Source organism: Salvia hispanica, chromosome 3, assembly GCF_029641045.1.
Source record: "Salvia hispanica isolate PSC_SH4W2 chromosome 3, Shi_PSC_v1, whole genome shotgun sequence".
Classification (NCBI taxonomy): Eukaryota; Viridiplantae; Streptophyta; class Magnoliopsida; order Lamiales; family Lamiaceae; genus Salvia; species Salvia hispanica.
The window spans coordinates 30,614,066-30,755,735 of NC_142694.1; the positions used below are offsets into that span (position 1 = coordinate 30,614,066).

Below are 141,670 nucleotides of genomic sequence, written 5' to 3' on the forward strand. Positions count from 1 at the left end.
AGATACAAACAAGTAATACAACTATTACAGAAGATCTACTAAGAACTAGCTTAGATCTTCAAATCTGGAACCAACTGTTTGCTAATCCGAGAAACCTGAAACACTTAGCAAACCGATCAAATTCGTTCACCCGCAAAATATAAACAGAAGAACGAATCCAGAAGGTAAAAGAAAGATCAAAGATCAGAAAAGATTAATAGGCTCAAGTTGCATCACATACAACTGCACAGGCCTATTTATCCGACCCTCAATTCCTATATCCACCGATTGATTTGCCCAGGAATGAGAAACTATAGAAGATTTGCTTCCAAGTATCCACAAGCCCTAGACTCAGCAATTCCCACAGATTGCAGTCAAGCACAAGAGGCCTAGCTCCTGCAAATCACTCCCTTCCTCAAGAACCCAAGAAAACCTCCCACAAGCACGGTCAGATCCCTTAGACCAAAAACCAGAGGTTTTCTTACTCAGATTCTCCCTCACAACTGACTCAGTGTTTACACACGCAGCACCACGAAGGAGAACACTCCAATCTCTCAAGCTCACAGCACACATAGATCAACACAGAGGAAGAAGAGAAGAAACCCTAATCTCAACACAGAGAAACGGCGCATCAATCACTGAAGGTAAGGGGGGAGAGAGGGAGTATATAAAAGACTCTAACATAACCCTCAATACCCAGAAGACACGTGTAGGGTTAAGGAATGAAGTGGGCTAAGGCCTCAGCTACAATCAGGCCAACACTCTCGGGCTGGTTACACAAGAAGCAGACCGGCCCAATTACTAGGCCCACTATATTACATTTCTCCACCTTGGGCCTTATCAAATCAGCAAGGAATTTGGCCTGTGCTTTTCATCATCGCCTATTGATGCCTGCCAAGTCAATGACTAAACAGACATCAAACTCATAGTGTATCCATCAACAGTTATACAAGTATAGCAAAGAATAATACACAAGGATGATACCTGACCACTTTACCTATCCAGAGTCTATGTGAAGCTTTCTGACACAGTAGAGCATCTTCTCCACTGAGAGACACTTAGTCCCCATATCTGCTGGATTATGGTCAGTGTGGAACTTTTCAAGAAGGACTTCGCCTTTCTCCACTACATCTCTGATGAAGTGAAACCTCACATCAATGTGCTTGTAACTGTCATGGAAGACTGAATTCTTGCACACTTGAATTGTTGACTAACTGTCTGAGTAAACAACAATGGGCTGCTTAAGAAACTTCAGCTCACTCATCACTCCTTTTAGCCAAAGTGTCTCTTTCATGGCCTCTATGATGGCTATATACTCAGACTCAGAAGTGGAAAGGGCTACAATGTGCTGCAGCTGTGACTTCCAACTAATACAAGATCCACCAAGTGTGAAAACATAAGAAGTGGTTGATTTCCTCTTATCCCTGTCATTTGCATAATTTGAATCTACAAAGCCACAGAGGTTAGTATTATCTGAACACTTAGAAAAATTCAAACCATAGTTGACAGTATGCTTGAGGTATCTCAGTAACCATTTCAGAGCCTCCCAATGTGGCTGTCCTGGATTAGACATATATCTAGACATGCAAGAGACAGAATATGCAATATCTGGCCTTGTACTCACCATTAGATACACAACAGATCCAATTGCATTGGAATATGGGACATCCTCATTCTTTGGACCTCACTGTCAGTTTTTGGACACTGGTCCTTGCTGAGAATAAAGTGAGGAGCCAATGGGACAGTGGATGGCTTGGCATCCATCATATAAACTTACTGAGAATCTTTCTTATATAGGAACTCTGATTCAAAGTCAGTTCCCTCTTCTTCATGTCTCTCACAATGTCAATGCCCAGAATCTTCTGAGCATCCCCTAAATCCTTCATATCAAAGTTAGTAGACAACATATTTTGCACATATTTGACAGCAGAAGAACTAGGACTCATAATCAGCATGTCATCAACATACAATAAAAGGAACACAGGAGTAGAAGAGAGATCTTTAAAGTAAAGGCATTGATCAAAAGCACTTCTAACAAAACCTAGGGACTGCATGCATTGATCAAACTTAATATTCCATCTCCTAGGGGGCTGCTTTAAACCATACAAAGCCTTTTTCAAGAGACACACATGATCAGGGTATTTAGGGTCAACAAACCCTTCAGGTTGGCTCATGTAAATAGGCTTATCTAGATCACCATGTAAGAAGGCTATTTTAACATCCATTTGCTTGAGATCCCAGTCAAAATAAGCACACAAAGCAAGTATTAACCTAACAGTTGTAAATTTAACTACTGGGGCAAAGATCTCTGTATAGTCCACCCCCTCTTGTTGAGTGAAGCCTTTTGCAACCAATCTGGCCTTATATCTCAGGCCACTCAGCTCCTGCTTCAACTTGAACAACCACCTGCACTCAACAATTGTACAATTTTTAGGTCTGGGCATTAAAATCCAAGTCTTATTCAGAATTAAAGATTTCATCTCATCCTCCATGGCCGTCAACCACTTAGGGTAGAACATGGATTTAAGAGCCTGTTTGTATGACTGTGGTTCATCTCCATCTGATTCATGAACATTGAAAGCCAAGGCTATCAAGTTCATCTCATTACTCCATCTCTTGGGTGGTCCAATGTTTGTCCTCCTTGTTCTATCACTGGCCAAAACATAGTTAGGAGGAACATAAACAACAGAATCAGATAGTGTTGTGTCATTTAAGTCTTGAGTCTCAGCTGGGCCAAGTTGGGGACCAGCATTCTCTGTGTCTGGTTCTAAGTTGTCCTGCAAAGAAGTGTCAGTTTGCTCAAACTCATAAGGCATAGGAACCTCCACCTCATTTGAGGTAGACTCCACCTCAGCAGAGGCAGGCTCCACCTCATTTGAAATATCAGAGGTCCTAGAAGCAGCAGAATCAACCAAGCAAGGAAAGTCAAACTCATTAAAAATCACATTCCTGCTATTAGTAACTTTAAAACCAGGCTCACCTCTAAGCCACACTCTGTAGCCCTTCACACCTTCAGGATACCCCAAGAAAACACATTTTTTGGACCTAGGTTCTAATTTATCAGTCTTTGACAGAATAAAAGCAGAACAACCAAAAACTCTTAGGTGTGAAGGCTAACAGGTTTTCCCCAAAAAACAGACTCAGGACACTTTCCTTTTAAAGGGACAGAGGGGGCCCTATTAACCAAATAAGCAACAGTGGTAATGGTCTCACCCCAAAACTTTTTTGACAAACCACTCAGGGAAAGAAGACACCTAACCTTATCCAACAAAGTTCTATTCATTCTCTCTGCAACCCCATTTTGTTGGGGAGTATAAGGAACAGTCCTATATCTCCTAATATCGGATTTAACACAGAGATCATTCATTTGAGAGTTGCAGAATTCAAGACCATTGTCAGTTCTAAGAGTCCTAACCTTCTTCCCGGTTTGATTTTCAATAAGACAACCAATTTTTGAACTTTTCAAAGACATTAGATTTATTTTTCAATAAAAACACCCACACTTTCCTTGAAAAATCATCAACTATAGACAGGAAATATGAGCAACCACCATGTGTAGTAACAGAAGCAGGCCCCCATGGGCTTGGAACAAAGCACTCATGACTCGCAACTTGTGGAACATTCATCTAAAGAAAGATTCATTATGGATCAAATGGATCCATAGCGAGTTCCTCCAACACAACACAATCTGGGATTGGACGGCAAGGAAAAGGGAATCACCCCTGTTCAAGAGACTACTGGATATCCGAGACTTTATGCTCAATGGCAGGACTAGAGAGGAAGTCGCACACCTATGGGCCAAATGGGACGCTGCAAAGGGGACAGCCGAGGCATATGAGTGGTTTCGGCCCAAAGGCGAACGCAAACTTTGGCCACGGTTTATTTGGAAAGACTTCGTGCCACCAAAGTTTTCTTTCACTACTTGGCAAGCTATGAAAGGCCGGCTAGCGACCAGAGATAGGCTGGGTTACTTGAACTCAGCCCAAGAATGCCCCTTATGCTTAACACATACCGAGTCAGCCGAACACCTGTTCTTCAAGTGTAGTAAGACGAGAGAAGTGTGGACAACCATCAAAACATGGCTCGGACTGAGGAGGCTGCTCAGCTCTATCCCAAGTGCTATCAAATGGATGACCAAGGAACGTGTGACAGCCGTGATACGCAAAGCTAGAAGACTAGCTCTTACGGCAACAGTCAGCCTTACATGGAGGGCACGCAATGCTGTGGTCCACGAGGGTACCACTTTTGAGCCGAGACACATTGTCTTTGAGGTAAAGAAGATCACATATGCCACTCTATACACTCTTTACCCGCAGGAAACGGTGCAACATTACCTCGGCATCTAGGAATGCGACGGGAACCGGTATGCCACTTGGGTACTCTTTTTCCCCTTAGAGAGTTTTTCCCACTGGGTTTTATCTCTAAGGGGTTTTAATGAGGGCCCCCCTCCAACCTCCCGAGGGGCTTGCAGTGGAATCTTTCTGACATGATTCCGAAACGGTTCGAAGGAAAGATCTTGGCGGAATGCTTTTTCTTGCTACGTACATCAGTCTTGGAATGTTCTGCTTTAGATAACTTTCTCGAGTTTATCTTGTATTTCCGAAATATTTGTATCAGATATTTGAGCGTGACATTCCCCCCCCCCCCCCCCGCCCTCAGCCAACAAGCCTAGGCTAATTGGTTTGTATCCCTCGGGAATGCCCGTGTTTTGCTTGTACTTTACTTTCTTCGTTTAATTCCATTCTTTGAAACACCAAAAAAAAAAAGAAGCAGGCCCCCATACATCAGCATGTAAATAATCAAGAACATCATGGCTGGAACAGGTAGGCACAGAAGCAGGAAAAGAAACCTTATGTTGTTTTCTCTTAACACATGTATCACAGAAAGGCAAAGGCAAATTAACATCATTATTGGTCAGAAGACCACTCTTACAGAGGATGTGCATGCCTTTCTCACTCATATGACCTAGTCTATTATGCCACAAAACAGTGTTATTCACTTTAGCAACATGTGCAGCATTAACATCACATAAGGGCAGAGTAGAGCATATATACTAATTATTTTTCTTGTCGGCTTTAAACATGCACAAAGAGCCCTTAAAAATTTTCATAACCCCATTTCCCCATCTATCTTCCAACCCTTCAGTTTCAAGAGCAGAACAAGACAAGAGGTTATAATAAAGACTTGGCACATATTTCACATTTTTCAAAGTATAAGAGATACCAGAACTGAACCTCAGGCACACACTTCCAATGCCTTCAATCCTGCACTGCCTATTGTTTGCCATGGAAACAAATCTATCAGTAACAGAGGTTAGTTCAGAAAATAAATCTTTGAATGGTGAAATATGATAAGTACAACCGAATCAACAAGCCATTCATACTTATTTATACCAGTATTCAGGGAGGCATTAACAGAGGTAATATCACAGTGCATAAAGCAGGTACCAAGATCATCATCATCAGATTTAACCAGGCTGGCAACAATTTCAGTCTTAGTCTCAATGGGCACTCCTTATTGAAGTTCCCAAGTTCATGGCATTTGAAACACCTCTTAGACTTTTTATAGTCTTGAGAGGAGGATCTGGACTTGCTCCTGTGGTTTTTTCTGTTTCCCTTGTCAGAAGGCTTGTCATTTTGTTGCTTATCCTTTGCCCTGGTGTTGGATCTTCCCCTAATCTGCAAAGCCTTATCAAGAGCAGCTTTAGAATCAGATTTTTCTTTCAATTCCAGTTCCTTTGATTTTAAGGCACTGACAATCATGTCCATGGTGGCATTATCCCTACCATACTTGATTGTTGCCTTAACATCACCATAAGAATCTGGAATTGCATTCATAAGAGCAATGGTTGTATAATCATCAATAGTCTTGTCCCTATACCTCTTAATGTCTAACACAAGCTTAGCAAAACAGTCATGATTTTCAAGCAGGTACATGCGATTAGACAGAGAGGTTTCAGTATACAACTCATCAAGCTTATCCCAAAGAGCTTTAGCAGTATCAATCACACCAACTTTTCTAATAACAGGATCACTCAAACTTAAGAAAATAGTAGATAAGGCTAACTCATTCATCTCAGCATGTTTGGTAGCATCTTCAATAACAGATCCATCCACAGCTTTGAAGACTTTCTGCTGCACAAGAACACACTTTAGTTTTTGCTTCCAAATACTATAGTCTCATTTCCCATTGAAGGGAACAAGACCAAAAGGGAGGTTAGACATTATATAACCAACAAAAAAGGAAGCAAGAAGAAAAGAGCACTTAGAGAGGGAAAAAGAAAACTACAGGAAAGCTAAAAACACAAAAGGCACAAGCACATCAAGAAGTTACACAACAAAGCACCTAGGTCAGGATTTCCCAGTTCACAAACACTTGATTTTTCGAGGGCGCAGGGGGTCACTGAAAGAGGTTCTCCAGCTTGTTGCAACCACACGTTTTAAAACTTCTTGAAAAACTCAGCAAGAAAAACAAACCGGCAGAAAACCAAGAACACCTCAAGACAAACCAGAGCAGAAAAGAACCAACAGAATCCCTACAGAACAGGGATAAAACGCACAGCGGAACCAGGAACGGAGCAGAGAGAGAGAAGCCAGACAACCAATACCAGATCAAGAGATCAAGATAGAGATCCCTTGTATTACCAAGAGCCAAAAACGCCCGCTGACAAGGGCGAAGAGGAATCAGAAACACTCGGCTGAGCCCTAACACTGGCTTTGATGCCATTGTAAGGTCTACACTCGCCAAGATACAAACAAGTAATACAACTATTACAGAAGATCTACTAAGAACTAGCTTAGATCTTCAAATCTGGAACCAACCGTTTGCTAATCCGAGAAACCTGAAACACTTAGCAAACAGATCAAATTCGTTCACCCACAAAATATAAACAGAAGAACGAATCCAGAAGGTAAAAGAAAGATCAAAGATCAGAAAAGATTAATAGGCTCAAGTTGCATCACATACAACTGCACAGGCCTATTTATCCGACCCTCAATTCCTATATCCACTGATTGATTTGCCCAGGAATGAGAAACTATAGAAGATCTGCTTCCAAGTATCCACAAGCCATAGACTTAGCAATTCCCACAGATTGCAGTCAAGCACAAGAGCCCTAGCTCCTGCAAATCACTCCCTTCCTCAAGAACTCAAGAAAACCTCCCACAAGCACGGTCAGATCCCTTAGACCAGAAACCAGAGGTTTCCTTACTCAGATTCTCCCTCACAACTGACTCAGTGTTTACACACGCAGCACCACGAAGGAGAACACTCCAATCTCTCAAATGAATGATCTATGTGTTAAATCTGGTATTAGGAGACATAGGACTGTTCCTTATACTCCCCAACAAAATAGGGTTGCAGAGAGAATGAATAGAACTTTGTTGGATAAGGTTAGGTGTCTTCTTTCCCTGAGTGGTTTGTCAAAAAAGTTTTTGGGTGAGGCCATTACCACTGCTGCTTATTTAGTTAATAGGTCCCCCTCTGTCCCTTTAAAAGGAAAATGTCCTGAGTATGTTTTTTGGGGAAAACCTGTTAGCCTTTCACACCTAAGAGTTTTTGGTTGTTCTGCTTTTATTCTGTCAAAGACTGATAAATTAGAACCTAGGTCCAAAAAGTGTATTTTCTTGGGGTATCCTGAAGGTGTGAAGGGCTACAGAGTGTGGCTTAGAGGTGAGCCTGGTTTTAAAGTTACTAATAGCAGGGATGTGATTTTTAATGAGTCTGTCTTTCCTTGCTTGGTTGATTCTGCTGCTTCTAGGACCTCTGATACTTCAAATGAGGTGGAGCCTGCCTCTGCTGAGGTGGAGTCTACCTCAAATGAGGTGGAGGTTCCTATGCCTTATGAGTTTGAGCAAACTGACACTTCCTTGCCGGACAACTTAGAACCAGACACAGAGAATGCTGGCCCACAACCTAGTCCAGCTGAGATTCAAGACTTAAATGACTCGACAAATAGAAATATGGGGGTATTCGTAGAGATATTCTCGTATCACAGTGATATCAAATCATAATAGTATGTTATTATTATTATTATTTGATCAACACTAATTTGACTTTGTTAGTTTAGAATTTTCAGATTTAAAAAACAAAGTGAATCTTCTGAATTTTGAAAAAAAAAATAACGATCTGATTTAAAAATAGAAACATCGAAACCACATTTAATGATTCAGTTTGATTGGCTCGATTATTGCTATTTTGACCACCCTTAATCAGATAGATTTTTGATGGGCTGAAATTTGTAGGCTACAATTCTGGTGTAGCTGATCTTAAGCCCAATAGATATTATTGGTGCAGTTGGCCCAATAATATGTATTGACTAAAATAGGCTTCAATAATTTTCATATCTGATTTCTTTTTTCCTATTCTCCATTACTATCATTTAAAAAAAAATTGCATACCAAAATATATTTACATTCAGTTGATATTAATTTTTAGATACAGGTTAATGTGGTATCATTAACTTCAAAATTAATAGTCCAAGTAATTCAACCATCAACCAAATTATACAAATTAGACCACATATCTAAATAAAATGAAACAACAAGGTGGCAATCGAATAAAAATCATCTTCATTAAAGAAATATATTATTTATAGATATATATTTCTTGTAGGTGTGGATTCCGCAGATAAATAAATTGCAAGTTTAATTATGGGCATTGAAGATCCTCATAGGAAAATGGAACAAGAAATTAATTGCAGATGGGCTGCTTTTATAAACAAACATTAAATGAATCTCGTCAGTTTTCACAAAATTAAAATGAATGTTATATTAAAAAAGGAAAAGAAAAGTATAGAAAAAGAAAAAGGTGAATCAGCCACATAAATGTTTTTTCAATTCAATATTGTTTCAGAAGTATGGTTGGCACAAGAAATGCTGATGTTAAATGGGCATTAACTTGAATAACTATTTTGGGCTTCAAGTAGACCAGGTAGATAGGGAGTAGGCTCGGTACAATTTAAGTAAATGTTGCTATACCTAAAAAAAATACATTTATTATACTAGTAGTATTAGTAAATTCAAGAGAAATTACAAAATTCGGTCAAATTATAGTCTGTGCTGCACATATCTGAATTGTGTTGATCAAGAATGATGAACGCGTCATACATAACAAACAGGACTTGGTATGCATACTCGAGTAACTCGTCCCCGGTATACTCCCCCCATCGATAAATACCCCTTCATGTCCAACACGTGCATGCACGAGCTCACAAAGCTCCTAGTGAGCACATATTATAAGCCCATTTTAGTTAGCATTTAGCGAGCACATACAATTGAATAGGAGGAGGATAAAATTTTGAGAAGTTACGAGCATACACAATTACACATGCACGGTAATTTAACGAGTATCAAAATGTCTTTGCTCGGTCTCTTTTGGCCCCAAAAGGTCATGCATACAATTGCAAGAGGTCCCCAATAGAACCCAATACTCAATAATTTATTTAACTTTTTTTTAAAAAGATATCAAATTAATTTTACCATGCACGTAAACGGTCTGTTTGTTTTCTACTCCCTTCGCCCCAGGGAAGATGACCCCTTCCTTGGGTGGCACGGGATTTTATGTAGCTTTATTTTGTGTGTTAAGTGGAGAGTAAAGTCAGAGAGAGAATAAAGTAGAGATAAATGTATTTCTATTTTTAGTAATGAGTTATCTTGATTGGAACAAACCAAAAAGGAAAGTGGGTCATCTTCGGTGAGACAGAGGAGTATTTTTTTTTGTTTTACCTAGCATGATGGTGCTCGCCTGCTCGGTTATGTATTTAAATTTTATAAACAAACTAAATTAATTTTACCGAGCATATAGTTCCTTAATTGGTAATTCATGTACTCCGATGCATAATGTAAAATAATTTTTTACCGAGCAAAATGTATTATTATTTTTAAAAAATTAGTAAATGAATTTTACAGAGAACATAAATGTTCAATAAGTTATGTATTTTTTAAAAAAAAATATTTATTTAGTATAGTAAAATTGTTTTGAGTTTACTGATCATGTACTTAGATCCAAACACTATCCAGACACAGCATTTACAATCAAGATCTTGGTGTACTTTTAAGGCATGAAAATATATTTTTTGGATGTGATGTATCCATGGCATTTGTCTTTATACAGATAGTGATTTTTGGATGATATTCGATGAATATAGAATATTGCGTGGTTAATATTGGGTAGTTGGACAATTACCATATACATCCTAATAAATTAAGCACAATAAAAATTGTGATTCGCTGAAAATTATAAAAAAACATGAAAGCAATTATTTTTATTAGAAAAGTACCAAATATTTACCGAGCAATAATAAATACATGAAATAACTTATCTAATGCATGGTGCACTGGTAAAATAGAACCCACTTGTAAATAGCTAGCAATTAATGTAAGCTTATGGGACATCATAAACCCCAGAAATTTTAACCTTCTACGTGGACATTTCATTTTATTTAATTTAAGATAAAATGTTAGAGTTAGGTACAACATATCTGTCTACAAAATTTTAATGTTACTACTATATTTATACATATCAAGATATCAATAACTCCCCAACTAATCATATTTATCGAAACGCATTAAATTGATGCTTCATGTAGATAACTCAATAGTAAATAGCCTACCTAGTTTATAGCATCCCCACACCCACGCCAAAATGAAAAACAAAACATTATTAGGATTAAACTAAAAAAGGATTATAGTATATAACCTTTAGAATGATTGAGTCAAGACTCAATAGATCCAAATTCAGATTCATATATGTGTGGACCATTTGATAAATTAAACAGATTATACAGATTGTGTGACACAATACTATCCAAAAGAAAATAATCTATATAATTTAAGTGGTCCACTTTTATATTTGGATTGATGGCGCTTAATACTTATGTGGTCCATTGTTTATGTTTGAATAGACGACACTCAATAATTATTTTTAGTTTAGTTTTGGAGTTTCTCATTTTGTTTAAAGTTGCGGGGTAAGATCACTAGTCTTTCGTGGGTGATGATTGACAGATAATGCGCTGATTTGTGTTGCTCGCGTGCTTCAATTTTTTTGTTTTTGTAATGTTTTAAATAAAATGTTTGTTTCATTGTTTTCATGTTGATGTTTATATTTTGAGTTGCTTTATACCGCTATCTTGCTATACTTTTGGCTTGAGCGTACCATTCGAAAAATCTATGGTACGATGAATGGAAAGCTCGAACGCATATCAGCACACATTACACCATACGACCACAAATTAAGATCAACTATTCTAAAAGTAAAATATTAAGCAAAATTGAACAAAAGCCTAACCAAGAGACCAACAACTCCTTCATCCTCGTTGTTTTTCTTTTTATTACTTTTTCTATAGAAACAAACTATACATGCATAATTTGGACAACAATCATGATTAAAATGATAGTACTACTATATATGAATGTTTACATACATGGTCCTAACTCACAAGTCACAAGTCTACACATTCCAACAACTGTTAATGAGTAAGTAAGTGCATAATTTAATAAACCAATGTACAGTAACAAACATTGAAATTTACTGCATTTATGAATAATAGTTAATATGTCATGTACAATCGACGACACATTAATTTAGATCTAAATTCTGGACCACTTTAACCATTTCATTGTTAGCAGCCGGCTTTCTAAAACTGACACTTTTTTTATATATATTTGTCTTTTATTCTGTAAATACATAACAAGATCTCAATATAAATTTGCAAGCCAAATAGTCTACATTTTATTACAGTATTTCTCAATTTTTGGCAACTTTTTCAAACTTCCAACCCCATGAGAATATAGTTTTCCAATCATTAAAAAAAAAAAATCGCAAACTCTAGTAGTTTTCACAGTATAAATTTTATATTCATTTTTTAGATTTACCATATAAGGCAATAGGACCGTACCTCGTTGACAATACAGTTTAGTAGGCTATTTCATTGCATAAATCGGTTGAAAAGTCAGATCTCCAATTAGTCCTTAAATAGTCCAATAATAATTTTCTAGCTAGGATTAGAGCATACACAACGGTGTGAGACACCCTAATTTGCCACAACAAGGGAGTGTTGCACTCGCATCTCTCGGCCAATCGCAGCACGAGTACGACGTACACGCTAAACATGTGATGCGACTAAGCTCGAATTTGAGGAGGTTTTAATTAGATAAATCAAAAGGAGTAATTCTGTTTTAAAAAAATAAAAACAAAATTAATTAAGAACTTCGTGAGAAATTCAAATGTTTTGGTTCTCTCATGCATTTTCGATGTGAGTCACTTAAAAAGATTTCACATTGGTCTTAATTAATGTACTATTCAATTAATACAAAAAACAACTAGTAGATTATTGATGGAAGAGGTTTCTCAACGGGACACTTTATTGATAATTTGAGCGACATTAGAAATTGATCCGGATAAATAAATACAAAAAAGAGGCAGGTCAACTTTGAATTATGTATGTTACTTTGCTCCTCGGTCTGTTTTGGTGTTGGTTGCGACATGTCTTGGCTTGTTTTGATACTTTGTTGTTGTGGTTGTTTGTTGTTGTCCCCTTGCATGAGCTTCTGCCGATCTTAGCCTGGATCGGTTGAAATATAGTTAGTGAAAATTACTAAGTACTTTATTAGAAAGAGAAATTTAAAGTAAAGACTAATTTTGATGATTCTCAAAAAAAAAAAAAATATGACTATTTCTTGGGGATGGGTATAGACTTATAGTATATTCCTAAATAAATAGTAGAGGGCTCGTGCCCTATACAAAAATCAATAGATTTGGAATTAAATTAGAGTTCTTAATTATTTTTAATTGCTCTATTTAACTGTTTTAAAATTTCAATTTGTGAAATCAGACACCTTTCTAACACACATAATATGCACATTGCATGCACGCGCACGTAATATGCCCATTGGACACACACATTGCGCACATGCACAACATACACTCTTGCACGAACAACTCAAAATACATTAAAAACTAATATAGAGATACATAATACACGGAAATAAAAATTTTAAAATAATATTAAGGTAAAAGTTAATGTCAAATTTTGGTTAATTTTTTAACATACCAAACAAATAATTTAGAATCAGTATATAATTTTATATCTACTAAATAGTTAATTTGAAATTGAATTAGAATATTATAACTTCACCAACGGATCGTAGGGCAGTTGGCCGCGCGGAGTTGTGGTTACTTTGAGGAAACCCCGCTACCCGCTGGAAAACTTTTGGCCTTAATCCGCAAACCTGTTTAAGCAGAATTAGTCGGATTCTGCCAAAAGCTCTTTCGGTGTAATTCCAATTTCATGTAATTCCAATTTACTAACGCAAATTCCAATTCAATGATTTTTTATACACATAGTGCGTGCTCAAGCCATGACTTAATGGAGAGCTAAGATCTCAAAAGTACAACTGAATCACAATTACTATAAAAGTAGAAAAACAAAGAAAAGCAGAGGTATTGGGCTACCACAAACACCCCTCAATCCTGATAAACAAGCACAAACCAAAACAAAAAAAAAAAGCAAGGAGAGCAGCCAAGAAACAACACGTGCTTCAAAAAGACGTCCAAACATCAAGAACAACAAGACACCCAAAAAAATCTTTCAGCTGTATTTGCTAGAGAATTGGGAGTTCTTATCATAATGCACAAGTACTTAACAAGCTGAGGGTTCACTACAAATACGAGTTTGGCTCATTATTGCTGAGTTGATGGCTTACTTCTTCACATTCATCAAACAATGCATGTAGTTATTGATAGACAGAAGAATTACGGTATGCACTTCCGTGTACTAGTTAAAGCGTTACGTCTGTGTTATTACTCTGTCCATCCATCAATAAACTTCTCATTTTACCATTTTTGTCGGTTCACTAATAAATTTCTAATTTGTTTTTTACTACTTTTGGTAATGGACCATATATTCCACTAACTTTATCTTACTCATATTTTATTATAAAACTAGTAATATAGGAGTATAAAAGTAGGATTCACCTTTCACTAGTTTTTCCAACTAACTTTCTACTACTATATATATTTCTTAAAACTCGTGTCGGAACAAAACTCTGCTTGTATTGGTGGACGGAGGAGTACAACGTACTCCCTCCATCTTATTAAATACTACCTCCGTCCACCAAAATTTGTCACATTTTTCCATTTTCGTCCGTCCCCAAAATTTGTCTTATTTCACTTTTACCATTTTTTATAGTGGACCTCATCTTCCACTCACTCATTCCTACTCACATTTTATTATAAAACTAATATATAAAAGTATGACCCATAATTTACTAATTTTTTCAACTCACTTTCCATTACATTCTTAAAATTTGTGCCGGGTCAAAGTGAGACAAATTTTGATAGACGGAGGTAATATGAAATATTTGGAAATCGGCACGAATGTATATGTACTGTTGTTTAGTAAATTAATGAAAAGAAAGAAAAGTAGGAGAGTAGAAAAAATAGAAATAGAATTATTATTATTTTAAAAAACATTTTATTTTTAATGGGATATTGAATAGCAGTAAGTAATTTCAAACTACGATCTACTGGACCCTGGATATAAATAATTCTCCCACTCCTCACGTGATGAGATATTATATTATATATGTTTAATTTATAATATTAAATCAGCAACATAAATCTAAACTAGGATGTGATGTGATTTGGTCCTAGGCTCCTAGCATTCACTCTGCCACAATTACTATGGTTGCCAAGTGTGTAGGGCTGGTTCAGACGTACAATTTATTAGCCATAAAATTCTTAGATGAATGATCTGCCTCCATTAATATTGAATCATGACGTTACACATTCATTTCACTCCTATATAAGTGTTGAAATACGCCTACCCCTAGATTTACGTACTAAATGCATGTACACGTTGTTGGTATACATGTTTATACAAATATGGAGACATTAGTTATGTTCAACCAGTAAGTCTGAGTTTCGAGTTTTTTGTTTAATCAGTGAGTTGGAGGTTCGAGTTGTCTTGAATTGTGAGTTATATGCTTCTAGTTGAAGGAAAAGTGCATGATTGTGTTATGAAGAGTTTTAAAATATTACTACAGTATTATTTAAATTTCAACTGCTCATATCCAAGTTATAACGAATCATATTGTGATCAAATGTATGATGTCGAGGTGCATATTGAGTAATATTTGCACATACTCCCTCCGTTCCAAAATAGGAATCTTATTTAGTTATGAGACGAGTTTTAAGAAAATCTAAAGAAAAGTGAGTTGAATAAATTAGTGGAATATGAGTCTCACTTATATATATTAGTTTTATAACAAAATGTGAGTGAAATAAGTTGGTGGAATGTGGAACCTACTTACTATTTATAGTTAAAGTGAAATAAGACTCTTATTATGGAATTGACCGGAATGGCAAAACATGACTCTTATTGTAGGACGGAGGGAGCTTATATTATTGGATATAAATCGGATAAGAGTGATGTAGATCACACTTAAGCTAAGTTTATTAATTGAAGTAAGTTTCCATTTGAACCTTTTCTAAATCGAGATTCAATTTAAGTCCAGTCCCATCAGAAACCCAGTTTAGAAAAACCTTGGAAAGCACGTATAAGATCCACTACTATTAGCTTTATCACTAATTTAAGATTAATTTTAATTATGTTTACCCTAATGATTTCTACTGATTAATATTTTTCAAATTCCACCTTGCTCCAATTCAATTTTCTCAAAAATAATTACAATACAGTGTCTGTACTTAATAATCATATTATGATTGATAATAGATTCCATAAATAACTCTCAACCCTCTAATAATCACTATTTTTCAGTTCATATTCCATAATATCTAATAAAAAATATATATATATATATAAAATACATGAGTAATTAAAAATATTGTGGGTGACTCTAGCCCACTTTCTGTAGGTCGGGGATGGACTAGTTCATAATTTTCTGATCTAGTTGTGGATTTGGATTGAGCGGAATCTTAAACTGATCGTATTAGACCCAACCAAGATCACATTAAGCCTACAAAGAGTGAGCCATGGTATGCTACAAGCGCAAACCAACACAACTAATTAAAACAATACTCCCTCAATCCACGAATAAGAGTCTCGTTCACTTTTTTGCACTTGTTTTGTATAAATGATAATAAATAGTTAAAGTGGACAAATGATAAAGTAAGAGAGAATAATAAAAAGTCTTGTCTAAATTATTCTCTCTCTTACTGTATCATTTGTCCACTTTAACTATTTATATCATTTTTACAAAACACATGCGAAAAAATGAACGGGACTTTTATTCGTGGACGAGGGAGTATATATTATTCAAGACAAAGCCAAAACAAAAAATAACATCTAAACTAACAAGTAAAACAAAACATCAATTCAAATCCTAAAAAATTGATAAATCCAAATCAACAAAATGTGCAGAGACCCAATCCACACAGCAACAGAATCAAAATATCCATCGACACCTTTAAAAAATTTCTCCTATAATGTCTATACAAATTACTCCCTCCGTCTCAGATAATTCGACCCAATATTCCATTTCGGACCGTCCCACATAATTTGTCTTATTTCACTTTTACCATTTTTGGTAGTGGACCATATATTCCACTAACTCATTCTTACTCACATTTTATATAAAATTAATACTTTAAAAGTAAGACTCACATCCTACCAACTTTTTCAACTCACTTTCCATTAAATTTCTTAAAACCCATGCCGGATCAAAGTGTCTCAATTATCTGGAACGGAGGGAGTATCTTAACAAAAAATAGTTATAATCTCGTACTTTCATTCTTAAATTCTAGGTCCATGCCCTAGTTTATGACTGGATAGACTTGGAATTGATAGCTCTTTGGCCTAAAAAATACTCTCTCCGTCCCATTGAAGATGACCCACTTTCCTTTTTAGTTTGTTCCAACCAAGATGACTCATTATTTAAAATGGAAACACTTTTATCTCTACTTTATTCTCTCTCTCTTACTTTACTCTCTCCTCTTAACACACAAAAATTAATTGCATAAAATCCCGTACCACTCAAAGAAGGGGTCATCTTCCTTGGGACGGAGGAAGTATCAATTTTATAGTTAGACTTTTAGAAAAAGAGGAAGATTGATGAAGAAAAGCAGATGTATAAACTTTTTGTATGACCAGTCTCCATAAGTACATTAGCCTGAGCTGTCATCATTATAATTACAATTCTGTTCTGACACTAATTTTTGCACAGAAATTCTTGCATGATTCATAATCCATAAATTGACCAATATATTTTTTAAAAATTGACCTGAATAGTGATAAAATACAAACTTATATATTATACAAACTCAAAACTCCTCAATACGGCTTCAACGCAGTTTCAATACAATATCAACACAGTGTAAAATTTCAAGATTTTAATGTCAATACAATATCAACACAGCATTAATCATTGACTACCGTTGAAATTCTGTTGACGTTTTCCTGTTGATGTTTTTTTTTTTGATCTGTTGACATTTTTTAATGGTCCACATCATAGTTTTGAGTTTGTACAATATTTAGAGTTTTCATTTTGTCACATCCCAATATATCGTTGTGCATTAACATCTAGTACTGCATAATCTAAATAAGTTGTATACATGTATTTCCTTGCCTATTAGGAGTACTAATTAAATATCGCAACTTAGTAGTTTTTGGCATGCTTTATGTATGCGATGCAATTTAGAAGCCAGAAAAATGAAATAAATTCAATTGGGGTAAGTTAAATTTGTTTGTAAAGGCTAGTTGCTTCTAAAATGATGAACTTCTCTTATAATTTGTTTTGCAATTAATTTTAAATTGAAACGTTAATAATGTATTCATTTATGATTTATTGCAGTTGTTGCCTAAAATATGTCTAAATTTAAAATTGTATAGCAATATGTTATAAAAATTTATACTCTTATAAACTATTACTGTGGTTGCTACTTCCTCTGTTTCATAGTAGTGAAGTCATTTTGTCATTTTGGTATGTTAGGCCATCCACATCACAGTCTCTTATTCGTCTCTTAACCGTCTCATCTCTTCACTATTCATGGGCCCCACTGTACTTTTCATCTAATCTCTTAACTAAGAGACAGCACATGCATCCATCTATCTCTTAATCATCTCATCCCTTAACTATTCATTCAATTTTATTTTTTATTTTTATTTTCAACAAATTCAATTAATATTTCATTGAAATATTAAATTAATACTAATAATTCATTAAATCATTAAAAACCACAAAAATTATAACATCCGAAAATATAAAAAATACATAATTGAAATCCTATGGAGTATTTTTAATTTTAATTTTAATTTTTGAATTTTCAATTTTTATTACAATATTGAAAAATACAAAAATTAAAAATTACAATATTTTAATTTATTTTATTTTCGAATTTTCCTGATTTTTTAAAAAAAAACAAAAAAAAAATATTTTAAACGGCCCGCGAGTGGGCGTCACGCACGAACCGGAGCACACCACTTCGCCAAGGCGCGTGTCTCGCCAGCTCGAGGCCGGCCTCTTCAGGACGCGTCACGCATCGAGACGGCTCGTCTCTTCGAGACGAGATGCATGCCGCATCGCCGTCTCGAAGCTGTCTCGTCTCGTCGAGACGAGATAGGGACCGCATCGAGACGCGATGCGGATGCCCTTACATAGTAGTAGTTGAGTTATTTTCACTTTTAGTAAAAGTCACACATTTCTTTCAACTTACTTTACTCTCTCTTACTTTATTCTCTCTTCATCTCTCTACCTTTTTTATTTCCTACTTTATTATTTCTTTACTTAATTCATTTAACACAATTTTTCTTAATCTTCGTGTCGGAAAGAAATGCCTTCACTACTATGGAACGGAGGGAGTACGATATAAAGTTTAAACTCCTCCCAATTAAGGGTTCGTTTGGTAATTATATTTAATTAAATAATGAAAATTGTTAATTGAAAAAAATGCTTAAAGTCAGCGGTTGACATGCAGAATCCATCAAGAAAGATAATAATTCATTTACTCCGTAATAATTAACACAATAACTAATATACGATAAAAAGAATAACAAAGAAAATAAATACTAGCGAGGTCAACCATGCCAAAGTTCGATTTTGTAGCACACAATAAATTCAAAAGACGCCAATATAGCTAATAATAAACATTCATCAAGCCGAGATCTAATAAAAATCACACTCCCCGAGAAAAATCAAAACAAAATAAAAGTTTATGTTATTTGTGTTCCATAATATAATTATCTAGAAATAAACAAACTATGATAAAATTTAATGGTTTTATTAGTAATTAACTTTTTTTATTTAATAATCATTTTCAGTCTCGACCCATCGTAATTGATGCGTTTATTTTTCATTTGAAGTTAAAGGACCGAAAAAGGGGAAAAGAGAAATAAAAATAGAGAAGAGAACAATAAATCAATGAAATAAATTGGTCAAACAATTAATAAAGTCTAATAGTTTTTGCAGTACTGTGCTAGTCCTATTATATGTTTTATGATCTTTATAGGACAAAATATTTATATCAATATTGAAGGAAATAATTGGAAAACACAAAAAGCTGCTGCCAGAAATATAATTAATTCCTGACAAAGTCATGTAAATCAGTAGATATATATTTGCTTGAATAAATTTCATAATATCAAACTAATCGTTATCCAACTCAATGTACTTTTTAATTAAAATAATTATTTTTTCATCCGTTCACATGCATTATTTATCATATCAAATATTTTTCAAAATACTCCATATTATTTATCATATTAAATATACTATAATAACCTTTTAAGGTGGTTTGATGTTGTTTCTTGGAATATTTTTTATTCGGATTGTTTGTATGCGTTGAATTTTTTTCTCTCGCCATACTCTTTTGTCAGATATTCTTTATAACGTAGTATTATTTATTATGTATAAAATGTATAATAATATTTAATTTTGTTTGCCAATTTTGGCATTGTTTAGTGGTTTGCTTTTTGTTATGATTGTTTGTATGCGTTGAATTTTTCCGCACGCTATAATACTCTTTTGACTCTTGCATTTTATTAGTATTTAAAAACATACGATAAATTAATTGGGTCCATCATCACACTGCTCATTTTTTTGTCTAGTTATACAATTAGAGAAAATTAAATTAAATAGCATTGAACTATTGATGCAAGAAAAGTAAAATGACATTATTATTTCATTAATGTTTAGCCATGCAATAATAAGCCACCACATATAACGGTAGCAACCATCAATAATTAATATTGGAAAATTACTCTTCTTTTAAACCATGAATATGACGCACCAAGATTTTGAATTGCGAATATATAATTAATTATGAGGTTTTATTAATGAGTAATTATGAGGTAATTTATGACAAGTAAGTTAATAGGTTTGACTTTATTTTTTATTTTTGAAGGGTGTAGGTTTGATTTAAGAGTATATAAAGTTAAAAAAAAAAAAAAAAAAGTCAAACCTACCTGTCATAAATTACCTCATAATTGCTCATTAAAAAAACTCTCATGAATGACTGTATAATTGCAATTCAATTCATGACTAAAAATAACAATAATATTAAGAGAAAAAAAGAAAGAGCATAAATAATTGGGTTTGGTGTGTTTTGGATTAATTTTTATGTTGTCTGTATTTTAAACTATTTATGTATATATAACTCGTTATTTTAGATTTATTTGTTCTATATTTTAAATTATTTATATGTATATTTATAGGTAGTCATTTTATTGGTTGATCAATTTGTACTACATAAAAAAAGAATTAAAAATCGAGTTTGGTGTGTTGGTTAAGTTTATGGAATTAGTTATAAACTAATTATTGAATTTTAACATTGATTTACCTATCTGTAAGTAGTAATTAAATATCTAAATTATTCAAGAAAAATGTCCCCATAATCAATTTTCTGGCAATGGAAATATTACGTGGGTCATCAAACAATGACGTGGATTTTAAACAAATGTATTAAATGGAAATGAGCTGGCATAAGTGCAACAGCCATTTTTCTGTTTCATTTATTATTTATTTTATTTTATATATTAATTTTTATTCCAATACTTTAAACAAATATTATTGATTTTATCAATTTATAAATTATATCAAAATCAAAGCACAATTTGTTTATTTTCTCTATAAATGTAAATATAAATCAAAATAACAAATTGAGTTATGTTTCATGTAATTTGAAAAATCAATATAACAATAACAATTTTTATGGAATTAGAAACAAACTAAATTTATAAAACAAAACATTAATGCTAAACATGAAATAAATGAGAATAAATATCATGCATAAAAATATACTCCACTGGTATAATATAATGTGGTCATATTAAAGAACTATAAATATTTATTTTCGATATTTTGAGATTCTTTGAATTCGACTCGAGTACTATTTTTTCCGTTTGTAACTTGGTTAAAATTAGGCCTTTGTTATTTAAATTGGTCCCCTATTTGTTTCATTTTTCAATAAGTATCATTTAAATCGGTCCCCTATCTGTTTCATTACTTTCATAATTATTTTAATCGGTCCCTATTGGCTATTGGTTTCATTTATAAAAGTTAAGTCGATGTACTGTGAATGGCTCAGGATCGTTCAAAATTGTGAACCAAATATTATTAGTAATATCATAACAATAATATTGTTTTATGATAAAAAAATATTCTATCCATCCATGATATTGAGTTCATTTTAGCACCAGATTTATGAAAGTTTTATCAAAAAATTAAGGAGATAAAGAGAGTATGAGAATGAGGGAGATATTATTTTTGTAAGTAAAGAGAAATAGCTCACTCAAGGAACATGTACAACTTAAATAACTGATCAAATATTTTTTGACAATTAAAATTGAATACTGAGTATTAATTATCTACGTGGCAATGGATGCTAGAGCTGCAATTGAACCAAATAAAAAAATGCTTACTTGGCAAACTAATCAAAACACAAAAACACCTAATCTTTTAGTAATATGTCACGCCACACCAAAAATCACGATATGCCAAAAGATTTGATATTTAAATATTTTTTTGGTATTTCGATGTTTTTGCTAGTATCACAAGCTTTGGCTAAATTTTTTATTTTTGGCTCAATCATAAAACTTGACCGTAAAAATCATGAATTTTAGTGTTGGGCATTTCCCACTTGGATTTGGGTATATTTCTATGTTGGCCAATTCGTTTTGCCAAGTAAGCATTTTTTTATCAGGTTTAAATTACACCTCAAACGTCCTTCGCCACGTAGATAATAAGCCCGGAGATAACACGTTGGATAAGTATATCCAGCTACCAACCAGTACATGCATTTTCCCTATTACAAAATCATAAATAAAGGTCAATAAATTGAAGAAGTTTTAATGGAAATGAAAATCAAAATCTCAACCCCTAGAAAATATAGTAGCAAGAGGTAACATTAATATTTGAGAAATAAGGGCCGTCCAACACATGCAAGAACTTAAATATATCTCTTGCAAAAATTAATAATGGTGTGGTTGGATTTGTTAGAAATTAAGTGATGCTTTAATGGCTGTTGCTGAGCTTTCTATGTATCTGTATCTATACATCTCTACACACACTAAACACACACACCGACTCCCCAGGCAATGAATGACGGCCTTCCCTGCAGTTTTGCTTAATTGCAATATTTACTGCAAATTTCCATTCCTGCTCTACCATCTTGGGATTTTTTCCAACAATTAATACAATCTACTCATTTACTCTCTCTCTCTCTCTCTCTCTCTTCAACATCCACCCCTCACCTTAATTTAATTCAGCATTAAATCAATCCCATTATATTTTCTCCTATATATATGTACCATGGTCCTAGACTTCCTAAGCCAACAACCCCAGCCACTTCATGTTGTGGCAGTTGCTGACTCTACTGGCCACAACCACCGTATAGAAGCTGCGCGACTTTCGACACCTTCAGGTATATCTAATTCTCCGAACGTGTGTGTAGCAACTCCATCGACTATACCATTCATACTCATATCGGTAATATATATTTTCGTCTATTTGATCCAAAGGTAAAGCGAACGGACGAACCTTGAAACGATGAGCCGAAGGAACGGTGCGAAGCTTGATCTCAAGTTGAACTTGTCCCCGCCGAGGGCTGGGCGCCGCGTTAGTGAGGAGTCTCCGAGGAGGCGCTCACCGTCTGTTTCGCCAACGAGCTCATGTGTCTCGTCGGAGGCGAACCACCAGGAGGATCAGTTCCGCTACTTGGAGGGCCATGAGGAGAACTCGATGATGCTGGTGGGATGCCCCCGTTGCCTCATGTATGTGATGCTGTCGGAGGAGGATCCGAGGTGCCCCCAGTGCAAGAGCACTGTGCTGCTCGACTTCCTCCATGACACCGCCACCTCCACCACCAAAAACAACAAGAATTAGAAACCAGTGGCTCCAAAACAGGAATAAGGAAATTTTAAAGATTCTGCTTTAGTTCAGTTACTTTTCAAAAAAAGAAAAAAGAATCAAATCAGAATGCAGTTATTTCCAGAGGTAGTTAGCTAGTAGCACTATTGTTGCTCCGCTTCTCCACCGGCATGTACAAGGAGGAGTGGAGCCTTAATAGTGCTACTTTTATTTCTCCCTTTTTAAATTAGTTCTGGTCCATTTCTATTAAGCATAGGAAGCAGATTGCCATGGCTATGCATAACAAAGTTTTATTTACTCTCTCTCTCTTTCTGTGTGTGTGAATTCTACCAACCACAGCAAGACAATTCAGCATTACTTGTTACTGAGAGGCTAAAGCTTACAAGTGGTAATAATAATTGTAAGAGAATAAGTTTTGATTTCTTGAACCCACAAAAAAGAGCAGACTCAGCCTATTAATTAGTGAAAATGATGCCACATTACCACATTTAAAAATGTGAAAGTTATGTTTTGCATTGATGTAACATTGTTCTCATAAAATACCTAAAATGAAAATGTTTTAACTACGCCATCATTGGCAATATTGACTTATTCATTAACTGCAACTAATTGCATCCTAATCAAAATATTATATGAACAGAAGAAAGAATCATGCTAATGCAATTTTTACTACAATGTGTTCATAAATGGCAGTAACTCTGCAATAAAGGAGGCACATTAAAAAAGAGTAAATAAAGAAAATTGTCAAAAACGGAAGGATTTCAGTTTGAAGTACGTCTTTATGACACCTTAGATATCATCGCCAACAACCGATGGATAGCAAAATTAGCCAGCTCACTTGTGGTAATCCTAAGATCTTAAATATCTTTATAAGTAGCTCAAAGTCAATATTACAAGTAAGCAACGCAATCAATGAAAGACGCCACACAAAAATTATGTGCATGTGAAGTTATTACAGGCGTGTTAGACCAGAGAAGGCTAATTAGGTAAATGCACCTGGGTTGTAATGAGGTTGGTTCGCTTGAGCATTCAAAGAAAGTAGGCTATACAAGATTGGGAGTCCATTTAAGCCAAATAAATGCAAGAGTAATTGAGATGGTTGAGGGAGAACAAGGAGGATTACGTCATAACACAGTATTGCAAATAGAATATGAAATTTTCGTGATGGAGTGAAAAAGATGAAATAGAATTCTTAACTTTATACTGAAAGGAGTAAAGCTAGAGATGAGAAAAGCTTCCCCGCCAAAGCACATTACCTGCAAAGTCAACTAACATAGCTTATTCGGTGATCCTAAATGACTTAACTCAGCCACTCAAATAACAAAGTGAATCATACTATGAACTGTTGCGACAAATTATGAACACAAATGTTTTCAAAAGATGTTACTGCCTAACACACTCCTCTTCTCCACCTAAACATATGTTGCCTAGATTCAGGCTAGAAAATTAGCTAGAAGCTAGTGAACTGAGTTACTGCGTCCATTGTAATCGGAACACTTGAAATTCCGTTTGGCTTTGCACTATACCTATGGGAGATCAGCTCTCTGCAGTTTGAATATATGAGTTTCTTTCTTCCTACCTTCTCAAATAATGAAGTACCTGTAACTTTCGTATCAGTCAGTTAAGGTTTCATCACCCTTCAAGTCCTAGTTTACTGAGAGCAGTTCGGATTTGATGACAAGGCACATGTATCTATCGTCAATGATTCATCTACTATTCCTATTACTTCCCATAATCCTCTTTATTTCCTTCTATTCCCCTGTTATACTTTTCCACTGAACAGATGTGCATGAACTATTAACATCAAAAGGTTTATTATACCAACCAACATATATTAAATTAATGCATTTACTAGCTATGACAACTTGATTTGACAAATCAATGACAGGGACTATTCATGAGAAAATTTTCAGGACTACTAATATGGACTTAAATCACTTATCTGAATATCATTTGTCTGGGAACTACTTAACTCATTAGCTACAACGATTTTTACGAGGATGTATTTTGCATAAATAAGGATATCTGAAAAAAGAAGATATATCAGAGGGTAATGCTGGTAAAATCATGTGGATTAGTTTAGATAATTATCAATATTTATCCTTAGTTGTTTTGACTTTATTTTTTAGGAGTTTTCAGAGAGTAGTTTATCTTTTCCTAATTTGAGTATATTTAGGTCTTTACTAGAGTATAAATAAGGTTATGTTTTTCAGTTTAAAGTGTCCAGAAATTTAGTTGTTGTCGATATTGCCGTGTGTTGCCCTCCTTGGAGGTGTGGCCATTTTGAAGGCGTTACCGTGTACTCTTTTTCTCTTCATTTATATTATACTACCTCCGTCCCATTCTAAGTGAAGCATTTCCCCTTCAAAGCAGGATTTTATGTAGTGTTTTTATGAGTTAAGAGGAGAGAGTGATGTTGCCATTTTAGGAAATATGTCAATTAGAGTGGAACATCCGAAAAAGGACAACGTGACACTTTGAGTGGGACGGATTGAGTATTACTTTGTAGAGTCTTTTCCTTCAATTTTCGGTGGTTTTGTTATATCCTTGTTCTTCGCAGCTGATATCCATCTCCTCCACCTTTACTCTTATCAATTGGTGCAGTGAACGATGGTTACCACTCATAGCACGGAAGCTCAGCTTAATGGATTGGAGAAGGCTGTACAACTCAACGCCAATTTCAACAAGATTGACGTCAAGTTTGTAGAAATTATACAGGAGACACGATCTGTTTTCCTGTCGCCCACCCAACCACATGACATACCCCTAACACGTCGCAAACTACTCCGCACAGCGCACGATGTTCCACACAGCACGATCATTTGTGGATTAGTTTAGATAATAATCAATATTTATCTTTAGATTATCCTTACTTGTTTTGAGTTTATCTTTAAGGAGTCTTTAGTTAGTACTTTATCTTTTCCTAATTTGAGTTTATTTATGTCTTTCATTGCTAGAGTTTTATTTGAAGTTGGAGTCTTTTATTGCCCTCATTGGAGGTGTGGCCTCTTCGAAGGCACTATCCATTTATATTATGCTATTTTAGAGTCTTTTTCTTCTCTGTTTTGGTGGTTTTGCTATGTTCATTATTCTCTGCACTGCAGCAGATTATCCAACTCATGCACCACCTAACTCTTCCCTGTTTTCCTCATAGTTTTTGTGAGACAAAAGCAAAATGTTTCTTTAAATAACATGAAAACAAGACAAATCACACGCTATTTAGTACGGGTGAATAGTGCAGCTTAAATAAATGTGGTACACTCATGAAAACTCCATGGTGCACTAAATTATCAAAGGCGCTAAACTATTCCAACGTTAACTAAATCACACGCTATATTAGTACGGGTGAATAGTGCAGCACTAAATTTAGAGTAGCAATTGTCTACACATAAAATTTAGTGTGGGTTCCATAGTTTCCCTGTTACAATTTAAATCATTATCAAGTGTTTTTAATTATTTACATTGATTATATCCTATGCATTTTTTATTTAACTGTTGATAACACAAAATTGGTCTATCAGATCATTAGATACACATTGTCGAAATTACATTTATTACTGTATTTAGCATTACACGGTTATTGTTTATCATCTTAATACAGCCTTCTAGTGTGCATGTTGATCATTAAACTTAACATTTCAGATAACATTCTTTTTACTGTGACATTTAGTGCAGACGATTGGAGTTGAAACACTTTCAGAGCAGAAACTGCAATATAGTGATACAAATCCAAGCCTTCAAAGTAATGCTACATTTTCTGAAGGACTGAGATAACTTTATTAGCAGTTAAATTAATATAGAACCAAAGCAAGCTACTAACTGCAGTTCCCTTGAGGCTTGAACTGGACTTTTACTTGTGATCCCGCAAACTCACTATTAAATTTATTTATGTAGCAAAATTGAATAAATAAGGCATTACACACTATGTTAATGTTCACCAATGGATTAGGTTCCATGTTATTACCTTAAGAAGGTTAATGACCAACTTAAATTAGTGGCCTGCTTGCTATCAAAGTAAAATTTAGTATTTGGAAAAACCATATGGAACTAACTGTGCTTCTTTAGCATTCAAACTAAGGATGGTTCATAAAAAGAAATCAATGCATTGCTAAAGAAGCTATCTAATGCAATGTCACCTCATAGAAGAAGATTTGTCAGATGGATAGATTTAGAATAGAAATGCAAAGATTTTAAATGGATAGAACTAATGGCTAAAAGTCACTCAAATCACTGTAAAAAATAGTTCAAAATCAAGGTGATGGATTCAAATCCATATCAGTTCAAAGAATCACCAATGGAACTCCCAGTATAGATTTTAAATCCATCGTCAAGTTCTTAACCCAGACACGGAAAAAAGGAATATCATAAACTAAGATAATCATAATTTTGATTCTTCATATGATTTTGTTCACATTTTCAATTTACTAAACTATAATTAATTTACACCAAATAAACTGTAAAGAGTAATAATAGAATGGACTCAAAGTTGACTTCAACAATCTAAATGCAATCTCAACTACAGACGGTCAAAAATTGATACTCTCTTCACGCCCTATGCCCCTCATCTGTGAATTAGACGTCTATCTGACTAATATGTCTAAGAAAATGAGTAGGAGCCATACTGCCCTTTCTTGACTTTTAAGTCAGTGCGAGTTAGAGTAAGTTAGGTCAAAAGACTAAAAACCACAATCTAATTCATACTACATGAGAAATCTTCAAATTCTATAGACAAATATGTTGCAAGAGGATTTTGTAAGTTACATGCAATGGAAAACTAGAAATAATAAAATAAAGACCGACAAAAAACAATTTTCAAGTTTGTAAGTTACCTACTGTGACTGCACCACAAATACATGTTCAGATGTTCTTCTGCTTCAGCCACGGAATTTCCTTTCATTGCCTTACACCAAGGATAGCAATGGTTTGCATCCCAATAGCCATGCCTGACTGCAGGGGAGCGGCTTTGGGTACATAGAATATGGGTTGGGTGATAAGAAATGTCTTTGATAGACCTGCACCAACTCAACCCATTGCATTAGAATATACCGATTTCAGTTTTTGCTCAAATGTAATTTCAGTTTTCACCTTCAAGCCCTCAAGACATCTGCTCTGGCAGCCATTTGATGTGCCAACAGAAGCCTCACTCTCTGGTCAGTGCTCCAAACGCTAATACGCTATATATTGATGAGTGTCTTCTTGATGATTGGTTGTTGCAAATATTTGCCTCTTTTTTCAAAATATTCCAGGGACTTTCTTTTCCAGATAAGTGTTTTTATCAGAAATTATAAAGCTAAACTGAATTAAGAGTAAAGAATATTGGAATTACAAAGACAGTGTCCTGTATCAGAACAAGAATATAGAAATTCTCGACTCCTAGAGGATATTGAGCTTTCTAGAAAAAAGCTGTAAAAGTATCTACAAAAAATTCTAACAGATTTTGAAGGCGTGATAGCTAGAGAAACAGTCAAACCAGTTTTACTGCAAAATGACAGATCCACGTAAAAGTGAAGCCAAATAAAAGAATCTGTCACGCATTCTTAGAAGAAATCAGATCCCATTCAAGGGAAACTAATAAGAAAGCAGGAAGCACCATATAATGCTTTCTCGTAAGAATCTGTGCAACCTTCACCAAAATCACAAACACACACACGCCAGACACATCTTGGATCTTATCATCTTACACAGATTTTCTATACAAACAAGATATGGCTTATGTCAAAAAAGTAATAAGTTCATCTTTCAAGTACAAGTAAATAGACTTAATACACGGGAAAGATTTAACATAAGGACAGTACAAGTGTAATTCCCCACAAGATACTACATATACTTTGAGCTAAACCATGAAATGAAATAGAAAACATTTTTGCACAGAAAAAAGTAGCTAATGACTGCACCTACATCTTCTAAATGTCAGAATGCTACGGCATTATCACCAATGGTTCCAAGCAAACCAAGGAAACTCAAAAACAGTGTTTTATGATTCAGAGAACCATAAAGTTTCTTTAGCCAAGTGTTCAACTCTAGTATTATTAAGTTAGATTCGCCAAAGATAGCTTTAAAAATGATGGCAATTGTCTGTGATCTTCCTGAGTTATATATTAAAATATATTATGAATAGTAAGGTTAATATCCCACCAAAATTGATGATATTGAGGTCAAGATGCGATATTGGAATCGAGCTACGGTCGTATGTATGGAAACTCCCTCACCTCCTGGACGAGACAAGCTTAGCAGAAAAAGTTATTGCATAACAAAATGAAAGAGCTCCCAACAAAAGTCAGACGACTAATTTTGGTTGTTAAGACTCAAAAAAACAAGATTTATGCTGCAGTACACGTGTATTATAACCATGACTAGAAGTTTTACAGCCGATATAAAGAAAAACCCTTACTTGATAGCAATTATAACCAGGAGAAACCTACAAGTCTTGTGTGTCATGTCATATCCCATGACAGCATGATGAAAGATGACGCCAGGTTTCTAAATGAATTTCAGCAACACGCTTAAGAACAAGGCGAGAAGAGATATACTGTACCTGCCAGTGCCTATCAAAACTTCAGTAGGATATTTCAGAACAATTTATTATACAGCTGAATGATAAAAACAATGCACTTATACTGTTCAAGAGCAATGGAAACACTAACCACAGAAAAAGGTACTCAAGAATTTTCATGAAGTTCTCCCCATCCACTGCTGCCTCTAACATGTCTGTCAACAATTCCATACTCAGCATTCTGAGCACTTCTCCTTGAATAGTTCTCAGCTGATATAGGACCCTTCTTTAATCTCCTATAGTAAATCATCTCCCAAGGCCAAAAGCGGGCGGAACCAAAATAAACTTCAACAGGTAAGTCCTTTTCATTTTCCTCTGGGAGTTGCAAGCCATAATGTTTCATAACCATGTGTACTTCCTCTAACGACATTCTCGCTTCTCTGGAAGCATTCAAAATTGATTGATTGTTACATTCTGTTGCAGCTACATGTCGCTCAAGTTGTGAATCTCTTATCCCTTTCATCAAGTGCAGAGATAGATTATCAACAATATGCCCATCACCATCTGAAAGTGGTACATATGACTCAAGTGAGCCCTTGGAAGAAGAATGCCAAAGATTATTATCCTTTCCAGATGAATCCTTTGGCATCACCAACTGTGTTTCCTCTTCGAATAAATCCGCACATTGTTGAAAGGCAACAACATTTGCCAAAGAGCCCTTGGAATTTCCCTGAGCTTTATTTGGAGAGGGAGATACACTATGATTGACTTCTTTAGGTAATAATGAAGAGGTAGGCGACATTGACCCAGCTTTAGACCGTGGTGACTTTAAGGTTTTATATCCAGAATGGCGTGAAGGTGAAGATCCATAAGAAGAAGGTAAGGAAAATTTCTCTGGATGTATTGACTTCAACTTGAACCGTGATGAGGGTTGAGATGATCTAGAAGGTGACTGTGATCTGGATGAATTATCATTAGAGTGGATTGAAGATGACGATGGACCTATTGCTCTCTGAAAATGACTTTTATCTTGACTTTCGTAATCCCTCCAATTTCTTTTTTTATCTTTGAACTCATTCCCCCTACCTCTAGGAGCAATTTCCTGAGTGGAAGAATCTCCACGCCTCAGCAATTTCAGATTGGTTTTTGAAGTTGTTGGCTTCCTGTCACTGTCCTGACTACTGAGGGGAAAAGTGTCACCACTCTGATGTGGCCTTGGTTGACAATCAGAGACATGCCTCTTTGGCTCTAGTGGGCAGTTGCTCCTTTTGTGGCCCAACTCCCCACAAATACAGCAACTCTTTTGAGATTTTTCATTGTAGGAAAGCCCTCTTCTATCTTGGACCTTCTTGACAGAAGATGAACCCACCAAATGAGATATGTCAGATCGCTCATCCAATTCCTTTTTACCATCACTGTCATGAGGCTCATAACGGTCAAAGTCCAAGTTATTTTCCAAATAAATTTCACTTAAGGGGTCTATAGCCGGCTCATCCCACCTACTAACATTCACATGGTTCTTTCTACCATCTCCTATCCCATGATGAACAGTCGGAGAAGTATGACTGCTTTCTCTCACATAAGGCTTTGAATCATCTGGACGGTGCCTAGTTGATTCATAGATTAAGTTGGAAGAATCAGTTCTAAGTTCGACATCTGCTTTGTGAGGGTTCAACTCTTTCTCTCGTCGACCATATGAGGTCGACCTTCGATGAGCGTATTCTTTCATTGAGTACTTTCTATGTGGTTGCTCGTTCAACTTCTCCCCAGTGGGGGGCCTTTGAGATTTATGAGGCTGCCGTTTAGACCATGATATTGTTATGGCCTGACCACAAATCCTTGTCCCACAAAGTGTTTTAAGAGCTTTTTCAGCACCGGCAGGATAATCGTAAACTACAAACCCATACTTGTCCTTCACCCTTACAGTACACCTACCAAACTTCCGGAAAACACGTTGAAGGTCATCTATACGAGTGCCAGCTGATAGGTTTCCAATATGCAATGACATCTGGAAGATACAACAAGAAGAATTACCAAACTAATAAAATACCTCCGAACCTGTATCACATGTATAATTACACACACATAGGTCTGCAAGCAGCATGCAAGATGCAACAAAATACATAAGTCATTGGGCAAGACAGTTAGGTTTTTAGATTGTTAAGTGGTGTGAGAAGAGTTAGTTGATAAGTCGTATATAACACAGGCAACCAAAACATTACGTTTCTGAAGCAATAAATAATAAACTGATTCGCTATTCTCTTAGCTCAACTCACACACACATTGCACACTACTACAACTCTCAGCCACTGCTCTCCGATCTGAAGACCCTGGAGAGTAGTACCCCGTATCAGAGATTCGTGTGCGTTTGGATGGTAAAAGAAGAAGCAAGTTAGAATATAATCCTCCTTTTCTTCTTGATCTATTTTTCTTTGCTGATTCAAAATTGCAACATCTATCAACAAACCAAAACCATTCAAAATTGAAAAAAAAGCATCACTAAATCCAATTCTAACATGGTTGCATGTATAAATTCAAAACATCAACACAAAATTCCACCCCCAAAACACACACTTAAGTCACACAAGAGCTCTTCAAAACTTTCCCACGGTACTCATATGCATTTGACCATACATTTGAAAGCTTCCACCACTAATTTGTGCGACTAAACAGCACTAATCCAAATAAAAGAACAACGAAAAATTTACTAAATATACGAATCCATGAATGAATAGAGGCAATAATCCAATAGCGCAAAATCAACAAAATCATAAACATTCAACAAACTCACTTGTGAAAAAATTACATAAGCAAAATGGAGTAAATGTAAATCACCTGAAGATTGTGACGGTGCGTAACTCTCTCTGCAGTGTGTGAAGAATTAATTTAGAGATTTCACAGTACAGCTTTTATACTCCTACTTCCTTTCTAATAATTATTTACAAGTCCTTCACGTTTTCCGTAATTCGACTACAACCCCAATATGTTAATGCTATAAACAACGATGAATCGAATTCTAAGAAAATGGAGTAGTTGATTTATGAGATATGGAATCATTGATTACGAATCTATTCGGAAAAATAATGAATTTACTGATATTCAGTTATTCACAACAAATGATGTGGAGTACTATAGATTTTAAAGTTTATTTCCATTTTATCCAGTTTCAACTATTTGAATCCAATTTTAGTTTATTGACTTTTATTGGTTAACACAAATCCTATTATTTTATTACTATTAACTTTTACTATTCTTTCTTTGAGTGAATTACATGCTTAAGACCTATACTTATCACGACGAACGTTTGCGGTCCCTATATTTGTAAAATATCATTTGCGGTCCTTATATTTGTATTTATGCACGTTTTAAGGTTCTTTTCACTTTTTGATCTTTTTTTGGATGAAAATACCCCAAAGGAAAAATTTGTACACTATTTTCTCTCTTTCATCCTCCTCCTTTCTTTTTCCTTTGTCTATAATAAAATTAGAACTAAAATTATGGGTTTGTTAATCTTATTTCCTTGTGTTGCGAGAAATTTAATCATATGATGATAAATTTTACATTTTCACGTCATTTTCCTTCATCACACTAGAGTATTTGTGATTATGCTTCAAATGTGGAGTATTATGATTAATGATCCCGTAAATAAAAGATTAAAAATTTGAACGACGAATTTCAACAAGTGAATATTTGAATCTAATCAATCGTAAAGTGGGGAATAATAAACGATAAATGGAATGGATGAAATTATGGTAATTTTGGTTGTGTGTATTTAGCAAGTGGGTAGCGCCCGCGACTTATGTGGGTTCTCGCATCAGAAATTTCTCTTTGCAATTCTAACAAAATAATGTAAAATAAACTTCTTAGTTGAACATTTGATTTGTCTCATTTCCTTCTTCAAATATGTCTCATTTCAATTTTTTTTGTAATTATACAAGTCATTTACCGAAAGAAGAAAGAGAAAAAATGAGGAAGAATGAAAAAAGAGAGAAAATAGTAGTATATAAATTTGTCCTTCATTTATTTGGGGGTATTTTTATCCTAAAAATGTCAAAAAAAGAAAAGAACCTTAAAACGTGCATAAATACAAATATAAGGACCGTAAATAATATTTTTGCAAGTATAGGGACCACAAATATGCGTCGTGGTACGGGTCCTAAATATGTAATTCAATCATTTTCTTTTAAACCCCAATAATTACTCATATTTGACTTTTTGGTTAATAATGAATTTTGGAGTATGGCCTTTTGCACTTCCTTTTATTTTTCCTTTCTCTCAACCTTTTTTAACCTCTTCACCTCTTCCTCAGATTCTCTCACATCTCAGTGAAATCTCTCTCTAAACGACCAATTCAATCTCTACGCAGAAACCCAGCCCCCAATTCCACACCATGACTCTTGGCTCAGGAGGATCCAGCGTCGTGGGTAAAGACTTCCTCCTCTTACGATGATATTCCTTAAATGCTCCGAATTTCGTATTTTTCATGTTCTTCGCTGTCAATCCGTATTTCAAGGGTTTAAGCCTTTCAATCTTCTGATTCCCTGAGGTTTTAGCTGCGGATCTTAATTTTAAATTGCTCTTTATTTTGATTGTCCGTACACATATTGCGGGGGTTTTGAATTTTGATCTCGCCTAGTTGTGTTTCTCAAGATTATGAACTTCAATCCATTGATTTTATGTGGATTTGTTTATCGACTTGAATTTTCCTACTCGAGGTGTGAAGACATTGAATGATTTCGTAAGGCTGTGGTCGCGCAATCGAGTTGAATGTGAAGTGCTTATGAATGTTTTTATGCGGTTCCTTTGCGTTTGATATGATCATAGTTGCCATTGCTCTTTGATTCACTAAGTGAAAGCTATTAATGAATTGAAGACACGAAATGAGTCATCGATCGATGTATCTTGTAATGAGTTGTGGACTCCAAAGTGTTTCTGCTATCTGTTTTCGAAGTGATTTGTTCGATTAAATGTTCAAAGGATTTGTTACAGAGATATACAGATCATGTGTGAATAGCTGAATAATGGATCTCTCCTTATCACTCTCTTGTAATTTATGCCTGTTGTAGCTGTTTAGGTGATCGTTTGCTGGGTTAGAACAAGGAAACTGGCATTCTAATCATTCCACATTTTTGTAGTTCCTCGAAATTTCAGGTTGTTGGAGGAACTTGAGCGTGGTGAGAAGGGAATTGGTGATGGTACTGTAAGCTATGGAATGGATGATGGGGATGATATCTATATGCGCTCGTGGACTGGCACCATTATAGGTCCTCACAATGTGAGTATATCCTTTGCTTATGCATGATTGTAAAATAGGTTTAAGCATAAATTCCTTTTTTATGCATTGTATATTGGTTCTCAAATGTGATTTGGTATGAAGATAGTAGTTTGAAATTCCCACATGCCTCATGTAATTTACAAACTCCTTTGCTAGTTTATTTGATTAGTAGTATGACAGTATCAATAGGCATTATTGATTTTTCTTTTTCTTGATCTACATAAGGAAATTGTTTCCTTGAGATTGCTCTTTCTTTAAAATCTAGCTTTTGTTTCTACCTCAGAGTTGCTCAATTTGGTAGTCACCACCATACTTCTACACTGAATATATTAGAACTATTGTGACCATTACTTCTGCAGTAGATCAGGTCAAGATTTTGAGAACAACAAGATATGTACATCTGTATATATTAGAACTATTGTGACCATTACTTCTGTTTGTGATTGCAATGCTAAGGACTAATTTTGCATTATCTTTTGCTGTCAGTCTGTGCATGAGGGACGCATATATCAGTTGAAGCTATTTTGTGACAAAGATTATCCAGAGAAGCCTCCCAGTGTTCGTTTCCATTCCCGGATTAACATGACTAGTGTAAACCATGAAACTGGAGTGGTACAGATACAATCAACTCAAGGCTAAGTTTTATTTTATTTTATGTATACTCCCTCTGGCCTCCATTAAATGACTCATTTTTTCTTTTTCGTTCGTCCACCAATATATATCTCATTTCACTTTTACTCTTTTTGGTAAGTGGACCCACATTCCACTCATATTTTATTATAAAACCAATATAGCATAAAAGTAGGACCCACCTTCCACTAACCTATTGGTTCGAGGGAGGAGTGTTACCAGCTAGAATTAGCTCGTCTTCTCAACACTGTTGTTTTTCTTAAGGCGTAATTTAGTTATTGAATGAATGATAAAAGTGAAATTGATATCTGGACCAATTCTCAATAACATTTGCCTACAGTTTCTGAAGGTGCATAGTAAATCCCGCTTATATCGTTTGATAAGGACTGGTGTATTTGTTGTTTTTACTTCATCTGGAGCAAATGTGATGTGTTGGATACTTTTAACCCGGAAAAGCACATGCTTATGATATACGACATTCATGGTCCAGGTCGAACCCAAAAAGTTTGGGCCTCTAGCGAATTGGCAGAGGGAGTACACAATGGAGGACATACTGACACAGCTGAAGAAGGAGATGGCTGCTCCACACAACCGCAAGCTCGTCCAGCCACCTGAAGGAACCTATTTCTAGTGTAAGATATGAAGGTCTTAATTGACCATATTCTGATTGATAGTTATCCCATCGTCTTAAGATGGAAGTTGTATGGGTGAATGCCTGAAAAGCCATCTCATATCTCCTCTCGTGGATTTCTTGTATCTTTTATTCTGCTTTATTTTCTTTGCGAACTACTCCTATGTCGTATCGGTAATGGGATTTCTTGTGTGTGAAAATCAACGAACGTCTTGTTAATATCATAATTCTTGTGTTCTTGAACGCATTTATCTATCCTCCACATGAAAATTTTGGAAAAACATCATTTGTTCTTACTTGTAAAATATCTGCACCTAGTGATTTCTTATTAGATTGATGTATAATTTTTAAATTAACCTTCAATACAACAGCAAATTGTACTGTTTCTATTTTGTTTCATATTTATTGTTGTATGATTTTATTTAATTCCTCTATTATTTTTGCATTTTTTGCGAGTACTAAAGTTTACTCAAATTGCACCAACACTTGCTAATTACTCTCTATGTCTCATCTAAAATGATACATTCTCATTTTAATATGTCGTTAATAAGGTAACATGTTTTTTTTAGAAATTATAAAATGATTTACTCTCTCCAACTGATACATTCGAATACTTTTTCTCTCTCTAATTATTTTTTTTCTCTATTTAATATCTATATCCACATTTTTCCTCTCCAATTAAATACATAAATACGTTAATCAATAACTCTTAAAATCTTGTGTTGGCTAAGAAATGGATTACTTTAGTTGAGAAGAACGGAGTAATTTTTGGATGTAAAAATGAAGCCGAGAGGTGTGTACTCTTAATAATCAAATTATAACCTGAAAAACTAAACCCTAAACCTAAACCATTAGAGTTTACACTCTTTACATTTTATTTCGGCCAACAAGAGTGTATATATATATATATATATATATATATTAGGTTGAGATTTTTGGGCCTAATTGAGAATTGAGATGCAATCTCAGCCACTCATTCATAATTTTGGCTCAATGTCAACAGTGTCTAGTTTATGTCAACAAGGGGGTATTTATGTCATTTTCGCGTGATGTCAACTACAGAGACATTATGTCAACTACAATATCAACAACAAACGTTATTTATGTCAACTACGATGTCAACAACAAACGTTATATATGTCAACTACGATGTCAACATCAAACGTTATTACGTATAAATGATGTCAACAGCAACATTTTACGTATAAATGATGTCAATAACAATAGTTGACATGAATTGTTATGTAGTTGACATTAAAATTTAAAAAAGGCAGAAAAACTCTCATTCTGGAAACGAGAACAAACTCTCTTCCCTCTCTCACCAACTGCCTTCTCTCTCCCACCTTCTTCATCCCCAACACCTCTCTCTCTCGATTTCTATCACAAATTGGACAGATCCTAGATCTCCAACACACCTTCACAAAATTAGATACACCCAAGCTCAAGAAACCCATCGTTTCTCCAAGTTGCTGCTCTATCAGAATCGACGCCGAAGCTGTCGTCAGTCCAGATCCCCTCTCCGTTTGCGTGAATTCAAAATGCCAGAGCCGAAACAGAGACAAGGCAGAGGAGATTGACTCGCCGGAGGTGAAGCGGCCGAGGGAGGATCTGCTGGACAGAATCAACGAGGATTACGATCTCTGCACTTCCATCCACGACCTCGACTTGTTCATGAAGGGCTTCGATGAGGAAATCACTGCATCTCCCACTTCCGGTCACGGATCTGGAGCAGCTGAGGAAGGAATCGTCGAATCGGCGTCGGATTGCGGCGAATCCGGAGGGGTTGAGGAAGGAATTGTCGAATTGGTATCGGATTCCGACGAATCGTGGCCGGATCTAGGCTATCTGCTTGAGGCGTCCGACGACAAGCTAGGGATTCCACCTCCGACGGCGTCTCCGGCGAGGAAGGAGCTGGTTGGACTCGTCTGAGTTAGGATGAGTTTTGTGAGGATGAGCAGCTGAATAGCACAAGCTTAAGAATCTAATTAAAATCATGAAATTACCATTCTACCCTTTCATAATAAACTAATTTAAAAATAATTTTTATGTGGCAAAATCTGGACCACTCATTTAATAAAAATGAGTGGCTGATATTGCATCTCATTTCTCAATTACCCTAAAAAATCTCAATTGATCATGGACATATATATATATATATATATATATATATATATATATATATGTACTTTATAATTTTGAAAATTTTTCTTTTCTCCAATAAAGTTGGATCCATTCTCCAATAACAGTACTTTGATTACTTTTTCTTTCTATCTTTCTCTTACTTTACGAATTGTGTATTAAAACGTGTTAGAACCAAAAATGCATACTCTTATAGCACGAATGGAGTATAACTAATTGGTCCTTAAAAGTACAAAATTTGACTGAAATTTAGTACTCCATCCATCCCACTATAAGTGGGGTGTATATCTTTTTGCGCCGTCCCACTATAAGTGTGACATTTCCTTATATGACAAAAAAATAGCATTCGATCTCCCCTTTACTTTATCATCTCTCCTATTTTTTCTCTGTAATTTTTTCTCACTTCTACTTTATTCTCTCTTCATTTACTCCATTAGTCCCAACTAAGTTGAGTCATTTCCCTTTAGACAAAAAATAAAAACATTTAATCGCTCATACTTTATTCATCGCCTACTTTACTCTCTCTTTATTTTTCCCACTTTATTTCACTCTCTTACTTTTTAACACATTTTTTTATTTCCGTGCCCAAAAATTTTGTTTCAACTTAGTTGAGATGGAGGGAGTTCTAAACACCACTACCTAAAAAACTGTGCACATAAGAAATGTGTCACATGTAATGGGACTGAGGGAGTATTTTACACGAATTTGAAATTTGATCATAAATATTACTTCATCCGTCCCCTAAAGAATATGCACTTTGGATTGAGCACGAGTTTTAATGCAAAATTGGTAAAGTAAGAGGGAAGTAGAGAGACCAAGTAATTAAAGTATTGTTAGTGGAGAATGAGCTCCACCTCATTAGAGAGAAAAGAGTTTCTAAAATTGGAAAGCGCATATTCTTGTGGGACGATGGAAGCATGAATTCGCATTGCTGTGAATTTCCATGATTTGGAATCTCTAACAAATTTGGGGAAATTTTTTCAAAATCAAGTAACGTGCAAAAAGTCGTCATTTACATCTGTTAAAGAGAAGGCATTTATTACACTAACGGATTTTTCACCTATATAATTCGATGCGGCACATAAAAGTCAACGAGAAAACTAAACTTGGTTGAAATTCGCTACAAGACATATAATTTCAATAATATCAACTGCCACATTTTAAGTTCGTGAAAAATACTTCCTCCGATTCACTCAAGATGTCTACATTTTCTTTTTAGTTTGTCTCACTCAAGATGTTCATTATGTATATTTAGGGGAAAAAAAAATCTCTTTCTCTATGTTAAAATATTCAATTACCTTTTTTTCTCTCTATATACTCACTTAACAATTCTTAAAATCCTGTGCCACTAAAAAATGTGGACATCTTGAATGAAACGGAGGAATACCAAGTTTTTATTGAAGTAAATGACCTTAAAGACTACTCCATTCGTCCGCCATTAGGAGTCCCGGTCACTCTTGGGCACTCGTTTTGTAAAAATGATAATAAATAGTTTAAGTGGAGAAATCGTAAAGTAAAAGAGAGAATAATGTAGAGAAGACTCTTCTCAACACTATTCTCATTCTTACTTTGTCATTTCTCCACTTTAACTATTTATTACTCCGTATCATTTTTACAAAACGAGTGCTCAAAAGTGACCGGGACTTCTAATGGCGGACGGATGGAGTATTAACCACATTATATGATTAAATAATAATAAAAATTTGAATTAGTAGACCCCACTAAAAAAAACTCCTATAATATCCAATGATGCACTATTTCAAACCCACCATTTTCCCACAAACATGAAATTCCCATTTCCCTTCAAATCCAGCGAAATAACCACCACCGCCGCCGCGTCGTCGTGGTCGTGGCCCAGCTGCGCCACCTCCCCGAGAACACGCTCCTTCCGCGCCCCTGATCCACACCAACACGAAGCCTCAAATCGAGAATCCGCCGTGGCCAGCGCGCTGAGATCGGAGCGCCTCTTCTTCGAGGCCGGCGCGACGAGTTCCGCGCTGGCGGAGGCAGAATCAGGCGGCGGAGGTAGAGAATCAGGCTCGGTGTTGGTGGTGGCGGTGAATTCGAGGGATCCGTTTCTGGATTTTAGGGCTTCGATGGCGGAGATGGTGGAGGGCGGCGGGGAGAGGGATTGGGGGTTTTTGGAGGCGCTGCTGGAGTGGTATCTCAGAGTGAACGATGAGAGCAACCATGGATACATAGTTGATGCCTTTGTGGATTTGGTGATGGATGAATACAGCTCCTCTTCTGCTTCTTCAATTGCTACCGATTCGTTTTCTTCGTCTTCTTCTTCTGTTTGAGGAGTGAGTTTTCTAGAGACAAAAAAATGTCAATGTAATTAACGATGTGTTTGCGTTTAATATTAATGATTAATGATTAATGCAGTTGAATAAGAAAATTTCTGTTTTCTGATTTACTAATTACCATGATAAAATTAAAAAAAAATGAAGGAATCAACTGTGTTTGTGCATTTATGATGCTATTTACTAATACCCATCTTTAACTGATTATTTTATTTTATTTTTAATAAATATTAGTAAAATTTATAATTCGCTAATTCATCTATTAATATTATTATTATAAAATCAATGTACTTATAAACGTTTTCCTCTTGACCAGATTTTGTTATTTACTTTCTTTTTTATTTTTTAAAACATGCCGAATCAAAGTATGATACTAGTAGGAGTATTTAATAAGAATCTATTTATCTATGTACATATTAGGCATCTAATTAGTCTATTATTTGGCCAATTAATTTGTTATTATCGCCTTTATCCTTTTTAAAATTAAGAGAATCAAGTAGAGTGATGGATGAACCGTGAATCTTGAATATATCTTTCTTAACCCTTTTGTTTTTTTTACTGAGACTAAGCAAATTTATAAATATAAGAAATATTTAACCTATCATGAAACCAACTGCTTAAACCAAATGTTAGATAGGACACCGACTCCTTGAGTAAAATTACAAGTAAAATGTGATAGAAAATCACCAGCAAAATTCTCTTTTCTCTATGCATATGATTAATCTCTACGCATTTAAAATCTTGAAATAAGGATACGAGTTTATCATTTGAATGTGTCCAAATTGCTTTACTATATTAATGATTTACTTGGACGAAAGACAATTCCGATTTTGTATCGAATTAGTATTTCATGACATGATTCGCATCAAACACATTTTCCGAAAAAATCCGCATGCCACGATCCCATATTCCGTAAGGTCAGATAATTTAGTCTCAAATTTTAATAGACCTGTGAATTGAATCACTTTTTCCGAAATCTCTCTTTTATTCACACAAGTACACATTGACAAATTTTCCCAGCCGGGTAAATTTGTTATCATAAAATGAAACTACGAAGAAACATAGTCAAATTCCATCAATATTAGTACTACTAGTTTTTTTCATTGTATGTAAATTTTCCTGCTACAAATGAAATAGGTTTGGAATTCAAATTGTGCAGTAACTATCATTTGACAGCAACAATACTAGTGATGGAAACACTTGGTGTTGTTGTCTTCCTCTCCTCTCTCTCTCTGCACCAATTATTTCAAACCATTAGCAAAACACCAAATCTCTGAACTCTCATTGTCAAGACAAACAACCTGGAACGGAGCCGTTGATTTTTTATTTCATGACGAGAAAAATTCATAATCGCTAATCCGAGATGTGCACTAGGTAAACTCACGCTCGAACATCCAGCAAGCCACTCAGTGAATTATTAAACGGAGAAAACGAAAAAAGGTACATTCGATAATTTCGAGTCATATGCATATGTCCTACAATAAGGTAGTATGAAATGAAATGAAAAGATATGAGCTAGTTATGTTATATATAGTGAACTATTAAAGGTGAATACTTCCCTTTTTCCCAACATAAAAATAGAAAAAGGTAGCACATCATCTTTATCAGAAATGCAAGAAAACAAACAAGTGAAAAGGAGATTATTCTGTGAGAATGTTGCTGGAATTGCATTAAATTTTTGGTGGTCCATTCATTCACATGTTAGTTTGAATCTTCATATGTTTGATTTAATGTGTGAACCTTTATCTAATCCTAATACACTTGAGATAAATTGAGCTAATTAACTCGTAAACTAGCGTAGTTGATGGGCAAGCATACGAAACAAGGACATGAGAGACGTCTTCCTTATGTAACTCGAAAAAGAGGACTAAAACCTGTAGGCCGATGTCAACTGCTTTTTGCAAGTTGTGTGTGGTTCCTGATCAAACTCGAGACGTGCTGAGCAACCCATATCGAGCCAGCTGCAGTGCAGGAGAAAGCGTGAGTATGACCCTCGCGTTCAACGTCAAGACTTGCATCGGGTACTTGTTTTTTCATCTGTGTTTTTCCAAACAGAAAAGGGTAAGATTCAAGCAAGAGATGGCAAGCGTCAGTTAACATATGCACAAGAGAGATATCAGCGAATAAATGTGTGCAATTTGCTTAAGTGGGCCAGGAAATTAAGTTGATATATATGACGAGCAAACTTTGATAAGCTAATGGGCGCAACAAAAACAAACTACTACCTCTTCATAAAATTGTAAAGGACCCCAGTGATCATCGAGGCCAAAAAGAAAAGCAATCTGGCTTCTTTTGCTCGTGATGAATTCCAAATCTGGTTTTTCTGGTAGCTACATGTGGAGACGGCCACAGTTAAAAATAACGAAAACATCAGATGATAATGCCTGTATTATTATAAAAAAGTTGTTTTGGAGTTGGGAGCCAAAAAAAAAACTTACTGTCTGAAATTCGGTCATTGCCATATACAGCACATTTCGTAGCGTATGATACTGGAAAAGAGAGTTTGTTAAGCAAAAATAGAGTGGCTCGTATCAATCAGAGTAAAAAAAAGTACGATTAGACTCAAGGGGCTCGGGTACTCAGATGAATCAAGATAAAGAACTACCAATGTAACTAATCATGTAACATAAGAACCATTGATTAGCAAACGACTGCACCTTCAGAACGTGTGTGCATAGAGCCTCAACAGCGGAAGAAGACCATGACTTCCCAACGGATATTTTTACAAGGAATCCTGTGAGCTCCGATGGGAGGGCTCCAAACAAGGCCCCGATGGCACTAGCTGCAGTGCATAGAGCTGGAGACCTGATAATATTATTAGATCATAAGTTCATTTTCTAAATCTAGATATCATCAGTTAATCGACTATCGTATCCACATTGGAGAAATTATTGAAAGAACGTAGATTATAAATTATAATCATCCATTAGTGCATGGGTTTACATGATTATGCATACATGCAAATGCAACTCAAAGGAATAAAGAAATCGAAGAAGTCTACATCGCAAGGAAGAGCTATACATTGCAAGTCTTCTAATGAATGTCTGTGTTGAGGATGCAGTGTTCACAGCCAAAAAAGGGTACAAACCAATGCAATATGTAACCTAACAGAGTAAACATACGTCAGAGTCAAGAAAAATATGATATGATAACAAAAGGCTAATTTTAAAAACACAAGCTGACTACATACCTTCCTGTGACATCTCTTAAGTACTTCAAGAGATATATACGAACCAATGGAATGGCCAACCTTTAGATACAAATTCAACATCAACCGTTAAAGGTCTACCAATTGAAGAATGAGAAACTTTTAAAAGTTAAATAATGTATGAGCTAGACATAGATTCTGCGAAGATTATAAATGTACTTGAGACTGCGTTCAAAATAACTAGACTTGTTTTGCTGTAAGGTGGAAATGTGAAAATGTAACACGAGGTTTACCAGTATTATAGGTATATCAACATCTTGAAGTTCCTGCTCAATAAAGCTTATCTGGAAAAAAGTGACGGAAGAATAAAAGCCGTTTCGAGCCATGAATTCCATTTAATTTTCAGAGATGGCTTGCATAGAAGGAGAGAAGACAGAATCTAGGCATAACAAACGGAAACATCATATTCCACAGACCACAGTATATATTAGAAAGGATATATCCAATATAACAGCTCAATATTTACAGATCATTGTTTACCAAATCATGTTTTGAGTGAGTAAGCTCTTTTCAGAGATATAAAAATACTGTGAGAATTTACCTTGTGATCAATTTGTTCTTCTAACGAGAACAACCTTCGAGACTCCCAATCCTGATAAAACAAAAGGCATGAATCCAATGCCATTTTCCGATTTCAATTAGAAGTATTCTCTAATAGACGATCTTTATCAACTTAAAGGCATAAAAGTAAGATATCCAGCAAGAAATAACACAAAATGTGAGAAATATCACATAGTATTCTGTAAAATCTAAAAGAAACAAAAAACAGCATTCATTATTGTGCAAAGCAAATCATCCTAGAACTGAGCATTGTCATGATTTACTTCCTTTTGAGCTACAAATCAAACTCAAACTTCATACTATATCAATATCACTTGGTAATCTCAAGGCAATTAGTTACCTTTTTCGACTGCGATATGTGGCTAATACCTTCACAAAGGAAACCAAACAAGCAATCAACACAGCTTCCACAAAAAAGGCCTAAAAAACTAAAACAAGATCATAAAAATCAAATCTTTACATGCCTGTGACAGAGGCAGTCCCTCCCAATAGCTCATACAATGACTCCAAAAATTCTGTGTAAAATGACACAACACCTACATAACATATAAACCATTCCCAATTTCAAACACAATGAAAAAAAAGCTACTTATTCAGTCCATATAAATATGAAATAATTATACACCTGGGTTGCCTGGGATTAACAACACATGTAACTTAGGCTCATTGCTATTAATCTCCAATAAATCCGTCTTAAATCTGCCTCAAAATGGGTGCAAAATGAAAACAACTTAGATAGAAAAATACAGCAATTTTAGTAGGATCACAGTTGTTGAAATTACCCTGAAATATTGGCAAGTCTGTAATTAGCACTTTTCTTGTTCTCGATCAAACTCTTGCTTTCACTGCCCATTTTCGAGTGGATACAATTTGCCGGATAGTTGCTCCTGCAAAGGGAAACTGCAGAAATGAATTGGGAAGTGCAGAAATTGTTTGAAAAATAGAGAAATTTGAAACGCAATTAGAAGTACCTTGAGTTGGAAAGAAGTGCTGAAATGGGAGAGACAAGCCTAAGAAGCATCGAAATCACTCTTCAAATGGAAACAGCAATTTCAGTTGTAAATATTACTCCTACTGTATAATTAAGTGCTGAAATTGTATCAGGAGGTTATTGCTAACGATGAGTTAACTACTGTATTATGATTAAATAATAAAATTAAATGGAGGTTATTCGTAATATTGTCGTATATTCGTATGGAAAATAATATCGTTTGCTTAAATAATTGAGACTGATTTTTTCATTGGCGCATAATTGCTGACGAAATGTAAAAAATATTGTTTTTTTTTAACTGATTTTTAAAGTTGTGCATAGGCCTGCTTATTCGGCCGGTTCTGGTAATAACCGGACCGGTTAACCGGTTTTAAATTTTCGTAAATCCTAAAACCGAAATCGAACGGTTCCAGTTTAGAACTGGCCGGTTAAGAACCGGTCGATTTCGATTCCGAACCGGAACCGATGTGTAATTTTAATCCAAATTTATTTATAATTTTAAATAGTTCAATACTAAAAAAATAATAATCCTACGTCAAGAAATATAACAAATAATACCTGAAAATTTAAATAAATACATAAAGAATACAAACCAACAATACAATAATATGTTAGCAATTTTTTAATACAAAAATATGAGTTCTAAACTTTAGCAATTTTTTAAAAAAATGAGTTTTAAAATTGAATTCCATTTTCCTTTTTTTTGTTAAAGTTAAATTTATATCATATGAAATGATATTGTATTTGTATAAGTTCTTTTAGAAATTAAAAACAAACTTAAGACGTCCTACTCATTGTAGTTAGTTTATAAAAACTGGATTACAACAATAATTGTAGATTCAAAGTATCATGATTTAAAACATTTTAAATACTTCCGAAAACAGAGCTCGCAAATCTAGCACTGTTTAAATCTAAAAATCACACAATATTTTAAATTATTTTACTTTAATTCAAAATTAATTCAATTAAATTAGGTTTATTAGTATATTAAATTATAAAAAAAATAAAAAAATTTAATTATAATCCAGTTCGCGGTTAGGAACCGGTCGGTTCCGATTCCGAACGGAAATCGGTTTTATTTTAAAAGTTGGAACCGTAGCGGAACCGGAACCAGAATAGTTTCGGTTCCTTAATTAAACGGTCGGTTCCGGTTTCGATTTCGGTTAACCGAGAACCGGAGAACCGTTTAGCATCCCTAGTTGTGGAACTAGTCAATATTTAACTACTCCCTCCGTTCCACTCTAAGTGGAATATTTTTGTTTTCTGCATGGAATTTTATGTAGTGTTGTTTTGAAAGTTAAGTGGAGAGAATAAAATAAGAGATGGGAAAAAGTAGAGAGAGTGATGTTTCTAATTTTAGAAATGTGTCATTTAGAATGGAGCATCACAAAAAGAAATATGTGTCACTTATGAATTTTATGACAATGCTGCTAAAATTTAGTTTTATAATGCAATATGAGTTCTATAAAGTTTATGAAATATGGAATCTATTGCCAAAAATAATGAAAAATAAATGAGATTTTTATTAGTGGATGGATGAAAATGTCAAAATAAAATGTTTATTAATATTTACTAATACAATCTTGGACGTGTAAGGTTAATTAACTAAGAGCATCCATAATAAGAATAGGCCAGCCACTCTCTCTCTCTGCCACGTCAGCAGCATTAAAAATTCATCTGTCACGTCAGTATTTACTCAAATAGGCCAGTCATAGGCCAGCCGCAATAAAAATAATTAAAAAACAACTACATTTACGGAATTAAATTTACGATTATATTACGGAATTAAATTTACGAGACATATACGGGAAAATTCATTCATTTCATTAAAAAAAAGGTACATAGATAAAAAAAATACATGATTTTTTTTTTAAAAAGGGCTTCCACACACGAGCCCCGCCACTCTCTACTCCTCGTCGTTGCCGCCGCCACCCGGGGTATCTGAACCCCCCACCAGTGCCCTCGAGGCATCCAAATCCACCCGCATGTTCTCGAGTATCAAGTAGAGAAACCTCTTCTCCGTGGGGTCGGTTGCGGCCTTCCACTCTTGGAAGACCGCGAACATCCGTTCCTCCGTTGTTGCACGCGAGAATAAGGTGTACGCGCGTGGGGGGCGGGTGCCGAGATGACCTCCTGGGGCGATAGGGGGGATCCTCCCCTCGCTGCCCGTTGCGCCCGCCTTTGGCCAACCGGGCGAGGGCGACGAGTAGAGGATGGAGGGGACGAAAACTCCTCAGCATCCGGGGGGAGGTTGTGGGATCCGCCGCTGCTGCCGCTGTAGTCGCCGGAATAGTTCAGCCTCTGCTTCTTCGGCCACCCAGCGTCGCAACCCGCCCGAAACTTGTCGGAGTCCTTCAGCAACACATAGCATTCCCAGAAGGTGAACTCCTTATACTTCCCCGGCAAGGGGAACTGACTCTCCGCTATCCTCCAGGCGTCCTCCTCATTCTGCCCACTAGTCAGCTGGTACAACCCCGAAAATCGGCCGACCGCGGCCCTGATCCGTTCCCACCCCTTCCGGCACTCATCTCCGCTCGCTGTAGTCCTTCCTGTGCGGGCAATTCCTCCTGTAGGCTGCTCTAATCTTCGCCCCCACATGTTGACAACCCGCTACTCTAATCTTTGCAACCAGCGGATCGTCGCAAACCGACAACCACCCCTTGGCCACGCCGGCGTACTCATCCTCCGTCCACTTCCTCCGCGTGGGGGTGTCGTCAACAGCGGGCTGCGACGACTCGCCGACCACCTTGCCCTTCTCCTTGGTCTTCTTCTTCTTCGGCGCGGCCCGACCCGCTGGAACGGGAGTGTCCGGCTCCCCGAGATCGATCCCCATCTCATGCAATGACAAAAGGTCATCGACGCTCCAGCCATCATCCCCATCAACTGTTGCCAAGGGACGTTAAACCCTGGGCTCATCTGCCCGCCCATCTGGCCCCATCCAGATCCCACGGGTACCGTGGGAGTATGAGAGCCGTTCGTCGCCGAACTGGACTCGTTGTTGTTGTCCATCGCTCGATGTTGCTCTTGTACAGAAATTTAGAGAGAGAGAAAACTCGTTAAAACAAGTGGTGCAAATGAAAATGAAACTAAAATCGCGTATATATAGGTTTTCAAAAAATAAAAAAAAAAATGAAAATTGGCGCTGGCCGATCGGCACGCCACAATGGCGGCCAGCGCATCGGTCAGCGCACGCAAATCGGCTAGCCACGCCGATTTTCTCGCCGATTCTCGGCTGGCCGGTTGCAGTGGTTCGGCTAGCCGACCGGCTAGCGACGCGAATTGGCTAGCTGGTCGGCTAGCCGCTACTGTGGATGCTCTAATTGTGTCATTTTATTTGGGCTTTGAGTCTTTTATCACCACCCATATTCGTAATATTGTTGGGCTTTCATCCTCGACTTATTATTTGGATTTCACTTTGTAACAACAACGCACTAGTATTCAATAAACTACTAACTTCCAAATTTAAGACCAATCCCACTTTTTAAATACATAAAAAATTGTGTTGGGAACCACATATTTTCTGAACTTTGTTTTGTTAGTATACAAATTTAAAAATGAACAGATTTTTAATTGTGAATAGTACTTGTAGGTCAAACAAAATGGATGTATAATATAGTATAAATTTGAAAACCAAATGAGGTAGTAGTATTAGATAATAGTATTACTCAATTTATCAAAAATAAGTAGTCAGATATAAAAAGGGAAAGACAGAAATACCCCTCACCAAACTATAAACCCGTTAAATGGAGGGATCCCATGAAATCCACTACACCACAAGTTTCCCTCCATTTTATTTTTCTCTCTCTTCCAATTTAAACCCCATTTTATCTCTCTCTCTTGAGGAGATCCTTTTTCCTATATATACACACACCATTATACTAACGCTTCATTCAAAAACTCTTCCTCTCTCTCTTTCTCACCCTGGTTTCTGAGATTTCATTTTATTTCTCAGAATCCATTCGATTCTCGCATTAGGTATCAACTTCTCCTTCTTATTTTTTTTAAAAAAAACTGTGCATCATTTTTCTACAATTATTGTTTTTGTATTTCTTACCATTTGTTTTTGAATTTGTTGGTAAGAGATATATACAGGGGGGGAGATTTTAATAAGCGTTTGCAAAGATGATTGAGGAATTGATTACCAGGACTTTGATGTATGTCTTTTATTTTACTATCAATGCTTTTATTTTATTTTTTCTAATTCATTTTTTATTTTGGGAACAGCCTGGTGTTTGGATATGCATATCCTGCATTCCAATGTTTCAAAACATTGGAGAAAAACAAAATTACGGTTCCAGAACTCAGGTTCTGGTGCCAATATTGGTAAGCATTTTTTATTATTTTATATTTAATTATATTATCAAATCATGTTATGTGCATTTGGCTTGTTTCATATCAATATTCATGAATTGAATTATTGTGATGCAAAACAATTAGACATATTTGTGTGTATTAATATGATATAAAAAAGGACAATTAATTAGAATTATGTTGTGCAGGGTAATTGTGGCGCTGATATCAATTCTGGAGAGGGTTCTTGATATATTTATTTCATGGTAAGTTGCACTAATCAAAACACAATTAACAAATCCAAATTCCATTTTCATTATACTCTCTATTAATTCCATGTCTAATGTCTTCATTTTTTTTTGAAGGATCCCTTTCTACCGTGGAATAAAGTTACTAATGTACATTTACTTGTGGCATCCCGGCACTAAGGTAAAAAAACCTAAACCAATATCCTTGAATCTTAGTTTGACGGGAAGTGTTTTATCAACTAAATTGTAATTTATCGTTGCATTAATAGGGAACCACATACATGTACGAGAAGGCGGTGCAACCTTACGTTTCGAAGCACGAATCGACAATAGATTGGGGCATAGCAGAATTGAAGCAAAGATCCTGGGATTTGGTACTTCATTATTGGTACAAAAGCGTAGACATGAGCTCAAAAAACTTTATACAATGTCTTCAGTTATTGATGACTCAAGTCATGAACGCTGCATTATCAAGACCTCAAGCACAGGTTTCAATTTTATGCTTTACTTTTTCATTTTATGTACTTATACATGCATGTCAGACACCAAATTTTCTTAATCCACATTTTAAAATTTTCAAATCTTTTCATTTCTACATAATTAGCCTATACTATATGCGGTGGTTAATGTTATATAAAAGATTCTAAATTCTTGTATGCCCACTTTTTATAGGACGACATTAAACAAAAGTATGATCCCAAAAAAGCATAATTTTTTTACCTTTAATCCAAAATTTCTGAATTCAAGTAAAGTCACTCTAAAAAAGTTCAAAAACTAATTTGCTTTTTTATTTTAAAAAAAATACTAATAATTTCAATTTTTTGACCTAATTTTGTAGGAGGGTCAATCCAAAGACGATCCGGCGTCAGCAGCGCAGGGGAACACGCCACCTGGAATCTTCAAGCGAAACGTTGCTGAGAAGCCGCGGCCACCGGGAACTGCCGGCAGCCCAACCCCTAAATCCGACTTTATAAAGGTGAAAGTCAATAATCAAGCACAATTTATTCATACCGATGATGCAATTTTCCCCAATTCGGCTAAGAGACATGGGCGGTCCCATAGAATGGTTACTACGGGCTTAAGTCCTCAATAAAAATATTTTCTTAGTATTTTTCTTTTGTAAAATTTTTATATTTGTCCGAATTTAACTCAAACTTACTATACAAAAACTCTATTAACAATCTAATACAGTACAAAAATACACTAATAAAAATATTTTAGGAAATATAGTTGATGATTTGATTTCTTTTGTGCCAGGGTCAGGTTGAGGCTCGTCAACAACAATTGAAGAGTAAATAAATCAATTCAATATAGAGTAGGATATTTTGTTTTTAGATTTTTGTATTTTTAATTCATTTTATATTCCAAATTTTGAAATTTTTTTGGGAAGTTGTACATTTGTTTTGTGTGGGTGAAATGTAAAAAATCCGCACCGTCGCCGTCGCTATCTGGAGCTGCGGATCCAGACAAGCCGGAGCGTCCAATCGATAGCCTGCGCGGCGCCGCGGCGGAGCAAATAAAAAAAGGCGGCTAATGGCGGAAAGACGCGGCGGAGGGAGCTGCCGCCGCCGGAGCCGGCGGAGGCGGACATCGGCTGGAGATACGCCCACGCCGCCTGCTTGACGAGGCGATTCCGGATGCCGATGTCGGATCCGCCGTGCGCGGAGCTCGGCCGCGGCGAATTGACCGCCGTCGTCGGGAGGAGATCCTTCAGCGAGGTGTAGCTGTGCGAATTAGGCTTGATCGACAGCAGCTCGAGATCGGAGGAGGAGCTGCTGTTGTGGTGGTGGAGGAGGAGATTGAGCTTTAGCGGCGCTACTGCGATCGAGGAGGGGACCGAACTCCGGCAGCGGAGGAGAGGCTGCGGCGGTGCCGCCATGAATTGAAAATTGAGAGGATTTGGTTTTCAATTTCAATTCTGATTTCCTTTAAATTTGGGCGTTCCGTTGTTTGGAAAAGTGTGCCTACGGCGGCGGTCTTCGCCTTTTATGGTGGAGAGATTTTCTGTTCGTTTTATTATTTTAATTTTATTTTCCATTTTGTAATTGGGAAATTGAGTCACGCCCAATAATTGGTGTATGGCTTTTTAACTTTATATATTATTAATTTATTCCGTATATATTTTTGGAAAATTATTATATTTTATTTTATTTTCTTTTCTTTTTTTGACTGGTCAACGAGTTTTATATAATATGATTACTCTCACTATTTTTTAAAATATACTTCTAAATAATGGCAATACAATTTAAATGTCCTATTATATCAATAACTTAAATTTTTCATTGTTATATTACAGATTTAAATTTTCAAATGATTCCGAAAAAGATACTCCCTCCGTCCGCAATTAGGAGTCCCGGTCACTTTTGCACACTCGTTTTATAAAAATTATAAAAAATAGTTAAAGTGAAGAAATAGTAAAGTAAGACAGAGAATAATGTTGACAAAAGTCTTCTCAACATTATTCTCTCTTTTACTTTATCATTTCTCCACTTTAACTATTTTATATCATTTTTATAAAATGAGTGCGCAAAAGTGACCGGGACTCCTAATCGCAGACGGAGGGAGTATTGTATAAAGGGTGAATTGTTAGAAAATTATCAACTTCGATTATATTCTGGTCAAATCCACAATTTTAAAAGATGTTGGATATTATAATAACTTTGATATAATTTCTCAATTTTTTCCCATAATCTGGTATTGAAGGCATGGCATAGCAATACTATGTGCATGGAAACATTCGATTACTTAGATACTTTGTTTAATACGTCTAGTCAATTAAGTCTTTAAGTTTTACACAAGTACATTGACCGTCAATACATTCCAATGCGTATCATGTCAAAAATTTCGCTACGAGACATTTAAGAAAAAAGTCAAAATTATAATATAATCGGTCATTTTTTAAAGTTGGGGAATTGACTAAAACTTTATTAAATTTGATATAGTGTTTTTTATGGGTAATTTGCCTTCAATTTTTTTTCAAATACCGTTTTTGAAGTCGATACAGATTTGTGGATATGATTGGCTCAATGTTTTTTTGAATTTAAAGGGATTACGGTCAATATAGATTTGTGGAGATGATTGAGAGTAACTATCAATAATAATGATAATTAAAATTGATGTTGGGGTTTGTTTTGTCCACACATCCCAATTTTCCATGCACACCATTAAACTACTCCGTATTTACTAAAAGTAAAATAAAATAACGCTATCACCGTCTAAGTTTTAACTTTTAAGTTTCAATCTAAAGTAAATTAGAATTATACTAACATATATTTGTAATTAGCTAGTTCTACTTGAGTGTAATAGGATTAGAATTTGAATTACATCTGTAATTAGTACTTGAGCGTATTAATGTGATCCCTTTACATGCACTGCCGGATTCAATTAAGAACAAAGGGTACCATGATATCCCCCAAAATATGCAAATAGTCTAGTGGTAGAAGCATCATCTTTCTGCAGCATTGACCCGAGATCAAGTCCTCCAAAGCACTTTCTAATAATGTTTGATTAAATACAATCATTTATTAATTGTTTGCTCATTTACTTCATATAGTTTCTAATAATGTTTGATTAAATATAATTATTTATTATTTGTTTTCTCCTTTACTTCATAAAGTAAATAATTAAGCATGGTTGAATATAATCTTTATTATTTATAATTTCTGTTATACTTATATTTTAGATTATATAGAAAATATAATGCGTTTTATTTTTAGTTTAAATATTTTAAACTTTCTATAGACTAAAATAAATTCTTTGTTATCTAAATATCTAAGAATCCCTAATTTAATATTGAATTTTTTTTCAAGTAATAACACTAAAAATGATTATTTTTTTAATAAAATGACTTAATAGAAAATTTGAGATAACATAAGAAAAAAGATTGATTGGATTTTACATTTTTAAGTCAATATAATTATTTTTCATACCCCTAATATAAAATGTCTAGATCCGCCACTGTTTACATGCAACCTCCGGATTTTGAGACTTTTAGAATGATAAGATTTAGAAACTCTTTTAATAAAATTATATTAATCGATGAGCATATTATCTCATAGCATTAAAAAAACCTACTATTTTGATGGAGTAGTATTTGTTTTTTCTGTGTAGGGAGTAAATTTTTTCCGTTTTACTTAGTTTTCATAATTAATTGTGAAGAAGAAAGCTAAGTCCAGAGAGGGCAAGCAACGTGACAATCATTGGTTTGATAAAAAGCATTCAAAGTGCAAAATATGAGTTTTTTTTTTTTTTTTTGGCTATTTCTCATTTAAATTGGAAACCATATATCCACATTATAAACAGTCTAAAATTTTATTAGGCCCTAGCCCAAACAGCGCAAGGCTATGTTCAATAAGTCGATAAAACTATAGGAAAAATGCATCCTTATATCCTTCGATACTACTTAAATAATTTGCATCTTAATTTTACTGAATTAAATTAATCTCTTAATTAGGGAAAGTTTTAAACAAATTTCACAAAGTAAACATAATCAGTCTTCAGTCTTCTCCTCTAGAACAAGTCTTGAATACAAAGTAAATTGATGTACATATGTGAGTGTGACAACGATCATATCAATAATGTATCTTAGTTAATCTTAAATTTTATAAAGATTTCAAAATTAAATAAAGGTATAAATTGATAAAAAATAATAGTACTCTCTCCGTTGGAGTCATTTTGCGGAGACATTTTGCTATTTTCATATATGTTTCACAGTAGTAGAGTCATTTCTCTATTTAGTAAAAGTAACATATTTCTTGTCCCTTACTTTACACTCTCTTATTTAATTCTCTCTTCATCTCTTAACTTTTTTCATTTATTGTTTTATTCTTCATTTACATAACCCATTTAACACAATTTTTTTTGAAACGCATGCCAAAAAAAGCCCCGTCTCCACTACGTGGATTATTTTTGTGAAAGAGTAATTCTATCATAACCCTCATCTATCAATTTTGATAAAGATGGGAGTATATAGAGTTTGAATTGTTTTCACGTACAAAATGTGACGCGTGACAAAAATCATACTAACATATAGAGTTTAATTGATTTCTTTTTTCATTTCAACAACTATAGCATATAATAAGAAGAAGACATTCAAGACATGATTAATCTCGTACCCCACACTCGATATAATAATAAAGTTATCTTTGAAAAGTAAAAGCTCATATATCTTGGTTGGCTAAGATCAAATGTATCAGTTTAGTATCTAATACATGGGCCATCAGCCCATACAGTATTAATCATTTATTTTCTAGGAAAACCCCCATTATGGTGTTTGCACTATATTTCATGGGTCCAGCGCATCCCACTAATTTCACTCAAATTTTATTTGTTTTACATAACAAATTTAGTAGAAATATAAGTTAACTACGTAGCCGTTGCCCATTGGTTTTATAGTGCTGCAAATTTAGCAATGGATAAAGACATGTTACAAGACCTTCTCAAACGAAAAAGAGAGGCGAATGATCAAGAAGGTATCCTATATTTGGGATCGACCATTTTCAAGACAAAGAGATTCCCTTTGTCACCTCTTGATACTCTGCAACAACCCAACCATACCATGAATTAATAGTAATAAGAGTATTAATCAAAGCCCTTTTAATTTAGGTGGTGTGTTTACCTCAGTTCTTGATCTAGGGAGGTGATCTCAAGCTCACCTACAGCATTTGCAGGAGCTTTTACAGGTATCTGCAAATCACTACGAGTTTTAATGTGTAATTGATAAAACATAACAGAGAAGAGAATGAGAAAATATTCCGAGTTACGTACTCCATCCATCCATTTAATATGTCCAAATTTTTGTTAGTTTGTACCCCCCCTCCCCCCAAATGTCTATATTCCAAATAGAATTTCTCTCTTCTCTTTTTATTTTTATTAAATTATTCAACCACATTTCTCTATGATTATACTCTAACAACTGCACCTAATAACATGAGCCATTTAATAAAGTGGAACAGTGCATGATAATGTGATTTGTAGCATAATTAAGACAATGACATATCTAAATATATCATACTCTCTTTCTAGATGACTTACCAAACCTCCAAGCTTGAAATAGTCGAATTTAACACCCACCTTCTTAGCATTCAAAATTGTCAAATCTGCAGTAACCTGCACATCATCATATATGTAGCTATGAATGCTTCAAGAAATAGTCAATACTATATAAAAGGCAAAATGCCGAGAACATCATGAATTTTTGTCTATTTCTAATCGGTCCTACAACTTTAAAAATCAGAGGTAAAAATCATGAACTGATTTCCTGAAATAATCTGATTTCCTACTTGTAATATATTATAGATTTGCAATATACAATAGCGAGTAATAAAATTTAAAAATGTGTTGAGAAAAATGATAAAATTCGCATAGATTTTTTCAGTAACCACATGCACACCTGTCACACAATTAGATCCGCTAAAAAATTGAGAAATTTTGTAAATTCAATATTTTTACCGCCGATTTTTAAAGTTGCAGCACGAATAAGAATCTAACCAAAATTCGTGATTTTTCTCACAGTTTTCACTAAGATTAACCTGATTGAAGAAAGGTGCAGATTCCATGTTTTGAGCTCGAAGTGTATCTGCATTGATTGCTTGATAGTTTCTTCTGCTTCTAAACACCTTAGGCCTCTTTATATCACAAAAAACAAACCATCAAAACATACTACTATGATTAAATGAAAAAAAAAACATGTGATACCAATGTCTGCAAAATAGGTTGTGAAGTGGTGTAAATAAGCTCCCACTTCCCATTCAGCAGATCAGACTTCACCGGCTGCGCTGTCGGATTCACTGCTTCAAGCTTCCTAGTTATCTAAAGATTAATTAAGAGACATATTTCTAATTACTTAATTAACTAATCACCAATTCATCAAGAAAATGGAAAGGAAAGGTGTGTACACGATCGATGAGTTTCTGATCTTCAGGGGTGGCGTCGGCGCCGCCGTCGAGAGGGCGAATGGCGTCGAGGAGCTCTTGCTTTACAGCTTCTGCGTAGCTGCTCCTCTTGTTTTTCGATGGACCCGAGAAGAATGAGGCGTTCGCGGTCCATTTACGATGAGATGGAGGTGTCGTGCTTTTGGCCGGGAAAGGGGCGGCTGTGGTGGGAGTGTGGCGGAGATTCGGGGTTGAGAAGGTGGCGGGCCCGAGCGGTGGCGAACGGCGGAGAGAGGGCGGATAAGGCCATGGGAGATGGGAAAGGATTGAAGAAGGTGTGTATGCTTTATGAAAGAGAATTACACACATACAATGATTTTAGGAGGTTATGACGTCTCTATTAGTTGTCGGGTTATTGCGTATAGGAAGGACATTTTGCTGTTGATTATTTGTCGCATTTTGTTTATGAATTTCGTAGAGGTTTACGAACTCTGTCACTTGGTATTTGTAACTTGCTGCTTCATAGCAAATTATATATTTTGTTAATAAAGTACTCCCTCCATCTAACTCAGGAAGATAACCTCTTTTTTGGGCGGCATGAGAATTTTTGCAACTTTATTTTATATATTGAAGAGAATAAAGTAAGAGAGAATAAATAAAATAAAAAGAAAGATGTTTCTATTTTTAGTAATGGATCATTTCAATGGGACAGAGGAAATATTATTAATTAACCTTTCGTATTAAGGTTTTAGAACTTAAACTCATGACTAATGGTTGGAGATGAACGTCTTACCAATTGAGTGCTATTTCGTCGTTTGTTAATTTGGGAATCATATAAAACCTTTCCTCTACGTATCTGACAATACTGACATCGACATTTTCTTAAAAAGGAGAAACTCAGAAAAGTTACATACTCCATTTTATACTACTCTATAAAATACTAATAGACCTGTAGTACATTTTTTTGACGTGAAGGGTGGTGGGGTTTTCTTATATTAGCACAACTCTATAAAATAATGGAGTTATAGTAGCACTTTTTTTTGACATGAAGGGTGTGGTGGGATTTTCTTATTCTATAAAAATAAGTTATATTTTCTTGCCCATTTTTTCAAATAATCTATATCTATATATGATATTTTTCTCTTTCTCTTTATTCTCTCTATCTCAAGAAAGTTGAGTCACTTTTATAAAAATATAAAAGATAAAAGAATATTGACATCTAATATCACGAAACTTTCAAAAAGTTGGATTTTTTCCACGAACTTTAAAATTGGCAAATAATATCACGAACTTTGCCCTGGGTTTGTTTTTTCCCACGAATGAAAAAATTCATGTGATTTTAATAGATTGAAGAACAATTTTGAAGGGTGTGCTTCAAGAAAAACTATCTTCAAAGATTGAAAAAGTTGAAGCTCTCAAAATTGTTATCAAGAAATTACGAAAAAAAAATCCGTATCATAATATTATTGGTGGGAATTTTTTCATTCGTGGGAAAAAACAAACCCGTGGTAAAGTTTGTGATATTATTTGTCAATTTTAAAGTTCGTGGGAAAAATCCAAGTTTTTGAAAGTTTCATGATATTAGATGCCAATATCCCAAAGATAAATATATACTCCTTTCGTCCACCAATAAGTATCACATTTTGCCATTTTCGTCTGTCCACCAATAAGTGTCTCACCTTTCATTAACTTTATTTCAGTCGCATTTCAATGTAAAATTGATATATAAAAGTAGGACTCACCTTCTACTAACATTTTCCACTCACTTTCTACTATATTTCTCAATATCTGTGCCCGATCAAAATTGACCTTGTATTAGTGAACAGAGGAAGCATAATTATATACACATAATACTCCTCAATTTTATTTTATTTATAATTAAGTATATTACCCCATTGCTAATTTATCACTTTTACATTTTATATTAGGAAATTCAACATTGATTTGATTCATAAAATCATCACTATAATTATTCTTTACATATTTGCACATTAAATTTTTGAATGCCTAATCTTTTGGTGAACTGTACTCAATTTCGATTCATTTTTAACTTATCATAATGATAGAAGATATTCACAATTATCGATAAAATAATTTGATCCAGATCAAGAATTAAAGAGGGAGTTGGATTTGAAGAGATAGACTTCTTATTCTAAAAGTTCTTTAATTAATTATGTTTTAAAAAAAACCTTTTGCAATAAGACTATGGTCTATGCGGTAAGAAGATCTTATTGCATTAAATGTTAGTATTAAGTATTTTCCTTGTTAGCATCTGTATGAAACTATATAGTATATTCTTGATATTTGTACATATTTAATCAACCTTATTCTACTTATCTCAAGTCTCAACATTTCATTACAAGAGAAATAATTAATCATGGCTTCGCAGAAACTGATTATTTTGGTCGCCATCATCTTGCTTGTTTCATCAGGTTTACATAGTAGATAACTCTTATCTTGAAATTACGCGACAAAAAATATCTAAACTTATTTTTGTTAGTATATTTTGTTTATTTATCTTTTCTACTAAACTGCCACTTGATATATGTCGTTTAAGAAGAAATGCAAGATTAACGAAGACTGCGTGCTTTACTGCAACGAAGGATATCAAGCGTTATGCAGCAAGAGAGGCTATTGTCGCTGCATATTTGATCAAAAGAAACTAAGTGATGGATCTCCACATCTTGTGAAGAGAGATATTGATAGACTTTATTGACATCAATATTTTATATTCCATTGGGTTGAATCGTAGTAATATCCATCAATAAAATGATGAATTCATTTCGCAATTATTTTTTCCTAATTGCGTTCAATAGAAATGTTTTCTTTTTGATTTGCTTACTCCATAACTTTGGCAAGAGATGCAATTTTCGGAGATTGATTTGTTATCCAAATATACAGAAATAAATCAACATGAATTTGATAAGGCATTTTAGTAAGGCACAGATGATAAGTTGATAACATCACATGTTAATTATAAGAAATAAATTCAATTATAAATGGCACTTTGCATTTCCTATCCATTAGTCTCATGCAGATAAACCCATCTATGTCTCTACCTAAACTTGAAAGTGTTCACGTCTATAGAATATATAAAAGGAGAGTTTTGGCAAAGTTTAAAAAAAATTAAATTAAAAATGCATAATTAAAGGGCAACTAAAATTGCGTGAACTATGAAAGTGGAGTGATGGGAGGTTTTAAAAAAGAAACTGTAAAATAAAATTAGTGGGGTAATTACAAATGAAGATATTTTTTAAAATATATTTGTATACTTTATAAATACACGTATGTGTGGGAGTTAAGAAATGATAGTGTATAATTAACGGGTGATTAAGTGGATTAATGAGATGAATTATGAGGGAGAGCTCTTGGTGAGCTATGCTCTGCCAATGCCATTGCTGATGACTGGATGTTGGCACTCGCAGCTTCACTCTTCCGCTTCTTGCTGGGATCCTCTCTTTCCACTGCCCAGGCAAAGTCTATCCTCCTCACCATGTTCACTCTCTTTTCATCATAGCCCACATCCCTGCCACACACACACACCATTCACCAATATCACATTAATCCATCTGAATTGACATTTTTTGCATAGTGTGAAAAGTGAACTGACGTTGGGTTTAGCCTATAAATATGTCACGCATACCCAGTGGCGGAGCCAGGAATTTTATCATGGGGGGTCCAAAATTAAACTTAAAAAAAAATACTCCCTCCGTCCCGGCTAAGATGACACATTCTTTAGCCGGCACGAGATTTTAGGAGTTATTGATTGAAGTGTTTAATTGGAGAGAGAAAAGGTGGGTGTAAGTATTAAAATAGAGAGAGAAAGAAAGATGAATAATTTAATAGAAGTGAGAAAAAGTTGTTGGGTGTATTAATTGGAGATAATGTTTCCAAAATAGAAAATGTGTCATCTTAATTGGGACAAACTAAAAAGGAAAACGTGTCATCTTAAGCGGGACGGAGGGAGTAATAAATTAAATTATAAGATTCAAAATGTAAAAGTTAAATGTAATCACGTCATAACATTTGTCTTCTATTCTTCATCTTCTGAAATCAGTGCATAATAGTTTTATTAGTAATTAACTTTAACAAACACATCTTTTTCGATGTAAGGAACTAAGCAATCATTCAATAGTTGGTCTCCCATGCTATTGCGTAGAGAAGTCTTTATGATCTTCATTGCTGAAAATGCTCTTTCTACTGATACAGTGGCAACAGGTAAGATCAATGACAACTTAACTAATAAATAAACCATTGAAAAATATTTGATATTTCTATACTAAGAATAGCAAAATATAAATTATATACAAAAAGGATAAAGTTCATATTATATATACTTCATAACTAAAACAATAATGAGTAACCAAAATATACAATCTGCTCAAATCTAAAAAGTTGCAATTACGAACAATAATTAATAAAAATAGTATAAAACTATTAACACATACACATCAAATAAAGAATTGGGGTTAAAGAATTCCAACGACAGAACCGCCATAGCCATTGAATTACATAAGCTTATCTTCTTTCTCCTCCTTTGAATTTTATGTGTACCGATTTAGAGCTTGAAATATGATTATTTAGGCCTCAATTTACATAATTATTGACGCCGAACAAAGAAACAACATATGTAGAAAAATCAATTGAATTATGTTTAGTTTGAAATATACCTAGTTATAGATAACCAGATTTCAGATTACAGACTTATAGAACAACAAAAGGAGATTTCAGATTACACATAAAACGGCAAAAGGAGAAAGCTATAAAAGGAAATGATTCATATAAATTTTGTTGAGAGGAAAAAATTCATACAAATTTTGCCGAAACATATATTTAATAATATATATATATATATTATAAATTATAATTAATGTAAAATTACTAAAATACCCTTAGCTTTTTTTAAGAATTGGTGGGGGACCATGGGCCCCCCGGCCCCACCCTCCCTCCGCCCCTGCGCATACCTACTTACCTTACACAATTTAAGTATACCTACTTACCTTATATTTTTTGTTTTCTTTCATTCATTTTTATATATCAATTTTGATACAACATCGTATTTATTTTTAATATTATAGTATGACTTATTGGTATTTTTCTTTTCAGTTATATTTTTCATTTCTTTCCGATCATTTTTATCCATTATCTTTTTTCTTTATTTTTAATACTTATAACTTTTTTTTAATAGTAATGATTAGATTCTTAGTCCATCTATGTTACTTCATAGTTGATCCATATTAAAAATTTTATGTTGAAATTATAATTAGCTAATTTTTTTTATACATATCTATAAGTAGGTTGAGTCATATGAAAGGGTTACGGTAAATTTAATATATAATTTAATTTGTCTTTCATTTTATTGAAAACTATACAAGTTGTTAGGCGATTTACTATTCTTCAATATTAATTTGTATAGATTTTTTATTTTCATATACTCCTAACTAAAATTCATGTTGTTCATCGTGAATATTTGATTCTCATAAAATTAATATTACTATTGATTCTAATTTTGTTTAATTAATTTAAATTGAAAATTAATATTTTAAAAATATTTTCCATATTAATCTGTGCTACTAGTTTATACAAAATAAAACAATTATTACAATTTTTGGTATAAATTGAGTAAAGACTAGTTTTAATTGGGTGCCAAAATATAGGAATAAACCAAATACTCGAAATGCATTCGATTTAAATTTTTGGGATTTTTTTTTCCCCATTTGATTCTGTCATTGTTTCTAAATGGGCTAGTTTTTGGCAAGTTCAAGCTCGCGAGCTAGTTCTTTTTCCAAGGCCCAATTTGTTAGTACATAGATTGAAGATTTGAAGTAGTATAGGAAATTCTCAATTCAATAAAGAACAATATATGTAGATCATGGCAATTATTATTTCTTTTAATTTTTTCTTTCAATCTTAGTTTCGCTGTTTTGATTTAATTTAACAATATTTAAATAATATGCGCATATATATCCAGGGGTTTTTAATGAGTACATATTAATTATTAATTAGTGGGATTTTATTATTCATGATCAGGGTATGTGTTTTTTACGATTATATTAGTAATAAATATTAATTATAAATATTATATTAAACAATTTTTTATTTTAATTATCAATCTATTGATCAGATATTGCATTTAATGATTGCTATTGTATATATATTTTTGTGAAGATTGTAATTGTTTGGAACTTTGGATATGTTGGTGAATAATTGATTTGTGGAGTAGTTTTTAGTGTAAGTTCTAGAAAACTAAATTTAGAAATTTTAATTTTTAGATATTTTTGTACAATTTTATGGTGAGACAGTTTCACAAGTTGATATGAATTAAAAAAATTCTATAGAATTATAATCGCCGGTTTCTAACTGATATATATATTTTTTTTATCTAAACTGATGAACAAATAAAAGGAATAACAAGAAGAGGAAAAAACCAAAGATGATACGACAAGATTCTTAGATATTTAAATGTGTTTCTGTAGCGAGCCCATCAATGTTGGAACAGCACATGATCATAAATAAACTTATATGTCAATTTAATTATTGAATAATATATATAATTAATTAAGAGATCTATTTAATAGTATCTTCTAAATTAAATAAAAGTTCAATTACACTAGCTACATATTACATGAAATACATGCCATGTTGCATTTATAAAATTTGTTATTCAGTTCTCATTTTACAGGAGTGAAGTTTAGGGTTCAATTTTCTTGGGTGTTATCTCTAGTTAATTAGAAATTTAGATGCCCCATCGACTAATTCTTGGCCAATAATTTTTGTTGATTTATCATTAATATTAGTAATTTTTCTCGATTTGAATGGTAATATTCTCGTTTTGCAGTAAGTAAGATTTAATGGTGGTGACACAAGGATCAATAAATTTGGAGCAAATACCGGTAACAAAGAGCCATATGTTATTGGGAGGCATCCAATGCAACCATCCCCACTAAAATGGGGACCAATTGTATTTGCATTTTGTAAATATAGAAAACTCCACCCAACTAATAACATCAACATTTCGAGCACAATTACATTAATTATTTTGCGTACACTCCTCCACATTTTCTTTATGGAATTAATAAACAAAAAATTTTAATGGTCATCACTGTAGATTAAAATCTTAAATCTTTGACATATAGATTCTCAATTATTCTATCGTTAGGTTAACACACCTGCAACTCTCATTTATGTGCATATCTAAGAGTTTTAGTTATCTTCATTTTGCAAATTATATTGATTCACACGTGAGTCCTCTTGCGTTAAAGATAAAAACTTATTTCAATTATTTTGTTTGTGTCAAATTCTATATCCTTTAATTTTAAGGGATTGAATTTATTTGTAGTAGTTTCCAATCAGGATTAGAAGTTGAGTTTGGATTTAATTTTATTCCCTTAAGGAATTGCGTTTCTCTTTTCATTTTCGATTAGTATTAGGACTTTTTGTTGTCTATATAAAAGTCACACGGTTAACGTTAATGAAATATTTTTTTGGAAATTTTAATAAATAAGATAAATTTAAGTTTCTCTATTGATTGGTGTCGTTTCACTAATATGTTCAATCATTCTTGAGAGCGATTTGACATCATATACTGTTAAAAGTCTAGTATTGCAAACTTGAAATATTCATATGCCTATATATATTTGAATATATATTCCAAAACTGTAATTTTATTATATATCATCCTCCTATACTTTTTGGGAAGAACAATACTTTCATTTTCAATAGTGAGGGAGTAGAAGTGTTTATTGCAAATGAGTAGAGATTGCAACAAGCACTCCTAACTTCCACTAAAACACACTTTTAGGAGAGAAAGAGACAGATATTGCAAATTATATGATATAATTAAGCACTCTTGCATCATGAAATATTTATATATTTCCATTTTTGTCATTTCTTCCCACTACTCTCTATACACATCCCTTGTTTGCCTCTCTCTCTCTCTCTAGGCGGCTCTGTTTGAAATTTACCGACAGTTTTGGATTAATTAGACGGCTGTTTTCTTCCCCTTGTAAGATTACAGGTAATCTCTCTACTCAAATCACTTGAATGATAAAATTCACTAATTTGAGATCACTTCAATTAAATCTTAAATAACCTAAATTTAGCTAGAAAATTCTATCCGTATATAAACTAATTGATTATCAATTCCATTAATTATTAGGTAGGCAGCTTTATTATGATTTAAATACTAATCTTACATCTGCACAAATCGACAATACCTCAATCCATTTTTTATTCAAAGTAATGTGAATTGATCCCTTCCTTTTCCCATTAATCCCTACTTTCATTCTTATCATCTGATTTAGCTCTTGTTCTTGCAAACTTTAAGTAAAATTTGCATAAAAAAGGCTGAATTTTTTTCTTCTCTTTACTAGATCAAAATGACTATGCACACAATATGCTTCAAAGAAAATGAAGGGATTTTCCAAGATCCACAGGAGATTCCTCTCTGGAGCGTGGTGGGATCGCCGCTGCCGCCGCCGAATGTGCTGTCTCTGGCCGGAAAGAATCTTCAGTTAGGTGTGGCTAAGGAATCTGGTGAAGATCGGCGAGTTCTTGCAAAGGAAGATTCCACTCACTTCACTGTTTTTACTGGTAATTATTTCTCAAACCCTTTTTTAGACCTTTACTTGAATTGGTAAAAACTAAAAAAGCAACCGTCAATAATTACTAGGTGAATAATGAAAAAGCCTTCTTTGAAAACTCATAATTTATTTGTATGCATATCATTCATTTTCTTATTTACAATTAGAAATAGTGAAAATTGATATTATTTCTGGGTACCTACTTTTTGTTGTAGTAGAAGCGAAGGTTGTTTGGCCACAAGTTTTATTTGTAGATAAGCTTTTCTTTAAACAGTGATTTTTTATTATTTATTTCTTGAGTTACAACTTGCACATTCATTATTACACACATTTAGATGAGTCAAAACTTTGATTTATAAGATTAATATGCAGTATTTTTACCTATTAAGTTGTATTTCATTATTTGTATGGTAGTGTAGAAAAGATCGATTGTAAACATTGGCAAAGTAGATGTTACATAAAATAGCGATGGAAAATCGAATTTAATCATCTATTTTTGTGATCTTATATGATTAGAATTTAGAATCAAGCTAGTGTGCCTTCTTAATCTTGTAGGATTTTTTGGCACACATTATAGTGTTATTTTCATAATCGGATTTGGGTTCAAGGGAGAAAATCTTAATTGATAACATGATAATTAAGAGCTATTTACTAGGAAGAACATTATAATGAAGAATTATAAAAGACCAAAATGTACTAGTATTGGTCCGTCCTAAATTTGATCTACTCCTCGTATCATCAATTAATTTTAAGATAAAATCATAGGTACTAGAAGTCGGTGGTTGGTCTACCATTCTCATATGCTTCAATGAATGAGACCTTTTTTTTTATAAATTATAAGAGTCCTTAAACTTTTGATAACCTATAGAAAAGTCTCTCAATTTCCGATAATTACAATAAAGTCATTTAACATTTAGAAAATTGTAATCCTTTAGTTTCTGGAAGAATTTCATGATAGGACTTCTGTGTTTTGAAAGAGTAACAAAAAGCCTCTTATGTGCGAGCAAAAACCATCCAACTTAGCTCCTAACTAGACGCGAGCAAAACCTATCTGACTTGGATCTTTCATATGTGTCTAAACTATAATGATGAATTGAGAAGGAGTCTCTTGACGATGATAAAGCGCAACTTAGTTGGTAAGACACTTTCCCTTCAACCAATAAATCGAAAGTTTGTGTCATGACATGTGTAAATAATAACCATCAGTTTCCCTCTTTTAAAATACCCCCTCCGTCCCACAATATGAGTTACTCTTGTTGTGGGCACGAGTTTTAAAAAATGTAAAGAATAGTGGGATGGAAACGTTAGTGGAATATGTGACCCACTTTTTTATATTGGTTTTATAATAAAATGTGAATGAACTCAGTAAAGTGAATTAGTGGAATGTATGACCTACTTATCATTTATAGTAAAAATGAAGTATGACTCTTATTATGAGACGGACCAAAATGACAAAGTGTGACTTTTATTGTGAGACGAAGGTAGTACATTTTTATGAAAAGCACCTTGACAAGAGACAAAAATGTGAATGAAAAATGAAGTAGTACCTTGGTACAAGCCTGAACCACACAAGTGATAGAATTGAAGTAGCTCCTCGGTACGAGCCTAATCTATCAATGATAAATCAAAAAAACTCTTAGACGCATGTCTAACTTATTCATGAAACAGCTCATTGATTGATAAGAGTCAAAACTATCAAATTGAAGTACTACCAGATAAGATCATGCTTCCTCTGTTCTATTAGCGTTTGACACGTTTTTTTTCACACTCGTTTTAAAAAAAATGATAAATAGTTAAAGTGGATAGAGAATAATGTAGTTAAGAGAGAGAATACGTTTTACTCTCTCTCCACTTTAACTATTTATTAAAATATTTTTTTTTGAGATGAGTGCGAAAAAGAAATATGCCAACACTAATGGAACGGAAAGAGTAAATTGTTTATCAAACAAATCCTAATTGAAGATCATAAATTGTTTATTAAACTAATTATCACATTGTTCCTTCACTCCAAGTCCAAGATGCGTCGATGGAACGTGAGGGACAATTCAAGCTCGGATTTGGGCAACCACTGGTAAACTCCATTTTTAAATCTTAATACATTTCCATTAATTTTTACATCATTAACTTTTACATGTATATATATGTAATATTGTATATTGTGGAGGCAATACAGATATGTGCTAAGTATCCTTATAACGCAGAGCAAAGCTATGGTATATATCCAGCTCAAATCGAGGTTCGTCCCTATATAATCTATAGCTGAAATCAAGGCTTGTTTCACATATGATAATTTAATTATAATTTGATGGGTAGTAATAGCTTGAAAGACTCGAAACTTATTCTCCTCTGTGCCATCATAACTGAGTCGTATTTCGTTTTTAGTAGCGCTCATGGTATTGTAGAGCCCACATGAGAGTAGATCTTTACCTGTTTTTGTAATTTTTTTCCCAAACTTTAAACTTGACTTATAATATCACAAATTTAAATAGTTGTTAGAATTTTTCCACTATATTAACCGTTTTACTTTATTCTATCTCCACTTATGCATCGATCTTTTTCAGGGAAGTCGTATGATGCTGCCATCGAACGTGGCTATTGAAGGAGGACCCATTTTTGTGAATGCTAAGCAATACAATGCAATCATGAGACGTCGACGGTGTCGTGCAAAGGCAGAATCAAAGAATCAAGAGCTGAAAACTCGCAAGGTAATAATAGGTCCTTAACTTAGGATTCAACAACATTTACATTTTATATGCTTCAGTGACTCAATCTTGTCCTGGCAGTTGCCGAAGCAAGTTTAAATGCAAAATCGGTGAAGTTAGAGAGAGATATTGAAAAAGAGTGATCAGAGCATTGCTAGTAAACGTGACCCATCTCATTATAAAAAAAACTTACAAGAAATAGGAAGATGACTAATTTTTGTGGACAATATAAAATAGACAAAATAAGACTATTACTTGTGGATGGAGAGAATATTATTTAAACATGTGCTTTGGAAAATGATGCATAGAAAGTTATAATTCTATAGTGATTTTCTACACGTACGATCACACTGATTGTTAGGGGGCGTTTGGTGGCTATGTTAGAACAAGTTAAGAGCTATTATCCATGTGCTTGGTACGCATGTTATTCTTAGTGAATAAGTTCATTTTTGGATTTTCTTTGGCGGTTCTTTCCCATTCCAAACTGGCCTAGGACAATATAGTAAGTTATTCAGTCATATTCAATCATAACGTTGTTGAATCCATTCCACAGCCTTACATGCACCTGTCCCGCCATCTCCATGCCGTGCGCCGCCACAGGGGAGTCGGCGGCCGCTTCCTCAGCGCAAAAGGCTCCAACACTGAGGAAAAAAACAAGCAAGCAAAGCATGAGCAGCCGCAGTCAACTGAGTCACAGATGTCTGAAGTCCTAGAATCCGATGGCGGCCATCGTTCCACGAAAACAAACAGTGGCTCCGAGGTTACTAGCTATCTCCATCACTTCGAGTTCGATCTTCTCCAGCCTTCGTTTCCGCCGTTTATGGCTAGTAACTATCTCAAAGTGTGAGGGTGTAGTGAGCGAATCTACTCGGTCGATGGCGTTGGGTTCCCTAGCGATGGGGCTAACGCTGTTGAGTGATATGATTTGTTCACTTGGGCAACTCATTCTTGGCTAATCATCATCTCCTTTGTTCAAAACATAAGTGTGTTGAGGTTTGTAATAACATTTGGAGGGACTTGCATTTCCAGAGCTTCTGATGTTGCTTCTCCCTTTCTGAAGTACTACTTTGTTTGTTATGTTTATCATGTGGTGAGTATTGTGTGTTTCAACTCTCCTGTCGCATGTAAACAACTTTCCATTGTAAAATGGTGTACTTTTGTTTTGTACTCTACTACTTTAATATATTGGTGTGACTGTGTTGTATATATTCTATTTGCTACCAAACATGCACTAATTGTGTGGGGAACATGTATATATGTTAGTATAATTGAAATCGTAAATACTCCCTCCGTCCGTGAAATGTTGTCCAATTTTACCATTTTAGTCCGTCCGTGAAAAGTTGTCCACTTGCTTTCTTACCATTTTTGGTAAATGGACCCCCTTTCTACTAACTCTTTACACTCACATTCTACTAATTTTTCAACTCACTTTTCTTCACATTTCTTAAAACTCGTGCCGAATCAAATTTAGACAATATTTTATGGACGGAGAGAGTACTATTTTGCACATTTTATATACAGTAAATATTTTATCTAATACTCCCCCGTTCCGTAGTAACAGAGACGTTTCTTTTTGGTACGAAGATTAAGAAAAATTGTGCTAGGTGAGTTAAGTAAAAGGAGAATAAAGTGGAAAATGAAAAAAGTTGAGAGATGGAGAGAGAAAAAAAGTAAGAGAGAGTAAAGTAGTGTGAAAAAATGTGTTGATTTTTACTAAAAAGGGATCTAATTCTGTTACTATAAAATGTACAAAAATGACAAAATAATTCTATTACGCTATGGAAAAAGAGGAAATAAATTTGTGAGTGGATATATTACTATTATGGGCTCCACCAAACAACGAAATATAGGGATGTCTAGCCCAATAATGGGGCCTTGAAAAAAGCCCATAGGCACAATCTGTAAGCCCATCTGAGAAAAGCGGGCCGGGCTTCGGTTTCGGCATCAAAACGTCGAGGACGGCACGTGCGTACTTGAAATGTCGGGCCGTCTATTTCCCAACCCCTTCCGCCATAACCACCGCGTGTTCACGCTCACTCCTCTCTCAATCTCACTCGCCGCTCCCCCTCCGCTGCTCGGAAATCCAGAAATCAAGCTAGCTCGGATCTCGAATTGCACTTCTATGTACCACCCTAACGCACAAGGCGGTCGTCGCGGCGGTCGCGGCCGTGGAGGCGGCGGAGCTGGCAGAGGTGGAGGCCGTGGAGGCCGAGGCGAGCAGCGATGGTGGGATCCTGTCTGGAGAGCTGAGCGTCTGCGCCAGATGTCCGCTGAGGTAGGTTTATTTTGGTTTCGTGTGTGTGCGGATTAGGTTCGGTTTCCACTTGCATTTGTAGAGGTTTCTAGTCAGTTCTATTTAAGCAATTTGTAGAGGTATGGAGTTTCTGGTGCAATTAATTGAAGAGGCTAATTGATGTTGACTTACATACAATGGAGAAATTATGTAGGGCATAATAGGTTTTGTAGTTGAATAAATAAGTTGTTAATCAACGTGATTCACTAGCTTTGGAGCTTGAATTCTGTAATCAGATGTTTGAAACCTTTTATCGAACACAATTGAACTTACTTTCTTCTGAGGTGACTCATACGACTAGTGTTATTTTTTTTGCATGGAATATTGCGCAATTGTTGGCATACCTTGAAGTATAGATCACGATCAGATTGGATGCTGAGCAACGCTAGAGGAAATGCTGATGACATGAATATTCTGTATTTCTAGGAAAATATTATGCTTGCCATATTTAGTATGCTATGAATGTGTTTGCATGTATGTAACTATAGATGATGATATGAATTCTGAGCAATAGTAGAATAGATGATGACTTATTCTGTATATCAGTATATATGATAAAATATGTGCTTGTCTAACTTGGTATGCGAACATGGGCTGTAGAAAGTGACAATGGATCCGAATGAATGGTGTAAAAAAATAGAACAGATGAAGACTGGAAATGAGCAGGAGATGGTAATAAGGCAAAAGTTTGGTAAAGATGATCAGCAAATCCTGGCTGATATGGCTCAACAATTGGGTCTATACTTGTAAGTTCACTTATCCTTATAGTATTTTGCACACTACAGTTCCTTATGAAGAACTGCCGGAAATATATCTATCTTAAATTTATGTACATACATTTACTTTTAGGATTTGGCTTGGAATACTTGGGTGACTTAAATTTGTCTTTCTGGCTTGGTATGATATTTTCTACTAGAATAAGTTGAACAAATTTTCAAATTGGGAATACAGTAATTTAGATCTGGGAGCTTCAAATCAAGGTTTGAATCGTCTGATCATAGAAATAGTTTCACGTTCCTGTCGTGTACACAATGATTTTAAACACTTGATGTACAGAATCAACATGTGGCCATTATGCTTTTTGAAATCCAATTATATGCTTAAAATTTGTAATTGAGAAACCACAGTTATGAACTTCACTTATTTATCATTTATTCAATGGGCTTGGATGAAGGTTTAGTATCCTGATAGATTGTTTCTTGCCATCCAAGCCTTGACAGCAATACATATTCTCTCTGCTGCCATTGCCAGCCAATTTGGCCAAATCTTATTGCCATCTAGTGTTCTTGTTAGTGGAGTGAAAATAAATGAGCATTAGTGAAATAATCCTCTGGCAGCAGGCTTGGTATTGAAACTACAGAAATTTGAATAGTTAGGAAGGCAGAATACAAAAGAGAAACATTGCTAGGATGAGAAAAAATACCCTTGAAGTTAGCCACATATATACTGTAGATGGGGGTTTATATTTAGTTATATTACCTTCTTCCAGTAAATGGATATAATAGCCTGCTATTTAACCTATTACTTTGAAATGTGTTTATACTTTATATATATCTTCCTGAAGATATTATCATGTGGTTTTAACTGACTATTTATTTTACTTGTTTTGTGGAAAGGAAGTCATGCTTATAATAAAGGAAAGGTCCTTGTTGTGAGCAAAGTCCCGTTGCCTAATTATCGTGCAGATCTTGATGAAAAGCACGGTTCCACTAAGAATGAGGTATTTCATCATTTTTTTTAAGGGAAAGTATAAAATCTCTGCTTGCTAATGTTGCAGATATGACATATTGCATCTCTCGTTTTGGTTATCATTTCAGATATCAATGTCCACCGAGACCCAAGCAAGAGTTGGATTTCTGCTAAGAAGCTCCTATGTGGCAAAAGTAGTACAAAACATGTCTTCATCATCTTCTGGGCCTGCGACATATCAATCCAAACCTGCTGAAATGGAGAGAGAGGCACCAGTACAATACAATGATACTGACTTCGAGAGACTTAGTATTGAATTAAAACAAAAGCAGGAAAAAATGAGGGTATACATATGGCTTGATATCCTGAAGTTCTGATATGGTTTTTCCAGATATTTTGCTAATGCTGATTTTCTCCTGACATGAAGGAAGGTAATAGTGTAAAGGCAATGCTAGCATTTAGAGAAAAGCTTCCAGCATTCAAAGTTAAATCAGAATTCTTGAAAGCTGTTACAAATAATCAGGTAGATAAAATTCTTCATGTTTGCCGTTTCCATGTGTCATTTCATATCTTAGAATTCAGTTATCTGCTAAACAGCAGTCTCTATTTTATTTTTTACTTACTCACTCCGTCCCCTAATGATAGGAACTTTGGAAATGGCATGGGTTTTAATGCAAAATTGGTAAAGTAAGAGAGATGTAGAAAAAAAAAGTGTGTTAGTGGAAAATAGGTCCCACCTCATTGGAAAAAATTTCCTGAAATGGAAAGTTTATATTTTTAGGAGACGGACCAAAGAAGAAAGAGTTTCTATTTTTAGGAGACGGAGGGTGTATTATTTTTTGTCCACCTATTTTTTCTGGTATATATTTCTGAATCATAATTTAGGTTTTCTTCAATATAAATATATATTTTGTGATTAGGGATTTCTTTATGTTTTTCAAGGTGCTGTAATGTTATTGAGGTAAATTTACACTTGAGATTGCTGAAATTGATTCCTTTTGTGGAGTACTTTGTAAAATTATTGATGTCATTAATTTTTAATTTTTTTTTCACTAAAACCACTTATTTTTGGACCTCCCTCTTATGAGGAACCCGCTTGGTTGGCACCTTGAGCAATGAGGCCTATTTTAGTAATGCTGGCATTTTAATAACTTATTTATCTCTTGCATAACTTCTATTGATAAAAAGAATGCATGCTCAAATTTTCTCTGTATATATTCTAACTGAAGGAATAATCTTTAAGTTTATCTGAAGCATTAGCTTGAACCTTTATTTTGTATCAATTGGCAAGTGCAGGTACTGGTTGTCTCAGGAGAGACTGGTTGTGGTAAAACAACCCAGCTTCCTCAATTTATTCTCGAAGAGGAGATATCATCTCTACGAGGTGGTAGCTGTAATATAATATGCACTCAACCTCGTAGAATCTCAGCGATATCAGTCGCAGCTCGAATATCCGCTGAAAGAGGTGAGAAGCTTGGTGAAACTGTAGGCTATCAGATTCGCCTTGAATCAAAACGCTCAGCTCAAACAAAATTGCTTTTTTGCACGACTGGGGTGTTACTTCGACAGCTGGTAATTTTCTCCTTTGGTATCTCCAAGTCTTGGCCCAAGTTCTCAGACTATATAGTCCTATATTGAGGTTCAGGATGTTAATTACTTTTGTCTTCATTGTTACAGATTCAGGACCCAGATTTAACGGGAATTACCCATTTGCTGGTTGATGAAATTCATGAAAGAGGAATGAATGAGGACTTCCTTTTAATAATATTGCGAGATATCCTTCCTCGCCGTCCCAACCTTCGTGTTATCCTTATGAGTGCCACTATTAATGCAGAGCTATTCTCCAAATACTTTGGAAATGCTCCCACTATTCATATTCCAGTATGTACAACAGTCTTAAGTGTCATAACAGTTCTCTGCAAGATTTACTGTTCTATGTGATGTCCTATGATTTTAATAACTTTATTTTCCCTCCAGGGATTAACGTTTCCTGTTGAGGAATTTTATTTAGAAGATGTGTTGGAGAAGACTCGTTATACTGTCCAGCCAGAGTCTGGCAACTTACCAAGAAATTCAAGAAGAGGCCGTCAGCAACAGGAGTCTAAAAACGATCCTTTGACAGAATTATTTGAGGTTTACTTCATTGTCACTATTTCTTATAACAACTTAATTTTTTAAAAATGGAATGTTACTAGAATATTCCTTGAGAAAGTCAGATGAACCCTTAGGGAAAGGTTCAAATAGACCCCTTGTTTTTATGTACGTTATTAAATTATGTCTGTTAAGATATTAAACAAATATGTTGACATTTTTATTAGACAATTTGCTACTTATTCATTTATCTAGATTTTTCTTTCAAGTTTGTGCATAATTTTACATGATATAGCCATATAGGTTGTAGACAATTTGCTACTTATTCATTTATCTAGATTGGGCTCTAACTGTTTTCTTAGTATATATAGGTAATTTGTGCCAAAATAGTTTTCAATAGACATGATATAGCCATATAGGTTGTACAATGCTCAACTTAGTGCAAGTAAGAGGGGAATGGATATCGATGTTAGCTAACTTTTAGTGTGGGTTTGTACAAGAATACTTTAGGGTTTTCTTTCTGTTTCATTGGGTTAAAGTTAAACACACAGGATTTATTTTACTCATCTCCCACAACCAATAGTACTCCCTCCGTTCCATGTTAATAGAGGCATTTCTTTTCGGCACGAAGTTTAAGAGAGAATAAAGTAAGAAGGTGGATTACTTTTTGTCAGAAATAGAAATGACTCAATTATGTTGGAACTTGAAACTTCCCAAAATAGAAAAATGACTCTATTAACATGCAACGGAGGGAGTACTATGTTTTACTCAAGAGATCTTTTTTCACAATTTTAATGGAAACTATGAAAGAAGAGCTAAATAAATTAGTTTATGATCATAAAGAAAATTGCTTCACATTTCTTGGTGTGTAAATCTGGAAACCAGAATTTATTATTATTATTATTATTATTATTATTATTATTATTATTGTATTTTCTTTCTTTTGTCAACAAATGTGGTAAAGATAAATAGTTGAGGACTTGAAGTCAAAGTTAAAAGATCATCTTTGTACATCCCTTTTGAGTTGAAGAACATCGAGGATGATAATCTGATCTAATTTTGAAAACCAGAGATATTCAGTTTATTTTCTTTTTGTTTCAACCAATTTGATAAAAACAATTATCCTTGTCCTATGTCTGCTTATCTGCTAGTATTCCTTTCACATGTTGATGTGAGATTACTTTAGAAGAACAATATGTCCAGTAACTATTGATGCTGCATTTTCTGTTCTGGAACTCCTATATATTCTACCTTATACATGTTCTCTTATCTGTTTCATCAGGATGCAGATATTGATGTGCTCTACAAATCATACAGTGCAAGCACCAGGCAATCTCTCGATTCTTGGTCTGGTTCTCAGCTGGATTTGGGCCTTGTATGTATCTGAAATATTTATATTTTAACTCTGTACATATACATAATGGAGCAGCAAGTTGTATGAATGGATCAATTAGAAACAAGAAAATCTGGACACCTTGGGCCTCCAAGTACAGCAAGTTGCTGCTGTATCTTGTGGGATAGTCGTACAAAATTTATATTTTTGACAAAGTTAGCTTCTTTGTCATACAGGTGGAAGCAACTATTGAGCATATCTGTCGCCATGAAGGTGCTGGAGCAATTCTGGTCTTCCTTACTGGTTGGGATGATATTTCCAAGCTCCTTGATAAACTCAGAGCTAACATTTTTGTTGGAGACCCAAACAAGTTCTTAGTTATTCCTCTTCATGGTTCAATGCCTACAGTCAATCAGCGTGAAATTTTTGATCGCCCACCCCCTAATGTTAGGTAACCATCGATACCTTTTATATTTAATTTTACATTTGCAATATTTTTTGGCACACAAAGTGGTCAATATATCGGTTCATGATACATGGAGATATTCAATCCCATTACAGGAATAGTTTGATAATCTTCTATAATGGTCGGGTATTTCACTCCATACACAGGATATTGATGGAACGCCTATCATTGTGTTGTTGTGACCATCTGCCATCATTATTCTTGTGTGGCACTCAGTAAATCAAGATAATCAGTGTCTAGCATGACAGTATTACAATTTCCTGGAATTTACCGCTTGACAATTTTCTTTTGGTATCATGACACTGCTTGTGTCCCCTTCTGTTCTTAATAGTCATAGAAAAAGTATTTCTCATTAGTCTGGATTTCTACAGTTCTAGGCTTCTAGCTATAGACTCAGAGTTACATTCATGCTTCATTACATCTAGGCCTTTTGGAGTACCTCGTAAAATAACATTGATGTTTTTCCTGCAGAAAGATTGTGCTGGCAACCAATATTGCTGAGAGTAGTATTACCATAGATGATGTTGTGTATGTTATAGACTGCGGGAAGGCAAAGGAGACTAGTTATGATGCTCTTAATAAGCTGGCTTGTCTTTTACCTTCATGGATTTCCAAGGCTTCAGCACACCAGGTATTTGACAAATAATTTTACTATGCAAGTATCTTGAGTTTACAAGTATTTGTTCCTGTAGGTAGCCTTCAAGGTAAATGAAACTTGTTTTCCTCTGAGCATTTTTACTAATGCTATCTTTTGGTTTAATGCAGAGACGTGGTCGAGCTGGTCGTGTGCAGCCAGGAGTTTGCTACAGGTTATATCCTAAACTTATTCATGATGCTATGCTCCAGTATCAACTGCCAGAAATGCTTCGAACACCTTTGCAAGAGCTTTGTCTGCATATCAAGAGTTTGCAGCTCGGAGTAGTTAGTACATTTTTGTCCAAAGCAATTCAGCCACCTGATCCTCTATCAGTTGAAAATGCAATCGAGCTTCTTAAAACAATTGGTGCTCTAGATGATAGGGAAGAGCTCACTCCCCTTGGTATGTTATGTCTGGTTTGTTTTGTCCTTGAGTTTGTGAATCATTAAACTAACTGATTGTTAAATACCTGACACAACAGGACATCATCTTAGCACATTGCCTTTGGACCCAAATATTGGAAAGATGCTTCTGATGGGTTCCATTTTCCAGTGTCTTGACCCCGCACTAACAATAGCCGCTGCTCTTGCTTACCGTAGCCCATTTGTCCTTCCATTAAGTAGGAAAGATGAGGCAGAAGCTGCAAAAAGATCATTTGCTGGTGATTCTCGCAGGTTAGGCTACAGAAAAGTTCATAATCTCTTCAATTCACAAATAAGTTTGCTAGGTTGATGATTTGCTGCTAAATCGGCTTTTTTGTTTATTTTTGTTTCCTTGTTTCTATTTTGGGGACAGTGACCACATTGCACTTCTCAAAGCATATCATGGGTGGAAAGATGCGAAACGATATAGAAATGAAAAATCTTTTTGTTGGGACAATTTTCTCTCACCAGTAACTATGCAAATGATTGAAGATATGAGATTTCAGTTTCTGGACTTACTGGCCGGGATTGGTTTTGTGAACAAATCACAAGTCAATGTAAGTGTTTAAAATTATAAGAGATCCAGTTTCCATAAAGTCTTGTTCACTTGGCCCATATTAACCAAATTCCAGTGAAAGAGTTTCAAATGTCTTTCTGTTGATCTTTTATTCATGCTATATTTGAGCAGGCATACAATCAGTACAGTTATGATTTAGAGATGATATGTGCAATACTCTGTGCTGGACTCTACCCAAATATTGTGCAGTGCAAACGGAGAGGAAAGCGAACAGCTTTCTACACTAAAGAAGTTGGGAAAGTTGACATTCATCCGGGATCTGTCAATGCTGGCATTTTCATGTTCCCTCTTCCTTATTTGGTTTACAGTGAAAAAGTAAAAACCAGTAGCATATACATAAGAGATTCCACCAACATTTCGGATTATGCTCTGCTGATGTTTGGTGGCAATCTTCTGCCTAGCCAGAGTGGAGATGGCATTGAAATGCTTGGTGGATACCTTCACTTTTCAGCCTCGAAGACAGTATTGGACTTGATACGGGTATATCTGACTCTCTAACCCCTCTATCTCTCTGTACATATACATATCCTAATTACAGCTTTATACATTTGATATCTGTATCTTTTCTGTATATATTTGCACAAATGGACTTGAAACTCGTAATATTAGATGAGTGTATTCTGTGTTTAGTTGAAGCTGATTCTTGATAATGAATTTGCAGAGGTTGCGTGGGGAGCTTGACGGGCTATTAACAAGAAAGATCAAGGAGCCGACACTAGATATCTCGGTGGAGGGAAGAGGTGTAGTCACAGCACTTATGGAATTGTTGCACAGCCAAAATGTGCGGATTAGGTGAATCATAATGATGTTTTCAGTATTATTAAATCCATATCTCAAACTATTAGTACTTTGGCAATTTATCATATGGTACCAGTAATTTGCTATGGAGCAAATGTAATGAATATTGCTACGTATAGAATTATTAGATACTAGTAACATTTACATAAAATCACTATCTTGATGTTTCTAATTTGGCATTCGTCTTTGGACCCAAGAGAGGACTTGATCTAGATGTGTTGGAAATTCAAATTTATGAACATTATTTTGGCTGGTTTTTTAATGTTCATTCAAAAGAATATTCGACGTCGGCGTCTCTACTCTATATTTAACTTGTGTGTTTGGGCATAGGTTAATAAATTAATGTTGTTCGTCTATGGAAAAGACTCGAACTTTCTTCTGAATGAAGAATGACCTTTTCAATTCCGCATGATAAATTGGAAAATTGGTGCAAACCAATATTATGAAAAAAGAATATGCATACGCCAAGCCAAATTCATAGTCTAGAAATAGACATTGTTACTCACTTATACTTTTCGTATTTCTTAAATCCAAAAGTACACACTAAAAAGCACTCCCTCTCCATGATTAATAGTTCTATTTTTTAATTTTAGTTCTTCAGCAAAAACTAGTCTCTCTTTTTTAATAAGCTCTTAACTAGTCCTCTTTTGGGATTAAGTCTGTAACTGAGATATCCACGGCTCATATTCTTTATTAACAATACTCCGACCACTTTATATCTTAATTTTATATTAAAACTAATCTTGCATGTCATCCACTACAAAAACAATGGTAGTTGAGTGAGGGAGTATAAATTTTTCCTTTTCCGAATTTTTGGTTTATTCAATTCGTTGAATAATTTTTTTATTCCTTTGTCTACGAAATAATAATCCATCTTGTCATTTTAGGACGTCCATGAATAAAGTTCCATATATACTTATAATCTCTCCGTCTCATAAAAATATGTGCACTTTCAATTTTCGGGGCATTTCTATTTATAGAAAGTTATTACCAACTCATTATCCATATATACCAATTTATTTACAACTTATACAACTATGACCCACCATTACAACTCATTAAACACTAATAATAACACAAGTCTCACTATCCACTAACACTACTTTAACTATCATTTTCCTCATCTCTCTTACTTTACTAATTGTGCATTAATTCCCGTGCCGTTTCAAATGCCTATATTTTTATGGGACGGAGGAAGTATTTTATTGTTGATTAGTGGGTCTCTCATTGCATATTTGCATTAACTCACTGCACTCACATTATTATAAACTTAATATATAAAAATAGAACCAATATTCTGCTAATTTTGTCCACTCACTCCTCTTTACATTTTTTAAAATTCGGACATCGAGTTATATGGAAAACTTCATATTGTGGAATATTATACTACTACTAGTTAAGCTAGTTACGATTTTGCGTTATATTTTTCAACTTGGTCATTAATCCGTGACCATTACTCTGATACTAGGATAATGCTTCAATGCTCAGAACATTCAACCATCAATTTGGAGGAGAAACGTCTTATCAAGTGAGTGGGAATAGCTTTGCATAAATGCTCCAATATTTTAACTTAATGCTTGTAACTTGTAAAAGTTTAATTTGATTGCTTGACTGTTAAATGTAGGATATGAAAAGCCAAAAAAATTATAAGATCACAACCGAAGTGTGTATGTTTCGAATTTCTGAAATCTTGATACTTATAGAATTGTTCAACTAATTAATGTAACTAAAATGGGCAGTTCCTGCCCCTCGTGTACAAATTCTATGACTCCAAAAATCCAACTATTGACATGGAAATTAAAAAAAATGAAAAACCTAAATTTGCATGGATCCAATAATTATAGTCCATTTTTCATGAGGGATAAGAAGAGATAAAATGGTAAGGCAAGCAAGGTGAATTCCTCCAGGCTCTGGCATGCGCCTTCAAAATCTCCATCGCTCTCTCCTTTATCTTCACCCCACAATCCACCTGCACCACCAAGCACAGCTTCCCCACCACCCCGCTCTGCATCATCTCCGCCACCACCGCCTTCGTCGCCGAGTGCCTCGACACCGCCTGCAGTATCCTCACCCCTTTCTCGCTCGCCGCCCCCGACACCCTCAGTATCTTCTTCGACACCACCGCCAGCCCCGCCGCGTGCCCCACCAGCTCCGCCCTCCCCTCCGCGCACTGGCACAGCACCTCCACCACCCCCATCAACATCTCACACATCCTCTTCTCGCTCGTCTCCAGCAGTAAATCGATCGCCGCTGATACAACTCCGGCCTCGACTGCCTTCACTCGATTCCGCCCCCAAATGCAGACGGAGGCTAGGGTTTTTAAAGCCGATTTCCTCTCCTTTCTCGTGATGTCATCCGATTTCAGAAATTGAGCGATTTCGGTGAAGAATTGGGGGTTTAGGGATGTGAGGGTTGACGGATCGGCGATTTCGGTGATGGATCTGAGGAGATTGATCGCGTAGGATCGCGATTCGTAGCTGCCGATTTGTAAAATTAGGGTTAGGGATTGGATGAAATTGGGGGTGGAGAGGGGTTTGAGGCTGGATTCGGGGAGCTGGAGGGCGCAGAGGAGGCTGAGAGCATCCTCTGCAGCGGGGGTGGTGATTAAGGAGGCGAGGAATTCGGGGGCGCCGGCGGCGGCCATGATGCGGCGGTTGGTGTGGCTCTCGGCGGCGGCGGATTTGAGGGATTGGAGGGAGTGGGAGTGGGCGGCGGAGGAGAGGAGGCGGAGGAGGTGGGGGCGGGTGAGGGGGGGCTTGGGGGTGGGGAGGCGCTGGAGGGCGTGGAGGGTGCACCAGGACTGGATGAGGCGGCGGAGGGTGATGTTGGGGGTGAGGTCGAGGGAGGGGAGGTGCTGCTTGGTGGCGGGGCAGGTGGTCTTTTGCTGCGTGAAGAGCCATTTCTCGATGCTGTGGCGGTCGTAGGTGATGCCGGTGGAGACGGTGACGGGGTCTCTCATGATGGCGAGGGTGATTGGGCAGAGGAAGTAGGATGGGATCTCGATCTCGATTTCGGTATCCGCCATTGCTGGAGAATTTGATTAGGGTTTTGAGATTGATTGAATTTTGATGAGGGATGGAATTGGGGGAGTTGGGTTTATATATGGGAGGGATTCAACGTTTGTGAAAGTCAAAACACGGGAAAATTGTGTGTTGCTGGAGATTGGTTGTACTTGTGTGTTTTAGGACTTTTCAAAGGTGAGATGGTGTCAGAGATGATTGTTTGACTTTGTATATCGGGAGGAAGGGAGCACGTGGTGTTTTAATAGATGCTCCTGCTAAATTTAGTTATTTACAGTTATTGTATCACTCACTCGAATTATTACACTTTGCATGGAGTTCACCAGCCCATTTCTCATCCCCAATCATTTACGCCAACTCATATTCATTTTTGAGTATAACTCACACTAAAAAGTAGTTTTATTCTAATCATTTACATCATCTTTAAGTTTACACCATTTTTAAGTATTTGTCTAACAAAATTTTAGCGTAAACACCAAATTTGGTGTTATTCTATTGAAAAACCAAAAAATGAGTTTGAGTTTGGTGTATGGTTGGAGAAATTATCTACACCAAAAATGAGTTTTGGTGTACGGTTGGAGATGGTCTAAGAGCATCTCCAACAGTACTGCAAAACTTAAAATGCAGTAGGAAAACATCTCCAATAGTACAGCAAAACCAATCCAATTATAGTTTTTTGATGAAAAAATACATATTTTTAGGTTTACACTAAAACTATACCAAAAACCTTTTTAGATTTTGATTTATTGCATTCAAGTCCAAATCATTTTACATTTATCAAACGAACAAAGGCAGGTAGAGAAATGAAAAAGCAAGAAGGAAAGGATGGAAAAAACTTACAGTACTTCAGTAAAATACGCACACGGCAGGTTGGAGAAGAAGATAACAAATAAAAACCTAAATAAATCTATTAATGTTATATAATTATTGATTAGTGGGCTGACCCATTTCCTTATACACGTTTTTTTTATATAAAAATTAATTCAAAAGCAAACACTAAAAATCTAAAATATGATTAAGAATAAAAATATAAAGACACAACCTAATAAAAAATATGCATAAAAAGATACGTGATCTAAATAAAATAAGATTAAGAAGATACAATAAACTTAAAAGTTAGTCTTATCTACGTTATTCTCTTTTTTACTTTATTATTTTCCCACTTTAACTATTTATTATCATTTTTATAAAACGAGTGCAGAAAAGTCAATGGGACTGCTAAAGCGGGACGGATGGAGTATTAATTAATAAGCTAAATACGAAAAAAAACCAGAAAGATTAATAATTAAAATTACACGTTTTTTAATTATATTATATTTATGTAATAAACAATAAATTTTATATATAGTCATATTAATTAATAAGTCTATATGTTATTTGATATAATTTAATTTAATCAAAGTTATTGACAAATTGCTGTGGGATTAGTGTGCAATTTAGATAAAATATATAGATATGATTGCAAAAGTATAAAAAGTAAGTGAGTGGAGAATATTCTTTTTGGTTTGAGTTTAGTGTAAATGATTGGAGCAAAATCAATATTTAGTGTGATATTTACACTAAAATAAGTTTGAGTTTAGTGTAATGGTTGGAGATGGTCTAAGTGTTCTGTTGCATGCGCATGAATCTAGGGTTTCAAATTAATAGGACTATTGCAACAAAAAGGTGAATCCCATTGTCTTGGCGTCCCCACACTCCGGCCCGATATCATGTGAGAGGATTCAATCAGGGTACGCAGTAGCCCATTAAGGGAGAGACCTTAATCCACTGGCTGCCAGAGACCCATCTCCCAAGGCCTCACACTTATGCCTGAGAGATAGAAGCAACTACACGACAACAGTGAAATTTAAACTCGGGTTCATTGCAGCAATATCTGCCCATCTGTTGTCAACTGCGCTGCCATGCGGCCTAATATATAGGATTATATTACATTAGTACTTCCTCTAGACTCTTAAAAATATGCCATATTTGTGTATATGTGAAATAGTAGTATGAAACTAGCAACCACAATTAGTATGGTAAGATGTTTTGCCATCAACTATTAAAGAAGAATTAAGTTGTTTAGTGAGTGAATATTGTGTGAATTATAAGTAAAAAAGTGTTATAAATTATCACAATTAATACTCCTACTTAATCATGATGTAGTACATAAAAAAAAAACTTCCCCCATCTTATAGAAATAGTCATTTTTGGGTTGATTCAGATTTAATACATAATTATTAAAGTAAATAAGATAAAAAAGAAAATAATTAGATTATTGTTAGTGAATAATAAGAATTCACTCCATTAGAGGGAAAAAGTTATCCAAAAGATTACTTCCAACAATATCGGCAAATTAACAATAGAATAAAAAAGAAAAATAATAATGTGGTAAACTTGAAGGAGCTTAAGCCCTTACTTTTTTAAGGCGTGTCTGCCCATGTGTACCAAAATGTAGCTTAGATTATTAGTATGTCATTTAACTCTAATTGGAAAATATATTTGTTGACAAATAAAATGCACACAGTTTACAATATCAATACAGAGTGAAAATTGAAATCACTATATAAATTTTATGGGTTAATTCTGCTGTCAACCTATCATCAATTTTATTTTTAGATTGAACTCACCAAACTTCTATCAAGATATTAAAACGGGTTGCTGACTATGAATTGAAAATTTAAACTGTATCTAAACAAAAACTCAACAATATATCGACATTATTAGAATCTAGAAGTTATCCTCTATATAAAGTCCAACTCAAATAAAGAGGTTTTATACCAATTACTTATTAGTTACTAGAAGATAGCCTCTCTATAAATTCCAACTCAATTAAAGATGTTTTATACCCAACAATAAAAGTGTAACAACTAAAGTCTATCGACGCATATAAAAATAATACCATCGATATACACATTCTAAGTTGAAATAAAGAATCCCCGATAAATAATGTGAAAATGAGACACCTAAGCAAAGATTTGAAGAAACAAAATTAAAGTGTTAACTTTTGAATTTTTATGTCCAAAATTTAATAAGTAATAAACAAAATAGTAGTCTTGCTTACTTCTGATCACGATGCATGTATTTGGCTGCCGACAAAAAATGGTGGGTACCAATTAAATGAAATGAGTGGAAATTTTAAAAAAAATTAAACAAAAAAAAAGTCAGAATTTGGTTTCATATTTGGCTGCTTGGGTTATGCCTGCTCGGGCCGGGCCGTTTCAGTTAACTAAGCCCATGGAATCGGCTCCCTCACCTCTATTTAACAATTTTTGTCAACTCGATTTTAGAGGTTGACTTTATATTTTAAATCTTAAATAAGGTTTTTTTAATAAAGTCAACTTAAAGTGGGGGTTGACAATGGAAGTCAAGGCTTAATTAGGACGAATTATTCATCATGAATTAACGGGAAGATTGTATTGTGCATTTTTTCTTTTTCTTTTTTTTTTATAGAACTTGCTACTAGCCAATTTCCTTGGCGGAAGCATTTTTATTTGTAAAAAAAGCAAAATTGCTAGAATTAATTTATACTCTATAAAATCAAGAAATTGAGTATTTCACTTCATTTATTTATTCAATAATACTTCTAAAATTAAGCATTGTACTTTGTATGTTTCAAACTAAATATTCGTACTTAAAATAAGTGTTAGCTATTTTAAATAGTCGTGAGCTATCTTTTAATTAACTCAAGTAAAAGTCCGGTCAACTCAAAGATAGTTAGGTTTGTGACATTCTAACAACTTATTTTTGAGTCGATGTCGAGATTACTATAACTTTCCTCAATTTATAAACAATAGAATTTTTTTTTTTTTTATCATTTTCGTTTTATATTATAATTATTCGCCTATTTTCAGTGAAAATCATTCTTCACTCATAATACATTTCTTTCGCCGTTAGGTTATTTTCAACATAACCTCATTATTAACTATATCCAACCACAACTCCATTTTTAAAGCATCACATCAATATTTTTTGCATGCCTCGACATGCAATGCATCCACGATTCGAGTGTGTCCGCAGTGGCTATGTTGCGGGTGCCATTACTTATACTATACAACTCATTTTTTATATGAGTCTCATCGTTTTTTACTAAAATTCGTGCCAAATTTTAATAAAATTATGGAATAAAATATGGTTAGAACTTAGATAGACTTTCTAAGTTAATTAATGAGTTTAGACTAGTTTTACAAAAATAGGACAAAATTAAGGTTGCAAAGTTGAAATTGTGGTTTAGAATCAAAGTAAGCGCCGGTGGCCATAAACATGTGTTATATTACGTGGAATTACTGTTTCTATTCTTTTCTTGTTTTGAATCTCTTGATTCCATTATTGATTCCAACAATTTATTTAATTACGCGCACTTAGCTTGTCATAATTTGGAACCACTTGTTTAACATCATTTTTAGACAAGAACGAATCTATGGCCCTACATGTTACACGCAAGCACTTACGAGGTGGACAATTCTAATCCTCATATTTATTTAAAATGTGAATATTATATTAGTATTATCTAAATAGTAGTAAGTGTCGAAAAACACATGAGATCATCTAGAATTATTAATGATTTGCCTCCTCTTTCAATGATGTAGCCACTATTGGGTTTTAAAATACGACCAAAACGTGAAACTAGAACTATACATTCATAATATTTACGAATTTAATTAATTTTGATTTTAATTCGTTATTAATGGGATTGAGAACATAATCACATATGTGCACTCTTCCACTTAATATGTTATTGCAGTGACGTCATGAATGACGATAGTCTAGAAGAACAATTTCAACCGTTTGATTCTTTTATTGCAACTTTATTTTAGTAACTATTTAGATTTTTATTTTATTCTGATAGACTTAAGATAATACAATTGTAAAATAATTACCATCGCCCGCCATCAAAATATAAAAAATGGTGTCCTATGACACGAAAACAACGAAATTTATAAGGATAGTGTTCAATACTAACATTTTTGAATTAATTACGTATTTGTAGTTGGTCAATTTATCATATTATTATCATATCATGCAATATCAACAAAATCGTGTCACCGAGCTATGTTCGTATTGATTTCATACTGATGTGTAGTCACCATTCATTGTCATTTGTAAAAGAATTCGCAACATATTTGAATTGTGAAATTAAAAAATCAGAACCAACACAATGCAAGTATAACAATGAATAAAACAATAATCATTTGCCTATTGCAGACCTTAAAAAAACAAAAAGAAAAAGGAAAAAATCGTTGAAGAAACACCAGAATAACTAGCAACACAGAAAACATCACTGGCATTGATAAGCAGCAACTCATTTTTCGTAACAATGGAGTCGTTCCGTGGATCTTTTCTTCACACAAGGTGGTATAACAACACCACAAACATAGCTTCATTCATCCAAGTACAACAGAATCCGCAACCAAAATTTTTACAACGACATCAGTACATGGCAACATGCTGCACGGTAGAATTAGTCATTTAGCGACTTTGAAAATATGAGTGTGCCAGCGAAAAACACTTCTCCTTCTGCTTCTTGTATTCGTTGTAGCGTAGGAAGAAGTAACTCAGATAGTCGAAATCGATCAGAGACATTTTTGCCTGTCAGAAACAAGACGAAATTGTCATACCAATTACTGCACTCATTCGAATTGATACGTGCATATGAGAATCATCAGTACCTGGATTAAAGCCCACAGTGCCCAGTATAGGTGTGAAGCTAGCATGTAAACATTTGTTTCAGCGTAAAGAGCAGAAATCGCCTCCATGGAAACCTGAAGTTTTTTCCGCCGTTTTTGCTATTAGATTATGAACTTGGGAAGTCATGCATAAGTCATCATGCTCATATTGAGCTCATTGTCCCAATAAGCAAGGTTGAATAAGTACAATTCACAGGCAAATTCACTCAAGATGTTATGTTCATTCCCGAGAAGGCAGAGAGAAAAATATATAAAAAAAACTGGAGATAATTCAAGTTTCATGAGGTTCTTGTTCTATGTAGTATGAATACGATGTAATATAAGTTTTCATGTACCTCATGTGGTCTATCAGGGCTTAGATAGTTCCTGAAGAAGAAGAATTGTTCGTCTTGGCTTGGGTATCTGAGACATGAAAAAGTTCAACAGTAAAACTTCGTATCTTAATCAGCCTAAAAAGAGAAAAGTGACTCTTAGCTTGTTGTTTAGAGAGGACAGAACATACAAACTGTAATCACAGTCGTAGCCAGCATATTCATTGAAGTGATTTCCAATGTCAAAGCCTCTGTAATTGTATGATCCATACTCAAAGTCGATGAAGTAGAGTTTACCTGAAAATTTTCAAGGATACATGGGAGGTCAAGAAGAATGAAATATACCAAGGGATATGATAAAAGCAGCTGATAATAGCTTACATACTGTCCAAGAAATTTCCTCCAAAAAAAACAAAAAACTGTCCAGGAAAGAGTTTTCATTTCCCGGAGTTTTCACAGCTTCACTGAGAAATGAATTACTAGTACCATATATGGTAGCAAAAATTCCCAGTTTTATTTTATTTTTCAATCTCAAGATCTTTTTCCCATATATGAAATCTAATTATGGAAATGTTCAGCACCATTAATGTATATAAACAAAACATATGACTTGACAAGTACAAATAACTTAAGGTTGTACAAATCATTCTTGTATTTATTTGCACCACAGTACTCACCTATGTTTAAATAGAGAAGGATAATCTAAAACACAGCCCAAAGATTTTCCAAACTACCCATACCCAAGCAAGCAAGCAAGAGAGAATAATTCATATAGAAATTTATGCATGGTATGTACCGTCATTGTCATTAAGCATCAAATTCCCAGAAAGCAGATCATTGTGACAATATACGACGGGAGCATTAAAACGATCTGTCATTGCCTGTACCAAAAACATATTTAGTTTATGAATAAAATAGTGTTTTTGACCAAAGTGAAATTTAAACCATAGAAGTATATCAGGATTTTCCAAGACTTCATCAGGATTTTAAACAATAAAAAAGTGTTTTTGACCAAAGTGAAATTTAAACCATAGAAGTATATCAGGGATTTTCCTTGCATTTGGCTACTCCTGATCTGGAAAATAAAGAATGGAGAAATCGCTAGCAAACAACACTTCATCACATTCGGTTTATTCTTCTATTCACAACGATACAAAAGAAATTCCAGAGTTACCAAGCAAATATAGTTAGAAAACAATTTGGAAAATAACTGCATTTTATGATAAAAGAAAGGCAGTAGACATACATAGCACATCTTACAAAACTATTTGGAAGATAACTGAATTTTCAAATAAAAAGAAGACAATAGATATACAAAGTACACCTTGTCATTCAAAGCTTCAAAGCAAAGGGTGTACTGAATTACAAGGCTTCAAGCAATAAACTTTTAAATGAAATAAAAAATCAAGTAGCTGCTCTCTCTTTTTAAAAAAATAAGTAATACTATGATAATAGAAGGGCAAAGCAACAAGACAAATTCCTCTCCCACCATCATGATATAGTTAGCGAAGCAAAAAGTATACCATGACTTTTAAGATACTTTTGGATTCTAACAAGATGAGCTTAAGATATCATCTATTGAATTTTTGAACTAAAAGGACAAATTTATGCGGGACACAGGCAAAAGACCACCTTGAGGCCATTGATTTCTTGATTAATTTCTTCAAACGAAACCATCTCATACTTCTTTTGCTTCACGCTGTCATCAAACTTGAGGGTCAATGCTGCATGCACGATGATGAAAATAAAAAAAAGGTGAAGCCAAACAAACAGTCAAGACGAAACTAAATCAGGCTATAGGAAACTAGAACTACATTTTAGCTAGAAAGATAATCATAGATTACCTCTTGAGAAGAACTTGGAGATGTCATTCCACAGTTGGGGTTCTTTAGAACCAGGAATTTCCACCTCATGGAATCTTCTCAGCTGTTTAGCGATTTCTACTACAAGCTCTGGTTTTCGCATATCTGAAAACAGAAGGTTAGTGTTAACCTGAAGCGAAAGAACACCATCAAAAGGAGAGGATTTATCAAAGAGAGGTAATGCCCATTTCTGATAGATAGGTGGTCCAAGGTGCTTACCTGATGGAGTAAGTGTACGAGCATCAATAAACGATTGCACCATTCCATTCCCAAAAACACCTAGTAACTTGGCACCAAATCCAGCAGCCGAGAGGTATGGGATAGCCTAAAGATAGTATGAGGATTCATATATAATTTGACTTAACTAAAAAGGAAAGGAATTATACACAGTAGGGTTTAAGTAAAGAAGCACCATAATGTGCGGTTTCACTCATTCTAGTCATTGCAAGTTTAGTGAAGTAATTAACGAAGATATCTTTTTCCCCAGAAATACCATAGCATACCTGCAGTTCCCTTTGGCGATCAATAACATATTCAGTATTTGGACCATATAATCTGACTGTCGTACTAACAGAATTTCCATCTCTTTGTCTGACAGACACCTTGAGCACTGTCGAAACAGAAGAAAATTCAAGATTCTTTTTAAGACACCATTTTCCAAAAGAAGCAGCTCGATGAGATTTCCTCATACTACACATGTACATGTACACTAAGATTGTTATTGGAAGAGAAAAAGATACGCACACAGATTTGTAATGCCACCAGATACTGTCTCAAGGGAGAAATCCGACTCATCCAAATTCGACCATTGTTTGAATAAATCTCTGAAAAGCTCCCTGCCAAGAACCATTTACTCAAAAGGTAAGTGAAATGAATCACAAGATTCACAACCAGATAGCTAATTTTTGGTTGATTTAGATTGATTTCTTCCTTTCTTGAATAGACTATAATTGCAGTCTTCGTAGACTACAGTCGACGAAGTAACACATAATCAAAAGAGGAAACATAACAGAGTATAAATTTAGTCATTAACTAGCACCTCTCTGCAGCCCAATCAAACAATCATTCAACAATACGAACAAAGCAACACTGTTGCTACAAATACATGAACTTAATGCTGCGTATACAGCTGCAACATACACCAAAACCTCCGCGTTGAGCAGGAAACACGAAAAAAAGAAAAAGAAATTCAGCTCATTCCAAAACGGTGATAATAAACATAAACGTAAGGAAGAGAGGCAAAAATACTGACACGATGCGAGGCTTCAGTTCCGGTAGAGAGAGGGAGTGGTCGATGGTGCGAGAGGACGACGGAATGTCGGAGCTATGCGTCCCCGCCACTTCCGTGGCGTTCCAAATCTTCTCCGCCGTCGCCATTGATGAAGAAGAATCGCAAAATCTGAACTCCACGACGGTTAAGGATTTTTATATCATTTCCAAAAAAAATCCAAAATCAAATGAATAATGCAACCCGGGAAAGGAAGGCGGTTTTCATTTTGTTTCAATCCCTAATACCCAAATGACAGAAATGCCCCTGGGTTACGCGCCACGCTGCACACATTGAATTAAAAACTGATGAAAAAGTAGTCTTTACAATTTTCAACTATTAACTTCAATTGTTGTTTAGCTTTATTATTAAGATCAAAATAAGCTTATGAGGTTTGCGACCGCGTTTTTTCACAAACACGTTTAATTTGCATACACATTATATCTTTTCCTTTTAACAATTTTTTATTTTCACTTTAATACTCAAAACAATATAAATTTCAATTAAATATATAAACTCTGATCATTACACCATCTATTAGTTTTACAATAAAATGATTAGCTTTGAGTATTTAATGGAAAAAGTGTTTTACAAAAAAAAAAGTAAAAAGTGTAAAACAAAAAAAAATATAAACCAAAAAAAACGTATACTAAAATATTTTATAGTATTATGAAAAATGTTAGTTTACGAAAAAACTCATTAACAATTAAGATTGCGGTTTAATTATAACCATGAAATCCATACAGTCAATAAAAAAAAAGAAGCAATCCTTACACTTCATATCCTTCATTGCCCACTTTTTCATCTGCGTTTTATTCAATTTGTGGTGCGTTTTAAACACAGCATGTGGTGCTGTGATTTTTAAAACTGCAAAGGATCCACCCCCTTCTAAAACCCCCAAATTCAGAAACTCTCAGCTCGCAGCCGTCTCAGCCGTGTCTCCTCCACGCCGCCGCCGTCTGTCTTCAAACTGTATTCTCTGATTCGCATTTATGCTATTAGCTGATTATTCGTTTATGTGAATACAATTTTCATTTTGGTTTTTTGTTTTGGCTGTTATCTGATTCTCATTTAGACTTTCTAACTAGAATTGAATTCTGTATTCCAATCTCTCTTGCTTACAAACGGAGAATTGCAATTCGGTTTTCTAATTTAAATGTCTGCGACATTAAATTAGTTAGAGATCCAGTAGAAATGTAAACGGGCCAGGAGTAATTTCCTCCAACCTAGATTATATGATCCTCCCATAATATGAACACTCAGTTATATTTTTAGGAAATATAATAAACTGAAGTAATATAAAAAGCATAACTCGTATGTCAGTGATAATTTTCCGTTTGGTTTTTGTATACGTAATGTCAGAAGATACCCTTTGCATATGCGTAATTAGGCATGTCTTACTATTTTAGTTGGTGAGAAAGGTTTTCTTAAGTGTATTGCTCATATTGGTTTTGCAATAGGTGAAAAATGTTCAAAGTATTCCGTTGGAAATCGGTTTATAGGCAACTCTCTGCAGTTACTGTTTCTCCCCAATTCAATTTGTGGGTGAGTTCTTTTTCATAATTTGATTCTATGAAATATGATTATGTTCTTGGTTAATTATTTTTTGTATATTGACCATGCTTCTCTTTGATTTCTTTTGCAGAGAGGAATGCATAGTAGGTCTAAGAAGGCAATGGAGCTCATAGCCAAAGGATATAGTGCCTTGCAGGAAGTTGACAGAGTTATTGACTATTGTGAGCGTGGTGATCAGCGTCTCCTCCCTTTGCTTAGGGTAATTTTCATGCTTGAATGAAAATAACACGATCTGAATCGGTAATCTCATTTTGTTAAGAGCGTGTTATTTGTTTTGCATTTGTTAAAACATTCGTAGAAGGACAATGGGGCTATGGATGTGCTTTCAAGTTCATTGCTCACCTTAAGCTAGGTTAATGTCATAGTGTGGTGTAATTGTGTTGATAAATGTCTGATTATGGTACTGATATTATATCATGGTGATATTCTGGTTGTGGTAGTAGTAGTACTATTTAAGAATGATATTATAATGCACTCTAATTGATCACATGTTTCATTTTATGTCAAATAAAATCTTCCATTAGCTAAACCACTTTTTTCTGGTTCTTGTCAGGCGGCAAAGCAAAATTTTGAATTGGCTCTTGAAGCCGACAACTCAAGCACTCAAGCTAGATATTGGCTATCTAAAATGCATCTCAAATACCAGTTCTGCCCTGGTGCAAATAAAGCTGTGTAAGACAACCATTTCTTTTGCTGCTATCTCTGTGGGAGGTCCTGCATTTAAGGAATGTGATATTGCTTAATCAGCTGTGTCTCAAAAACTCTAGTCTGCTTCTCCTTACATTTAAACCACTTTTACCATAAATCATGACTTTTTTTTTCCTTTCCTTTGGTCACTTCAGTCAATTCTCATCAAGTTCACTCAATCCTCAGCTACTTGAATGGTTGCTTTGACTTAAATTGTGCCTTAGGAATGATATTACACAAGTAAATTTTGTAAAATATGTTATGCGAGCTTGCTACATTTCCTTACACTTGCTTTTAATATCAGAGGGGCTGCATTGTTAGTGGAAGCTGCTGAAATGGGCAATCCTGATGCACAATACGATCTTGGCTGCCGCTTAAGAGCTGAGGTTAGATTTCTTCATAAACCATTAACTCCTAGTACTTGTTATCTCAATTGCTGTTCATAATTAAGAAATCCAGAAATCTAAACAAAAGTCAGAAGTTCCACAAACTTATATGAGAAAGTGACCTTCTTGCCTTGTTGTACACTCTGATACTATGTATGTTCAGAGATCAATTCATTTGGTAAATACTTTTCTAATATTTTCATGTTGCCTTCATCTTGAATTTTCTAGAGCAGCTATACCCTATAGCTTCAATTTGTTGAACCATAATCCACAGAAAGGTACTTAAAATTAAGCTTGGAATGGTTGAAGTGTCTGCTGAAAGATTTCAAAGATATTATTTCATGTGGCAGAGCAACAAGAGTCCCAAGTCAACTTTTCAGGACCGCAATTCGTGACAAAACTGAGTCAAAATACCCCCACCCTAAAACAAACACATGAAAATTTCAGACACAAACAGGTGTGAGAAAAAGTATAGATGAGATGGTAGTCTTTCCGTACTGTAGTAACTAATAACTTAATTCTACTGATAAAACACATCTCCTTAGGAGGAGTGCTAAATGTGTCTGTAAATATAATTGGAATTGTAGTTTCAATTGCATACACTTGCTCCTTTTCCTTATCTTATTCCAAAGAATGGTGTCAGTCTTCTGAATCCTGTTAGCTCGTCGTTGCAATATTTTGGCAGAACCCTTATGCACAATCGGTACAGCAAGCTTTTTATTATTTGGAGAAGGCAGTTGACCAGGTATATATTGTGATACTGCTTTCAGTTCATTTTTTGGTTCATCCTATTACATAAGGTGTTTGAAACCTTACTAGAATTTGTGATATTCTAGTTGCATCCCGATGCCCTCTATCTCTTAGGAGCTGTATACTTGACCGGCGATTGTGTGAGCCAGGACATTCCCTCCGCCATTTGGTGTTTCCATAGAGCATCTGAAAAGGTAGTTCAACTTCAACTCTGCTTCTTAGACATATCTGCTATTTGTTCTAAAACAATGATCTTTCTAATCTTAGTGTGTTGCCTCCTGTAGAAGTTTCTGAAATGATTTCGAGTGGCTTAATTAAAATCGTTCATGTTATAAGAATATTAGATACTCCCTCCGTCCACAAAAAATAGAGCACAATTACTATTTTTGGCCGTCCACAAAAAATAGAGCACATTCATTTATGGAAAGTTTTCAACAAATAGTAACTCTACACATCATTCCACTAACACTACTTCTCACTTACTTTTTCTCCTTCTCTCTTACTTTATCAATTCTACATTAAAACCCGTGCCATACACAAATTGCTCTATTTTTTGTGGACGGAGGAAGTATGTCTTTGGACCTAAAGGGTTTGATTGTTTATGTGTTAAGTAACTATTTAACTTTCTTGGCTTGATTCATTTAGGGTCATGCTGCTTCTGCCATAGCCTATGGATCTCTTCTCCTTGCAGGTTTGCTCTTTACTTTTGTTGTGCTGTGGTATATTCATGGAGATCTTTCTGTTTCGCCTGTTGCTTGTTAGTGAACATTTTGTGACAAATGCTTTAGGTGTTCGCATTCCTGAATCAGTAACCAAATTCAATGTGAAGAAAGCATCCTCAAACAGAAAACTGAGGAACGATTCTGGAGCTGATGAGTATGATCCAGTTGAGATGGCAAGAGATCAATTTGAAATTGCTGCTAATGCAGGATGCGATCTTGGATTGAAATGGCTGAAACTTCTTGACGAGGAAGAGAAAAAGAAAACCGGGATGAGCTCTTGATGCCGGTCTTAATACATAAGATTCAGCTACCTTTAATAATTATGGTCTTGATAGCTTATAAACTGTTGGAAACACCTGTAATGAAATTGTATTTATTTTGTTATGAATAGAAGAAGAATGGAAAAATAGAATGAGAAAAGGTAGTGGAAAACTTATGTAATGGTTCAATTCAAAATTTATGTTTATTTATCCAATGAAAAGTCGATGAAGTTCTTTGCTACCATCATATTTTATGTTTGTGAGGGGTGGAGTTTTTATGTTTGTGAGGGGTGGAGTAGGGAATGGTGTAGGAAGAGTAGCTTAAATGTAGACTTGATTTAGATTAATATTCTCACATTCAATACATTAAAATTACCTTTGAAAAATTGTTATGTATTTTTAAATAATTAAAACCTGAAAAATCGAAATATAACGTGTATTTACCGATTATTAATCTTATAAAAAATAAAGAATTTTGAGAGACATGTTTCCTCTGAAATCCAAAAGGAAATCCCCATTTTTCTGGTTTCACAAAACCAAATCCCTAACTCTCTCTCTTTCTCTCTCCTTTTCTTCTCCGGCGAGAATTTGCCGTTCGACCACCAAACGCAGCTGTCCGACGGAGAACTCAAGCCGCCCACACATGACGATTCCAACAGCCGCCGTCTAACCCAACCGCGCGGCAGCACAGTCGCGCCTCCCTTTCGGACGACGCCTAACCATCACTTCTCGCCCTCAGCTCGGTTCAGCGACTCCACGCTACAAGAGTACCTCCCTACTCGCTCAACCCAGCATCTTTTCCCTCTTTTATTTGATTTATTTATTTATTTTATCTGCCAAATTTCTCTCCGTTGCTTAATGTTCGAATCTACATGAGATGGAAAAGTTTGTGTGCTTTTTAGCTTGAGTTTAGTGTTGTACTTTGAAAATTAGCTATCTGTTATCCACAAATTTCCACTTATCAGTTGAGAAATAGTAGCAAACAGTGATGCTGTGAAGTGGTATGAAGGCATGCGAATGAATGTGTTGATTGGAATGTGATGAATCTAGTGAATTGTAGTTTTTTTGTGGATAAGATATCAGATTTGAGGTGATGCGCCTAATTGCTCCCCTCGGTGCAGACTTCCTATAAAAATGAAGGGTAAATACGCTATGCTGCACAAGTTGATGAAGCAAAAGTTCATATTGTGAGTTTTCTCCCTACTGACTTCCATCGATTCCACAAGCTTCTTTTGTTGTGTTTTTTGAATTGTAAGCATCCTTCACTAATGATTAAAAGCCTGAATCTTGAAACTCTTGTTTTTGCTATCTCCTCAGATTTTTTTTGCTTTCCATGTTGAGCTGTTTTCTCCTTCCTTGCCGGTCTTTTCACTCTGGTCCATTGAATTTATGAGTTTTCTGTGGGGATAGACTAATATTTTGAAGGTCATCACTGGGTTCCTAACCATTTATATGTTTTTTTTCTTGTTTGGCTACAGGTATTACAACGCGTAAAAGCTACAACGTTTTGCACTGGAAAATCGGTGGATGGAATTATCTGTGAGTTCTCTTGCATGCTTAAATTGCTAAAAATCATGCTTGCTGGAAATTACTTAGCAAATCATTTCTTGCTTCAACGTTTCGATAATTCTAGGATAAGGAATCTAGGACGCCGTGCAGGATTGGTGACAGATCAACGAGCGACGTTGTTGTAAGGATTAGAACACAGGAAGGGCGTGATGATTGGATATACTGTCATTCGCATATTCTTGTAGATAAATGCAAGTATTTTGCTGACCGATTATCTGACAGTTGGCCGACATGCCAGATTCTTGACTCGCGTAATTGTGTTGAGGTTTATTGTGAAGAATCCGATTTTGACCATTATATTGTCATTCTTAGACTTTTCTATATCACCTCAGATGTGACTGTGGCAGATATAGGCAGTGTTAAGAATGCTCTTGGCATTTTGAGAGTTGCGATTCATCTGGTATGCCCCCAAATTGTTTCCACGTGTGTAGGCTATTTGGAAGCAGTCCCTTGGGATGAATCTGAGGAAGAAGAGATTTTGAAAGTTATTCCTGGAATGGGATCCCAAGCAGAAGTGGTACTTGCTCGTTTGCAGCCAGTCAATCCTTTGGCTGTTGTTAAGATTTTCATATCAGCCATCCAATTTGCCACATCTTCTCCACCGTCTTCAATGAATGATCTGAAGGTGTCATCTCAGGAGCAGCTTGAGTACCTGCTGACCGAGGATGATGACGCTCCTCTGTTAACTGCTGACGATGAAATCAAAATGGAAGCGAAGTTATGCGTCAACAAATTACTAATGAGATTCGTTAACCTTGTGGATTCTTTGGTTGGTGATCTCCAAGAATCAATGGCTGAAGCAGGGAAGATTGAGTTGTTCCAGGCCTATTTAAATGATTTATCATGGGCTTCTCAAATAGTAACAAAGTTGGAAATCTCTAGTGATTTTGTTCTCACCTGGGTGGAGACATCTGTAAAGATAGTGAAAGTTGCTGAGGAAGCGTGTCGAGAAAGTTCACTACATGTACAGGTGAAAGTTCTTGAGATCGCTGTCAAAGTGTTGGAAGCTATAGGGTACGGAACTCTCATTTTGCCAACTGTGAAGCGCCTTCAAATGGTCAAAGTCTGGCTTCCATTCGTTAGACTCGTGAAGCCCTCAGTTGACTCCCTCGCTTCTGATGACGACAATGACATGCTTTTGAAATCCAACGACGAGCTTTGGCAATCATTGGAATCAGCGTTTGTGTCAATGATCCTCGCATTGCCATCATCAGACCAAGCAGAAATCTTGACAGAGTGGTTTGAAAATAAACAGATCCGCTACCCGGACTTGACTGAAGCATTTGAAGTGTGGTGCTACAGATCGAAAGTTGCCAAGCGAAGGCTGGCATTGCACGATGGAAACGACCTAACTCCTAACAGAGTATGATGAGTCCGGCTTTTCTCGATGAATTGCATCAGTCTTCTAGTAAGATTGACAATTGACAATTCAACAGCAGTGTGTACTAATTCATGTAGATAAGGTGTGTGTTTCAGTGTAATTTTTACTCTACATAGTTTTGATGCATTAAGTTCTGAGGATTATTTAAATTATTTGACAGTACTACTTTCTAATGGATGTTTGTCATGATTGGACAAAAATAGCATCAAGAATTCCCATGCAAGAAAGTAAAACAAAGCCATTCCATAAAACCATTATTTATTCTTCTATACCACCCAACAATACATCTGGTCTCAACAAAATCACTATACAAACCCCCAATCAAGAAATATACTACTAACCATAATGCATCAACTCCTTTTTCCCTATATTGCTAGTAATAAACAAAATCATTCCCTTGAGCAGAAGCCTCAACGCTTCTGCTGGAGATAAAGCTTTGGTTGGAGAGGCTCTCACAATGCTGGAGCCCCAACGTGAGCGACACACCGTTCCTCGAATAGGGTTGTTGGAACTGCTCGATCCCCACAATCGGATCATACAATCCGAAGAAATTCGCAGGCGTCCCAGTTATGGTAGTAACGTGTTGGCTCTCCACTTCAGACACAATCATCAATGGGGAACGCGACACTTCAGCATTTCGCGGTTTCTTTGAGCTCCTCATCCACTCTGTGGCGACGCTGTCCATTTCTGATGATCCGATGAGGCTGAATCCCGCGCTGTTGTTGGCGTTCGAACTTATGTTTTCGTCCACCAAACCCTCGTTTTCGTGCTCAATCTTGGGTGTCTGCTGCTGGGCCTTCATCTCCTCCGCGTACATCTCCTCCACCATCGGCTTCCAGAGGCGAACGCGGGCGTTGATGAACCAGTTAGACACCTGACTTCTAGTAAGTCCTGCCTGCTTGGCAAGCATGACCTTGTCCGAATCTTTAGGATAACTACACAATCAAGAATCATATTTAGAAAAAACAATGATATGAAAAGAAAAGATGGATGAAAGAATGTTTATGTATACGGGTGGAGGAAGTGTTGGAAGAGCCAAGCGCGAAGAACGCAGACAGATTTCTCGGGCAAGCCTCTCTGAGGTCGCCATGGACTGTTGATTTGGAAGGTGGACGCCTCCATTTTCGGCCCTGAGTTAGTGGTTCGACGTCGGATTTGCTGCATTATTGCATCTTTGAGGGAGCGGAACTGCTTTGAGATTGTTTCCAGTGGCGAAGCAGTGTAGGTTTTGGCACATCCCACGCCGGCTGCTTCCTCCAACCAACTTATCACCTTCTGCATTTGCTCTTCGTATTGCTTGTACTTTTGCTCAACCTGCAATTTTCTCCATCATTTTCTACTTCTACGAAATATTTATTCAAGGGGAGTTGTTTTCTGAGTGATACCATAAATCGATAAAACATACTCCCCCTGACCCATAAACATAAACACTTTGGAATAACACGGGTTTTAATGTCCGATTGATAAAGTGTGAGAGAAATATAGAAAGAAAAACTGATTGGAGTGTTGTTAGTTGAGAATGAAACTGAACTTATTTGAAAAAAAAAAGTAACCAAAAATGGAAGTGGATATTTTTACAGAACAAACAAAAATGAAAAAAATGTTTATCTTTATGGAACACAAGGAGTATGATTTACTTTTTGAAGGATAAGATGGTTAAATAAGCTCAAAATCAATAATTATGTCGAAGTAAATGGTTGATTGTTAACGAAAGATAATCCTTAAATCAAATTAAAAGAAGATTAAAACCTCGGAAGTTTGATCAAATTAAGATCACTCATAATTTAAATATTAGTTGAAAAAATCATGAAGTTTAGATTTGTTTACGGCGAACAAATCCATCCAATCATTTACATGTAATATATTGTTGGTGTTTTTCAGCCAAGAGACTTCATTTTTTCTATGAATACACATCATTGAGCTCACTAGCAGTGAATCCCACCCATGATTTCCCGACTACCATGCCAAATACAATTTCATAAAAAAAAACTACCAAAAGTTTGGACTTGTTTGCAATTATCTTAGAGCCAAATATTCAAAACGTGTAAAATATTGTTACTGTTATGTTTTTCAACCAAACGACATCGTTTTCTGTATGAATCAACAACTTCATATGATTTCCTGACTACCATATCAGATCCAATTTCATCAAAAATTTCAACATCGGATAATTGCAAACAAATCCAAACCGGAAGTTTTTCAAGGTGATTTACGAAATTGAAAAACGAACTAGAATTTGAACGAACTTCATGATTTATCCGACAATTTATCCTTCAAAATATAAAGCACTTTTACCTCATGGAGCATATCAACAAGCTTGGCTCTCTTCATCTGAATTTCTTGTTTCTCCGCCGTAGTAAGCTCAGCCCCACCTTTACCACAGCCGTCTCCGGCCACCGCCTCCGCATCATTCCTCAGCTTCCCATCATCCTCTCTACCTGATTCCCCACCCTTCTCACCCTCCTTCCTCACATTCACAACCTCATCAAGAAGCTGCTGCGCCGCCTTCAAATACTTGCAGCTCAGCGCCGCCTTCTCCGCTCCCCCGAAAACCCTAACTCTCTCTGGCACCGCCGCGTGCTTCTCATCCGAGGAGAGGCTCAGGGAGAGTCCCCGCTTCATCTCACGCGCCGCCACACCGCCGCTGCTGTAGTCAATCTGAGAGTTGGCGGCGGAGGGCGGCGCCGGAAGGTGGTGGTGCTGGTTTAGAATAAGGGTTTGTAAAACGTCGCCGTTTCCTTGCATTTCTGTGTCGCCGTGAAAAAACTTCGCCATGGAGAAAAAAAAAAGACTTAATTTTGAATTGTTGGGATTAAATTGACCTTGAATTCAGTTACATTTCTTCATCATTCTTACAAAGAATCCAACTTTTTTTCAGACTGACAAAGATGTGTGTTTTAGATAGATTGAAAACAAAAGTGTGTCAGAAGATTCATACAGACAGACAGCTGAAAAACGAGGAAACGTCTACTTCTCACTCAAAATTCTTCTATTGCAATATTTGAAAAGAAAATGAAATTAAAGTTGTGATAATATATGTGGAAGAAGATGATCTGAGATGGGGTGGGGGCTCTTCATTATTGATTTCTCTTTTTTATTTTTATTATTTTAATATTATCTCTAGATATTATTCTTGGTTTTTTTCTGTGGTGGAGAAAAAAGTTTCACATATAAAGCCACAAAGCATTTTAAATGCCAATTAAAATCGATGGACCAACTACCCAAAATATTTGATCAAGCATAAAATTTTAAAAATAAAATAAAATTTAACCTTCAATAAAAGTGAATAAGTGAGTAATCGATAAATAAATTAATTTCTATTGTTAGTTAATACAGAATAAAGTTTACATAGATTAGCCGAGCCAAAAAAGCAAATTAGCTTAGAGGTATAGAACATAGATAGACATAGGCTAATGTTTTTCTTTTTTCAAGTAATTAAATTAAATTTGGGATAAGGAGCCACCTTTATTTCAAGGTTAGTTGAAAAATGGAGACCCCATCTGCACGTTCATTGGTCAATAACTTTTAATAACCAATTGGAAATGTGGTCCATCAAACCAATTAATAACGTTTGGACATACATGTCTTTTAATTTTACAAATATAAATTAATTAATATTAATTTACTAACATATAGTAAAAGTTTAGTGTTCACAGTTGAACATGTATAGCATATTTACTATTTACCTTAGGATCTCACACAAAATAGTTCATCTTTTTTCAAAATTCTACACATTCTAGATCAAGAACAATAATTATCTTCAGTTATCTATCAAAGAAAAAGAAAAGCATGTCCTTTTTTATTAGATTTGCCACCCAATTAAAATAAAGTACGAGTAGTTCATTATACGACGATATAAATATTAAAAACTTTTTTATAATTAATTTCTTCAAAAAATTGAACGACTCCACACTTCCCTAATTCTCCCATGAAGGCCGACACCCTTTAACATTTTCGTTTCTTTAATGTATAATTAATATAGAATAATTTTATTCATGTAATCGTTAACATGTTACGAAACAATCTGAAGATGAATCTCAATTTGCAACATAATTTGCATAGATTTATTACATACTTTTGGAAGCATGAATACTTATGCCCTCATCAATTGCTGCATGCTTTTGTTAGTTTGTACCTCAAGCACCTTATTTAAGCACCAAAAAGATCTTATATATTAATATTATTAAATGACATTACCAGCAAACTGTATACGTATAAACTATATAGTTATATTTGGAATCTTGATATTATGATAACATTGTCAAAATCAGCACCCACTGAGGTCCATTTAGGCTGCATTATGTGTCTTGGCAATATCTAATAGGAGTACTATTTTTTAATAGCACGCCTTATCATTGTTAATTGGTCTTATAATTATTTTTAGCATTTAATCTTCAATTTATTTGTTCTGCTAATTTTGATAAATTTAATTTTTAACATTAAATTTAATATTTCAGTGGTAAAAGTAGACATTAACTAAAGAAAGTGCCTATCTAAGACAATATATAAAATCTAAAATAAAATCCAATAGCATACGATCAAAAATAAAATCAAACACATATGAATGGAGCAACCATTTGGCCAATCCCGTACCGGCATTGACCGTTGGGGCAAGGGTTAGTCCTCTAGCTATCGGCAGGAGGGATACCTTGGAAACCTAAAAAAATCAAACAACTTGTAAGTAACAATCATTTTTAAAAAATTAACCCTGTTATGTTTTGTTATTTCTATACTATACCTTTGCATTTATAAGTTTATAAATAAGCTTAGCAAAGGACCTATAAATCGAAATTAACTTATATAATCACATAAAACTTGATCAAACTTTCTTTCTAAAACCTCAGCCTAGCCGATTGCCCAAAACAAACTAACCCTAGCTATCATATTATTCATGTATAAATATTCTTGGAAATTTCTATAATTTTGGTATGTATAGTCTTTATTAGCACGAACATTGGATGGTCCAAACCCTAGTCTAGATACTTCTTTTCGTGCAATAAAGCCATCTATATGTGTATAGTAGTAATTGATGAACATCATTGGCTCTCTTGTTCCATGAATTAAATCACAGCAATCCCCACTTATATTTATTTCTTTTCAATCGAATTAAATTGCTTGAAACGTCCAATTTTGTGCGACTCCTTCATGCATATTTTGCCCTTCATTTAAGTTGGAACAATAAGAAAATTAGAGGGTTTCGAATTAATTAGTACTAGTAGGGATTGCAACTGGCCACATGGTGCGGCCACCCTAATTAGAATTTGATAAATATTGACATCTGATTATTAAGTTTTAGTTAAGGGTTGCTCAATTCTAGCTAATTAAGAAATAATTAATCCTAAGAATATAGATTAGTTAACGATTTAGGGATTTATCAAGAGATTAGGGTTAATGAAGAGGTTTAGGGTCGGCTACACAAGCTTGGATCCCCTGCTGTGGAAGAATCACAGCAGGGGATGTTGTTCCTCACATCCCAATTTTTTAAATTTTTTCTTTTTTTTGTTTAAGTGTTATATTTTAAGTTTAAAAAATTGAGATGTGAGGAACATCATCCCCTGCCGTGATTCTTCCACAGCAGGGGATCCATACCCTCCGCTACACCCAAACTTTTGGCTCTTTCCGGTCATTAAAATATTCAACTACATTTTTCTCTCTACTTACTCCAACTAACAACTCCTCCTAAAGTCTCGTGTCACTAAAAAACATGGACATCTTGAATGAGACGAGGGAGTAGATCAATGATACTTCTATTGCATAATATAGTTCGATTTTCCATTACAAAAATCAAGCAAGAAAAAAGAGAGTGGTTATGAGATCTATTGTTAATATTTTAAAAAGTAATTTATGTGCATTCAATCAAATTGATCGTGCTATGTTGGGATTATATTAGTAAAAGACAACTTATTACTTAAATTGTGTGATTTATGTCCTTCTTGTCTTTGGAACATTCTGTTGAGGGACTCGACACAACTTCTCTGGCTTAACTTGTATTTATCTTATTTTTGGCAGTGTGTTTCTCTTTCTCATTAAAAAAGCTACATGTGTGGTAGTTGAAAAAAATAGTATATATTCACATTAATTTGTAAATTTAGTAAAAAAAAAATTACTTACAATCTTTTGATTAAAATATCAAATTTCAATTTTCGCAATTTGAGTACCCTCATTTATGAATACTAAGAACTCAAAAATTGTGTTACAATCACAATATCTAAAACTCGTACAAAATTAATTACTACTATATAAGAACACGACAGTTTATACAACATATTTTGTTCTTAATTAGTAGCATTATAAGTTAATATACTCTTTTATTAATTAATCGAGTTCCTCTATTCTTGTAGTTTGCATTAATTTTTTGTGACTTTATTTCTTTCATATACTTACTTACAATTGTAGTAGTTATTTTAGTTGTTGTGTAACGGTGTACTCCCTTTGTTCTATTATTAATTTCCAATTATTTAGCACAAATTTTGTAGAGAAATTAATTGAACTAGTATTAAATAATAGTATTAAGTTTAACTTTATCTTAAAATGAAATATACTCCCTTTGTCCACAAATAGGACTCCTGATTCATTTTTACTATAAATGATAATAGAGTCTCACATTCCACTAATTCATTCTACCCTCATTTTATTTAAAACTAACCTATACAAGTAAGACTTATATTCCACTAACTTTTTTTTTCATCCAATTTTCTTAATACTCCCTCCGTCTCAAATTTATAATCACATTTTGCCATAAAAGTCCGTCCCACATTTATAGTCACATTTAGAATTTTCCATATTTGGACAATAAAATTTTACTCCATTATTCATTAAAATTACACCCAAATGCCATTATCTACATTAAAATAAATCAAAACAAAAATAAAAAACTAAAAAGTCAAAAAGGGACTCACCTTCAACCAACTCACTTCATTTATTACACACTCCATCATCTCACTTCATTCGTTACACACTCCATCATCTCACTCCACCATCTCATTTCATTTATTACACACTCCACTTCTCACTTCATTAATTACACACTCTACCAATTCCTTAAAACTCATGCCATAACTAAATATGACTATAAATCTGGGACGAAAAGAGTATTTCATAAAATTCATATCATCAAAAAATAAAACTCCTAATAACATATGGAGGAAGTAATAATGAGACAGCCTAGATGTTAAACTCAAAACCCTAAATTAGAGAGGGCAATTAATTAAGGATAAGCTGAATATGGGCCCACACAAAGCATATAGGAAAAGGAATCCTCACAAATGGGTCCCACAGAAGGCCACGATGGGCACAAGATTCGCCGGCCACGGGACCTACACCTTCAATTCTTTCTTCTCTGATTTTATCAGATGTAGCTACCAGCCAATCACAGGGGCCCACGTGGAAGTTGAGAAAATGATGAAAGCCTAGAGGAGGTGCGGGGCCCAGCACCTTGCATATTGATTGTGACTCGTGTCGGCAGGACACGTGTCGAGTGGTGTAGCAGCACGAGGTAGGAAAATAGCCATACAACGCAATTGGCAGCGTGGAGCTGTGGTGACTATGAGATCACGGGTTTAAATCCCGCCACCCACTGAAAGACTTTCGGCTTTAATCCGCAAACCCGGTCGAGTAGGATTAGTCGGATTCCGCCAAAAAGGCGGGTTCGATACACCTGTGGTTAAAACCAAAAAAGAAAGAAAGAGAGATTAATTAAAAATAATTGAAATATTATTAATTAATAAAATGAAACTTAGTACTTCCTCCGTCCTTGAAAATTTGTCACTTATTTTCATTTTCGTCAGTCCCTAAAAATTTGTCACTTTTCATTTTTACCATTTTTGGTAGTGGACCCCATATTCAACTAACTTATTTCCACTCACATTTTATTATAAAACTAATAATATAAAAGTAGGACTCACATGCCACTAACTTTTTCACTTTTTATTACATTTCTTAAAATCGGTGTCGGGTCAAATGGTGACAAATTATGGAGGACAGAGGGAGTACTTATTTAGAAAAATTACTACAATAATAAAAAAAGTTATATATCTATTTTTTATGGTTGAAAAGAATTTTAAAAATGAAATGAAATACAAATAGTGTCACGTGTATATTATATTAATAGATTATTTACTTCCTTTATCATTGTATATATAGTCTTTACAATTCTTTAGTAGTAATCCCTCCGTCCGGCATTAGAAGTCCCGGTAAGACATTTTCATAAAAAGTGAAATAAAAATATTATAAAATAAAACACTAAAAAACACATCCAAAGAATAAAGCAAATTATAATATAAATGGATCCCATATTCCATTATCACACACTCAAACATTTCTTAAAACCCGCACCTAGCTCAACTGGAATTCTTAATATCGGACGAAGGGAGTACTATTTACCGCATTATGCTTTCTATCATTACTGAGGCAGTGACTACGGGAAATATCAATGACAACTTCACTAAACCCATACCTTCAAATGCAAAAAATGAATATCTAGAATCAAAATATGCCATGCATCACAACAAATCTTAACTACATCAAATTGTTGGATTCAATTCTTAAATCTCAAGAGGTCCATTTGTTTTCGAAGCTAAGTGTGTTTAGTGAACAGGCCCAACTTAATGTAGGCCCTTTATAGGAGTTGCACCCACAAATGATTCAAAGCCCACTAAGAATTATTCTAACAGGCCCATTAAAAGCCCATTATGAATAATTCTAACAGGCCCGTTATGAATATATGTCTTAATGAGTTATGTATCGATTGATAGATTTTATCATTCAAATCATCAAATGTAACCTGATAAAATTTTCAAATTTTAGTAGAGGCTATGAGTGTTACATTGTGAGATTGTTTTGCCACTTTTCAAACGTCATATTTGAAATTTCAGAGTGAAATCATGCTTGATTTTCAATCCTACCCTTGTCTTAGGTTAGAAAATTAATAAAAACTTGAGAATCGAAGGCAATGTCTTAAAGTTAGAACCATTTATTTATCAATTAAATATTGATTATTTGAATCTATAACGCCATAATTAGAATATCTTGATTTTTTTAATTTCAAATTTTATATAAATATTAATTGGGATTCATTACATAACAGACATTTTTATGTTAAATCAATATTCTATTAAATAGTAAATGTAATAGTAGAATTTGGTGGGGTTCGAAAGGTTTAAATAGAATATTCGAAATGCATTAACATCATAGTGATTAAGATGGCAAAATTGGTGCTACTTTTTGGATGATAAAAATAGGCCATTTTCCAATTGTGTGGATGATATAAGAGGCCGTGCACATGCTTATACTTCTCTTTCATTCCATTTATTGGAGTGACTTTCATAGAGTTCTTCTTAATTAACTAATTAAGTGTGTGTATATATGTATCAAAGTGGTTTTGTATAAACTCTCCTTATAATAGCATAAATTACCATTTTCTATCTTTGTTTATTATCAATAGTTTGGTAGTGGACGACGTGAGATTCAATACAAAGTTTGTAAAGTATAAAAGTGTCTTGAGAGATAAAATGATTGAAGATTTGAATGTATCATGGTGCAAAATAAGATTCACCTTATTAGAGAAATAAAAACATATAAAAAATTCAATCATTTTTTGTATAATTTGCAACTATAGGACGTGATATATAAAATATATAATCATATATTAATGTATATGTAATTGAGGGAATATTTTTTTAGTCCGCGAATATTGTCACGGTATCAATTTTGGTTTGCAACATTAGAAAACATCCTCTAAATTCTATTAAGTTTGATGAATATTGTCACAGTATCAATTTTGGTTTGCAACATTAGAAAATATCCTCTTAATTCTATTAAGTTTGATGTAATAGTATCATTTAAGCTACTTTTCACCGTTTCAAACTCACCCTCAAACCCATGAAGCACATTTATTCCTAGTTCGTTCAAATGGTTTCCAAATAGAGTGATGCTAACACATTATGGCTGGCCATAATCAGATTTTTAATTGAAAATTGAGCCCATTTTAATGAAATTTAATGCACTTAGATACTATCAAAATTTCCAGGACTATTCTATCCTTTTCTTATATTAACCCAGAAATAGACATATGCTTTAAACGTACCCTTTCTTTTCTTATTTTCTTAGGTTTACGTTTATAATAAGAATTAATAATGTTAAGTAAATGTAGTGGAGTATAATTTATTATTATAATTAACATATAAAATATTTTTACCGTACATGCCATAGTGCAGTGTCATGTTTTACACTATTAATTAAATAATAATAATAATAAAATTAATAAGTTTATAAATATTAATAATAGTGTTAAAATTTGAAATTAATGATAATTTGAAAAATTATGTTATGACACTGTAATAGTCTATAATACAACAATAGAAAAAACTTTAATAAACAATAATAATTATATCACATCTAATTTTTTTAAATTATAATTTACAAATTTTATTTGATTAGTAGTACAATATTATGGAATTTTCTCTTGAAGGTGATTTAATATATATAAGAAGGTTGAAACGGAATAATATCACTAATATATTTAATTGAAAATGAAAATAAACATGGTAAGGTATTTCCAATTAAAAGTGATATCAATAATATATTTAATTGAAAATGAATACTATTTACTTCTATACATCAAATTATTTACCACTTATACTACCCATAAACACTAATAATAATGTGAGTCTTACTATCACTAACACTAATTTAACTATCAATATTTTCATCTCTCTTACTTTATCAATTTTGTCTTAATTTTCTTGTTATATTATATGTCCATATTTTTATTGGATGAAGGGAATATAACATAGTACTATCATACTTATAAAAATGATTTAATTTATAGTGAAACTTTCCTAAATAATTTTTTTTTTTTTAACTATGATCGGAAATTTTTGGTATATGCAATAAAGGGATAAATGTACATACTTTATTAGTTGAGGATTAATTGTTCATGGTTTTAAGGATCTGATTTTAATTATTTTGGGGAAATAGAGTGGCAGAAGTACTAATAAGTAGAGTGGAGGAAAAGAGTGATTATGTAAAAGTACATGAGCACTATTTTAACCAATTATTTAATTATTATTATATTTTTCTATTATTTACAAAACTGCCACTGTGTGGCCAGCCACACTGTGGCTACATAGCATTATTCTTCCAAAGAGTAATAACACATCCATATATATTGTGGAGTAATAAAAAAGCAATAAAATTTTACCCAAAAATCGAATTGTGAAATACCAATTGAAATTGTCACATCAGCTACGACTTTTTAGAGCTAAAAATGATAAAACTAAAGGAATGAACGAAGAGCATTTTTGATCGGTGATATATGGAGCTAAAAACAAAGAAAGTTATCAACTTTATGGTGAAAAGCATTGTGAGTTATTAGATGTTGATATCGATACAACTTCAATGCTGGTAAGAAGGTAGAAGTTTTTGTCAACGCTTAAACGTCAGCAGAAATGTCGTATACCAAATTAAAAAACTACTTTGTCCCATAAAAGATGTCGCACTTAAAAGAGGAAATGAGATTTTAAGAAGTTTTATATTGTATATTAGGTGGAAAAAGAAAATATAATATTTATAATATTGTGTGAGAGAATTTATACTAAAAATGAAAATGTGTTATTTTTAGTGGGACAAACTAAAAAAGAAAATGAAACATATATAAGTAGGAATTTTCTTGGAAACTATCACCAAATGAATCTTTAACGTTTTTGTTCCTCTTAAAATGGAAAAAAGAAAAAGAAAATAAAACCGTAGAGTTTGTCTTTTCCTTCTTAATGCTCATAGCATTTAATAATATGCACATATATTTGTTGCAATTTATTCGCAAAGCCGAAGAATAGGTCAAATTGAATTGTCGTGGCTGATTTTAAATTTAATTTTAGACATTTGATTTAGTGGAAATGATTTGTAGAGCAGAACAAATGTTACTCCGTAATACGGAATAAAATTAAAATTTTACAATATATTTTTTAAAATAAAATTTTAAATTAAAGTTGTTTAGCATATATTCTTTTAAATGAAGCAAATTGGAGGCCATTCCACTTTAAGAGAAAATTAAGCTCTTCAAAATCAAAATATTTTCATATTAATTACATTTAATTAATATTATTACGTGTGAGTATCAAATATTTCAAACAGGAAACTCATTAAAATTAATTGCAAGAGAAGAATACCACCGATTTTATCAAATTATCATCAACTTTATGAACAAAACTTATTACTCATATGTATAAAGGTCATGACTTGAATTCGATTAGTATTTATATAATGAAAATAGATGGCAGATTTGAGTGACAAAAGTGTGAAGCGCAATTAATTAAGTGGGGGAGTCGCATTAATTCAACATGATGACGTCATTATATCTTGGTTTCCGTACGCAACAATTGATATGAGCCGTACGTTTTAGAGACTCAAGTCCACTTATCATAAATATCACTTTAACAATCACTCAACCTTTCATATATATTAATAAAATAATACTAGTATACATTGAACTCAATTTCCTCTTTTCCTCCACATTTATTATTTCTTGTCAACTATAAATTCGACCGGTTTAGGCAAATCTGCAGAAATTTTGTGGAATATCGAATGGGATAACACTAATTTTTGACAACTTTATTAAGTGGTTATTAGCTATCCACTATATACATCTAATTAGTTATATGTATGTATGAAATTTGAAAACAAAATAATACTAATTTTAAATATAGAAAGGGATATTTTCACCAGTGGATAAAATTATAGCTTTAAAAATAAGGATGCATAAAACAAGATTAATTTAGCGTAGAAGCAAATAGTGTATACAATATTAAGTGTGTGTATGTATAGGAGTATTAATTTGGGTATGTGTCAAAGTGAGTTTTATTTAAGATAAGTGGTGGGAAACAGCACTAGACGAAGAGAACTAAAAGTGAATTTTTTTATTGTTTAATTAATTAATAGGCAAGCTGCACCTTCGCCGAAAAATAGTTCTTAGTTTTGATGATTGTAAAGTAGCTACTTTTCTCGTCATAACTATGACCAAACATAAAACATTTAGAATTAATTAATTCATTATCAATAAAATATATTATAATCATGAGTACTCAGTATCAAATGTACCTCACTTTAGTATTTGGAGTAAAATTCAGTAATTCGGACTCATTACCATATGATTATAGTTTCAGCTAGTACAATTCTAGAAAAGTAAATAAAGATAATGAAAAGAGTGAATATTTATGCAATTATGATCGGTTGGAACCACAATTGCAATTCAACTCAAATTATTGATTTTAATTAACAATGAATTATATTTAAGTACAACTTAGATTCACACCTATTGAAATTTTAGAAAATTAGTATAAACTAAAAGCCATAATCTTATATTTTAATTTATATACGAAAAATAATACTACTCCTTTTTCAGTTTTAATCTCATTTTCTCTTTCTTTTATTTTAACAATTTTATATAAAAACTAGTTCCATCTACTACTCAATTGATAATGGAAGTACGAAAATAAAATCATCTCTAAACAGCGATAGTAGATATAAAAGTAGTACAAAATTAGTTATGCATAGGAGTACTAAAATTTGCATTCTATAGAATAGAAGGTTTTTTCATCAAGATATTCAAACAAAACTCACTTTAATTAATTAGTAAGATGTTCCTTTCAAATTTAATAGTTCTAGTAAATGCAAATGCGAATATGACTTGTAACTTAAAAAGAACTATGTTTTCCTCAATTTCATATATAAAACAAAGAGTGAATTACATATTTAGACTCTATACTTTTAGCGACGAACATTTGCAGTCCCTACACTTACAAAATATCATTTGCGGTCACCATACTATACCACTTGCTCATTTCAGGTGCTTTTTCACTTTTTGACCATATTTTTGGACAAAAACGCCCCCAAAAACCTATAGGGCATTTTTGTACACTCTAAAAGTAGGTATTTATTTTGATATTTATGTTAGTTTGGGTACTTTAACTATGATTTGTGTTTTATTCGAATAATTTTTGTTTGGATTGGTTATGAGCAGAACTAGCAAAAAAGAAGGGTGTGGCTTAAGCGCCTACCCAATTTTATTTTATTTTTTCCAGTTTTTCTTCTTCAATTTTTTTTCAAATTTTACAAATTATGTTTAGCCCTTGTAGAAATTCTACAGGAGAGTAAATGGTCATTGTTGAATGAATGAGAAGGGCTGAATCTGTGAGAGTAACCGACAAAAATTAAAAAGATTTTGAGCTTCAGGAAGAAGCAACCTAGTAGGCAATAAAAAAACAACACCAATATAATGTTATTTTTAATTGCTATTACTCTATACTTTTGAAATATTAATATATTATTAAATTAGTTGTGCTTAAAAGCCACGATATTTTAAAGATTTCTAAATATTTTTAAAATGTGAATCATTTTTTTTATAAATTTCATTTTAATTGATTCATCTTAGTTTGATGAAATAGAATATGTGCTTTATGATAAATCGAATTTATTAAGTTAAAATCCAAGATTAAAACTACGCATATATTTTATACTATAACCAATCCAAACAAAAAATATTTGAATAAAATGTAAATCACGGTTAAAGTATCTAAATTAACATAAATATCAAAATAAGTACCTATTTTTGGAGGTGAGTGTACAAAAATGTTCTTTAGACTTTTGGGGGTGTTTTTGTCATAAAATTTGGTCAAAAAGTGAAAAAGCACCTGAAACGAGCAATTGGTATAGTATGGAGACCGCAAATAATATTTTGTAAGTATAGGGACCGCAAATGTTTGTCGCTGAAAATATAGAGCCTAAAAATGTAATTCACTCTAAAACAAATCACTCCACTTTGTATAGCTGTGAAATCATGCCATGGTTACATTTACTCCACTTTCTCTCTCACACACAAACACGCAAAACTCACACTATCATCTCCTACTTTGCCTATATAAGTTGGAAGTTCACCATAAATCACCATATCATCATCACTTTCTTGAGCTTCTCTCTCCATCTCAAAAAAAAATATCTGTATCATGGAGATGAACTCACAAAGCCAAGAGAAATCATACATGGCCTCCATTCCTTCAAAACTCCATGAATTCATCAAGAAAATAAAGAAAATTGGAGAAGAAGATCCAAGAAGGATCATTCACTCCACCAAAGTCGGATTGGCTTTGACACTAGTCTCCTTCTTCTACTACTTCCGGCCACTCTACAACGGCTTTGGACAAGCCGGGATGTGGGCAGTCTTAACCGTCGTCGTTGTCTTCGAATTCACAGTCGGTGAGTAAAAATTCAGTTGAATATGAATTCTACTTTTGCATATTAGTTCTACACTAATAAAATCTGAGTATAATGAGTTAACTAGTAGTACTGAAAGTGAAATGCGACATTTAACAGTGGATATCTTAAAATTGCAACATGTAACATTTCAACTTAATTTATAAATATTTCAAATTTGAACCAGGCGGGACGCTATCGAAAAGCATAAACAGAGGCTGCGCGACGCTGCTAGCCGGGGCATTGGGTGTCGGGGCCGAGTATTTGGCAGGTGCCTGCGGCGAGAAAGGCGAGCCCGTGGTTCTCGGACTTCTGGTCTTCTCTCTAGGTACAAATTGTTAAAGATATATAACTATTGTGTAGTTTACAGACTAATTTGGTCCGTAACAAATCAATTAATCGACAAATATTTAAAACTAATTAATGGCTATAATGCAAATGCAGCTGCGGTTTCTACATTTACAAGGTTTATTCCAAATGTGAAGAGGAAGTATGATTATGGGGTGTTGATATTCATACTGACATTCAGCCTTGTGGCGGTGTCGGGTTATCGGGTCGAGCAGATACTGGAGCTGGCCCATCAGAGGCTCTCGACTATACTCATAGGCGGGGCGACTTGTATGATCATATCCATATTCGTTTGCCCGGTTTGGGCGGGTCGGGATCTGCATTTCCTCGTTGCTGGAAATATTGAGAAGCTTGCTGCTTTTTTGCAAGGTATTTACTGAATTTTAGATGTGTCTTTTTCTTCTTAGAAGGAATAGGAGACAATGGCAATGGTAATCACGTTGTTGGATTCTTTAAGTGAGAATTTTCTAAAAAATTAATTGTGTTAATTTTATTTTGTTTTTTGTTAACAGGATTTGGAGGTGAACTTTTGGCTTGTGGTGGGGATGAGAGTAGCAAGGATTCAAGTGGGACGAATGTCGAGAAATCGCTTCTCAAAAGCTATAAAAGCGTGCTTAATTCCAAGGCTACGGAGGAATCATTGGTGAGTATATAAATTAGTGACCTTTTATTTTGTCGATAACATAATAGACGGACGGAGATAGTACTTTTCTAGGACACTTCCATTTATGTTCTTGGTTAGTTGGAACATAAAAATGAGATCCCCTTTGAATTGTCGGGTTGGAGTAGCCTTGTATCGAATTGATCCAAATTTAAAGTCTAAAATACACCATTGTGTGAGTCATTTTTCAGTTTAAATCCAAATATAGTGATGAGTTAGATTCGGTATTATAAATTAATTAATTTTGTGTCAAAATTGTTAATTGTGTGTAGGCAAATTTTGCATGGTGGGAGCCTCCCCACGGCAAGTTCAAATTGAAGCATCCATGGAAGCAATACTCCAAAATCGGAGGTCTAACAAGGGAATGCGCATGCCTAATCGAATCCCTAAACACAAACACAATTACTTCCAAACCCCTCGCCCCGTCGGAGTTCACCGCCCAAATCCGGCAAATGAGCACGGAATCCGGCAAGGCGCTCGCCGAAATCGCCGCCGCAATGAAAAAAATGAGGCGGCCGGAGGCGCACTTGCAGAGCGCCAAAGCGGCGGCGGACCGGCTGCGGAGCGTGCTGCAGAACTCCTCGGACCTGCAGGAGGTGGCGCCGCTGCTCGTCGCCGCGTCGGTGCTCATCGACGTCATTGGATTCGCCGACGCAATCGCGGCGGCGGTCGGCGACCTTGCGAGGGAGGCGGGTTTCGAGGGCGTGAAGACGACCGAGGCTCATCGGCGTGGGATTGTTAGCCCTGTGGATGATGGTGAGCATGTGGTGGTTGAGATTCAGGCGGAGGTGCCGGAGAAGAACATAATTACTACTTGATTAATTATTATTTATTTATTATTTTTAGTGTTTAATTTAGCTTAGTGTTCAAATATACTATAAGTGTCGCAGTACTTATGCATGAGACCGTGTATTTTTATACAATTTGGTCGATGATGTATACGTATAAGTCCGATTAATTAAATAATGTATATTCAAGAGCCAAATTCTATAATGCTTATTTGATTTTCCTATATATGAAAATACGAAAATTGTAGTCATATACTGATACTTCTTATACGAATTTTAATTCTCAAATTTCTTATTTTAAGATAGTTCTAAAATGATCTCATCTCTATTAATCACACGATTATACTATAACTTAAAGATTCACATATAAATAAGCATGAGGCCTTCATTATGTATCTATCAAATTAAAATTGTTATCAAACTCTTAAAATAATTAACTTGGGTGTATAATTTATACCCTATTTTAAATAGATAAAGTGACGATAGATACAATATATTTCTAACGCAAGTTTAGAGTATTTTCAAACATCGGCCACGTAGCAAATGTTTGTAAGATTAATCTAACCACTTTTTGGTATCCACATGTAAATTATTTAATTGAACTTTTGACTTTTTAAAATTATATTTGGGTATAACTTCTAGCACCGAATATTGATTAGCACGATAGAGAATGATCCCATTATAAGGACTTTAAATTTCACAAATAAGGAAAATATCTATGCATTCTGTTAATTGATAAGTCAAGTGATACCAATATATATAAGGGTTTTTAGCTTTTTAAACCAAAACCTTTCTCCGAATTCTGATTTTTTCCATTAACTATGAGATTTATTTTTAAAATCACGAACTTTCATTTCGTTAGGATTTTCCCAACCTGACCCGAATAGCATAATTCAAAATGTTAAAGTTGTGTTTTTTATTCAAAAGTTGTCATTTGTTATGTAATAATTGTGACTATATGTAATATTGTGCCAAATAGGATCCAAGTAATCAATTTAGTGACAAATAGGATTAAAATTGACATGTAGACAACCCGGGTTTCGTCGTTGACCCGTCGGGGAAAAATCCTAACGAAATGAAAGTTCGTGGTTTTAAAAACAAATCTCATAGTTTATGGGAAAAATCGGAATTCGAAGAAATATTTTGGTTTAAAAAGCCAAAAACTCTCTATATAATGATCCTATTCTTTTAAGTCAACATTGAAGTGTCTATTCAGCTCTAGTCCTTGCAAATATTTCACTTTTGAAACTCTTTAGTATTTGACCTCAAGTTTTTGGCCTTAGCAGAATATTAATTGGAAGTCTCATTGCCATAAATATAATAGTATAGGTTGAACGTGTCAAATATTCATACATATATTAGTAAGAACGTGTCAAAAATAGGATGAGTATTTATTGTCAAGTATGTTTGCTGAAGTTTGCAATTTTATTTTTCAGTCCAAACAATATTAATTATGTGGAAAATTGAACATCTAGTTAAGATCATGTGTTATTTAACAACATATAGGTAATTCCTTGTTTTGAAGAACATATAGTCATTCAAAAATATACCAAAAATAAATTAAAAATGTCTCTATTTTTTTTATTAGTTGAAAATGCTCGAAACAATACTCAGCAAGCAAAGATTTGAGACAAGTGGTTAAAAGCCAAATTTCAAGAGCTAAGATAAAAAAAATGACAACACGATAATATTCCAACAAAATAAAACTTAGTAAAAGACAACGCCAGCCAACTACATTGCCTAAGAATCACCTAATGTCTCCATGTCTAGTTGAAAATGAAATGTCAATGATGGTTGACTTTTAACTTCTTCATATTAACCACTAATATTGTAAATTTTCCTACTTTATATTTGTCCAATTTAGTGTTAATTAATATACGTGTTATTCATGCTGCCTTAGTTGTGCAACCGGGGAACTCGGATACATTGCCACACGTATAAGATTATACATTTTAAAGTGAAGAAAATCAAATTATTTTTTCTAGTTTTTTCATTGTCGAATGTGACTACTAAATTCTTAATTCTTCAAACTTTATAGTATAAATAGAAAAAAAATCAAATACACGTTACACTATTTCCTCGTAAGATCAAAGGTCAATTCTCACTTTGTGCACTGATTATAGATAAAATCTATGTACAATTTCAGTATAATTTGATACCATTAATTAAGAACAAAATTAAGACACGACATTTATTAACAAATGAAACAAAACATAAATTAATGGGTGGTTTATGATGGGATGGAAAGCACTAAACCGACCAAAAAATGTAGCTATTAGTACGACCTCCGTAGCAGACTTGAAATCCAATAAAGATTAGTCCTAATCAATCTTTCTTGATTTAATTAGTCAATATAAAAGACAAAAAGGTTTGATGGAAGACAAAAAGAATATTAATTTAATTCAAACCTATATTTTAATTAATTGCAGAAACTAATTAATGGGTCTGAAAAAATCATTTGGGCACCACTAATCGCACCTTTTATTTTTCAGAAAGTCTAAAATTGACGCCACAATACAACTAGTTGCACTTTTTTTAATATATACTTTTATAACCTAATATAGTTTCGATGGTACAACAATTTTTGTCCCAAATTAAGATCCCACTGCAATTCTCTGACCAACTTATTTATTTTAAGATGATCTATAGCCTCACAGATCAACTTGCATATTTTTTTTTATTTCGTCTGAAATTTTGAAAAGTAGATGTACTTATTAATTTTAAAATTATTTGTTGTATCTCTGTCTCATCGCTGACAATCTCCACCACCCAAATTGCAGTGTGCATGAAGGCATATTCTAGAATCACTATTATGACTTGTTAATTAACATTCTTAAGCATGATTAACCCATGTGATTGATAAAATTAATTGGATGACGTGGGATTCACTTTTACTAGTACAGGAACACATGTACTAATCGATCATAGATTTGGATTGTTCTAGTTAGGTGAAAAGATTGATGGTGGTTGTCCATGTTGATTAGCAATATAATTAACTAGGGAGATAGTATATTTATACTATTGTTAAACTTCCTAAAAGGGGATATATAGTATAATTAATTAATATCTTGTTATCAATTATTTTCAATAAAGTTTTATTTGGTAATATCATTATGTTTTGCTCCCTTTTGAAATTTTGACAAAAAAAACTGAATTTTCATGTTTAATGTCATCTCATGGACTATTTGGATACACGAAATTTTTTCTATGATATTAATGATCCATCTGTGGAGACATATCATTAATAACCCCACACCACCTTAACCATCAAGTCAATTAAGAACATGGCCCTCAAAAGTTCCAATATAATGATCCATGCAAACACTTTCCAAAATCGTTATATCTTAGAGAAATGAAATGCTATAAACGTGGATGAAGTTTTAGTAAGAGTTACTTCAAATTTGCATTAATAAATAAAAACAAATAAAATGACAGAGAGAGAGATAGATTTTCAGACATGTATAGATGAGTGCGATTGCATTACGTCAGCTTGTCCTAATATGATTATAAGCATCCAAAAGCAACAAGTTAGATTCAAACCAATCTGAATAATCAGAGCTCACTTCCACAACATGCAACTCTACACAACTTTATAAATGGGACAAATCAAATTCAAATATTTTGAGCTCGCATTTGATTCATAATATGAATAAAAAAATTTAGGAAAGTTTTATAAGTGCATAATCCATATCTATATATGAAGAGACAGAAGGTGAGATTTGTTTGGAATTTAATTAAATAAATCGTCTATTAACATATACATTCATTGAAATTCTCTAAAAAAAATCATCAACATTTATAAGTAATTATGGGTCAAGATATATTTAGTATTATATTCAATTTTCAAATACAATTGAACTCTAAGTGATAAGAATATCAGTTTATAAGTACTGATCAGAGTAGAATTATCATTTCATAAATCTTAATCAATGAGAGGGTGCTAATCAGATAAGTTTTTGTATTATATTGAATTTATTTGTGTATGTGTGTGACATGTTACTCTCCATCATATATATGAATAAATAAATAAAATCTCATCCACTAGATAGAAAATCTTTTTGGATATCAAAATCCATTAGTAATAAAAAGAAAAATTAAAGTATCAAGATACCTAACGCTAGCTAGAACGCGTAAGAACTTGCTTTTCTCCTAACTAGGGTTGGAGACGAACTCATATATAGATAAATAAATCATTTGATTGTATTAATATCAAGATATAAAGAAAATTATGCTGTTTATAAAATATCTCAAATTAAGTAAAATAAATCACATTATATTATATATCCAATTACAAACCGCAGAGTTTCAGGCTGTGATAAAAAAAATCAGCTAAAAAAATAGTTTTAATAAAATCATTTGGATTTTCATTATAAATACTACTCCTAGCATTTTCAAAAATTTGGGTAATTTTTACAAATGACTCCAAACTGTGACTTAAACTACAAGTGATTTTCCAAAATTTGAACCAAATTGGGATGTTGAAAAAAGACTCATTTTGTGGACACACTGCTCATGAATTAAATTGGGTGGTGCCCGAACTTTCCTTTCCTACCAGGAGAAATGTGTGACTAGCTGGTCAAAGCTAGAAGATGGTCTGGAAGTTGTCAAAGAATCAATACCACTTGCCAAATGTTACAAAGGTGAACTTCATCTCGCCTCTTTTTGCTTACGGTTGGGATAGTTCTTGGCTTTTGGCAGTGGTGTTGCTTTTGCCTCTTTGTTGCTTTCTTTGTTGACGGGAGGTGTGTTGGTCGTGGTTTTGGTGTTCGTTTCTTTTGTATCTTTGTTTGTTGGCTTGTTGTTTGTTCTAGTTTGGTGAATTTTGTTGTCCGTGTTTTGGTTGGGTTGAAACTTTTTTGATGACCGCTATTGGTGTTTCGAGGCTTTTATTCAATTAAAAATAAAAACTACAATTAACGCTTTATGCTTACAAATTAAGGAGGCAAACAGTTTGAGTGACCTAAAAACCACATTAAAGTATTAAAGTAAGTGTTATGCTTCCAATTAATCAATCCACTAAGTTTGCCAGCCATGTCTTTATGTTTTAATTAAATCATGATTAGGCATCATCTTTGCTTGTTTTGATCAATTCTTTCAATAAGCCTACTTATGATATCAAGGCGAAATTTTGGACTATAGTCTGCTAATAATATTTATCAAATAAACGCAATAGATAGTGCATTTAGGAATCTACTTTTCTATATCTTTGCTTTTAAATTCTGATACAATGATTATAAGAAAAATGATTTTTTTAAGGGCGGGGGATTAAATCTTTTCTTTTTAATCAACTAATTAATTGCTACAACCGTAATAACCCAAATAACACAATAAAATTAGTAGTAAATGTGAAACCAAACTGATCACAAAGTTGAATTAAACCAAACAGTTGAAAGGATTTCAACTCGAAACCTCAAGTTAAATTTCAGAATTGGATTTCGATCGAATGGCTCTTCAAAATTTTTTAATCATACAATAAAAAATTAAATAACATACTCATAATTTTGTTCGGCGACTTATAAATTTATGGTATTTTGATAATAAATTTATTGTTGAAAAGGGATGAATTACTTGAATCAGTTCGGTTGGATGGATTTAATCATTTAATGGATATGGGCCTGGCTCAAATCTGAGGTTGAATGTTAATTTGTAAGCCCAAAAGGTGGATATAGTAATCCATTAAATAGCTAAAGGTGAAACTATTCATAGCCCATGTATTATAATTATAGCTTCCACTAATTCTTTTTTGTAAATTTACTAGTGAGCCCTATATAGCCCATAGTTATTCATGTGGATAATATTTTGTGTTATGTTATTTCTTTATATAAAGCTTTCTTTGGAATATGTTACTAAATCTTCCTCACTAAGTAATACTCCCTTGGTCCGTAAAATATTGTCTAGTTTTTCAATTTCAGTCCATCTGTGAAATGTTGTTCATTTTGCTCTTTTTTTTTTTTTTTAAATGGACCCCACTTTCTACTAATTCATTACATTCATATTCTATTATAAAATTAATATATAAATGTGAGATCCACATTCTACTAACTTTTTTCCCTCACTTTTCTTCACATTTTTTAAAACTTGGTAGAGCAAATATAGACAACATTTCGATAGTGTTCGGTTTTCAAGATAAAATAATATCAAGATACAATCTAGGATTGAGTTGTTAGACTATTTTAGTCTTATGGAGTTAGCTATGACTAATTATCCCATGATTATCCATCTAGGATTGAGTTGTGGGGTTGAATTTCATGAACCAAACACATTACAAATTTAATTCGGATACAATCTTGCAAACCGAATACCCCCTTCATGGACTGAGGGAGTAATACATGTTTTAGGTAAGGTTACTATGTCAATTATCACCAGAGCCAAATCAACCAAAAATATTCAAAAATAGAAATGGACTAATTTGATAGAATGGACTAAAACAATAAAATAAATTACTTTTTTGGGACGGTGGAAAAAAAAAACTTTCTTTGGAAATTGTTACTTAATCTGCTTTTAGTATTCCATTTACTATAATAATTCCTAGTTAATGAGTACAAAAAGTACTATTCACATAAAAAAGTAAGTTTTCTTTATTGACAACTGTAAATAATAAAAAGAAAATTAGACTAAGATTTGAGTAACAGAAAATCACACTAAATCCGTCAATAAATCTAAAAGTGGGTCCACATAAGTAGAATAATAGAGAAGAGAGGGTTGATTTTGTTATGGTCGTTCAACTTTCAAACTTCCCAAAACAAAAATTCGTTCAACCAAGAAATATAAAACGAAATCTAAATCCACCATAACATTATCATGATACATAAAAAATTATAAGATAATATCATTGAAATTCATATCTAAGATCTTCAATATTAATCCAACCGTTAATTTACAATATTACCCTTCTGAAATAGCAAAAGAACAAAATAACCGTTAATAGGCCCAGTGGCATAATGGTCAATCGCAATGTCATCACGCAGATGAAGCTGCCTACGTACGGAGCTCGCGCCCACGGTGTTGCCATGGGCCGCACCCATCAGATCATGGCTCATTAGAGCCCGATTTCCAGAAATAGTTAATCTAATCTATTCACGCAAAATATAGAGTTAATTGCTTTTAATAGCATTTATTCGGCCGATTAATCGGCCCTAATCGCGTGGCGAATTGAGTTACCACGGCATCATTGATGCAGTGGTGAAACGATGTCGTACCTCCGTTCTTCTCCGCGTTCCAGCACTCCTCGCAGAAGGCCTTGCCGCGATCTCCGCTTCCGTCCACCGCCAGCCACGTCGGATCAAACAAATCGCCTCTCGGAAACTGCAATTCCGCGCCTCCTCCTCCGCACAGCGGCGCCGGTTGACTCCTCCTAAGCAGGACCAGATGCGGCTCCGGCTGAGCGATCCGAGCCGCGAAATCGGCTCCTCCGCCGCCGATCATCCTCTCCCTGCGGCTCCTCGACTTGCGCGACCGCTTCAGAATGACGAGGAAGCAGCACTCCTTCAGGCGGCAAATCGCGGCGAAGTTCGCCTTACCGGTGACCGGAATTCGGCGGCGATCGTCGGAAAACGGCGATTTCCTGGTCCTCCTCCGACTGACGAGGTATATCGAGATCTGATTGGGCGAGATCCCGATCATTTCGCTGAGAATCAGCTGGAAGGACTTGTAGTCCATGGCAGGGGTGAGTCTGACGTCACCGATGTCCATCTCCCGCTCGCCGTCGAAGAAGGAGACCGGGAAAACGCCGTGGTCCACCATGAATCCGCGTCGTATTCACGGGAAAAAGGAGGGGGTTTTTATATAGGAAGGGAAAGGGAGTGGGTTTAGAGGGGATATAGGTGGCAATAAATTGTGGCGTGGGGATTAAATGGGGAATTTAATAAATAATCGTGCAGATTGTGTGGGGCTTCGGAGTAGCTTCGAGAGGGTGCTTTCTGGTAATTTCTTGGATTCCAAGCAAACAATGTGGCCAATATAATCACCGCTCAGCTCCACAACTATTTTTTTTTAATTAAAAGTAATGATTTAGTTTCAATTTTTAATGTGACACGACTTGTATTTCATTTTTTTTTTGTTTCGTTTTATGTGTATATCATTATTAATCATGTCCCCATTGATTAGGGGTTGTGATTTTTTCAGAGAGTAACTACGTGTTCATTATTAAAAGACATAAGAGTACAAACAAATTAGGAAGTCACAAATCCAATCTATTATGGGAGCACATTTTTTTTTTCTTCCACGTATGACAGGGTTAATTAGAGTTAAGTACTTTAGTGGGCTTCTAGCGAGGTCGGTCTAACCCAATTGACACCTCTAGTCATTGACGACATGGATTCCTTACTTGTTGACGAGTGAGTTGGAAGACCTTAGACAATTGGTCAGGCTCTTTCATTTTTTTCACACGCCACATAAGAATGTGTTCAATTTTTATACTAAAAACAATCCTATAATTTCACTTTCCAATTGTTAACTTTATAATAAAAATGTATGGTCCACACCACATACTCAGTCAATAATAATTAGTAAATAGACTCCTACATAAAGACACACGTCCAACTTTCTACTCAAAATCTTTAATTAAGTATTAAAACTCGTTTATTTGAAAGATTGAACACGAGAATAAGTACTAAGTAGTATGAGATAAACTTAATCAATTTGATTTTGATTTTTGTACCCCACCAAATTCAATCAAGCAAAATTTTGATATATCTGTCCACGCACTACTTTAGTAATATTCCCTTCCCAAGTTTCCCAACAAAATGTACTCACTCAATTAGAAAAATGAAAACGGAAAACACAAGCAATTATAACATTACTTTTTAAATTGACAACTTATTTCTCCCCTTTCTTAAATTGCGATTTATTCGTGATTTTGGGAAAATATTGCCACTTGTTGATAAAGCGTTATAGAGATATAATTGGTTTATCTCCAGCATTTGTCTGTTCCATCTATTTATTTGTTCAATTCATTGATATATACACATCATCTATATAGTGTGATTACAGAATTCACAAAGCATACATCGAAAATGAAATAAAATACAAAAACAGAATAATATTTAATAGGACATGATTTGCTTGATTGTAAGTTGTAACTGCAGTCTGTTTGTCTAGAAGATTTATCAGGGAATGGGATTAATGGGATTTGGGTATAAGTGATAAATATATTAAACTAAATTCAAATTTATCAAATATATAGTATTATAGATTTCCATTTTATTAACCGTGTGAGCCAGAAAAGTCCCAACATTCCTTGTTCTACGTCCCTTTTCATGGAGAAAGTAAATCATACTAGCACTATATATATAGTTTAAAGTGGATTTTTTTTTCCAAACGCCCACAACTTACGAAATTATTGATAAATTATAGTAGGGTGACGCATATATATTTCTCGAAATGAAATTTTTATTTAATTTGATTTATTTTTTCAATATAGCATTTATTTTTATGATCTATGAATTAAAAAGGATGAAATACCTTATAAGAATGAATTAATAAATAAATGTAGTGTGATTTTTTTTTTGTCTCATATCTATCGTATCTCTCTCAGTCTCTCTCTTGCTCTGTATCTCACTTTCTCACATTAAGCTCTCCTTATGGAGTATTTCTCATCTCTTCTGTAATTCTATTTTAATTTCATATATATGTAGGAGTATCATTTTCTAATTTCTTCATCAGATGCATGTTCTATATATAGATAAGCTAGATTCTTGAATTTTATCTCATTGGTATACTTTTTCATCTTACAATCATCATGCTAATTACTTGGCACTAACTTGTCATGTTTAAAACAAACTTAAGATAAGGGGCATGCTTTCTCTCAATTCAGTTTATTTTTGTCCTAAATCTGAGCCTCAACTATTGGCAACATCCTTGCTAAATTATGTCTAATTTATATTTTTATCGAAACTAGGAAGTCATCAGATTATGTTCAATATTAGCTTCCACTCTCAAACTAATCTTGATATATAAATTAAATAAATTTCTTAGGCTCAAGGCCGCTGTGACTTAGCTTTGACATTTGAAATTTTGTTAATAACTTAAAGTGGATTCCAATGGCTCATAACTTATGAAATTATTGAGATATTAATTATAGTAGGGTGATGCATATTTTTCTAAATGGATTTTTTTGGCAATTAATCAAATGATTAAAAATATTAGAAGGAATTTATTTATTTATTTATTTTATGCGTCTTTCTAATTTATTTTCATAGTTATTAAGAATTTTTTAGATAATTTATTTTTTAACATAGCGTATATTTTTAGGGCATGATTGGTAGCAAGCTTGGGCTTTTACTGGAATCCCAGTTAACGTGAATTACAACAATTTTAGATTATTAATGTTGGCTTTAATGATGTTTGGTACACACCTTTTTTAGCCTAAATCATTGTTTGGTAGGCCAAAGTCAATTTACTGGAAAGTCATACTAAACATTGTGCTACCATTTATGTCCTTCCTTTTTTAAGGCAAATGACTCTCTTCTCCCTCTCTTCTTCCTCGTGACCCCGCTGCCTCTCCCTCCCTCACTTCGTCTCCCTTCTCTGCCTCTCCCTCCCTCTCTTCGCCCCCCTTCTCTATCGCCTTAGGGGTCCTCCCAACTGCAAAAAGGCTATTCAATCATAAGAGTACAGGCTATTCAGTTTCATCACTATTGCACCGAAATAGCAACCGTAAACAAAGAAACAAGGTTGCACCAAGTAGAAATGCTGATTCATGATGGCAAATTCATAACATTGACTACAAATGTAGATGTTAAGTAAACCAAAGAATTTCACAAAATTACAGAAATATACTATGCTCACGAGTCACAAAATGAATCAATAAGAGACTCCATAAATCTGCTCATGAGAAGTAGACAACAGACCTCTTTCAAATTATGCCCAACTTTGCAAGTATTTATGATAACACTACTCACAGGACAACGGAGATTGACAGGAGCAAAATCCTCCTCAAAGACTCCCCAATTCTCCTCTACTCCGCCCTCCCTTCCACCACTATCCGATAAAAACCGGTTCGTGGGGTGCGGCTCCGGCGACGGCACATTGCAGCCGAAATCGCTCAGCAGCGGGCATCCAAGCGTCGTGCCGCCTTGGCAGTTGGGGCTCCACGCGAGCCACGACGGCGGCACCACCGTGAAGCAGTGTCTTTGTCTTGTGGTTATGGGTATGCAGTTGTAGATGTCGAATAGTGGTGGAAGGGAGGGCAAATTAGGCATGAAGCTACAAATCAGGTATCAGACAAGTTGAGAAAAAATAATACCTGCTTTTGTCTCGGATAGTGGAATGCCTCAAAGGCTGAATCTAATCTCAAATCCTGCAAGATCCGGATTTTTTCTACCGGGTTTGCAGATAAATCTGATATCTACCAAACGTATGAGAAGGAGGAAGAAGAAGTCCTTTTATGGTCTTTTATGACTTTTATGGGGCTACCAAACATACCCTTATTATCTATGAATCATGATGAAAACCTTGTCACTTTCCATGTATAAAACAAACTAGAGATAAGTCACGTGATTTTCTCTCAATTGAGTTTGTTTTTCCCCCTAAATCCGAGCCTCAACTAAAATCATCGTTGTAAATTATATTTTGTCAAAAGTTGGAATTTATCAAATTTACATCTTCATTTCGAAATTCCGCGTTTAATCGTGTCTGTCCTTGTTAATGTTAGGTTCCTAGATTAAATAAATTTATTTGGCTGAAGGTAATTGCGAATTTAACATTTGAAATTAAAGTAATGGATACTGAACTATGCCATTTGAAGTTAATGCAAACTTAATAAGGAAAGTGAACTATAGCTTTGGGATGGAGAAAAAAGGATGGTTAGCTATTATTATAGGGCAGGAGATTGGAGGGAGTATATTTTATCTCAAATCTCAATGGACCCAACAGCGAGCAACGAGAGTCGATGATGCTCGTCGCTGCTGAGACAGTGTTGACTCAAAATAAAATGAAAACAAAAAAGCACGACATGCCCAAAAATAACGCTATTATCGACGATCACTTTGGCAGACGCATGACTTAAAATAAAAAATATAATTATCAATTTCCAAAACCCTCTCTCTTTTCCCCATCCGGTTTACGTCTCTTTCGAAATCCCTAGTTCCCAACACTAGGTTTTCGTCGCTGTTCCGCAGCCTTCCTTGGTCGTCCTCTTGGTGCAATCCGGTAACACACCCGACAAATAAATGCATTATGCATGCGATAGAAACTTTGAGTAAAAAATAAATAAAACGAAAAAAGCATGCGACAAGGGCTCAGAGATAATAAAATTGAAGTTTATTCGATAGATTCACAAACTGGCAATAAACCATTAGGCATTAGTAATTATCGACAGATTTTGTTGGATAATATTACTGACAAACAATGTTGACTAAAAAACGGAATGAAACGAAAAAGCGCGAGGATTACGGATAATATTATTGACGAACATAGTTTGAATAAAAAAGAAGAAATAGCGAACAATTACAAATTATTCAAAAAGCTCAACGCCTTACAAAAACCGTCAACGGAAGCCTCAGCCGCTTCTACAGTTGTGCCGTTTATGCTGCAATTAACATAATTCTATATTTCCATTTCTTAATAAGGAAAATGGGACCTTTTTTTTTGCTCATAATGCTAACTTACTTCCTATAACATGTTGTAATATTTTCTTGCTAACTTCAAATGTTGATATCAACTATGAACTTTAAATGTTTGAATCTCATTTGACTATCAAAACGCCATTTTATTTTTTTTGAAAATTAGGTTGATGGTGGAATGAAATAAAAGATACTTTTATTTTATTTTTTTTAAAATTATTTGCTTGTTACAATTGAATAAAGGAAGAAGTGGAATGAAAATATGCAAGGAATGAAAGAAAATCTCAATTTATTCGCATCTCCTCTATAGACTCATCAACTAGAATTAGTTAAGTGATTCCTACATAAACACATACTACATCCAAATTTCAGTCAAAATCTGAAATTAATTTTTGTTGAAAGTTAAAAGTCGTGTCTAGAAAGAGTGAGCACGAGAATAAGTAATACTCCAATGTGAACTCAATCAAACAAATAATTTACTCCACGAACTAATATTCCCCTCAAAGGTTTCGCAACACTTTGTACCATCACGTTAATCTCATTATCTCCTTAGATCACTTCTGTATTTCTATTTTGTTTTCAGCCGAGTCGACTCAGTTGTGCGTGCAGTTTATGCTCATCTTTGTGCAATTTCAATAAACGGAGTTTTTTTTGGTGAAAATGCTAACTTACGTCAAATACTCCCTCCTTCCCCCAAAAGATGTCTCACTTTTCTTTTAATTTGTCCCAATAAAGATGTCACATTTCTATTTTTGGAAAAAGTTCTCTCACACATTAATACAAATATTATATTTTTTCTTTGTTAGGATTTGTTATTCAGTTAATAAAAGTCCTATTCTTTAGGATAGTTATCATATTTGATTTTATTGTTACCATCTTTTTAGCTACTGTTATTTCAATTTGAGTCGTTGTAATGCTATTATAAATAGCCTCTTTGCACTTCAATAAATTATTCATTCCCTCAGATTCAATATCATATTGTGAGAGCTAATATTCCTACATTCTGGTATCAGAGCCCCCACTGGGATCTGAGAAAAGAAAGCAACAACTTTTGAGTGAGTCACGAAAAAAATGAGTGAAGAGAAAAACTTTATGCAGCCCGCCATACCACGATTCGATGGTCATTACGATCATTGGAGCATGTTGATGGAAAACCTTTTGAGATCTAAAGGTTATTGGAGTCAAGTTGAGATTGGTTATGAAGAACCAAATGCAGGAGCATCGTTAAGTGATGCTGACCGGAAGAAACTGGAGGAATTGAGGACCATGGACCTCAAACTAAAGAATTACCTGTTCCAGGCGATTGACAGGACAATTCTTGAGCAAATTCTGGAGAAAGGCACCTCGAAGCAGATATGGGATTCCATGAAAAAGAAATTCGAAGGAAATGCTAGGGTGAAGCGTGCATCCCTACAAGCACTGAGAAGAGACTTCGAGATTCTGGAGATGAAAGTAGGTGAAACCATCACCAACTATTTTGCACGGGTCATGATTGTTGCTAACCAGATGAGGAGTTATGGTGAGCAGATGAGCGAAAGCACCATCGTCGAGAAGATTCTTAGGACTTTGACCGAGAAATTCAACTATATAGTTGTCTCGATCGAAGAATCTAAGGATATTGATTCACTCACAATTGATGAACTGCAAAGTTCACTGATTGTGCATGAACAAAAGTTTCACCGGAGTCATGGAGAAGAGCAGGCACTCAAAGTAACACATGAAGAAAGGAATGGTGGACGAGGTCGTGGGAGAGCTGTGTTCAGAGGAGGAAGAGGCAGAGGAAGAAGTCCCCAATTCTACAACAAAGCCACTGTTGAGTGTTACAAATGCCATCAGCTTGGACACTATCAATATGAGTGTCCAATGTTGCAAAAGCAGGCCAATTACGCGGAGATAAATGACACTGAAGAAATGCTTCTCATGGCTTATGTAGAGTTGCATAAAGCAAGTCGAAATGATGTATGGTTCCTCGACTCAGGTTGCAGCAATCATATGTGTGGAGATCGATCAATGTTTTGTGAGCTGGATGAAGATTTCAAGCAGATGGTTAATCTCGGAAACAATATGAAGATGAGTGTAGCTGGAAAGGGCTATGTGAGATTGTGTCTCAATGGTGTCACTCACAGAATAAGTGGAGTGTTTTATGTGCCGGAGTTGAAGAATCATCTTCTAAGTGTTGGGCAGCTGCAGGAGAAAGGGTTAGCCATTCTAATTCAGTCAAATGAATGCAAAATATACCATCCATCAAGAGGTTTGATCATTCAAACCAAAATGACTGCAAATAGAATGTTTGTTTTGCTATCTGGAGTTACTAATAAGGAAATGAAAGAGGAAGTGTGTCTTCAAGCAACAACAAAAGATTTAGCTCAGTTATGGCATTGTAGATATGGTCATCTCAGCTATAAAGGCCTCAAGACTTTGCAGCTCAAAGAAATGGTGAGAGGTTTGCCTAAGTTCTCCGAGTCCAGCGATGTATGTACTGATTGCTTGAAGGGAAAACAACATCGAGACTCAATTCCCAAAAGGAGCACAGGGAGAGCATCCCAGAAACTGGAACTTGTTCATGCTGACTTGTGCGGACCAATATCTCCGATCTCCAACAGCCATAAAAGGTATCTGATCTGCTTTTCGATGATTTCAGTAGAAAAGCATGGGTGGAGTTCTTAGCTGAAAAGTCAGATGCATTTGCTGCTTTCAAATTCTTTAAAAATTCTGTGGAGAAAGAAACTGGTTTGGGCATTAAGTGCTTTAGGACAGATCGTGGTGGTGAATTCACTTCAAGAGAATTCAATGACTATTGCAAAATGAATGGGATAAAGAGGCAATTAACCAATGCCTATACCCCACAACAGAATGGCGTTGCGGAGAGGAAAAATCGGACAGTAATGAACATGGTGAGATGTTTATTATCTGAAAAAGGTATTCCAAAGACCTTCTGGCCCGAGGCTGTGAATTGGACCATCTATGTGTTGAACAGGAGCCCCACACGATCAGTGAAAGATGTGACTCGAGGAAGCTTGGAGTGGAGTTAAACCATCTGTAGAGCATTTCAGAATTTTTGGAAGTATTGCACATGCCCATGTTCCTGATGCTCGAAGGACCAAACTTGAAGACAAGAGCTACAGCTGTGTTCTATTAGGAGTAAGTGATGAATCAAAAGGGTACAAGCTTTATGATCCGGTATCAAGAAAGGTTGTGATAAGCCGTGATGTTGTATTCGAGGAGGAGAAGAAGTGGAATTGGGATAACAGTTATGAAGATCAAATTCTGCCAGACTTGGAATGTGGAAATGAAGAAGAGCAAAATGTATCTTTTGGGTCTGGAAGAGAAGATGCAGATTCTGATGACGAAGTACTTCCAAGTGCAGAAAGTTCGCCAGAAGCATGTGTAGAAACTTCTCCAGAATCTGATAGCTTAGAAGCAGGCAGAAATCGAAGAGTTCCGGCATGGATGAAGGACTATGAAACTGGTGATAATCTTGGTCTCTCTGATGAAGACATTAATGTCAATTTGGCTTTCTTTGTTAGTACAGATCCAATCATTTATGAAGAAGCAGTAAAGGCTGATAAATGGAGGGAAGCCATGGATTCAGAGATGGAATCAATTAAGAAGAATGGAACGTGGTCTCTAACAGAGCTACCAAGAGGAGCTAAAAGCATTGGGCTCAAATGGATATACAAAACGAAGTTGAATGAGCTTGGAGAGATTGAGAAGTATAAAGCTCGCTTAGTTGCAAAGGGGTATGCACAAGAATATGGAGTTGACTATGAGGAGGTGTTTGCACCAGTTGCTAGAATGGATACAGTCCGTATGATTCTTGCCTTTGCTGCACAAAAGGGCTGGAATATTTATCAATTTGATGTTAAGTCAGCATTCCTCCACGGAGAGTTGACGGAGGATGTCTATGTTGAACAACCAAGGGGCTATGAAGTGAAAGATGAAATTCATAAGGTTTATAAGCTCAACAAGGCGTTGTACGGACTCAAACAAGCACCCAGAGCTTGGTTCAGCCGGATTGAGTCTTATTTCCTAAGAGAAGGTTTCAGGAAATGTGACAGCGAGCAGACATTTTTCATCAAAACTAACAAGCTAGGTAAACGTTTGATTATTAGCTTGTATGTTGATGACTTAATTTATACAGGAGATGATGAGGCTATGATCTGTGAGTTCAAAGATTCGATGATGAATGAGTTCGATATGTCAGATTTGGGAAAAATGAGGTATTTTCTCGGTATTGAAGTGGTGCAGTTTGGTGAGGGGATATTTATAAGCCAAAAGAAGTATGCTCTGGAGATTTTGAAAAGATTTGGGATGGAGAGCAGCAATGAAGTTCAGAATCCTATCACTCCAGGGTCCAAGATATTTAAAGATGAAAATGGTGTGGAGATTGATGGCACCCATTCTAAGCAGCTGGTGGGAAGTTTGATGTATCTAACAGCAACTAGACCAGACATAATGTTTGCTGTCAGCCTGATCAGTAGGTACATATCAAAGCCAACGGAACTTCATCTCATGGCAGCCAAGAGGATCTTGCGATATATACAAGGAACAACTGCATTCGGGATCCTTTACAGGAAGGAAGGGAATAAGGAGCTAATTGGCTTTACTGACAGTGATTATGCAGGTTGTTTGGAGGATAGAAAGAGCACGTCGGGTTATGCCTTTGTTCTTAGCTCAGCAGCTGTTGCTTGGTCTTCGCGTAAACAGCCAATTGTTACTCTTAGCACAACAGAGGCTGAATTTGTAGCTGCTGCAGCGTGTTCATGTCAAGCTGTGTGGATGAAGAGAATATTGAAGGAACTTGGCTATGAAGGCAGTGAAGGAACTACCATTTTCTGCGATAATAGCTCAACGATTAAGTTGTCCAAGAACCCGGTGATGCATGGTAGAAGCAAACACATAGATGTTCGTTTTCACTTTCTGCGAGAGTTGGCTAGAGAAGGAGTCGTGCAGTTGAAGCATTGTGGAACACAAGAGCAGATTGCTGATGTGTTAACTAAGCCACTAAAGTTAGAATCTTTTCAAAGGTTGAGGGATCAGCTGGAAGTGTGCAATGCACCAGTAAACTAGTTGCTTCGGCAATCTAGTTTAAGGGAGGGAATGTTAGGATTTGTTATTCAGTTAATAAAAGTCCTATTCTTTAGGATAGTCATCATATTTGATTTTATTGTTACCATCTTTTTAGCTACTGTTATTTCAATTTGAGTCGTTGTAATGCTATTATAAATAGCCTCTTTGCACTTCAATAAATTATTCATTCCCTCAGATTCAATATCATATTGTGAGAGCTAATATTCCTACATTCTCTTCACTTAGCTCACAAAACAAAACCTCCCCAAATCCCACAAGTGTGACATCTTTTGTGGGGCGGAGGGAGCAGGGTCTTCGAGATGCTTTTTCTACACGTCATCTCACTCCACTCTATTTAACTCCTCTCACACTCACACTCACACAACAAACCCTCACCATCACTATCTCCATTCACACACCAAACCCTCGATTGACAATGGTCGCTCCCTACGCTGCCGCCGAAGCCGCCTTGCTTATGCAGCCGCCGCTCCCGTACCATCCCCCGCTGCCCTTCTTCTGCCAGGGCGTCTTAATCTTCGTGGTGTGGAACTTCTCCCACCCGGCGGTCCCCACGCTCAGCGTCCTATCATCCGGCGAGTGCAACATCAGCCTGGCCCTCACCGCCTCCTACGACCGCATGGAGATCTCCCGATTCCATCACCCGCGGTTCGTGCAGCCAGATGGCGCTGGAGGCGAATCTGGCCTTCTCGGGCCTCGATCTAGGAGCTAGCGATTGAGGTTTTCGCGGAGTTAAAGTACTGGAATGTTGACCAGAAGAGCGGGAGCACTCAGTACATGAGGGCTTACTGTGGTGGTGTGCGTTTCAATTTTACTTCGAGAAGTTAACATCACTGCTACTTTCTTCAACCCTTAACAAGAACGCAAGCTTTATGTTTACTCCAAATAAAAGGAGATGTAAATAATGTGATGTGTCTTTGATTTTTAATAAATTAATAAAGCTTCGATTGATCCCGGTGTTCTTGATTAATAATATGGTTGTGCAGCTTATGTTCATCTAACTTGTGCAATTGAGATCATTTCATTTTACTCTTAATTGTTTGCACAAAAATTGCACATCCTCAAAAACTAATCTAATTTTGTGGTATAAATTCATGGTTTTAAAAGGTGTCATAATTTTGTTCACGTGTTTTTAACACTAGTAATATTTTGTTGATTACAGAAATCATGGCTGGCCCTCACCAAATGCAATCAAACAACTTTTCAACACTAAGTAATCACTCAATTCGAAAACCGAAAACTGAAAACACAAACTTTACGTTTTTAGTTGACAACTTATTTCTCGATCCCTTGCGATTTATTCGTCATTTTGGGAAAATATTGCCACTTGTATTTTATTAACCGTGTGAACCAGAAAAGTCCCAACATTCCTTGTTCTTTCTCTCTTTAATTTTCATGAAGAAAATAAATCATATAGTACTAGAAAGTAAAAGGTTTAAAGTGGATTCCAAATAAACTCCCACAACTTACGAAATTATTGCGAAATTAGAGTAGGGTGATGCATATTTCTCGAAATGGACTTTTTTAGTAAAATAATTTAAAAGATTAAAAGTGTTATATTGGCTAGTTTTTTTTAACAAATTATATGATCAATTAATCGATTGGTACCTTTTTCTAATTTCTTCATCAGATGCATCTTAATTCTACAGATAAGCTAGATTCTTGAATTTTATCTCATTGGCATACTTTTTCTTCTTACAATCAACACGCTAGATAACTTATTTGGGACTAGCTTTTTCATGTGAAAAACAAACTTGAGATAAGGGACATGCTTTCTCTCAATTGATCAGTTTGTTTTTTCCACTAAATCTGAGCCTCAACAACCTTGCTAAATTATGTTTAATTATTTTTTATCAAAACAAGGAAGTTAGTATCAATTTATGATCAATATTAGCTTCCACTCTCAAACTAATCTTGATATATGGGTTAAATAAACTTCTTTGGCTCAAGGCAACTGTGACTTTTAACATTTGACATGCTTGGATTTTATCGAAGAATTCACGAACTGATAATTTATCACCATTAATTATCGACATATATTGTCATGGATAATATTACCAATAGAGTTCTTGACATATAAATGCAACTGACAGCATTGCTGACTCAAAAATAAAATTAAATGAAAAAACATGTGAAAGAGGAGCATGGATAATATAATTAACTAAATCTTTCAGTAGACCGCGATTAAAGAAAAAGAAATAGCACGGCAAAAAAGGTCAGCGCCATACCAAAACCGCCTTACCGCCGCCAACAAGTCAACGGAAGCCTGAGTCGACTCGGCCGCTTCCAACAGTTGTGCCGTTTATGCACATCTTTGTGCAATAAAGATAATTCTATGTTTCTATTTCTAATTGATCGAAATAGGAGTTTTTTTGCTGATAATGCTAACTTACCTCAGTAGCTAGTATCTTTCAATTTTTCTGATTTTTTTGCCTAAACTTCAAATATTGATACATGAATTTTGAATTTTTTATTTTATTATTTCACTAATTGAAAAAATCAAAACCTATACAACCAAAATCTTAATTGATTAAAAAAATCAAATCCTATTTTAATTTTAATCGTTAAAAAAATCTACATCATCAATCTTTATAAATGAAATGTAATTTCGAGTTTTATTCTTTTTATTTGCTTGCTAAAATGTAATAAAAGAGGAAATGAAATAAGAAATACAAAGAAAATATCAGATCATTCCTATCTCCATATCATCATACTAAGTAGAGCTTATAGTTTCGCTTTCCCCTTTACTAACTTATTTCCAATAAAGTATAGCCCACACTCTACAGTTGTGCTGTTTATGCGCATCTTTGTGCAATTTATAGATAATTACTGGTTCCATTTCGGAATGAACTTTTTGCTGAAAATGCAAGTTACACTCAAATACTTATCTTTCAATGTTCAAGATTTTTTAGTTTGGTATTTTCTTGAACCCCTATCAAGAATGTCCGGAATGTGCAATGAAATGATTTTGGTATTTATATTTTTGTAGTCAAGTATTTATATCATAGAAAATACTGTATGATTCAGTTATCTTAGGAGGCAAGTGTGTGACCATGCTTACATTCATTTTGTTTATGTGCTGATTAACATAACTCTTGGAATTAAATTTACAAGAATGATTTGGTAATAAATTTCCAAAACTTTATTTCACTTATAAAACTGATGATTTAAAATCATTAAAGATTAAAGTTACTCATTTCTTAAAATGTTACTAAGCTCTGAAAATTTTACTCAGCATTCTCAACACCTAATATTAACTTCAATTAATTTCAAGACAAACAAAAATATTTTGATTAGTTAGATTGGTTGCATCAGACTTCATTTTAAACTCAAATGTCTTAATTCCAAAAGCTTTTTTGAAGCATATGTTCATCATCGAACTCATATATTCCCAATAGTATTAAAACAGTTTTTACTCGAACAAAACATTGATTCAACAAGCAATAAAAGAAGTTGCATTGCCAGCATATGCTATTGAATTCAATAATCAAACCAAATTCTTCTCCTAATATATGTAATTACAAAAACAGCCCGACATATGTACTCCTCCAGCTTCCATTTCCTTGAAACGCTCTGAGCCGTCTAGCTTCCATTGCCACTGAGTTCAACGGAGATCTCAAAAAACGGGATCATCACTGGCTTACCCGAAGTGCAACCGACGCCAAGATGCTTCAATCAAGCCAGCAAAATAGAGTAGTTTACCATCCTGCGAAAACCATAACGGTATTGGAACACCACGATTCATCCTTCATAATCCAAAGACGAGGTGCACGATATACACCATGATATATACCATCATGGTAGTACTCAAAAGCACTTAACAACCCTTTATACTCTAGAAAATAATAACGAGGGTGGAAAAGGTTTGAGTAGAAATGTCAACGAAAGGAGAACACGCAGTCAATAAAAAAACCCGAGACACAATAGCACAAGTGTTTTCTTCAACCATTAACAAACGCGGGGCATGGTGTTAGTTTTGAGTGAATGCAGGTCAATGTAATACCAAGGTTTACAACGCCATCTGTTTTGCATCACTTTGTAATCTCCAGATTAATTGCCAGACCATTGGCATTTTCTCGGAAACACTCACGTATAAAGGGAGGAGGTATGTAATAGTTGGCGCAGGGAGGATTTAGCTGATACCAAAAATACTTGGCGCATGGAGGATTTAGCTGATACCAAACTGCACCATAAAGATGATAACTTTAAATTAAAATTATGATTACATTAATTGTAAACTCTGTTTTCTTTATTTTTTTAGCTTCACTTTTCTTTTGCTTAATATTCTCGATTTGAAATTAATTTCGCAAAGTGTGTTTGAACAATCTAACTATAGCAAACATAGAATTTACAGAAACTCACGATTCCCTTGTTAGCTTCTCTAACCAATAAAAAAATAATTGCCATTTAAACAAATACTACTACAAACAAGTTTAGAAGAATAAATAAATAGAACCTGCGTATGAATTGAGCTCAGCAGTGGGTTAATACAGAAAAAATCAAGGACTTGTTTGTTTGAGAGGTGAGACAGGTCCTTGATTTTTCTGCATCACCTTGTAATCTTCATATTGATGGTAGAATAAAGAATCATGAGGAGAGAGTTTAGGTAAGGGCTTTGGAAGGAACTTGAGCTGATCCGTTGCCGTGTTCCAAAGAATATGACCCAACGTGTTATCATGAAAATGAAATAGACTATTACAACTAGCCCCGGTGTATATACATTCATTCACTAGAAGAGATGGAGGACATATGTAAAATTTAGCACCATCGTCTTCAAGGGAAATAGCAACAAAATGTTCATAAGGAACATTATCACGATAATAGACATAAGTGTCAGGCTTAGGCTTCAGGCATATGTCTGCCTTCCATAGTGGTACAAGGACAAGGTATGTAGGAAGGAGGTAAGTAATAGAAACCTACACAATAAAAAGGGAAACTTATATGTATTTTTCAGAGAAGAAAACTTGTTGTAATGAAAATTGATGATTAATGATATAGGTAGCTAATGTGGAGATTAATGATGAACACAGCAGCTAACTAAAATTTTCTTCTTTTCATTTCCATTTCTTTTATTTTAATTAATCAATGCAATCAAGATAACAAATAGTAATACAACAAATACTGAACAACCTAATTATAATAATAGCAAATACCGGATGAATTCACCAGGGATTCTCTTATTATACTGAACTGCTGCTAGGTTTTTTTGATGGGGGGATGGAATCTCATCTAATAAGTAAGCACGTACTTCCCTCTTTTTTTTCCTTATCGTCAATTTTTAAGAATTTACATCTCACAATAGAATTGGCGCCCGATAAAGAAAACGACAGAGGTTTAGAATTTAGATTTAAGTGTAGATGGAGATTTTCCAATGTAGATGAGATTTACATCTTTAGGATTTTTAATTAGCATCCAAATTACTAGGATTGGTAATATTTTTTTTATTTTCAATGAAATCCTTTCATGTTATTACTAACTTATAACTATGCAAATTAATGTGAAAGTCGTGGGTAAGGGAGTGAGAAGAGAGTATCCATTGTCTCGGATACAGAGGGAGAAGGGATGCAGGGAGGATTTAGTTGAATGCAACCTACACAATAAATATGCATGGTAACAATATATAAACATTATGTGGAGATCAATTGTGACCCCTGTTTTAATCATTTCCAAATTTGTTTCTATTTCAATGTTCAGCTTCTTTGTTAATGTGAGTTTTTTAACATGGGTGTATCAAGATAATAGCAATTCATATTTCAACAACTATTGTACTGTAATAAACATAGAATTCAGATTATAATTCAAAAATATCGCAAATCACCTAAGTCAGCGCCGATTCCCTTAAAATCCTCTCTAATCAAACTATAAAAAATCACAATGGCATTTAATTAAATACAAACAAGTTTGAAAAAAAAAAATTAAATAGAACCTGCGGATGGATTGAGATCCGGATCCACACGCAGTGAAAATAAATTGATTGATCGAACGGCGCTGCAGAGAGGAAGGCGACACGCGGCCAGGGTAGCCAAGCGGATGAGAAAATACGAATTTGAAATGGTTAATAAGAGGAAATATTCGAATTCTAAGCTAAAAATAAGCTTAGGTAAAATTGAAAATCATTTTTTTATTAGTTATGGTAAGGCTTTATTATTAATTTATTATGGTACTCCCTTTCGTTCCATATTATAGAGTCATTTCATTTTCTGCACTCGTTTTGGAAAAATAGTTATAAATAGTTAAAGTAAAGAAAGAGTAAAGTAAGAAAGATATTATTATAGATAAAACTCTTCTTGATATTATTTTTTCTCTTACTTTACTCTATGTCCATTTTAACTATTTCTTAGTATTATTTTTTCAAAATAAATATAGAAAATAAAATAACTCTTACTGTGGAACAAATGGAGTAGTATTTTTTTCCAGAGATAATGAAATATTACTACATGCAGATGATGCATTAATTTATAGCCGATTTATAGCGACGTAAAATACGCATGAAATTAATATTCTTTCTCTTTGTCTATGAAAATTAACCTTATACATGGACGACAAGTATTTTAATAATAAATTTGTAAAGAAAGATAGAGATGGAAAAATAACAGGTAAAATATGAGAGAAATAAGAAAAAGTAAGAAAGAATGATAACAATGGAAGAATATGGAAGAATGCAAGGTTTATGTTTACTTCAAATAATATGCTTGTAAGAGCATCTCCATTCGTGCTCTTAGCTAAGAGCACGGAAGTGGGCCCGGACCCACTTTTACTCCTTGTCTTTAGCTAAGAGCACAACATCCACATCCGTGCTCTTAGCTAATGACAAGCTCAAGGGTCCCATCATTCTATTATTCAATTTAAATATTCCAATTATTAAAAATATTTCTACATTATAAAAATACATTCAAAAATAAAAATTACATAATTAAAATCCTAAAAAATAAAAATTACATAATTAAAATCTTAAAAAATAAAAATACATAATTAAAATCCTAGAAAATAAAAAAATACATAATTAAAATCCTACAAAGATGAGAATATGAGAAAAAAGATGAGAGAATGTGATTTTTTTAATGTTGAAGTGGGAGTATTTATAGATGAAAATGTGAATTTTGGGGGAAAAAATTGAAAAATAAATTAAAAGTAGGTAGAAAACGAATATAATTTTTTGGGAAGTGGGAAAATATTTTTTTTATTTAAAAACATTTTTTTAAATAAATTTCGAATTTGTAAAAAAAATAAAAATAAAAATAAAAAATCAAATTTACCAACGCATATGCCGTTGGCCAATCAGACGCTGCCACTGCAGCGACGGACGGACGACGGGTGCTCAGCGGCACGGACTGACGGACGGCGGTAAGAGCACCGCTGTGGATGCTCTAATATGCATATGTGATTAAGCGTTGTTTGCACAAAATTGCACATCCTCCCAAACCTAAAATCTAAATATATTTCATAGTTGAAATAATTTTTTAGTATTTCTCCTATGATCGAAATTCAATGAGATATACGTGCAAATTTGTTCTTACATAATTGGTTGCAGATTTGTTCTCGTTTAGATAGTGGTGTAGCAATTGCAGTTTTGGTTGTATTTCATATTTTATACATACATGCTGGAAATTTATCTTGCTATAAATTAATTGGAACATGATTGGCTGCAGATTTGTTCTTGTTTAGTGATGACATTTTTTATGTTACACTTGCATGTAAATATAAATTAACACAATAAATTATAGTTTCGCATTCCTCTTTTCTAACTTATTACCATTAAAGTATTTACCGCTCAACAATAATAATTAGTTAATAAATTCTAAAGAAAGACATAATTAAGTCCATTTTTTCACCCAAAATCTAAGATTAGCTCTTGCTTTAACTCGTGTCTAGAAAGAGTGAGCACGAGAATAAGTAATATGTGACCCCAACCAAATGCAATCAAACAAAATTTTGGTATATATGTCCACACACTACTTTATTATAGTATTATTATTACCCTCCAAAGCTAGATTCTTGAATTTGATCTCCTTGTCAAGAATGCGAGGGAGGTTTATGTTTCCGGAGATATTGCAATGTGATGTGTCTTTGTAAGATGCATCTATTTTTAATAAATGAAAATGGTTTGAGGATGAGGATCTCAAAGTCTACTATTATTTTTAAGTACTTCTCATATTATCCAATATTCATATAAATATTTGTGCAAGTAATTGTCCTAGTCACACACACTGCACGCACACAGAGATATACACTACACATACTAAACACCTGTTGCGGTGAATGCGTGTGCATAATTAATTTTTTCAAAATCCATTTTTTTGTTAATGTATATCGTATAAAAGGTTTAGAATTAAATTATAATTCAAGTTTTCGTACAGCGGAATGGATCCTTTCTTCTTTTAAAAAAGTGTGGCTCACACCTTAAAATGCAATAAACAAAAATTTTAATATATGTCCACGCACTACTTAAACTCACTAACAGTAATTAGTTAATAGATTCTTTTGTTAGAAAAAATAGAAGATATTCATTAGAATCCTCACGTTTATACTACATTAATACTCTAAGAATAGATTCATACTTTCCTTCTATATATATATATATATATATATATATAGAGTTGTGATCAATGTCGAACCAATTTTAAAGACTGAACTAGAGACCAAATCTGGGCCATTAGATCTAGTTTTTTTGATGAGATGTGCTGCTGCGAAATTTTTTTCTTCTTCATTACTAGCCCATGTTACTTCATTGTATAGGTTTATTACTTCATTCTTTACTTCAAATGCTTCTTCTACACATACTTCATTCCAACAATTTATTATATTATTCAATGTGTTTATAAACCATATTAGCACCATGGCGTTGGTGATAGATATTGTAGAGAGAAAGACCGACAAGCATTAGATCTAGTTTTTTTGATGAGATGTGCTGCTGCGAAATTTTTTTCTTCTTCATTACTAGCACATGTTACTTCATTATATATGTTTATTACTTCATTCTGTACTTCAA

The 141,670-nt window shown here is 34.5% G+C and overlaps 17 protein-coding genes and 1 pseudogene across 29 annotated transcripts; 10 read left to right on the forward strand and 8 right to left on the reverse strand.

The window, feature by feature from the left end:
- The first annotated feature begins 3,530 nt into the window (after positions 1–3,530).
- On the forward strand, positions 3,531–4,325 carry LOC148930542 (uncharacterized). The gene has a single exon (XM_089066521.1). It carries the CDS (start codon positions 3,531–3,533, stop codon positions 4,323–4,325), a length of 795 nt encoding a protein of 264 aa, XP_088922647.1.
- Positions 4,326–21,715: 17,390 nt separating this feature from the next.
- Positions 21,716–32,845, reverse strand: LOC125213203 (uncharacterized). Of its 4 annotated transcripts, none has more exons than XR_016136908.1 (7): positions 32,629–32,845; positions 29,945–31,801; positions 29,692–29,845; positions 28,386–28,549; positions 28,130–28,312; positions 22,971–23,287; positions 21,716–22,236 (listed from the first exon to the last, which is right to left on the reverse strand). XR_016136908.1 is itself a non-coding variant. In XM_089067994.1 (3 exons), the coding sequence occupies exon 2, from the start codon at positions 31,799–31,801 to the stop codon at positions 29,960–29,962; it is 1,842 nt and encodes a 613-aa protein (XP_088924120.1). In that variant the 5' UTR covers positions 32,629–32,845; the 3' UTR covers positions 29,528–29,835; positions 29,945–29,959. The 4 variants fall into 4 exon arrangements, 2 of the variants coding, with proteins under 2 accessions (XP_088924120.1, XP_047969566.1); XR_016136907.1 differs by having other exon boundaries at positions 28,386–28,553; XM_089067994.1 differs by lacking the exons at positions 21,716–22,236; positions 22,971–23,287; positions 28,130–28,312; positions 28,386–28,549 and having other exon boundaries at positions 29,528–29,835.
- On the forward strand, positions 22,980–23,597 carry LOC125213204 (protein GL2-INTERACTING REPRESSOR 1 pseudogene; annotated as a pseudogene).
- Positions 32,846–34,057: 1,212 nt separating the features above from the next.
- LOC125209568 (ubiquitin-conjugating enzyme E2 variant 1D-like) lies at positions 34,058–36,556 on the forward strand. The gene is made up of 4 exons (XM_089069462.1): positions 34,058–34,217; positions 34,929–35,068; positions 35,555–35,680; positions 36,189–36,556. The coding sequence occupies exons 1-4, from the start codon at positions 34,184–34,186 to the stop codon at positions 36,327–36,329; spliced, it is 441 nt and encodes a 146-aa protein (XP_088925588.1). The 5' UTR covers positions 34,058–34,183; the 3' UTR covers positions 36,330–36,556.
- Positions 36,557–40,218: 3,662 nt separating this feature from the next.
- On the forward strand, positions 40,219–40,880 carry LOC125216311 (transcription repressor OFP13-like). Its single transcript, XM_048117995.2, has one exon. The coding sequence runs from the start codon at positions 40,253–40,255 to the stop codon at positions 40,766–40,768; it is 516 nt and encodes a 171-aa protein (XP_047973952.1). The 5' UTR covers positions 40,219–40,252; the 3' UTR covers positions 40,769–40,880.
- A 953-nt stretch (positions 40,881–41,833) lies between these two features.
- On the reverse strand, positions 41,834–45,659 carry LOC125212395 (alpha/beta-Hydrolases superfamily protein). Of its 5 annotated transcripts, none has more exons than XM_048112556.2 (14): positions 45,512–45,658; positions 45,323–45,427; positions 45,166–45,239; positions 45,005–45,076; positions 44,881–44,909; positions 44,521–44,571; positions 44,213–44,263; positions 43,962–44,021; positions 43,793–43,875; positions 43,429–43,576; positions 43,210–43,260; positions 42,997–43,101; positions 42,646–42,808; positions 41,834–42,003 (listed from the first exon to the last, which is right to left on the reverse strand). In XM_048112556.2, exons 1-13 carry the CDS (start codon positions 45,559–45,561, stop codon positions 42,659–42,661), a joined length of 1,029 nt encoding a protein of 342 aa, XP_047968513.1. In that variant the 5' UTR covers positions 45,562–45,658; the 3' UTR covers positions 41,834–42,003; positions 42,646–42,658. The 5 variants fall into 5 exon arrangements, with proteins under 5 accessions (XP_047968513.1, XP_047968514.1, XP_088923518.1 ...); XM_048112557.2 differs by having other exon boundaries at positions 41,834–42,072; XM_089067392.1 differs by lacking the exon at positions 41,834–42,003 and having other exon boundaries at positions 42,412–42,808.
- A 3,664-nt stretch (positions 45,660–49,323) lies between these two features.
- Positions 49,324–52,188, forward strand: LOC125216183 (putative HVA22-like protein g). The gene is made up of 8 exons (XM_089067606.1): positions 49,324–49,506; positions 49,614–49,685; positions 49,756–49,854; positions 50,031–50,087; positions 50,187–50,250; positions 50,339–50,557; positions 50,908–51,045; positions 51,327–52,188. The coding sequence occupies exons 2-8, from the start codon at positions 49,654–49,656 to the stop codon at positions 51,366–51,368; spliced, it is 651 nt and encodes a 216-aa protein (XP_088923732.1). The 5' UTR covers positions 49,324–49,506; positions 49,614–49,653; the 3' UTR covers positions 51,369–52,188.
- LOC125209747 (uncharacterized) lies at positions 51,514–51,948 on the reverse strand. The gene has a single exon (XM_048109331.1). The coding sequence runs from the start codon at positions 51,946–51,948 to the stop codon at positions 51,514–51,516; it is 435 nt and encodes a 144-aa protein (XP_047965288.1).
- A 3,163-nt stretch (positions 52,189–55,351) lies between the features above and the next one.
- On the reverse strand, positions 55,352–57,384 carry LOC125216481 (putative plastid-lipid-associated protein 4, chloroplastic). Its single transcript, XM_048118195.2, has 6 exons — positions 56,966–57,384; positions 56,766–56,879; positions 56,600–56,695; positions 56,103–56,177; positions 55,687–55,754; positions 55,352–55,605 (listed from the first exon to the last, which is right to left on the reverse strand). Exons 1-6 carry the CDS (start codon positions 57,308–57,310, stop codon positions 55,533–55,535), a joined length of 771 nt encoding a protein of 256 aa, XP_047974152.1. The 5' UTR covers positions 57,311–57,384; the 3' UTR covers positions 55,352–55,532.
- A 7,418-nt stretch (positions 57,385–64,802) lies between these two features.
- LOC125211650 (nuclear transcription factor Y subunit A-2-like) lies at positions 64,803–69,431 on the forward strand. Of its 4 annotated transcripts, none has more exons than XM_048111536.1 (6): positions 64,803–64,958; positions 65,314–65,533; positions 67,536–67,594; positions 67,688–67,759; positions 68,085–68,228; positions 68,779–69,431. In XM_048111536.1, the coding sequence occupies exons 2-6, from the start codon at positions 65,320–65,322 to the stop codon at positions 69,070–69,072; spliced, it is 783 nt and encodes a 260-aa protein (XP_047967493.1). In that variant the 5' UTR covers positions 64,803–64,958; positions 65,314–65,319; the 3' UTR covers positions 69,073–69,431. The 4 variants fall into 4 exon arrangements, with proteins under 4 accessions (XP_047967493.1, XP_047967495.1, XP_047967496.1 ...); XM_048111538.1 differs by having other exon boundaries at positions 67,697–67,759; XM_048111537.2 differs by lacking the exon at positions 64,803–64,958 and adding an exon at positions 65,116–65,179.
- Positions 69,432–70,188: 757 nt separating this feature from the next.
- LOC125213615 (RNA helicase family protein) lies at positions 70,189–78,793 on the forward strand. 2 transcript variants are annotated; one of them, XM_048114259.2, is made up of 16 exons: positions 70,189–70,500; positions 71,119–71,264; positions 72,139–72,238; positions 72,336–72,551; positions 72,635–72,730; positions 73,504–73,779; positions 73,885–74,088; positions 74,185–74,340; positions 75,581–75,673; positions 75,868–76,082; positions 76,569–76,728; positions 76,863–77,136; positions 77,216–77,408; positions 77,530–77,713; positions 77,845–78,213; positions 78,395–78,793. In XM_048114259.2, the coding sequence occupies exons 1-16, from the start codon at positions 70,204–70,206 to the stop codon at positions 78,527–78,529; spliced, it is 3,114 nt and encodes a 1,037-aa protein (XP_047970216.2). In that variant the 5' UTR covers positions 70,189–70,203; the 3' UTR covers positions 78,530–78,793. The 2 variants fall into 2 exon arrangements, with proteins under 2 accessions (XP_047970216.2, XP_047970217.1); XM_048114260.2 differs by lacking the exon at positions 70,189–70,500 and having other exon boundaries at positions 71,250–71,264; positions 72,135–72,238.
- A 1,382-nt stretch (positions 78,794–80,175) lies between these two features.
- On the reverse strand, positions 80,176–81,650 carry LOC125210873 (E3 ubiquitin-protein ligase PUB23). The gene has a single exon (XM_048110487.2). It carries the CDS (start codon positions 81,554–81,556, stop codon positions 80,384–80,386), a length of 1,173 nt encoding a protein of 390 aa, XP_047966444.1. The 5' UTR covers positions 81,557–81,650; the 3' UTR covers positions 80,176–80,383.
- A 5,016-nt stretch (positions 81,651–86,666) lies between these two features.
- LOC125214905 (putative ethanolamine kinase) lies at positions 86,667–90,844 on the reverse strand. The gene is made up of 11 exons (XM_048116125.2): positions 90,643–90,844; positions 90,135–90,226; positions 89,894–90,000; positions 89,610–89,715; positions 89,373–89,495; positions 89,161–89,252; positions 88,325–88,409; positions 87,720–87,825; positions 87,553–87,619; positions 87,200–87,292; positions 86,667–87,119 (listed from the first exon to the last, which is right to left on the reverse strand). The coding sequence occupies exons 1-11, from the start codon at positions 90,765–90,767 to the stop codon at positions 87,000–87,002; spliced, it is 1,116 nt and encodes a 371-aa protein (XP_047972082.1). The 5' UTR covers positions 90,768–90,844; the 3' UTR covers positions 86,667–86,999.
- Positions 90,845–91,468: 624 nt separating this feature from the next.
- Positions 91,469–95,284, forward strand: LOC125209748 (binding protein). Of its 2 annotated transcripts, none has more exons than XM_089066330.1 (9): positions 91,469–91,614; positions 92,118–92,202; positions 92,303–92,431; positions 92,786–92,904; positions 93,224–93,305; positions 93,991–94,050; positions 94,142–94,249; positions 94,701–94,746; positions 94,844–95,284. In XM_089066330.1, the coding sequence occupies exons 2-9, from the start codon at positions 92,125–92,127 to the stop codon at positions 95,056–95,058; spliced, it is 837 nt and encodes a 278-aa protein (XP_088922456.1). In that variant the 5' UTR covers positions 91,469–91,614; positions 92,118–92,124; the 3' UTR covers positions 95,059–95,284. The 2 variants fall into 2 exon arrangements, with proteins under 2 accessions (XP_088922456.1, XP_088922455.1); XM_089066329.1 differs by having other exon boundaries at positions 91,487–91,629.
- A 234-nt stretch (positions 95,285–95,518) lies between these two features.
- LOC125214904 (BTB/POZ domain-containing protein At3g05675-like) lies at positions 95,519–98,160 on the forward strand. Its single transcript, XM_048116123.2, has 4 exons — positions 95,519–95,804; positions 96,159–96,224; positions 96,516–96,576; positions 96,671–98,160. The coding sequence occupies exons 3-4, from the start codon at positions 96,565–96,567 to the stop codon at positions 97,973–97,975; spliced, it is 1,317 nt and encodes a 438-aa protein (XP_047972080.1). The 5' UTR covers positions 95,519–95,804; positions 96,159–96,224; positions 96,516–96,564; the 3' UTR covers positions 97,976–98,160.
- A 68-nt stretch (positions 98,161–98,228) lies between these two features.
- LOC125214903 (BEL1-like homeodomain protein 1) lies at positions 98,229–101,018 on the reverse strand. Its single transcript, XM_048116122.2, has 3 exons — positions 100,283–101,018; positions 99,000–99,301; positions 98,229–98,922 (listed from the first exon to the last, which is right to left on the reverse strand). The coding sequence occupies exons 1-3, from the start codon at positions 100,760–100,762 to the stop codon at positions 98,361–98,363; spliced, it is 1,344 nt and encodes a 447-aa protein (XP_047972079.1). The 5' UTR covers positions 100,763–101,018; the 3' UTR covers positions 98,229–98,360.
- An 11,954-nt stretch (positions 101,019–112,972) lies between these two features.
- On the forward strand, positions 112,973–115,214 carry LOC125208866 (aluminum-activated malate transporter 8-like). The gene is made up of 5 exons (XM_048108361.2): positions 112,973–113,236; positions 113,421–113,561; positions 113,678–113,950; positions 114,094–114,224; positions 114,515–115,214. The coding sequence occupies exons 1-5, from the start codon at positions 112,987–112,989 to the stop codon at positions 115,058–115,060; spliced, it is 1,341 nt and encodes a 446-aa protein (XP_047964318.2). The 5' UTR covers positions 112,973–112,986; the 3' UTR covers positions 115,061–115,214.
- Positions 115,215–121,835: 6,621 nt separating this feature from the next.
- On the reverse strand, positions 121,836–122,847 carry LOC125216142 (uncharacterized). The gene is made up of 2 exons (XM_048117776.2): positions 122,230–122,847; positions 121,836–122,103 (listed from the first exon to the last, which is right to left on the reverse strand). The coding sequence occupies exons 1-2, from the start codon at positions 122,771–122,773 to the stop codon at positions 122,099–122,101; spliced, it is 549 nt and encodes a 182-aa protein (XP_047973733.1). The 5' UTR covers positions 122,774–122,847; the 3' UTR covers positions 121,836–122,098.
- Positions 122,848–141,670: the final 18,823 nt, after the last annotated feature.

Excerpts from the sequence above, each read along its gene's own strand:
- LOC148930542 (XM_089066521.1), top strand. The coding sequence starts at position 3,531 with ATGTGTAGTAACAGAAGCAGGCCCCCATGGGCTTGGAACAAAGCACTC.
- LOC125213203 (XM_089067994.1), bottom strand. The coding sequence starts at position 31,801 with ATGTCATTGCATATTGGAAACCTATCAGCTGGCACTCGTATAGATGAC.
- LOC125209568 (XM_089069462.1), top strand. The coding sequence starts at position 34,184 with ATGACTCTTGGCTCAGGAGGATCCAGCGTCGTGG. Across the intron at positions 35,069-35,554 it reads CCATTATAGGTCCTCACAAT|TCTGTGCATGAGGGACGCAT; the intron begins GTGAGTATATCC and ends TTTTGCTGTCAG. Across the intron at positions 35,681-36,188 it reads TAAACCATGAAACTGGAGTG|GTCGAACCCAAAAAGTTTGG; the intron begins GTACAGATACAA and ends TTCATGGTCCAG.
- LOC125216311 (XM_048117995.2), top strand. The coding sequence starts at position 40,253 with ATGAAATTCCCATTTCCCTTCAAATCCAGCGAAATAACCACCACCGCC.
- LOC125212395 (XM_048112556.2), bottom strand. The coding sequence starts at position 45,561 with ATGCTTCTTAGGCTTGTCTCTCCCATTTCAGCACTTCTTTCCAACTCA. Across the intron at positions 44,022-44,212 it reads TTGATATACCTATAATACTG|GTTGGCCATTCCATTGGTTC; the intron begins GTAAACCTCGTG and ends TTGTATCTAAAG. Across the intron at positions 43,876-43,961 it reads TTAAGAGATGTCACAGGAAG|GTTACATATTGCATTGGTTT; the intron begins GTATGTAGTCAG and ends TTACTCTGTTAG.
- LOC125216183 (XM_089067606.1), top strand. The coding sequence starts at position 49,654 with ATGATTGAGGAATTGATTACCAGGACTTTGAT. Across the intron at positions 49,855-50,030 it reads AGGTTCTGGTGCCAATATTG|GGTAATTGTGGCGCTGATAT; the intron begins GTAAGCATTTTT and ends TATGTTGTGCAG. Across the intron at positions 50,088-50,186 it reads CTTGATATATTTATTTCATG|GATCCCTTTCTACCGTGGAA; the intron begins GTAAGTTGCACT and ends TTTTTTTTGAAG.
- LOC125209747 (XM_048109331.1), bottom strand. The coding sequence starts at position 51,948 with ATGGCGGCACCGCCGCAGCCTCTCCTCCGCTGCCGGAGTTCGGTCCCC.
- LOC125216481 (XM_048118195.2), bottom strand. The coding sequence starts at position 57,310 with ATGTGTGTAATTCTCTTTCATAAAGCATACACACCTTCTTCAATCCTT. Across the intron at positions 55,755-56,102 it reads ATTTCAAGCTTGGAGGTTTG|ATACCTGTAAAAGCTCCTGC; the intron begins GTAAGTCATCTA and ends AGTGATTTGCAG. Across the intron at positions 55,606-55,686 it reads TCCCTAGATCAAGAACTGAG|AGTATCAAGAGGTGACAAAG; the intron begins GTAAACACACCA and ends GGGTTGTTGCAG.
- LOC125211650 (XM_048111536.1), top strand. The coding sequence starts at position 65,320 with ATGACTATGCACACAATATGCTTCAAAGAAAATGAAGGGATTTTCCAA. Across the intron at positions 67,595-67,687 it reads TCGGATTTGGGCAACCACTG|GCAATACAGATATGTGCTAA; the intron begins GTAAACTCCATT and ends TATATTGTGGAG. Across the intron at positions 67,760-68,084 it reads TATATCCAGCTCAAATCGAG|GGAAGTCGTATGATGCTGCC; the intron begins GTTCGTCCCTAT and ends GATCTTTTTCAG.
- LOC125213615 (XM_048114259.2), top strand. The coding sequence starts at position 70,204 with ATGTCGGGCCGTCTATTTCCCAACCCCTTCCGCCATAACCACCGCGTG. Across the intron at positions 75,674-75,867 it reads CTCAGCTGGATTTGGGCCTT|GTGGAAGCAACTATTGAGCA; the intron begins GTATGTATCTGA and ends TTTGTCATACAG. Across the intron at positions 78,214-78,394 it reads CAGTATTGGACTTGATACGG|AGGTTGCGTGGGGAGCTTGA; the intron begins GTATATCTGACT and ends ATGAATTTGCAG.
- LOC125210873 (XM_048110487.2), bottom strand. The coding sequence starts at position 81,556 with ATGGCGGATACCGAAATCGAGATCGAGATCCCATCCTACTTCCTCTGC.
- LOC125214905 (XM_048116125.2), bottom strand. The coding sequence starts at position 90,767 with ATGGCGACGGCGGAGAAGATTTGGAACGCCACGGAAGTGGCGGGGACG. Across the intron at positions 90,001-90,134 it reads TGGTGGCATTACAAATCTGT|TGCTCAAGGTGTCTGTCAGA; the intron begins GTGCGTATCTTT and ends CTGTTTCGACAG. Across the intron at positions 87,120-87,199 it reads CACTGTGGGCTTTAATCCAG|GCAAAAATGTCTCTGATCGA; the intron begins GTACTGATGATT and ends TGTTTCTGACAG.
- LOC125209748 (XM_089066330.1), top strand. The coding sequence starts at position 92,125 with ATGTTCAAAGTATTCCGTTGGAAATCGGTTTATAGGCAACTCTCTGCA. Across the intron at positions 94,051-94,141 it reads TGGAGAAGGCAGTTGACCAG|TTGCATCCCGATGCCCTCTA; the intron begins GTATATATTGTG and ends GTGATATTCTAG. Across the intron at positions 94,747-94,843 it reads TGGATCTCTTCTCCTTGCAG|GTGTTCGCATTCCTGAATCA; the intron begins GTTTGCTCTTTA and ends CAAATGCTTTAG.
- LOC125214903 (XM_048116122.2), bottom strand. The coding sequence starts at position 100,762 with ATGGCGAAGTTTTTTCACGGCGACACAGAAATGCAAGGAAACGGCGAC. Across the intron at positions 99,302-100,282 it reads TTGTTGATATGCTCCATGAG|GTTGAGCAAAAGTACAAGCA; the intron begins GTAAAAGTGCTT and ends AGAAAATTGCAG. Across the intron at positions 98,923-98,999 it reads TTCCAACACTTCCTCCACCC|TTATCCTAAAGATTCGGACA; the intron begins GTATACATAAAC and ends TTGATTGTGTAG.
- LOC125208866 (XM_048108361.2), top strand. The coding sequence starts at position 112,987 with ATGGAGATGAACTCACAAAGCCAAGAGAAATCATACATGGCCTCCATT. Across the intron at positions 113,237-113,420 it reads TGTCTTCGAATTCACAGTCG|GCGGGACGCTATCGAAAAGC; the intron begins GTGAGTAAAAAT and ends AATTTGAACCAG. Across the intron at positions 113,562-113,677 it reads ACTTCTGGTCTTCTCTCTAG|CTGCGGTTTCTACATTTACA; the intron begins GTACAAATTGTT and ends ATGCAAATGCAG.
- LOC125216142 (XM_048117776.2), bottom strand. The coding sequence starts at position 122,773 with ATGGTGGACCACGGCGTTTTCCCGGTCTCCTTCTTCGACGGCGAGCGG.